This window comes from Sebastes fasciatus, chromosome 1 (genome assembly GCF_043250625.1).
Source record: "Sebastes fasciatus isolate fSebFas1 chromosome 1, fSebFas1.pri, whole genome shotgun sequence".
Lineage (NCBI taxonomy): Eukaryota > Metazoa > Chordata > Actinopteri > Perciformes > Sebastidae > Sebastes > Sebastes fasciatus.
In genome coordinates this window covers 10,550,031-10,690,983 of record NC_133795.1, presented here as the reverse complement: position 1 = coordinate 10,690,983, position 140,953 = coordinate 10,550,031, and the positions used below count along the sequence as shown (strand labels likewise).

Genomic DNA, 140,953 nt, shown 5'->3' with positions numbered 1-140,953 from the left:
ACCATTCACATTCACACCTACGGGCAATTGAGAGTCAACAATTAACCCAACCTGCATGTCTTTGGGCTGTGGGAGAACCGCTAACACGGGGAGAACATGTAAACTCCACACAGAAGGGCCCAAAGCCGGATTCGACCCTCATGATGTGAGGCGACAGTGCTAACCACTGCACCACCGTGCAGCCCCAAATATCCACATAATGCATGTAAAAGGTGTGCCAACAACTCAATAAAGGTAGAGTCTTTTAGCAAAGAGTCAATGCATTATGCATTATTAATTTCACATTAAGTCCACGATTGGTTCTATTTGATTTTATTATATTCAATTAAGCAATTAAACTGATTAAGTCAACAATAATATAAACCTTAAACTAAGGCACCAGTTCTAGGAATGACATTGGTTTACAAGACTAAACTCAAATGACAGCAGCACAGTCTCAGTGTGTTTATATATTTCAAACAACCTCTTCGTTGAAACAGACTTTCCTACTATTTAGCTCTGCAGAATGGAGGGCTCACAAAAATGTCCCACTAGTCACAGCATTTACCATATTTATTGGCTGTGTCCACAATAGTCAGACGGTAGAGCTTCAATAAAGAAACACTAGACTAGACTAGAATTTAATTTGTTTTTTCCACACATCTAATAAATAGGAGTGTTAATCACAAGTTCCATCACGATGCGATATTATATCGATTCTTTGGACGATGATACAATATTTGCTGATATCACTGCCACGATATGATTTGATTCATTTCAGGGGCCTGTGATCAATATGAAATCATATGTCCATTTAACACAATCAGTTACATTTAGATAAACTCACAAAATAACAACTAAAATATGATTTGGCAATTGTATTACTGCGCTATGTAGGAAGGAGATGCGCATGTATGGAAATTGTCAACACAGACGTGCCATGGGAATTTCAAAATAAAGGCGTATCTTAAAGATGATGATATGTATCGATGTTTTCCCTTTGCTTCAATGATATTGGATCGTTGATCATTGAATTGATATATAGATCCAGATTGCTCTATCGTTACACCCCTACTAATAAATACCATGCATCTTATACAGCACACTTCAACCACATCACTCTTTCCTGGAACAAAGGTAAGATATAAAGATCGTGACACTGCCCACATCAAGGAATGTTATGGGCTTAATCTGCCAAAAAACAAAGCCCTAAAAAATCTCCAAAAACTATCTTCTGATGCACGCTTATCACAAAAAGCACACTTGATGAGCACACCCACTTTCCACATTGTAAATGTCAGGTAAAACTGGATTTATCTCTGGCAATCCTCTATCACAACATGAAGCATTTTTCAATGACATATTCTAACAGGGCTGATATTCCCCTCTCTCCACGGCCTCAGGATTCCCTCCAATTGTTTCAACTCAATAAATGGCATTAGCTCTAGCGCCTGCTGTGCCTTGTTTGGGATACAGCAAGTGCAGCGTGTTAGTAACGCCACCTTGACTTCTGCCCATGCCAACATGCCTTGAAGTACAAAAGCCGTCCTTCGTATCTGAAACACAAATTCAGTGCTGTGTGCCGGTCAGTTCCAAATGTCAGCCGAACACCCTAAATATCAAGGGTACTTTTTCCCTCTCATCCTCGGTGGCTTGGGGCTAAGGTATAGCCCTACATGCTTTATGCCCCCGACAACCCTGAATCTTGGTTAGATAAGATAAGCTGAGGCGTAATGGAATTAGACTTGACAAGACTCTCATTCAGTGTGTTTGCCTTTGGTGTCTCCTTAACCTTTCAGAGAAGTGCCGGAACCTTCTGCCAGAGAAGAGCCTTCATGACTCCTGCATGCACTTTAAAAGACTGCGTTATCCCCCCCTGAGGTGCTTGGATCTGAACACTTTTTTTCCTCTCAAATACCTTTTTAATGGAGTTTAGAAGTTTGGTGTAAATGCCAAGTCTCCGAGCCAAAGTGCCTTTAATTGAGTTGTGCTTTCCTAATTTTCCCCGCCGCCGTTGCCAATCGTGCAATTTACCAGCGGGGTCAATTACTCTTCATATTTCGCAGTGTTTTTAACCTAAATTGACTGCTGGCCATGCTCTGCTTTGACCTGAGCGGAATTGTTATGAAGACAGTAGACAGGTTGTGGGGTGCAATAAACAGCACACTACTATCGCTGTAACTTGAAGCACTAACCTCATGCTAGACAATCAGGAATCAGCTGGTGACCCACCTGATCTCATTTTGCAAGGAGAGATATTCGACAGTTAACGTTCGACATTCAGAGAGGGTTACAAAAACACATGGTGGTGAAAGTAGTAAATATCAAAATTCATCTTTGGATGATAAGATGATTTAGATGGTTCGGGCCACGGCTCCAACCTTGAAATTGATTCTGTACACAACAGCGGATAAGCTACAAGCACTTGCAAAATGCATCTGCAGCAGGCATCAAATCATTCAAATGAATCTGCTCTATCTCTCTGTCTTTTGTATATAACTGAAGGGTTTTGGCCAAAGATTGTAGATGGCCTTTTACCTAAGACAACACTGCCCCCTGCAGGCTAACTTGTGGAATAGCATAAACAGCAATGGAAACATATAGCCTTCAATAAATCATTTGAGGAACTTTAAATACATATTAGGAATATGCAACTGTGTAACAATTCTACAACTCTGCAACAATTAATCGATTAGTTGTCAACTATTAAATTAATCGCCAACTATTTTGATAATCGATTAATCGGTTTGAGTCATTTTTAAGGAAAACAAAAGTCAAAGCTCTCTGATTTCAGCTTCTTATATGTGAATATTTTCTGGTTTCTTTACTCCTCTAAGACAGTAAACTGAATATCTTTGAGTTGTGAGCAAAACAAGGCATTTGAGGACGCCATCCTGGGGTTTGGGAAACGCTGATCGACATTTTTCACCATTTTCTGACATTTTATAGACCAAAGAACTAATCGAGAAAATAATCAACAAATTAATCGACAATGAAAATAATCATTAGTTGCAGCCCTACTGGAATTCTTGAGGGACCTCTGGTTTCCTCACAACAGTGCACCACAATTTGAAGTAGCCGTAGTAGCACAGACACCACACACACACACTCCAAAAAGCAATCAACACACCATGCAGCCTATTTTACACCATTAAACACAGCAATGTTCTCTGAAGATTACTCAAAAACACTAGTGAGAAGAACCAGCACATTAAATGCCCTACCGTTTCATTAGAAAAAACAATATGACAAATACAACAAACTCACTGCTCTGTTTTTGTTTGCTCAGTTATTTTGAAAGGATACTCTCCCTCTCCTGTACTATGACCTGGTTCTGTTGCTCCAGCGTCTGGATCTTGCCCTCAAAGTTTTCCTGTTCATCTTTCAGACGCTGCACCGACTCTTCTTTCTCCTCGCTCACTCTGGAAAACAGGAAATAACAGTGTTACAGCATCGGTGAAATACATTACGCATTCCAAGAGTGACAAGGGATGAAAAGCTACAAGAGTATAAATATAAACATTTCAATCAGGTATCACTTTATATTGTTCCATTCATATGAACTTTATCACTACCCTTGGGTACAGTAGCATATACTGATGGCTACCTGGCGAGTTCTTCGATGAGGTTTGCAATCCGGCGCTTATCTTCAGGACAGAGGTCCTTCAAACAGACCTGGCTCTTAGCTCTGCTGGTCTCAGAGATTACCTGTGCAAAAAATATTAACAGAAACTAATAATGAAATTCCTATCATCCTCAATACATCCTTCCTTGTTTTCTATCCAGACTATCCATATGTTTCCATTTCATCGTATATCCATGGAGGGAAAAGAAAAATTGCTTAGATAAAACAATGGTTTACCTGTGTCGAGGAGAGGAAAGTACCCAAGGCTGGAGAAAGGCTGTGCTCTGTAGCTGCAGCAGCACTGTGATGGACTGACACCTTTTCCTTGGTATAAACCCCAGAGCGCTCCCTCTGTAAGTGGCCCTGTTTCTTGCCACCTTTCTTTAGTGTGGTCTCATTCTTGCAGTCAGAGCCATGCCTGGCTCGCATCTTAGTACCTCTTTTGCTGGATGTACAGGTGCTGCCCTCTTTTTCTACTCCTGAGACAGTTTGTGGGAAGACAGAAGAAGAAGAGGATGCCATGTGTACATGAGCTGCATACAGGGTCTGGAAGTAACATTTTTCCTCACCTGCCACTGTGGCAGGTCACTGAACATTTCTACCGGCCACTAAATTTTTTGGTCTGCCACTTCTGAAATCTAGGTATAACGCTTTAAAATTGTAAACACTGAGTCAGTGGTACCAGACTGTAGAATTATGGAACATATCATGTAACTTTAATCCATGAATATATTCGGTAACACTTCATTTTACAGGGCCTGCAAATTTCATGGTAATCAGGTGATAATTAGCAAGTAAGCTATTTGAAATTTCTTTGGAATTACTGCCAAATTACCCCCAATATATACCTCAAAATGTATCGAAATTACTTTAGTATAAACATTGTTTAATGATTGTATGCTAAAATAGTATTTAATGATTAAAACAGGGCCCTTAGGCTTGAGAAGTGGCTGCTCTTCATCAGAGGTGGAAAACTAATAGAAGACACTTCTGATCAGGCACAAATCTCACCATTGCTAATTATTATCTATTTATCAGCAGACATGGAAATAAAGCATATCAATTAACTTTGTATTCTTTTTCCTGGAAATGTATTAAATTAATTACCAGTTATTGAGAAATAGCAGAATATAATTATTAAATAATGTTTATAATAAAGTAATTTTCGATACATTTTGAGGTAAATATTGGGGTGATTTGGCAGTAATTCCAAAGAAATTTCAAAGAGGTTACTTGCCAATTATCAACTAATTACAGTGAAATTGCAGACCTGTAAAATGAAGTGTTACCATATATTTAATTTAGGCTTTAGAATTGCTTTTTAAAAATAATATTTCTTAATATAAGGAAAACCTGTCTGCCATGGTGGCAGGTGATCTGAATGTTTTATCTGCCACAGCCAACATTTACCCTGTTATTTGGCAGGTGGCATGCAGGTGCTAATTTCATTCCCTGGATGCATTTAACTCTGTATTCAGAAAAAAAATGTCACTGACACTCACCAGGAACAAACACCAAAGGCTGTTCATCATCTGACACTGTGTGTGAACAACAAAGAGAAGACGGACACTGAAGTTAACGGCCAGTCAAAGGTAAGATTGACACAGCATGAGCTTCCTCACGCTAACTGTTGAATCAATAATCATATTTTTGGGGGGAAACATGTGGTTAGCTGCCTTAATGCAATCATGTAAAGAAACAAAACAAAAGCTCTCTAACTAACGTTAACAGCACTGCAGGTGGTTCTTGTATTATGTTAAGCATTAATACTATTATCACCAAGTTTCTATATAAAATAAGCAACGTTAAAGTAACTTAAAAGAGAGATAAGTTAACATTAAATGAACCTTAACTGTGAGTTAAAGCTAGCTGTCTCACTTCCTCAGACATAACTTTACAGCATTGACACAGAAGTAACACACCTGACACTCTTTAGAAACTTTTATAACTTTAATTAAGATATATACGAATGGATAAGGTCGCTATTATAGTTTAGTAAATGTAAACTTACCGCCATTCATCCAGAATATCCCAGAGTTTACATTTCTATTCGCTGCTGCCGCCATGTTGAATCAACCGCCACCACTGCCAGGGAGCCAAGCGTTGCTAAGAGATAGTAGCCCCGCCCCTTTCTTTCAACTCAACAGCTGATTGGCTACTCAGTAGGAAAGGCGGATTTCTATTGGATGAAATATGTGTCAATTCTCCTTCAAAGCTGTGTTTCACTTCCTGTGTGGGTTGCTCAAAGAAAGAAGGGAAATGCTGTCAGGAGTAGATGATGGAAATATTACAATATGCTATAGGAAAGACATCTAAGAAAGCTAGGCTAGGCAAGGCAAGGCAGCTTTATTTGTAGAGCACATTTCAGCAGCAGGGCAATTCAAAGTGCTTTACATAAACATTCAAGAACATTGCGACAAAGTGCAAAAAGAACATTAAGACATAATAAAAACAGTTATAAAAACATTAAAGGGACTATTTGTAACTTTGTACGCGCATAAATGTAGCGGGTCGTCACACATGCGCGCTCTCATATGCGCGTTCGCGTGTAGCCGCTGTACCCTCCTCCTCTGCCTGCTCGCCTTCACTCAGACAGCTCAGCTCGCTCCACCTCTAGACGTGAACGCGCGCTCACTCCTCACTGCAGAAGAGTTAGTTTAGCTCTGAGAATATCTAGTGAATGCACAGGGGACGTTTGTGAAGAAATAAATGCTGCAGCTCCTCCAGACCAACAGAGGTTTCCCGTGTCTTGTGAAGTAACCGAGCTCTTCAGAGAGTACGTTGTCTTCTCGTTACCGACCGGGTGCCGGTGTCTCCTCTGCTCTCTCCGGCTGCGGGCGGAGAGAGCAGAGGAGACACGCTGCAGAGCCCCGCTGCTTCAGCCTGCACTTAGGCAGGAAAAGCCAACACTAGGATCAGCATTGATTCATGGAGAGACCTTCGTCTGGTCAGCTAACATTACTGCCAAGCAGCTGAAATATAGAGTGATATTGTGGTTTTAGCTGACATGTGTCGCCTCACTGTTTTGAGCGATGCTCGTTCAGGTATATTTAGAGCGAGCAAGCGCGAGCCTGACGCTGACTTTTGTTGATTTCACGGCCACAGGTGTCGCTGTTAACAAGCATTTCTGAAAGTTACAAATAGTCCCTTTAAAGATTAGAAAATAAAACATGCTAAAAATAAAAGCTAGGATAGAAGCTAAAATAGAGTATAACACCCAAGAGTAAAAGCTCTAGTGCAGTATAAGATCATTAACTGGTTTAATAAAAGGCAGCAGCTAAACAGGAACGTTTTAAGCTTTGTTTTAAAAGAACTCAGAGTTGGAGTTGGTCCTGCAGGTTTCTGGGAGCTGGTTCCAAATATTTGGTGCATAAAAACTGAACCCTGCTTCTGCATGTTTAGTTCTGACTCTGGGGACACGAAGCAGACCTGATCCAGATGACCTGAGAGGTCTGGATGGTTCATAACACAGCAGAAGTTCTGAAATGTATTTTGGCCCTAAACCATTTAGTGCTTTGTAAACCAGTATTTTGAAACCAATTCTCTGAGAGACAGGGAGCCAAAGTACACAATCTTCTAATTAATTACTTAAGGGCAACAGGAATAATGGAGAGAATTACATTTTTCTGGTAGTATTATTATTATTGTTATTATTAATAATTTTTATTGTTATTTTATTTTATTGTTATTGACATTTATTTATTTTATTTATTTTATTTATTTTATTTATTTTATTTATTTTATTTTATTTATTTTATTTTATTGTTATTGATATTTATTTTATTTATTTTATTTTATTTTATTAAATACATTTTTTTTCCTGCCAATCTACTGCTCCCCACTCCAGTCCAGTAGGTGGCGGTAATGTACCTATAAGCTGGTTTGCCAACTGCCAATAAACACTAAAGAAGAGGAAGAAGTCGCGTGTGTGTTGCTCAGCTGAGTTCTTGAGAGAGAGGTGACGGATACAGGACAGACAGCTGCAGAGGATGCTTCCAGGGTTTTGTGCAAATCTGTGAATGTGTGATCTTCCAAAATGGAAGAGACAAAAGAAAGCTTAGTGTTTAAAGGTGTTGCTGAGAGACTGACGCTTGGCATTACTCGAATACTTGGTGTGTATCATGTGAAACTAGCTACTAATGTTCAGGTTAGCTAGCAGACAGATTGATTATGTATTTAATGTGTTTCCCCCTGTTGTGTTGTCAGATAACATGCCTGGTGTGGTCGATGTGCGTTTTGTAGAGAGGGATCCTGCAGAGAAGAGGAGCCTGCTGTCATGGGAACAGGTGAAATAATGCACACCTTAAACATCTAAATGAAATCTGCTGTTTAAACATTAGTTATCTTATGAACCTGCTGTATTTCTTCCTTTAGAAAAATACCTGTATTTTGCCAGAGGACCTGCGAGATTTCTATCTGACAACTGATGGGTTCACACTAACCTGGAGCGTTAAACTTGATAGTAGGTGACCTCATCAGTTTTAAGTTCTGTCTCACAAAAGTCTTAATTTATTTTAAAGGTCCCATATCGTGCTCATTTTCAGGTTCATACTTGTATTTTGTGTTTCTACTAGAACATGTTTACCTGCTGTAATGTTAAAAAACAAACTTTATTTTCCTCATACTGTCAGTCTGAATGTGCCTGTATTTACCTTCTGTCTGAAACGCTCCGTTTTAGCGCATTTTGACAGAATTGCGTTGCTAGGCAACAGCTTGGGTCCATGTTTACTTCCTGTCAGCTGATGACATTCACATACACTTCAACAGGAAATAAACTTGGACACATTTAGTATATTTAAAATTGTGTCAAGGGTCTAAATATTTTATATTCGTGACATCACGAATCGGCAGAAATCCTGACAGCTTGTTTCAAATACAGAGTTTCTGAATACGGGCTTTGTGAATTTCCCTGTGGATTGAGTGTTTCGATACTTTCACAGTATTTATATAGGACTTAAGCCTGCTTTATAATAAAAAAACATGAAAATCTCACTTTTTTATAATATGGGACCTTTTAAATGAAAGGCTACTATTAAGATTACATGATACAGTTAAATGCAAATAGCTCTTTTCACCAAAAAAGACACATCATAATTGTGTGCTTTTCAGATGAGTGCGTTCCCCTAGGATGCATGATGATCAACAGCGTGGCCAGGCTGTGCCCCCTCCTCCAACCTGTATCTTTATTCGCTCTACCCAATGCACCATCACTGGCCGACCTGGACTGGGAGGAGACCGACACAGAAAGTGGTAAATCTCCTCACCTGTCAGATCCTCATGTGGGCTCGACTCAACAATTACAGCATGTCAACTTCCATTAAGTCTGTTTGTGTGCTCAGTTGTGCAGAAAACAGCCTAATGAATGAAATGTTGATTGGAAAGTAAATATTTATTCAAGACTCATTAATTCTGTCTGCCAGGGACGGGGCACGCTCCCGCCGCTGCACCCCACTTTGATATCCGGAGCCGCATCTTCGAGCTGGAGTCCTGTGGCGGGAATGGAAAAGTGTGTCTAGTCTACAAAAACTGCACTCCAGGTATTGTGTTTGTATTGTAACTGTTATGATTTCTCTAAACAACAATGTTAAATTTAAAAAAGTTATTTAGACATAAATATACAGTATGATCTATGTTAAAATAAATGTTGCATCATTTAGTTGTTGGTATTTTCCAGGTGTGGTAGCCCAGCAGAGTGAGATTTGGTTCCTTGACCGCTCGCTGTGTTGGCATTTACTGACTGCAACCTTCACCTCCTACTACCGACTGATGATCACTCACCTGGGTCTGCCCGAGTGGCAGTATGCCTTCACCCCATATGGCCCGAGCCCCCAGGCCAAGGTGTCTCATCACTCTCTCTAAGGCCATGTGTTGTGATTTAAATGACATCTGCAAAACTTTCAGTAACTGCAGAACTTTCAAGTAATATTCTACTTTGTTTTACTTTTGTTTATTCCATTTCTTTTTTTTTGTCTTTTTATTTTACAATGTTTATTTGCAATATATATTATAGAATGCTCCAGAGATGACGTATTTTTGTAGCCCAACCAGAAGTTAGAAAACCGTTGATTTTAAGACATGTATAAGATTCAAAATTCACAAGTGGGATATTTACTGACGTATGTTATATCGTGGAACAAAACGTTAAATCTCTAAAGCTTGTGTTAACCACAGACCTTACTGATTTCAAGACGAGGGAACCGAAAGTGCACTCATTCCTGCATCCCTCTGTTGTGTTGCAGACTTAATGTAATATTATTAACAACACTTCAAGTCATTACAGGTGTATAAAATCCATTTTATTCATCCTGATCCTTCACAGTATACTGCAATGTTGGCTGATTTAACACTTTAACAAGATGATAGTTTTAAGACACTCACATTTTTGAGTCCACATAACTACAAACAGCATTTTAAACTATCTACCTCCTGTTCCCTCTACAGCAGTGGGCATCGCTGTACCAGCCGCTGACTTTCAGCAGTGAGCTCAGCTTTGCCGATCCTGCTGGAGATTCCCATCTCAACAAGCTGGATCCTACAAAGGCCTTCAGAGGCAAAGCCAAGACACCCGTCCCCAAGAAGAAGCAGTCGACTCAGTGCACCTTAGGGAACGCTGCAAAGAGCCAAGGCAGCACGGGAAGACACAGTGGGGGAAAGCGGTGAGGATGTTCCCATCCAAGGAAAACATTTCAACCAACTTTAGGCTTACAGGAGCAGCCTGCAATTCCACCACTGGCTGGATTCGGTTTGTTACCACCTCCATGAGAGCATGTTGTCTGAAACTATAAGTTTGGAAAGCTGCATGACTAAACGGATGCATAACCAGCATTTTCCAACACAAGGCTTAAGTGATACCAGCTGGTGGAGGCAACGTGGCATGTAAAAGTGTTGGCCTGTCATACATTTAAAAAAACAAGGAACACCATGATCATTTTATGTTTACCTTTCACTGCTAAGTGATAGAGGAATGAGGTCTTTCTGAAACACTGAGGCTTTCCAGCCAATGGCATCACCAATAGATGCTTCAAAGCCTCATTTAACACTGTTAACTAGTGACACCTAGTGGTAAAAATCATTAAAAGCAGCCATTTCATAAAATATCATGTGCTGCTGACACATGACAAATAATCCTGATGTAGTAACAAATAAGGACACAGTTTATATCTGTAGTTAATATCACTAGGCTTGGTTTGTCGTTGTAAATATTTAAATTTTGAATGTACAGTATCGTACAACAATAATATACAGTATATATATAATATATACAATTTTAAAAGAAAAATAGGTAAATAACAAATGTCTGTTTATTTGACTGTAAAACTGAATGAAACAGTAAGAATGAAAATAATACTGTGTCGGTTTCAGTTGCAGCAGTAAAAGTGCTTGTATGGCTGACGGACTTGTATCTACAATATGAAATGATTACAGAAAAAAAAAAAAATGTCATGATTCCCTGAAAATGTTCGAGCGTCAGTGGAAACTGCTGTATGCATTCGACAGACGCCTTAAATGCTACAAGACTTTCGAGAGCATGCAAATCTTTTTACATGTTACATCATCAAAGACTGACCATAAACCATCAAGCTATAGGCTTCAGTAAAAAGTGACTAACTGGCCGTTGCATCACTGCAGTGCCTCGCTGATGCTGCTTCCCTCTGTTAACTTCACGAACATAAATAATGACATCTGCTCTAATGACTCCATATTAATGAACTGATGTGAGGGGGGTTGTATTCCAACATTTCAGAGATATCAAATGTGCTATAGCTTCATCCATTTAGGGCTCTTGATGCCAAAAGTACACCGCTGAGCAGACTTAATAGATATCTAGGATTAACTTTTTGGTTCAAGTACTTTGGCGCCCCGACAAAGTTAATCAAGACACATTTCCACTTTGTAGCTTTAGGCTGCTGTGCACTGGATTGTTGTGAAGATGAATGTGTGTATTATCTTTGGTTGTGCTGCAGCTGCCCCGTCAAGCTGTGAGGAGGCAACTCCTGCTGTTCTTATTTTACTTTCCTAAAGACACATGTTTATTTAAGTGCAATGTAGGGGGGCTGTTTACTTTTCTTTACATACACTGTAATCTCATGAACTCCTGTTGATTGTTATGATGGATGATATTTATGTTGTCTCCAAGGTTATATCAGCTGCTATTACCTCAATAATATAAACATGAAATATACGAGCCATGAAGTGTTTTTTTTCATCTCCCATTCATAAAAATGGGTCTTAACTTTCAACCTTTTTGTCCTTCATGTAGTTACTATAACTAGCGTTGATTGGAGCATAGATGTCAACGTCACGGTTTAAAATATCTAATATATTTTTTATGTGTTGCAGAAACTTTTAGTTGAGTTAGGAAGGTTGATGATGAAATTAATTACATAAAACGGATTCCTTTTCAAATTGCTTGAGATGTTTAAACCCTTATTTGAGCCAGTCTCTCTTATTGTGAAAGTCCTTCTGTCCTCCATCCAAGCAATTTGTTTTTTGGTCTATTTTCCTTTTAACCCTTCGTCGTCATGGAATGTTTCGACTGCATCCACATACCTTTACAGGCCGTACGCTGTAAATAGTTGGGGGGTCTCATACATACGCATTAGCACAGATGTTTTCCTGTTTTTCCAGTGGGGCGGTCTCCTCCTCAAACTTCTCCACTGACCCCTCACCTTGTTCGTAGACGGGAGGGTGGTGCATTTCCACCAAGACTCTGTAGAGCCCCGCACCCAATACTCCTCCAATAGGGGGGGCAACTAGAGGCACCCACCACCAGCCATTTCCAGCCCTGCACAGATAAAGACAAATAACTGCTGTGATGATAGAAAATGACAGGGGGGGATAAAAAATATATATATTTTTGCAAAAATATTAAAGGCCCCATATTATGCAAATTTTCAGGTTCATACTTGTAATTTGTGTTTCCACTAGAACATGTTTACGCGCTGTAATGTTAAAATACTGTCTGCCTGAATATGCCTGTATTCACCCTCTGTCTGAAACACTCCGTTTTAGCACATTTCAATGGAATTGCGTTGCTAGGCAATACCTTGGGTCCATGTTTACTTTCCGTCAGCTGATATCATTCACATACACTGCAACTGGAAATAAACTGGTGTGTTCATGTGTTTCAGGCAGGAAGAAATTATTTGTGACATAGGTCAACATGTCACAGGAGTCACAGGATCTGTTAACTGATTGGCTGCAGGTCCTCTCTGGTCGCACTTTGCCGTTTTCCCAACTTTAGCGTGGTTGCTTTTCGCCGCTGGAATCAAACGACAGCAGCAACATGCTAAGCTCGGGAGCGACCGACGCAGCTTTTCATAGACGTTGCATGGCACCTCGCTGCAGGCCGCACTTCACCGCAGCTCTGGTGTGAATACGGCAAGTTCAAAACTGAACCGGCTATGTATTGTATATTTGTGACATCACAAAATTACAGAAATCCTGACAGCTTGTTTCAAAGGCACAGTTTCTGAATACAGGCTGTGTGTATTTTTTCATGGATTGAGCGCTTCAATACTTTCACAGTATTTATATAGCACTTAAACCTGCTTTATAATAAAAAATAGACATGATTATCTCACTTTTTACAATATGGGACCTTTAAATAAAGCAGTTTTTCCATTTGCATTGTTAGAAACAACTAGTAATACCCTCTTAATGTGTGTGGACAAACTACACAGGTCATTTAATAATTAACCTAGATGTTTCGTCCTCGACTGACCCCTAAAGTTCAAGAGCCATACAGCAAATCCTCCTCTAAAAGCCAAAACATCCTCCTTGTGTACCTGAACACGTCGGGCCCCCAGCCTGCTATGGCAGTGAAGACCCTGGGTGCGATGTCTCTGGTGGGGTTGATAGCGTAGCCGCTGTTGCTGCCCAGAGAAATGCCAATGAGCAGCACCAGGAGACCCACTGCGACGGGCTCGCTGCCCGCTGCGGCCGGCTTGTTCTTCTGGTCGGACAGAGCCATCAAGCAAAGCAGCAGCATAGCTGTGCCAAACACCTGGCACGCACACAAAACAAACAGCACATAGATAACTGTGTGTAACAAAGAAAATGGACAGTGCAGAATGTGATAGTGATTCGTAGCTGTAATCCTTTAATCCGGCTTCATGGCTACCTGATCAATGAATCCAGCCAGCAAGGAGAGGTACGGTGCAGGATACGTGGCAAAGATACCTGCTGTGGCCTTCACTCCTATTACAGTCAGGTTTCCTCCACAATAGTCATGTATGGCATCTGCATATGGAAACAATATGGAAATACAGCAATGATTTACGGGCAAGGATATGTAAATGTATAAGATTCAGGTGTTAAGTGCTGAACATGCAATGTGCCCTCACCATAATATACAGCATAGATTGTCCCCGCCGCCAGAAATGACCCCAATAGTTGGGCAAAAATATACAGAGGCAGCATCTTCCACCCAAGGCGGCCAAACGTGCACATTGTGAATGACACTGCTGCATTCATGTGAGCCCCTGGTGGAGCAATAAAGCATAAGACATGTGTGTCAGATTGTGGCGGTACTGATTTCCCCAGACTTTAGTTGTTCAGGCAGAAGACTGAAAAACAGTTCCCATCCACATAATAATATAAAATAAAATGCCTCCTTAATAATAATAATGAACAAATGCCTCTACAATAACAAACAATTAAGGAAACTGAAATATTTTTATTTTTATTTTTACCCTCCTTTAAAGTTTCCCCAAATAAAATACACTAAAAGAAATGGGTAAAAAGGGTTTCAGTGAAAATAAACAAATGACTAGAATAACAAAATAAAGCCTGCAGGCGTTAGGCTATCGTGAGGCAAGCCAGATTCTTGCACAAATAGCACCTAATCGTCCTAGTGCAGGTAACCCAATTGAATGGTATTTATTTTGTTTCCCCAACTAGGATAGTCAATTCTCTCAATAAACAAAACACAAAGAGCACCGAATCTCAAAAGGGCCTAAAACAGACCAGAGTTTCTGGTTTGGCTGATAACACATGTTGCATTTAGTGAAGGAGAGATCAGAAGGACACTGGGTGTGCAGTTTCTCTCCTCTTTTAAGCCCTACAGAAAGGGCGTCGTTACACCCTGATTGGCCAAGAGGGGAATGCACCAAGCTGCTCTCAACTATCATTTAAGAGCCAGTCCCCACACCCTGCGCAACATGTGAACTGAATAACCCTCTAATCACTCAGCAACTCAACCAAAAAAACACCAGGGAAAAGGTAAATGACAGCAAGCCCCAGAGAATGGGCGGCTGCCACAAGATGATACATGTGATGACTTTTAAGGAATCTTGATATTAGTGTGTACAAGGGTCAGCTGCCATACCTGAGACCTTCCCTCCAACATGAACGCCCATAGCAACACCCAGTCCAAAACCAAGGTTGATGCTGATGTACTGTCCGAACTCTCCCTGTCCCGTCACCACCTGGGCCACAGACCCCAGGCCAAACACCTGGACACAGAGAGAAGGAATTGTGCACAGGCGACAAACTACATACAGGGGAAAACTTCCAGACAGTCTGATTTAGGGAAATCATTCCAGAAAACAGGATATGGTAAATGGACTTGCATTTCTATACCGTTTTTCTAGTCTTCCGACCACTCAAAGCACATTACACTACATGTCATTCATTCATGTCACGTCATTCACACACATATTCATACACTAATGGCAGAGGCTGCCATGTAAGGTGCCAACCTGCCGATCAGGATCTAATCTAAATACTCATACTCAGCCTTCAGGAGCAATTTGGGGTTAAGTTTCTTGCTCAAGGACACTTCGACTTGTGACTGGAGGATCAAATTGACGACCTTCCGATTGGTGGACGACCTGCTCTACCTCTGAGCCACTGCCGCCCACGTAATGTAGCAAAAAGAATGATGGACATTTAATTCACATTTCATTCCCCGCGTGCGTCAGTCTCCGATGCCAAGGGGCACTGACCAAGCAGCGGTACTTGGCGAGTTGCGAGTGAGAATGTGTTGGTCTGGAGTCAGTTGTTGTATGAGTAGCGTAGGTAATTTAGAAAATAGCAGAGCCAGTGTGTAGTGTGTGTGTGTACGTGGGAAGTGGGAATGATGTGAGCGAACAAGTCAGCAGAAGACAAGTGAATGTACAGCGGAAGTTGCAGTTTGTGCTGCAGCTCCTCAAGACCAACAGAGGTTAACTCTGGAGCGAGTAACGTTATCGACTGCGGCCCAAGCAGGAAAAGTTAACACAGTGTTTGTCCGTTCTGGGCTACAGTAGAAACATGGCGGCCGGTCCGTGAAGAGGACCAGCTCCCTATGTAGACATAAACGGCTCATTCTAAGGTAAAAATAAATTATACACTAAAGAAAACATACTTATTATTATATTCCATTTCTGCCAGTAGATCCCCCTGAATGTTACACACTGGTCCTTTAAGTTAGTGTGTCAGCCAGGCAGCCAGAGTGTGAGTGAATGAGTGTTTTGTTCTGAAATGTTTACGGTGGAAGAAGCTGAACTGAAATGAACTCTCTCAGTGGAAAAAAAAAGCTGACGCTGAAGAACATTCATTCAGGAAACAGGAAACGTGTGGTTCCTCATACGAAAGTCGTGCGTATTCAGGTTAAGAGTGAGTTTAGTTTATTCCCAGCAATGCTTTCCAGGCTTCCAAGTATAAGGTTTATTGTAACAGCTGACTCACAACATGTGACATTACCAGCCCACTCCATGTGGCCGGCCGCCTGACCATTCCTCTGGTAACACTAGATTTCCTGGTTCACCCTCTAGAAGCCACCAATCCCCACCCACGACCCCCCATCATGTGACTGAAATGTGCTCGTGGGTGTGTGTGTGTTTGTCAGAGGGGGCATGTTATCAGGGTCAAGAACATGGCATTAATAATTAATGGCACATAGTTGTTACAGATAAGCATGCCACAAAGTCAAAACACAGAGAAAAGCTCATATAAAGTGAAGTTGTCACCAGAATGATGGCTATAAAGAGCTGGCAGTTTAAAAATCACACATTAATTCAACAAGCTTTTCTTACCATCATGACATATGTGCAAAGAGATTCAGCAAGTCCCACACGAACAAATTCATTCCTCAGCCAAACTCTGGGTCGAGTTACGTCGAGTCTTTTCCGCTGAGAGACCCCCAGTTCTACTGACTGCACAAAGTCCTTCATCTCTTCTTCTTCTTCTCCTCTTCTTTACTCCCTTTTGTTTTTAGAGTTTCTAATTTAGCTAAAAATAAAGATCAACTTCACACTCCGTTGAAGAATCTATGAGGTGCTTCATCTCATGTCAACACACTAAAGTACACAAACAAGTCTCTTTCTGACTATTTGCCTTCTCTCTTCCTCCTCCCCCTCTAACCTCTTTTCTCTTTGTGTGCGTCTCCCTCTCTCTGTCACACATACCCATTGGGACTTGTCTAATTTTATATAGCCTCTTTGAGACAACCCCTCTCGTCACACACACACAGTCAGACCCATCCCCCAATAGCTTTGCATTAGGCTATCAGAGGATACCTATATGGAAAATTATAAAGATTAACTGTGCCAAATGAAAAGAAATCAAAGTTGCCTCCTATATATGACAAAATAAAAAAATGGTATGATACATAATATTCAATTTAACTAGTACTCCTTGTGGATGCACATCTGTAAGAACAAGATTTTACAACTACAGCTAACAATTACTTTCATTGTTGTTTAATCTGTTGTTTTCTTGATTAATTGGTTAGATGTTTGGTCTATAAAATGTCAGAAAATGGTGACAAATGTCGATCAGTGTTTCCCAAAGCCCAAGATGATGTCTTCAAATGTCTTGTTTTGTCCACAACTCAAAGATATTCAGTTTACTGTCATAGAGGAGTAAAGAAACCAGAAGATATTCACATTTAAGAAGCTGGAATCAGAGATTTATTCCTTTTTTTTCTTCTTAAAAACAATTACTCAAATTGATTAATCGATTATTAAAATAGTTGGCGATTAATTTAATAGACAGCTAATCGATTAATTGCAGCTTGCAGACTTAATGTTATATTATTATCAAAATACTTGAAGTCATTGCAGGTGTATAAAATACATTTTATTCATTGTGATCCTTCACAGTATTTTAATTTATTTTTTTCACAAGAAATGACTAAAATCAATTAATCGATTATCAAAATAGTTGGTGATTAATTTAATATTTGACAATTAATCCTTTAGTCGCTGCAGCTCTAAAACCTATCATAGTCTTCCCTTATATAAGACTCAGTTTGAGACATGGATGTTTTGTTTCAGTTTTAATGCTTCATCAGTGAATGTAGATCTGCAAGATGTGCAGGTTTTACAATAACAATAACTTCCTCACAAAGAATGTTCTCCTGCTAAATATATTACATAGATCAGTCTGTTAGCTGATTTATGTAAGTGTGTAGAGATTATTTAAAATCTTGCCATTTGTATGTGTATAATTGTTTCATGACCATTCTGGTCCTGGTAATTCTTTACTATGTTTACTCCATAGTTTCTGTGTTACATATGTTCACGTTAAATAAGAAGAGAAGGGCAGTGGGGGAAACGATCAAAACAATAGAAGGTATTGATTAAAAAGCAGAGCTTTGTTGACGTTGTCACACTTATCTGGACTTCACAGTGGAAAGTTACAAAAGCTGGCTGTGAAGTCCACATATGTTTATCCCATCTGAACCACTGCTCTTTTGCTTACATGTTAACAACCATTGATTTTGCAGGCCGCTGCTTTTGGAAACTTGCCAGTCATTATTACATGAGACATAAACACTGTTCTAATTGTGCAACCAAAACATAAGAAGTTTCAAGGTGACAATAACAACAGAAGCATGATTTGGTGTTGCAACATGGAGCATTTGTATACGCATACTATATGCTGTCAAATTGGCGAATATGCGTCTGAATTTGCTAGTGTGTTATTCATTTGCAGGTTTTTTTTTAACATACATATTGACAAATTAATCAATGAAAATGTGTCTGTTTTCAATGAAACAAGCTAAAGAAAGTGCTTTTTGGACTGAGAGGATTTTTCTCCCTTTTTTTGCATTACACAAGTTGACATTTGAGACAGATTTCTAAGGCTATCTTGCCATGATATAATCACCATCTTGCTTGTGACTACATGATCTCTCCACTCAGTGCAGCAGTGATGTAGCTGAGTACAACCGACCACACCTGCCACTTTGATCATGGGTGTGGTGGTCAGAGGTTCAACAGACTTCAACCTTTCATCCCACAGAAGTCAGCACAGTAATGTAACAACTAGTGTGGACAGAGTTGCTTTTTAATGGCTGTATTTCTGCCAAATGTTAGTAGGATCACTAAGATATATCGGCATCATTTTTACTATGAAACATTAACAAATCTAAATAAACAAAAAAATGTTTTATTGTTCTTTATTGTTAAAACCCGCCTCAGTCAATTTTCTTTCAAATATATCGGACCCATAATGTGGAACAACGTAAATCAGCTCCCAGGTCAGTCCTTTTCAGTGTTTAAAAAATATCTAAACAAAAACACTTTGTTTTAGACATTTAATTAAGGTTTAGTCTTAGTTATTTTCTTGGATTTTTTTTCTATTATAATTATTTACTTTTCTTATCTGTGTGAGACTTCTTTTTTACAGGCTAATAACTTTTATGTTTTGAAACTAATTATATTTATTCCATTCATCCATTTTCTTCCGCTTATCCGGGGCCGGATTATTTTTATTAATTTATATTTTTATCAGTTACATTTCATTTTATTTTATTGTTTGAATCAAAAATGGGTGATTAACCTTTAGGGGTCTTGAGATAACTTCTGTTATGATTTGACGTTATATAAAAATAAATTGAATTGAATTAGGCTTTTGGCCTCCTTTGCATATTCTGTTATTATTGGTATTGTTTGTTAAAGGTCCCATATTATAAAAAAGTGAGATTTTCATGTTTTTTTATTATAAAGCAGGCTTAAATCCTATATGAATACTGTGAAAGTTTTATTCCTGGTTGCAGTGTATGTCAATGTCATCAGCTGACAGGAAGTACACATGGACCCAAGCTGTTGCCTAGCAACACAATTCTGTTGCAATTCCGTCAAAACGCACTAAAACGGAGCATTTCAGACAGAGGGGTAAATACAGACATATTCAGGCTGACAGTATGTGGAAAATAAAGTTTTTTTTTAACATTACAGCATGTAAACATGTTCTAGTAGAAACACAAAATACAAGTATGAACCTGAAAATGAGCATAATATGGGCCCTTTAATGTTATTTTTTAATGTGCTACTAAATAAATTAAAGGTGACCGCTTACAAGGACAAATAACTGTGGCATAAATCTAAATTTAATAAGATTGCGTGTCTATAGACCATGAAATCCCCAGTACATACGGTCTGGGTATCATCCGATATTCCGTTTTTCCTTTGGAATTCAGAAAGGAAAAAACGTTTTTTTATTTTTTTGTTTTAAACCAAAAACCAGAAAACGGCCGTTTTCTCGTTTTTCGTTTCTGAATCAAAAAATGAAAAACGAACCCAAACCGGGCCGTTTGTTTGTTTTTGCGAATTCCTTTTCTCATTATTCGTTTTGAATTGAAGAACGGAAGTCACGTGGGTTTTTCGTTTTTTCGTTTTAAACCACAAACGAAAAACGGAATCACGTGGTGCTCTGTTTGTTTTTTGTTTCCAAACGAAAAACGAAAAAAACAAATTAAAAAAACGATCCGATTTAGTTTCTTCACGTTTCTTTCTGTAATTTTCTGTTTTGAATCGAAGTGCGGAGAACGGCAGTCACGTGACCAGGAAGTGAAGGCAAACATGTCAAAATAAAAGCCAAGAAGATAGTGTGGTCATATTATAAAAGTGTAACATTATTTAAGCACATGATCGAGGTAATAGTAGAAGATAAATAGGCTAAATAAATACACAAATAAATACATACTGTACATAGCTACGTAAATAGATATTTTTTTTGTTTTGTTCTTTTCATTAACACATGAATGTCTTTTATCCAAAAAGTGTGTGATAAATTACAGGGAGGGTCTCTACAGATGTTATACAGAACTCTCACATAATTGACAATTTTCTCTCTCACACCCTCACTATGGGCTGTTTCTTTATGTCGGCAGGTGAGAAGCACTATGTGGCTAATCCTTTCAACACACATGACACTTCCACCTGATCCCCTGCACTCCATTAGGAAGACTGTAGCCGAGTAGTTCTATATCATGATAATGATGATTTTTCAACCAGCGATTATGACATTAATGCCAGCTAGACAGAATAAAGCTCTGTCTGTCATGACAATACTGTACTGGACTGAAGGCCACTCCATCACTCCAGATACTGTAGATTTAACAGATACCTGCTGTCTTCAGACGGCTGTAAAGAGTCACCCGAGTAAAGGAAAGGCTTTCAGTACAGTTCTATTGTCATGACAGACAGAGCTTTATTCTGTCTAGCTGGCATTAATGTCATAACCACTGGTTGAAAAATCAGCCTTATCATGATGTCGAACAAATTAACTAAATTACATATACTAACAAACAGACTAGAAATGATTGAAAAGCCTCATAAACCACCAAATAGAATACAGAAAGTTAGTGATTTCAGTTTTTTAGTGAACTCAGGCTGATTAATCATCATATTAGACTATGATGTCTGAAGGTTGGCAAACATGCTGATCAAGCATACTTCTCTATCATTGACCAGGATTATTGACTTGACTTTTCATCTATAAATGCGTCAAAATTGAAAATTTGACTGAAAAGAAAATCCTTGGGGATTGAGGAGTGGTGACCTCTGACCCCTACGGTGGGTAACGTCACAGAAGGCCCACTCATAAAATGCACTGACTTCACTGGTACCGAATCTCCCTCCAAACTAAATTGTAAAGCTGACGGCCCCTCAATATGAACTGATCAATACAATCAAACTTTATTGTCCACCAGGGTGGATTTTTCTCTTCGGCTCACAAAACACAGAAAACAACAGACAGCAGTTAGTAAAAAACAGAGACAGGTTATGTTACACATTAAAACAGTTCGTGTCAGTGTCTGTGGCTCAGATCTGCTCAGTCACTGTGTTGAGTTAAGAGTATTGATGGCATTTGGGATGAAAGACTTTTTAAACACATTTTTAGTGTCCATTGGGGCTCTATAGCGCCTCCCGACTGGCTGCAGAGAGGATGGGTGCTATCTGCCAGGATGCTCCTCGCTTTCTTCCTCGTCCTTTCTGTAAAAAGTTGAGTCAAGGGCTTTTGGGGTTTACCACCTATTTTGCCTGCCATTGACACAATCCTAGACAGTTTATTCTTCTATCTACAGTGTAGGTGACCGTACCAGGCAGGAAGGTTAAAGGTTAAAATCCTCTCAACAATAGTTTTGTACACTAATTCTAAAATCTGCCGGCTGACACCGAGGCCACTAAGTTTCCTTAGAAGATAAAGTCGCTGTGAGCATCTCTTGAAGATATACTCTGTATTTTCAGAGAAGCTCACCTGGGTGTCCAGGGGCCTCATGTATAAACGGTGCGTACGTACTAAAATGTTGCGTACGCTGTGTTTCACGCTCACGCCGGGATGTATAAAAATCAACGTGACGTGAGAATGTGCGGACCGTGCCGCAAACTCTAGACCAGTCGTGAGAATGTGCGGGCCGTCCTCCAAACTCTGTCATCTGGCAGTGTCAAACTACAAAGTCCTGAAACTCGCTAAATGTGTAAAAATAATTTTTCCACTCAACTTACTGAGCTTTATTTATGATGTGGGATCAAAAAAAAACCCACATATTTCTTAACTAGTTTGCGCATAAAGTTTAACATCAGAGAGGCACAACAGAAACACATTTAAACTAATTTCCCAGAGATGGCATGACTTAACCACCGTGCCAAAAACAAAATCGCGTGCTGCACAATGTGGCAAACCTCCGTGGTGAGCCTGTGTCCCCTGGAGCTACAGATGGATGAACCGGACCCTGGCACACCTAACAATGAGCCAAATGCAGCAGCTATATGGCGCCATTTAGATGAGATACACAGAATGTAAAGCAACGAGGTGAGTTGAGACAAACATTTATTTTTCAACAAGGTCTTTTAATATATGACTTATCCCACCATCATTCATTCTTTTTAATTCGTTGCATATATATATATTATCCTTCATTGTATTGACAATCTCTCTCTGTGACTCCAGCACAGCGTATAGTATATTTGAGGACGCGGCCAGACCGGCGCCCCTCAGCAGTCGAGGCACGGGGCGCAGCTGATCGTGCGCCTTCGGAAGCCTTCGGGAACCTTCGGGTGCGCACGGTCAGCTGCTGTGGAGACGTTGCGTTTGTTACTGATTCCTGATGAAAGACCATCAAATAAAATATGTTTTCTAGCTTCCACCTCAGTAACAAACACTTCAATTTCACACTGTGAAATTCTTCTTTTTTGTTCCTTTTCCAGCGTGATCTGCCGTTGTTATTTGGACAATAAGTGACAGCAGGGCGCGTGTTTATAGTCATTTGCATAGTTATTAATGGGAGGAGACAAGGCGGACCAAGTGGCACGTGCAGCTGCGCTCAATTTCACGTCAAGTGGGATGTATAAAGGAAAGGTGCGCAGGAACAGGCGTGCGCATGGTTTTATACATGTGAAAATTTCTGTGCGTACGTACTTTTCCAATTTTGTGAGTACGCCATCTTCCAGTGTGAAAGCTGCGCAGTCTTTTATACATGAGGCCCCAGGACTGTACCGAGGTATTTAAAGTGTTCCACAGTTTCAACATGTTGGCCATCAAGTGAAACTGGCCCTGTGATCAAATGTTGTTTTGTGCAGCACATGATTAATTCTTTCGTCTCGGCCACATTGATTTCTAGCTAGCTAGTGTGACACCGTGTCTGAAGGGCTGTAGTGTGGGCCAGATAGGCAGCTTCACCTAGTGGGCCTGTTTCCTGTAAAAGGCCAACTAAGGCCATGTCATCCGCATACTTAAACAGTCTAAAATGTTTCTCATTGGTCATAAATTCATTAGTAAAAAGAGAGAATAGCACAGGGGAAAGAACACAGCCTTGTGGGCAGCACGTCTGATATGTTCTCCCTGACACAGACCTTCTGATCCACACAACTAACCCTGTGTTGATGTTGAGATCAAGGAGCCTTTTCAGGAGAATATGCGTCTTCATTGAGTTAAAAGCTGAGCTAAAATCCACAAATAAAGCTCTGGCATAACCTTTAGGATGCATAAGGTGTTTTGTGGACGGTGTTAAGCAGAGTCAGCGTCGTCTGGGACTCTGTCGCTCTTATTTAAGCGAACTGGAGCAGATCTAGCTTAGTAGCCACTGTGCTGGTCAGGTGGCTGGCAAGAACTCGTTCCATGGTTTTACACAATATGGAGGTTATTGCGATGGGCCACAGATCATTTGGCTTACTTGCGCCTGGCTTTTTTAGCACAGGCCTAATTATTGTGAATTTCCATGATTTTGGCACAGTGTAGGTGTCTAGGATATATAACTAATTAGGCTTTTTTAGGTACAGTATGTATTTATTTAGCCTATTTATCTTCTATTACCTCGATCATGTGCTTATATAATGTTACACTTTTATAGAATGACCAAACTATCTTCTTGGCTTTTATTTTGACATGTTTGCCTTCACTTCCTGGTCACGTGACTGCCGTTCTCCGCTCCTCGATTCAGAAGAGAAAATGACAGAAAGAAACCTGAAGAAACTAAATCGGATCGTTTTTTTAATTTGTTTTTTTCGTTTTTCGTTTGGAAACAAAAAACAAACAGAGCACCACGTGATTCCGTTTTTCGTTTGTGGTTTAAAACGAAAAAACGAAAAACCCACGTGACTTCCGTTCTTCAATTCAAAACGAATAATGAGAAAAGGATTTCGCAAAAACAAACAAACGGCCCGGTTTGGGTTCGTTTTTCATTTTTTGATTCAGAAACGAAAAAATAAAAAAACTTTTTTTCCTTTCTGAATTCCAAAGGAAAAACGGAATATCCGATGATACCCAGACCGCCGTTTGTTTGTTTTTGCGAATTCCTTTTCTCATTATTCGTTTTGAATTGAAGAACGGAAGTCACGTGGGTTTTTCGTTTTTTCGTTTTAAACCACAAACGAAAAACGGAATCACGTGGTGCTCTGTTTGTTTTTTGTTTCCAAACGAAAAACGAAAAAAAACAAATTAAAAAAACAATCCGATTTAGTTTCTTCAAGTTTCTTTCTGTCATTTTCTCTTTTGAATCGAAGAGCGGAGAACGGCAGTCACGTGACCAGGAAGTGAAGGCAAACATGTCAAAATAAAAGCCAAGAAGATAGTTTGGTCATTCTATAAAAGTGTAACAATATTTAAGCACAGGATCAAAGTAACAGTAGAAGATAAATAGGCTAAATAAATACACAAATAAGTACATACATAGATATTTTTTTGTTTTGTTCTTTTCATTAACACATGAATGTCTTTTATCCAAAAAGTGTGTGATAAATTACAGGGAGGGTCTCTACAGATGTTATACAACAGAGAGGGTTTCTACAGATGTTATACAGAACTTTCACATAATTGACAATTTTCTCTCTCACACCCTCACTATGGGCTGTTTCTTTATGTCGGCAGGTGAGAAACACTATGTGGCTAATCCTTTCAACACACCTGACACTTCCACCTGATCCCCTTCACTCCTCTAGGAAGGCTGTAGCCGAGTAGTTCTATATCATGATAATGATGATTTTTCAACCAGCGATTATGACATTAATGCCAGCTAGACAGAATAAAGCTCTGTCTGTCATGACAATACTGTACTGGACTGAAGGCCACTCCATCACTCTAGATACTGTAGATTTAACAGATACCTGCTGTCTTCAGACGGCTGTAAAGAGTCACCCGAGTAAAGGAAAGGCTTTCAGTACAGTTCTATTGTCATGACAGACAGAGCTTTATTCTGTCTAGCTGGCATTAATGTCATAACCACTGGTTGAAAATCAGCCTTATCATGATGTCGAACAAATTAACTAAATTACATATTATACCAAATAGACTAGAAATTATTGAAAAGCCTCATAAACCACCAAACAGAATACAGAAAGTTAGTGATTTCAGTTTTTTAGTGAACTGTTGGATTTATTATGTACAAAAGTGCTTACAATGACCTGAAATAACCTGCTTATAAGGGAAGCTGAAAACTGTTGTATTGTTTCATGATTGCTCAATAACTGTCTCTCAATTATTAGCTTCTAAGGGCATAACTCAGGGTGAAGGAATGAAGGACTTGGGGCTGTTCAGTTGTTGTTGCACTGTTTTGTTCCTTGAGGAGGTGATTCGGTGACTGTAGATTTCTATATAGTCACATTGTAATAATCTCCGGCAGCATTTGGAGTGCCTCCCCCCTGTCCTCGCCCTTGAGTAGTTACTCAAGGGCGAGGACAGGGGGGAGGCACACGGGACTGCATGTTCTGTTCTTTTCACAAGGTCACGGGAGGATGGAGTCAGAAGAAGAAACAAAAAAGAAGATATGCAGCAAAAACATCACGTGCCATAAGATCATGACTATTGATATTGTGTAAACCATAAAAACGCTGGATCAGGGATAGCTCGGGGTTCAGACTTCGCGAACTGACCCATGCATTGTATGTTGTCAGGGACACGTTGATTGGATCCAGAATTCTGTAAACTCTGTTATCTTACTTATGCAACATTAATTGTTCGGAATAAATTGTATTATTATGCTTTAACCCGTCTGTTTGGAAAATCTCTTTGTCACACAAGATTAACCAACACGTAGCTGTGCCCTGACCTCTTGGAGGTAGAGGGCCGGTTCCTTCAGAACTCAGGCTGATTAATCCTCATATTAGACTATGATGTCTGAAGGTTGGCAAACATGCTGATCAAGCATACTTCTCTATCATTGATCATGTTTATTGACTTGACTTTTCATCTATAAATGCGTCAAAATTGAAAATTTGACTGAAAAGAAAATCCTTGGGGATTGAGGAGTAGTGACCTCTGACCCCTACGGTGGGTAACGTCACAGAAGGCCCACTCATAAAATGCACTGACTTCACTGGTACCGAATCTCCCTCCAAACTAAATTGTAAAGCTGACGGCCCCTCAATATGAACTGATCAATACAATCAAACTTTATTGTCCACCAGGGTGGATTTTTCTCTTCGGCTCACAAAACACAGAAAACAACAGACAGCAGTTAGTAAAAAACAGAGACAGGTTATGTTACACATTAAAAACAGTTCGTGTCAGTGTCTGTGGCTCAGATCTGCTCAGTCACTGTGTTGACTTAAGAGTATTGATGGCATTTGGGATGAAAGACTTTTTAAACACATGTTTAGTTGCCAGAGGGGCTCTATAGCGCCTCCCGACTGGCTGAAGAGAGGATGGGAGCTATCTGCCAGGATGCTCCTCGCTTTCTTCCTCGTCCTTTCTGTAAAAAGTTGAGTCAAGGGCTTTTGGGGTTTACCACCTATTTTGCCTGCCATTGACACAATCCTAGACAGTTTATTCTTCTATCTACAGTGTAGGTGACCGTACCAGGCAGGAAGGTTAAAGGTTAAAATCCTCTCAACAATAGTTTTGTACACTAATTCTAAAATCTGCCGGCTGACACCGAGGCCACTAACTTTCCTTAGAAGATAAAGTCGCTGTGAGCATCTCTTGAAGATATACTCTGTATTTTCAGAGAAGCTCACCTGGGTGTCCAGGACTGTACCGAGGTCTTTAAAGTGTCCCACAGTTTCAACATGTTGGCCATCAAGTGAAACTGGCTCTGTGATCAAATGTTGTTTTGTGCAGCACATGATTAATTCTTTCTTCTCAGCCACATTGATTTCTAGCTGGCTAGTGTGACACCGTGTTTGAAGGGCTGTAGTGTGGGCCAGATAGGCAGCTTCACCTAGTGGGCCTGTTTCCTGTAAAAGGCCAACTAAGGCCATGTCATCCACATACTTAAACAGTCTAAAATGTTTCTCATTGGTCATAAATTCATTAGTAAAAAGAGAGAATAGCACAGGGGAAAGAACACAGCCTTGTGGGCAGCCTGTCTGACATGTTCTCCCTGACACAGACCCTCTGATCCACACAACTAACCCTGTGTTGATGTTGAGATCAAGGAGCCTTTTCAGGAGAATATGCGTCTTCATTGAGTTAAAAGCTGAGCTAAAATCCACAAATAAAGCTCTGGCATAACCTTTAGGATGCATAAGGTGTTTTGTGGACGGTGTTAAGCAGAGTCGGCGTCGTCTGGGACTCTGTCGCTCTTATTTAAGCGAACTGGAGCAGATCTAGCTTAGTAGCCACTGTGCTGGTCAGGTGGCTGGCAAGAACTCGTTCCATGGTTTTACACAATATGGAGGTTATTGCGATGGGCCAAAGATCATTTGGCTTACTTGCGCCTGGCTTTTTTAGCACAGGCCTAATTATTGTGAATTTCCATGATTTTGGCACAGTGTAGGTGTCTAGGATATATAACTAATTAGGCTTTTTTAGGTACAGTATGTATTTATTTAGCCTATTTATCTTCTATTACCTCGATCATGTGCTTAAATAATGTTACACTTTTATAATATGACCACACTATCTTCTTGGCTTTTATTTTGACATGTTTGCCTTCACTTCCTGGTCACGTGACTGCCGTTCTCCGCTCCTCGATTCAGAAGAGAAAATGACAGAAAGAAACTTGAAGAAACTAAATCGGATCGTTTTTTTAATTTGTTTTTTTTCGTTTTTCGTTTGGAAACAAAAAACAAACAGAGCACCACGTGATTCCGTTTTTCGTTTGTGGTTTAAAACGAAAAAACGAAAAACCCACGTGACTTCCGTTCTTCAATTCAAAACGAATAATGAGAAAAGGAATTCGCAAAAACAAACAAACGGCCCGGTTTGGGTTCGTTTTTCATTTTTTGATTCAGAAACGAAAAAATAAAAAAACTTTTTTTCCTTTCTGAATTCCAAAGGAAAAACGGAATATCCGATGATACCCAGACCGTTGTCCTCTAGTGGGCGAAAAGCTGCACTGCAGTTATTTAGGAACAAGACTGGAATAAAAAGACTCAAAAATTCCATCTATTTAAAAGGTATACGGATTAATTATGCACTGAAAAAGCAAAATATACCAACTTCCTGGCACAACAAAAGATACATTTCTTTTCCTGTTTTCCCAGCTTTTGAAAAAAAAAAAAAGGAAAATGTTTGATATTTGATATCCACTGTTGGATAATTAAAATTTCCTGCAATTGATCAATGCCCAGAAGACTGAAATGTATTGTTTTGTTAATGTTATTTTTTAATGTGCTACTAAATAAATTAAATTAAATCAATGTTTGTGGCTTACAAGGACAAATAACTATGGCATAAATCTAGATTTATTAAGATTGCATATCTATAGACCATGAAATCACCCATTTCATCAGACATGTACATACAGGCCTAATTAAAGCAGTATTAATAGATATTTTGTTGTTTTTACTGTAGAAATTATTATTGGTTGTCTGTTGTATGTATGGATGTATGGACTGGGAATGCTACAAATTAATTGCCCCCTTGGGGATAAATAAAGTTGTCTGAACTGAAATGATACAGTTATCACAACGTAAAATGCTCAATGATTTAATAAGTCATCAGATAAACCATTCAACTGAAATATGAAATGAAAGGGTAATTAATACTCATTATTTGCCTAACTTAAAATCAACACCAGTACAACTTGTTGGAGTTTGTTGCCCTCTAGTGGGTGAAAAGGTACACTGCAGTTATTTCGGAACAAGACTGGAATAAAAAGACTCAAAAGTTCGGATTAATTATGCACTGAAAAAGCAAAATATACGAACTTCCTGGCACATCAAAAAACCAATTACTCTTCCTCTTTTCCCAGCTTTTGGAGAAAAAAAAAAAAAAAGGGTAAATGTTTGATGTTTGAATTTTGATATCCACTGTTGGATAATTAAACATTTCCTGCAATTGATCAATGCCCAGAAGACTGAAATGATTTTTGGTGCAGCCATACAGGAAAGTTTTCAAGGATACTCGTTTCTCGTTTGCATTGTAAAGATCATTAAAACCAGATGTGTTTTCTTTATGACTGGAGAGCTCTTTAGCACAGCCCCTCTGAGCTGAAGGTTGTCTATCAGCTGCTACTAGGCGACTGCTGCTGAGGATTTTAGTCACACCTACTTTAGGTAGATGAAGCTGGCTGGATGCTGGATTCCTCTTTCATTTCTTGGTGAGGACTAGACTAGACTAGTCTAAATAAACTCCCCTCTGTGCCATGGTTTGGTTGGGTATCTTGTGCCACACAGTCTGGGCCATCTCCACGGCTCTCCTGGCTCTGGTTGTGCGGTTCCAGCGCAGAGGACCCTGGGATCCACAAGCCTGCACGGTGCGGCTGCAAGGGAAGACCGCTGTAGTGACAGGAGCCAACACAGGTCGGTGCCACTCTAATATACAGGATCATGATGCATATCCTCCTGGGAACACAGTTAAAAAGTGTCTTCCAATTACTTTTTTTTGTGATTTCCTTCCTATTTAGGGTTAAAAGAAAACCTTAACAATTTAGGCTTGTTAAACTTTTTTTTTTATTGTCCACTGTAGTGGACTACAGGACTATTTCAGTGTGAAAAGACTATAGCTGTAGAGTGATATTAAACCAATACATTCAAATTGATAAAAAAAAACAACACATGCCATATCACTGGAAAGCCTAGGCTGTCCTCTTTACATCACACCAGGGTTTGATAGAGGAGGTCAAAAGAGTAAGAGGATATGCATGTGGAAAATGTCCACTACAGAGGACACATGTCAATGGGCTGGGTCTCAGGAGGATATACAGGACTGCAAGGGGCATGCTTTTAACGATGTGAATGTGGCAAAACTAAGTGGAATAAGGATGGCTGTTTTCTGTGTTATGGCATTTCCTGAAAGATCCAATCTTGTTAAAGGAAACGCCTGATCAGTTAATGAATCAACAATTATTTTTATTCCAACAGGAGCAGTAAAGAGTGCTTAGAAAAACACAACAGTATAACATGTACTCAGTGGTGGAAAGTAAGTACATTTACTCAAGTACTGTACTTATGTACAATTTTGAGGTACTTGTACTTCACTTGAGTATTTCCATGTTCTGATACTTTCTACTTCTACTCCACTACATCTCAGAGGGACTTATTGTACTTTTTACTCCACTACATTGATTTAATAACTTTAGTTACTTTACAGATTCAGATTATTAATACAAAACATAATAGATGAATAAATGATGTATTATTATTGATTAAACTACCCAGCAGTATATAAAGTCATTAAAATTAGCTCCACCTTTACCAGCTGCAACATGAAAGTGATGAACACATTAATGCATCAATAAGTAGAATTGTCAATATTTGTTTTATTGTTAGGTTTCCATTAAAGGGACACGCTTTAATGGCAACCTAACAATGTGAATGTGGCAACACTAAGTGGAATAAGGACGGCTGCTTTTGCTTGTATGTGGTGATTTGATATGGTAGTCATTATAAAATAAACTCCATCTATAAATGATATTTTCCCTTCTTTCTAAAGCCCTGGATCAGGCGTTTCCTTTAACAACAGATTGGATCTTTCAGGAAATGCCTTATGAAGGAAAGATATCCTGACCTTTCTGTGACCATGAATAAATTAACACACTATTAATGATTATCCTATATTAAAAAGCCCTTGTCGTCCTTTTCTTAAACAGAATGTGAACTTTAACTTTGTGTGTATATTTGACTCTTATTTCTTATAATGGCTCTGGGTGTTTTGGCTAAATTAATCATTGTATTCGTGAGTATATGAGCTGCTTAAGAGCAAGATATAAAGATCTGTTTGGTAAATAGACATAAAGCAGAGAGTGTGACGGAGGTGCAGGGAAAACCTGCTCTGCTGGATGAATTTCACAGGTTTATGAATTGATTTGGCAGCAAGAACTATCATCTTGAAGATATATCAAGTTTTTACTTTAGCAGTAACACAATATTAGTTCCAGTTTCTTTGCTTAATACCTCATTATTATATTATTACCTCACCATTACACACCATTGTGCCGCCTCAAATAATAAGAGATGGTCTCTCTCCCATGCACTTGTTTCACTTTCACTAAATGTGCTGTGTTATCTTTCTTTCATTATGAGTATACAGCATAGAGGTGTATATATTTTTACTAAATGCATATTGTATGTATATGGTGTTTTTACTGTAAGTTTTGTACAACTAGATTACAGGGTACAAGCCTCATTGTTACTGTATTATCATTGTGAAGCACTGCCCTTTTTAAGGAGTATGATTATGAGGATTTCAGGATTTCCTCTGGCCTCCAATGATGAACATTTTGATCCCTTTGAGTCCTCTACATAATATTAACTTTGGCAGGTTTTACTGGTTTCATTGTTCAGGTTTATTTGTATAGCAGCATTTCATAACAAATAATGCAAAGTGCTTCACACGGTCATTTAGAAAGCAATGGCATGCATCACAGGAAATATGGAAGAAGACACACAACCCCCATGTCTACGTCAATGGAGATGAGGTGGAGGAAGTGAACAGTTTTAAGTTCCTGGGAATCAGCATCACAAATGACATGGTTATCAAACATCGCCATGTAGTGAAAAAATGACTGTAAAGGAAACTTAAGAAGGCAAAATCCCCCTGCCAAGTTCCTGTTAACTTTTACAGAGGAGCAATAGAAAGCATCCTGACTGGTGAAATTACAAACTGGTATGGAATTTGCACGGACCAGCATAGGAGGACTCTGCAGCGGGTGAATAAAACCAACCAGAACATCATCGGTTGGCATCATTGGTTGTCACCAAACAATATTAACAGACAATACCCGCCCCAGCAACATCCTCTTCGCCCTGCTGCTGTCTGGCAAGCAATACAGACAACCAGACTACAGAGCAGCTTCTTTTCTCAGGCTGTGAGACTCAAATCCACCTCATCTTCCACCATAAAAAAAATGGCGTTCTGTTTTTTGTCTCTTTTATAGCATAAAGGAACTACAAAAGGCATTTCATTGTGCAACCCTGTGTGATACAATGACAATAAACGAACCTTGAACCTGAGCTTCAGTATAGTTCTGCACTCTTAAAACAGAAACTAAGTAGCTTGAAAGGAAGTGTGAGTGAAATCTTGAGAGAATTGCATACTATTGTATCTGTGACCACTCATCTCTGCTTTAGCTTTCTTCAGTTTTCAGGAGACCTGAAAAGCAACATCAACATGTATTTACAGAAAGGACAGAGCACTACAAAATAAAATTGAATTTGATCGCATACATGGTACCAAGTCACATATTGGTGCCGCCGGTCTGGAATGAAAGCTAGTCCATGTATTTACCAGATTTATCAAAGAACATTTCTCTCATGTTAAACAAGAAATTGCATTTTAAAATCCTTCCCATTTAATATGGTAAATATATCAACCAAATGATCAAGAAAATGGGCATTGTTGCCAGATTGGGCAGTTTTCTACGGCAGCGTATTACTGCCACACCAGAAAAAAACAAAAAACAGTATCACGTTATAACATGAAAAGTTTGTTGTTATAACAAGATGTATTTTCACATTATTACGACATACAGTCTTATCACGTTGTAATAAGAAACTTCTCTTATCATGACAAAAAACTTTTCTTGTTATAACAATATACTATTTATGTAAGGGATAATGTACAGCGAGCTGGTCAATGACCTGCTAGATGTACATTATCCAGCTTATTACACGGCTATTTACTTAAGAAATCAATAATTTGACACAAAAACGGTCCTCCAGAGTCTGACATCAGAGCTGCGCCCATAGCAACGGTCTGTTATACATAGCAACGGTCTGCTATAAAGAAATAACAGACCGCAGAACGCCGTGATTGACCAATCAGAATCGAATATTCAACACAGCCGTGTAATAAATTGCTATAACGTGGTAACTTAGTATATTGTTATAACATGAAACGTTTTATGTTATAACAATAAGTTATCACAATTTAACATGAAAAGTTTCACGTTATGACAGGATAAATAGTATATTGTTATAACAAGAAAAGTATCTTGTTATAATGTGATAAGTTTGTAAGTTGTAATAACGTGAAAAACATCTTGTTATAACAAACTTTTCATGTTATAACGTGATACTGATCCGCTTTTTTTTTTCCATGTGGCAGCGTAGTTTTCTGCTCACTTTTTATTTAATTACAAATTTACAGTCATAATTCACTTAATGCACTTCTCAAAATAGAAGACAAGAGGACAAAGTATCACAAATAACAGATGGGAGGCTATAACAACCAACAACAGTGGTACAATAATTTCTACACAGCTCAGTCAGAACACATCATGGAAGAACTTAGTTGTTATGAGCAGCAAAGCTAAACTGGACCGGCAATTATCTTTTCCAAACACTGAATTTCCTGTTCACTTTCTTATGGGCGGCCCCACTTCTTCCAATCGCCGCTCACCACCAAGCATCATATTGGAAGGCATGAGATCAGACAGCATGATGCCCGATCACTCTACAGAAGCTGTTTTTTTGTTTTTTTTAAAGGGTCCATTCACCAAAACTACAAAACATAAAACACATTTTCCCACTTGACCTGATTTTGAGATGCACTTTTTTCATAGGGACTATGACGTGATCAGAAGTGTTACTCCGTTCCTCTGCTGCTTCAGCCTGTACCTCCCCAAATATATCCAGGCAATCCTCAGTGACCTAAACCTATAGACTGAAGCTCTCTCTCTTTCAAGTTTGCCAACAAAAAATATTTTGGTCTCTTGGACCCTATAACAGTGTCCACCTGACTCACACAGTAAACCTGGCTAAAGAAGGACATCGTTGTGACGTCAGCTATTCGTGGTTTTAAACTGTATCTCCAAGTTAGGAATCCGACAGCTGTTAAGCATTAACAGATGGATATAGGTTTCTGTTTGGTTTGAAAGATGATGGACGAGAACAACTTGGATCCTTTCTACATGTCCATCTGCACTTGTCATTACATATATATTTAATTATTCCATTCAGGACTGTCAAAGTTAACGCGATAACGCATTAATGCAAATTCATTTTAACATCACTTATTTCTTTAATGCATTAAAGCAACTTGCGATTTTTAGGTTGTGGCAAGATTAACCTCTTAAAAATTGGACGGCCGCTATTGTATACGTCTTTCAAAGGTTGTAGTGGGCTCAGTTTTAAAGCTAGAGTGAAGATACTGATCATATGAAAAGAGAAAACCTAAGGAATCCATTGGTACCAACTATGTCATACTAACTTGTTGAAAAAGAGGCTAAATAACACTCCAAACTTACACAAAATTTTGGTGAGGAAAAACTGTCATGGACATTTTCAAAGGGGTCCCTTGACCTCTGACCTCAAGATATGTGAATGAAAATGGGTTCTATAGGTACCCACGAGTCTCCCCTTTACAGACATGCCCACTTTATGATAATCACATGCAGTTTGGGGCAAGTCATAGTCAAGTCAGCACACTGACACACTGACAGCTGTTGTTGCCTGTTGGGCTTGAGTTTGCCATGTTATGATTTGAGCATATTTGTTATGCTAAATGCAGTACCTGTGAGGGTTTCTGGACAATATTTGTCATTGTTTTGTGTTTTTATTTGACTTCCAATAATAAATATGTACATACATTTGCATAAAGCAAGCATATTTTTCCACTCCCATGTTGATAAGAGTATTAAATACTTGACAAATCTCCCTTTAAGGTACATTTTGAAAAGATAAAACAAAATGTGTGATTAAATAGTTTAATGGATTGACAGCCGCAATTCCATTACATAGTTCCCAGTGTTTGAAAACAGGCTCATGTGGTCCTTAGTAAAAGTAAAGGTGGAGATTGAAGTCAACTTAAAGCTGCATTAATAGATTTTCTTTTTTAGTGCAGTTAGTGCACAGTGTGTTCATCAGAGCTTGTTTACTGAAAACAGCTGCAGCTGTAAACACAGTTGACAGGAATGGAGCAGAAAACCAGCAGAGCAACTGCATAGTCATGTGATAATTATCTTTTGGTTTCTCACTACATGCGGTGCCTTTCATGTTAGGCGTAGCCATTTGATCCATTATTAATAGGAAAACAATGCTGCCACCCCATAAAGCACAGCAGGTATTTGCGTGGTGCTGGAAAACTTTAAAAGTTATGTTGAAGAACCAAATCTCAAGTCACAAATCTGTGCAAAAAAACCTCTCCTGCCACTATTGGACAGACCTTTTATCATCTCAGCCTGACCTAACTTGAACCTACCATCTGCTCGAGTTAGCATGAGGTCAGCGACACCAATACAAAGCTGTCAAACAATAAAGACTAACAATCAAAGCAGTATACGACTCACACCCACGAGTGCACTGATTTTAACAGAATGTAATTTACTGCAGTTTAACCTCATTGCTGGAAATAGAGCCCGTAGTTTCAAAAGGTCACCCGTTGCTATCTGCCATATTTTTGTCATCAAGTATTGCAAACTAATTTTTGCTCTCTTCCAATCTGCCAGGGATCGGGAAGTTCATTGCCTTGGACTTTGCACGTCGCGGGGCCCGTGTAATCATGGCCTGTCGAAGCAAGGCCCGGGGGCAAGCAGCACTTAAAGAAATCAAGGAGAAGACAGGAAACTCTGACGTCCACCTACGTCTGGTGGACCTGTCCTCTCTGGACTCTGTCAGGGAATTTGCCGAGGGGATTCTCGAAGAGGAGAAAGCTCTCCACATCCTCGTCAACAATGCTGGAGTATCAGGTGATACATGATTAAGTCTTACAGCTGCACTGGGCAGTTTTATATTCAATGGGCGTTAACCCCAGATACAATATAACAATGCAATACCACAATGTCACTGGACGTTTCAGCTAAATCAGTGAATGAAACCATTATGAAAAAAACATTCCAAGAAAAGAACATCCAGTCCCACTGAATGTCACACACACATCTGGAAGCAAGGAACAAGACATGCCTCTATGATGTTGGAGTCTGTAAACAAAAGAGTTTGGCATACTGACACCCGCTGCTGTTTACTGGAAGTAATCCAACACAGACACAGCTCCAAAATGCCATCTAACCTGTCATTCATCATCAGAAATGAAGCCCAGCAGAAGGGTTAGTCTCTCAGACTTGACAAAGCCCCCAGCAAAGTAACAGAAGGCATTTATGCAGCTGTTCAGCATGGAGGGTAGTACTTTCTCTCCATGAGCTTTATGTTGGTGGACCTTTCAATTTTGCAATATGTGTCCAGGGACTGAATAAGACAATGTCCTCATTATTGACAAAAATAACGGTGTGTGAGGTGAAGGTTAAAAGGATGGTATAGGTGTTTTGAAGTGGGGTCGTATGAGGTACTTATCCATAGTCGGTGTATTACCTACAGTAGATGACGGTCGGCACGCCCCCAGTTTGGAGAAGCAGACAGGAGTTACAGCACGGAAGCAAAGCAATAGTCTGGTGTGAACGTATTTTTAGCCACCTAAAGAAAAGCCCACCTAAAAAAATCAATATCAGTTTAAGTGTATGCTATACTTAGATTATTTTCACCGATTTACCTTGCCGTCAGACAGCTATACAGTCTATGTGTCCGACGGGGAACTGAAGCCGTTATCTATGCTCGTGTCAAAGCAACCAGACTCCATTGAAAAAAAACAGTAATTTTAGATTCCGACTAGTTAGTTTGTGTTATTGTGTGATGTTGGTTAGTTCGGATTCACCATAATAGCACAAACAAACTGATCGAGGCAGCGGTAGACCAGCAAACCCCGTGTTCTGCGAGGTAAAATCGCAGGTTATTTCAATGGAGTCTGGTGGCTTTGGTGAGAGCATAGATGGATACAACAGCTTCAGTTCCCCGTCGGAAAGGACTGTCTGACGGCAAAGTAAATTAGTGGAAATATTCTATATGTAGCGTACACTTAAACCGATATTGATTTTTTTTTTGGTGAGCCTTTCTTTTAAGTGGCTAAAATGAAAAATGTTCTGCCTGCCCCGTCCACAGCAGGACATCGCTTTGTGTCCGTGCGTTAACTCCTGTCTGCTTCTGCAAACCGGAGGCATGCCGACAGTCATCTACTGTAGGTAATACACTGACTATGGATAAGTACCTCATACAACCCCACTTCAAAACACCCAAACTACCCCTTTCAGATACAGGTTAGTTGTAAAGTACTCCTAAGTATAGAAGTTTAAATGGATTTGTTTTGTGCATATTTTGTTTTATATCTAGACTAATTAGTAAAATTCAGTTGTACTTTTTTTCTTTCAATTCTACCATCAGGTGCGCCCAGGCAGATAACCAAAGATGGGTTTGAATTTTCTTTTGCCACCAACCATCTGGGACCATTTCTCCTCACCAACCTGCTGCTGGGTAAGACTCTGCAGTCTCTCTTTAATACAGCAGGAAATGAAATGACGATTATCTGTCATCATCATGGCATACTTAAAATGTTTTCTTTTGTTTTCTCTCTCTTTCCTCTCCTCACTCTGCGTGTCTCCGATTCTCCACTCCAGACCTGATTAAGCGTTCAGCTCCGGCGCGGATTGTCAACCTGTCCTCAGTCAACCATAAGAAGGGTAAAGTGGACTTCTCTCATTTTCATGGCGAGAACCTCATTTATAACTTTGATAGCGTCTACAACCACACAAAGCTGCACAACGTCATCTGTACCACGGAGCTGGCACGCAGGCTGGAAGGCACAGGTAAGCTAAAATCATCCATTATCATCCAATGGACTATCATCCATTAGTATAGCGATTGCATGGTCTTTCCTGTTGAATAAGTACTGCAGAAAGTCAAGTCAATATAGCCAGTCCGATTGCCAGTTTCCAGCCCTATCACAACTTAAAACCCATATTAAATAAAACAAACAGCCCAAATCAATAAAAAAGCCCTGACAGAAAGCTGTGTAAAACCATCAAATGCGCAATAGAAAAAAAACATCAAACATATAAAGCTTCTTATCTGCATTAAATAACCGCAGATCAAATGTTAGATAACTTGGCTATCACAACCCATGAAGAGTGAGTTAGGACAGTCCAAAGACATGCAGGTTAGGTTATTTGTTCACTTCAAATTGCCCGTACTGTAGGTGTGAGTATGAGCATCTGCCGACCTGCCCATGGTTTACCCTACCTCTGCCCAATGTCAGCTGGGATCGGCTCCAGCCCCCCCGCGACCCTGAGTAGGATAAGCAGTTACAGATAATGAATGGAAATATTGTTATTTTACGGTATATGTTTTTCACAATATTTTCAAAACCCCCGCCAAATGTTAAGACAATGGAGTAGAAGCGCTGCTGGGTCTTCGTGGTAATCCCAATTATCAACAATTATTGCCAAGTAAAATAAAAGCATTTTAAATTTTGTTCAAACACTACAGTGTGCCTTGGATTATTTTTGAGGGAGACTTGTATTTTGTACTCTTTTGAGACCATATTCCACTCATGCAAGATTGAACCCCGCCAAATGTTGAAAAGCAGCCCAAATTTCATCTACCAGCCCAATGCTATTTTTCCCACCGAACTTAATCAAAAGTAACCCAATTGGGTATAAACCAGTCCAATCTGGCAACACTGGCCCTGTATTTTGAGAGGGAGAGTCCTGATTGGAGTATTAAGTTTAGAGCGATCAAACAGGTAGGAAGGGTCGTATCCATTCACAATTTTTTAAGTCATCAAGAAGTCTGATCTGACAACAAAACGTTTACCTAATCTGTAATGCATTCATACACCTTAGCTTTTACCCCAGAATTTAAACCATATATACACATGAAGTTGATTATCACTTGGCCTTAAAATGAAGAAAACAAGATGCACTGCCATATAGGCTTCCCTACATGCCAGAAAAACGTTCTGCACGCTGGTGTCCTTTTAATCAAACACATACAGCTGTGATCTGATCAAACCTCAGACTGTATGTACATTTTTCAAAGAAATGAAATGAGAAATAGTATTTTTTTCTGTCTTTTAAACTTAAAGTCTCCATAAAGGATGCTGACGGAGGCACACAAACATTCTGGCTTTTAGCGAAGCAGCTGATTTTTTTGTGTCTGTCTGTGTGTTTATGTGTATTTAGGTGTCACCGCAAACTCTGTCCACCCTGGGATTGTCATGACAGAAGCGTTGAGACACTATCCGTTCATGATCCGCTGTATTTTCAGCCTCATTGGATTCTTCTTTTTCAAGGTGAGTAGCCTACATTGATGCATTTTATTGCGGAGTCACTGTCCAGATCAGATAATCTCTCCACTGTCTTGCAACTGTTCAGGTTGGATGTGATTGGATGTGATTGTTGTTCAGGAACGTCCTCCTGTTATATAAATGCACTCTCAACCAGCTTGCAGCGAGTGAAAGACTGGTTTGCAGAATCATTATTGTGAATTTTTGTGAAGTCACCCGTCACACTGATAGTCTGCCTGCTGAGCTCGCTCAGTGAGACGGGTACCAGGTTCAGGTATGTCTGCTATTCCCTCAACTGGGGAGAATTACTCCATGACAAACAGAGCAATTTAGTATTAAATAAATACACTTCATTAAAGGCATGTGGCCCCGTTGAGAGAGTTGACGGTTGAGAATTGAAAAGGAATATATCATTAGGCACGAACCTTGATTACAAGTCAGGATGTTTGCGTATGAGCATGTATGAATCAGTGTCTATGTATGTGTGTGGCCATGTTGCAACAGCTGGCTGAAATTGTGTCTAATAGGCCTCTTTTTCATGGAAGACATTTTGACTTATCGTAGTAGGAAATGTTTACAGATGTAGCTGATGAAATGAATGATGGCTGAATTCCATTTATCTGATTTGATTTGGGTTCCTGGTGTCGTGCACGCTGACTGACTCTCACTGGAACACTTGAATAGAACAGAGTCATTGTTTGTGTTTTTATTAGGGCTGTCAAAGTTAACGTGATAATAATGCATTAACGCAAATTTGTTTTAACGACACTAATTTCTCTAACGCATTAACGCGATTTTTAGGTTGTAGCAGGCGGGTCTTAAAGGTAGAGTCAAGATATTGGTATCATATGAAACTAAAACACCTAAGGAATCCATTGGTACCAACCATGTCATACTAGCTTGTCGGGAAGGAGGTTAAATGATGCTCTCAAACTTTTGGCGAAGAAAAACTGTCATAGCCATTTTCAAAAAGATCCCTTGACCTCTGACCTCAAGGTATATGAATGAAAATTAGTTCTATGGGTACCCACGAGTCTCCCCTTTACAGACACGCCAACTTTATGATAATCACATGCAGTTTTGGGCAAGTCATAGTCAAGTCAGCACACTGACACACTGACAGCTGTTGTTACCTGTTGGGCTGCAGTTTGCCATGTTATGATTTGCATAAAGCAGCATATTTGCCCACTTCCATGTTGATAGAGTATTAAATACTTGAGGAATCTCCCTTTAAGGTACATTTTGAACAGATAAAAAAGTGTGATTAATTGGCGATGAATCGCGATTAAATATTTGAATCGATTGACAGCCCGAGTTCTTACTGGTGCTTTTCCTTTACTATGACAAGTCAAAATGTGTGCTGTTAAAAAGGCTTGTTGTCTGCGGTAAAGATCTGATCTTTCAATGATTAGCTTTGACAGTCAGAACATTGTGTTCCTTCTCAATGTGCAAGCCAGATGACAATCGTTAGAAACCCCAGGAAAACAAGATTAGGTATTTCCACATGCTTCACAGACCATTAATTGTGGAAATCTGCTACTCAATATAGAACTTTGTAAAAGCAATCATTGTTCTGAGGAATCCTTTGTTCTTCAAAACAGACTTTGTCCAAGACTTCCAGTTAACCAAATGCAGAAGTCAGTCCTTTGTTACTTACTTACTTTGGAGCAGTGTTTCTGTGGGGGAGAGTAACTCCCTTTGGCGTGGACTTTGGGCTTTTGCAAACTTTTCTGACCTTTAACATGCACCAAAAAACTATAAAACACACTAAAGGAAAAGGGAAAAAAGGCATAAAAGCATAATAGCTCCTCTTTAACATCAGGGCAGGGATTACACTAACTCTATGAGTGGACAGTTTAGCCATAGGCTATTTAGCTAACCAATTTTATTCGGAGGGCATCCAAACTGGTGTTAATAATCCATAATCTATTTACACAGGAACACTGTGTGCACACTGCGGTAAGCACAGTAGGTAAAAGTTGAACTAAGAAGTTGGCTAACGAGGTTTGGTTGAAATGTGTCCAATTGAAAAACTGATAAGCAGTGTATGCTCAGCAGACCCGTCACATTGTGTTTTTGTGTATGTTTATACAAATTACTCTGGAATTCATTCTGTGTCACATGTAACCATGGCTACACACATACACACAGCTTTCACATCTGGGATCTATCACCAGTTTTTGTGTGTTTTCTTGCACAGATTTCAAACTCTTGCACTTATCCTCCTGATGTTCATCTGTGATGTGTAGCTGTAGGGGCAAACTATGTTTAAAGAGGACCTATTATGCTAATTTTCAGGTGCATATTGTATTTTGGTTTTCTACTCGAACATGCTCAAAGCGCTTTACTTTTCTCATACCGGCTGTGCTGCAGCACCTCTTTTCACCCTGTCTTGTCTGAAATGCTCCCCCCAGGGGAAAGCCCAATCAGCTCTGATTGGTCAGCTGGCCCACTGTTGTGATTGGTCAACCGAACCAAACTCTTCGGACTCCGCTCCAGCTCGGCTCGAACTAGCTTTCTTTGAGGGCGTGCGAAACTAGTCACTAGGCAGGTATTATGCGCCGTAAATGGACGGTAGAGGGACTTGCATTTATACAGCGCCTTTCTAGTCCTCCAACCACTCAAAGCACTTTACACTACATGTCAGCATTTACACATTCATACACACATTTATACACAGGCGGTGCCACCGATGGAACAGCCTTCGGTAGCAATTTGCGGTTCAGTATCTTGCTCAAGGACACGTCGACATGTGGACTGGCACAAGGGACTGATAGAAGTTCCAATAATTGACACAATCATTTCCCTTTACTGACCTCCCGATTGGTGGGCGACCCGCTCAACCTCTGAGCCACAGCCTACTCTTGTGCAAATGTGTTACTTGTTGACATCACCACATTATGGAAGAAAAGGCAGGACTTCAAGCGAGGCGTTTCAGACAGTTCAGGAGAAGTTCAGTTCAGGAGAAGTTCCATTAGTGACACAATCATTTCCCTTTACTGACCTCCCGATTAGCGGGCGACCCACTCTGCCTCTGAGCCACAGCCTACTCTTGTGCAAATGTGTTACTTGTTGACATCACCACATTATGGAAGAAAAGGCAGGACTTCAAGTGAGGCGTTTCAGACAGTTTTCTGACCTTTAACATGCACCAAAAAACTATAAAACACACTAAAGGAAAAGGGAAAAAAGGCATAAAAGCATAATAGCTCCTCTTTAACCTCAGGGCAGGGATTACACTAACTTCCCGGTTGCATATTTGTCATTTTTGTTGACTGCACTCTAATATTTCTTCTTCATCGTTCTTGTCTTCCTCTCAGTCTCCAGAGGAGGGTGCCGTGAGCCCAACCTACTGTGCCGTCGCAGAGGAAATGGAGGGGATAACTGGGAAGTATTGTGACAGCGACTGCAGCCTGGTTCTCCCCGCCCCTTTAGCTCGAGACGCTGCCCTTGCAGTCAAGGACTTTGAGATCTGCGAGAGGCTGACGTCGAAGCTCTGAAACAACTATCAGGCAAACGGAGGCTTGATAACAGAAAAGGGGTCAAATTCCGCCGTCGTATTACTGCACTTCTTGAATGAACAATTCAGACATAATGTGTCTTTAAAATCATCAGGTGGAGTTTCTGAATAGATTTTTATAAGTAATTTGAAGGGAAATTAACTGTTTTTAAGAGTAATAAAATATACAAAGTTTGTCACTTGCATAAGTGTGAATAACACTGGTTAATCACTTACTTTTCGTATCATGAATTCTGTGAAATTGGTGAATAGGTCAAGAAAGTCACGTGACTTTCATTCAGGTATGTGAATGATTGAAATGAAAGAGCTTCCTGTTACATGCTGACACCGTGTGGCCAACTCTCGCTGACATGCTTCCTCAGAAATGACAACAAAAGAGGTTCCATTAAGTGACACAATCATTTCCCTTTATTGACTGATTCATTAAAACACAATAAAACATTTGAGCATTCAGTGCTTTTTGAAGAATTTGTACAGCGTTCCTCCCCCCGGTGTCTTCGGCCTCGCTATTTGGCTGCAGAGACGGAGATAGCGGGAGAACAGTGTGATCACAAAAGAGGGTTTTAATCACAGCGATATCACTTGTTAAGTGTGTGTCTGCTAATCATCTTTGGATAATAAAAGAAGATACAATGTCATGTTGTGTGTGTGTTTTTTAAAACAAATATGTCAGACTACATCTCAAACACTTGTACCTTGCTGATGATCCTCCACTATTTCATGGATGATATCTTCGAGCAGCGGAGCCACGTGGTCTAACTGTTGAGGTGAGAGACGGACAGCGATCTCCACTGTTTTATCCTGGTGCACAAACGAAAGAGGTGTTAATAACTTGTACTCAATTGACACAATTCTTTGGTGAAAACAGCAACGGTATTGGGGGTGAAGGTGGTGTGTGTGTGCGTGCTCACAGGATTTCCAACATGTTCCACCTGAGGAAGTTGGACTGTAACCTCTTCAAACTGACCGTCCTCCGATCGGGGCTCCATGTCCTTTCTACCTTCTCTCTCCTGCAGCAAACAATAAATGAAAACATACTGTAATACAAAATGGACTTCAGTCATTCTTTCATTGCATACAAGTACAAAGAGCCACAATACCTGTCTTATCAGTAACTCATTTGTTTCCTAAGCCACAGACAGTTTATCAGCTTCTTAATATACTGATTCGACACTGCGAGCAAACTCCACTTGACCTTTTTTTTGTAACTTTATCATTCAAACTAAAACAGCAAACTGAAAAACTCATGAGAATTGTGAGTCTGGATTTGTCATTTCATCTTTCCTGGTGGATAAAATGGACAAAATACTACTGTAATTTAAAAAAAATTAATCAATATTGATGTGTTTTTTGCTACTAGGGCTGCAACTAACAATTATTATTTCTATTATTTATGAATCTGCAAGTTATTCTCTCAATTAATTGATTATTGTTTGGTTATAAAATGTCAAAAAATGCAGAAAAATGGCTATTAAAATTGTCCAACACTCAAAACCCAAAGATGTTCAATTTACTTTAACAAAATACAAAGAAAAGAAGCAAAACCTCATAACCTATTCATATCTAAAAACTCTATATTATGTAATATCATGTTACATAATCAAAATGACACTCATCCAGAGAAACCACAGGACAATATAATGTAAGACAAAGCTCTAATGGGAGTTCAATGTTCGTATGATTGCACTGAAAAGACATCAGACGTCACTATAAAACGTCTGCTCGCTGTCCAATCATCCAACTTTGAGCTCCCTACCTTCATCAGCATCATCTCCTTTGGACTGAAGAAGGTGATGTGTCCGTCCGTCCTCTCGGCCAGCAGCGCCAACAGGCACGCCAGCACCAAGCAACCAGCCACTGCTCCGCGCATGCTCATTCTGCTTCGTCCTGGACAACGCACACACACACACGCACATATACACATACTGTACATAGGCATACATGCAGTAACAGCATAGGTTCGTGTACAGTACAGTCAGTGTTTCCTCACCCAATAGGGGTGAGTGGCACTGAGGTCAGGCCGCTTACATAAATTAGGGAAGGCTTTTTAAAGCAGTGGGAAAGAGAGGAAAATAGTTCAACATACAGTATTTGACATGAGGTGCCGTGTGTGTGTGTGTGTGTGTAGAGACAGTAAGTGAGTTTAGAGTAAGAAGGACACAGGGGATCCCATGTCATTATGCAAGGGAGACGTTGACAAATAGATAGTAGATAGGGAGAGAGGGAGGAGGAGGAGGGAGAAGCTTGGAAGTAACAAACAACAAACTGCTAAGAGATAAGAGGCCGGAGTAGACCAGCCATACTTACAACAACAAGACAGCTCTGTGCACAAATGTGGGAGAATGAAGACAGGAAAGAGTAGCAGAGAGCGTGGGGGGATATCCCCGAGAGACAGAGAAGCAGAAGAAGCCATATGTTACTCACTTGCTGTGTCAGCTTTGGTCAGTTGTTTAAGGAAGTGTGCTTTAAGATGAGGAGAGCTCCACCGGTCTGAACAGCAGCTTGTCCCAGTCAGCCTTTATATCGAGCCCTCTCCTGGTCCCTAAGCTTTTTACTGTCCTCCCTCACATCCGCTCCTCAAGGCTCCTTCAAGCACTCTCGCCCATGCTCCTGGAAACACACATATTACTCAGGAATCTGGCTGTTTTTTTTCTTTTATTAGGGCAGTACACTCAACATGCTTTGTAGGTTCTTTGACAAGATTGACAAAATGACACTTTGATGAGCACGAACAAGTTCTCAGATTTATACACAAGGAGAATATAATTGTTGTTTTTTTCATTTCTGGTAAATTTTGAGATTTTGGGCTATTTTGCTTCCATAACATATCTTCTTTCAGACTAGTTGAAAGAAAACATCTAAAATACACATTTAGGTGTTTATTTGACAACACTTTGTCTATTTGCGTCTGTAGATTTCTCCTAAATTCACCAAAAGTTAGCATTAGAAAATGCCTCATTTGCATATTTAAACATAAACTTTCAGAAAACTTGTAATACGAAAAATAATTGTCTTAATGTGAATAATCAACTGGGAAAGTTTCATGGTGATATCTGTTAGTTAAACATTTTTACCCTGTTTATCTGTAGTGTCTTGCAAAATGTGTGGAACTTAACAGTCCATATTATACTCTCAAAATGTGTTTTTTCTCAAACTCTGAGCCACAAATCTCCGCTTCAGTAGCACTTTCATAAACCAAACTTCCCAATTTCATTCCTATCTATATTCTGAAGGTATTTACCAGGGGGTTTGTTTAAATATCATTCATAGCCTGATTTATAGTATCTTACTCTTAAAAACATGGCGAAAATTGATTTTTTTTAAATGTCTGTTGACAGTATTTTCTGATTTATTGAGTGATAAAAAGAGATATCCAACATTCCCTCTGTAGAAACCTTTGACTCTAATGTGTCAACAAAATTAAACAAGAATTTTAAACCTGGATTTATCCAATGTTCAGATTTCTGTTCTGGAAATGTATGCAAATTGGCCCATATTTGATAAGATAATGCCTCATTTGCATACTTAAACATACATTTTCAAAAAACCTATTGTATATCTATTAGTAATACCCTATTCACCTGGGGTGTCTCCCCCGTTTTGGTCTTTAGTCGACTAGTAAATAATTAAAAGAAGCAATATCACTGTAGAAATATTACAAGTAAAAGTCATGTTTACTTCAGTAAAAGTAATAAATAAAAATTAGCATCAAATTATACTTAAAGTAAAAAAAGTCATCTCATTATGCAGAATGGCCTGCTTCAGGATAATGTATATAATATTATTGGATGATAATGATTCATGCTTTAATGTGTTCATCACTTCAATGTAGAAGCTGGTAAAGGTGGAGCTAAATTCAATCACTTTATATGAAGTTTATCTGCTGCGTAGCTTGTGAATTTCCCCCGGGGATCAATAAAGTTTTATCTTAATCAATAATATTACATCTTAATTTATTTGTTGAATATATGTTTGTATTATTGATCTGAACATGAAAAGTAAATAGTAACTAAAGTTAGTAAATAAATGTAGTGGAGTCAAATGTGCAATACTGGCCTCTGAATTGTAAAGAAGCTGAAAATGGCAATTCTAAAGTAAAGTAAGCATACCTCAAAATACTACTTAAGTACAGTACTTGAGTACTTCCTACTTAGTATGTACTTAGTTACTTTCTACCACCATATTTGTGTGAGCTACAGGACACACACAGTATGTTCTACACATACTGAATATGTCTGATGTGAATTATTTGTAGAATTGGATGAACAAATAAATCACTTTTCAGTCTCATATATTTATATTTATCACATATGACATTTGCAGTAATTTAACCTTCAAACAAACTCAGGAAGAAGATAAAACTACTTTGTTCATAACTTATCTTAAAACAGACTAATTGAGAGGTAAATCTGTATGCGACTTTAATATGCGTCTCCTATTTAAATACTGAAAAATATCATTGTGATTAATATACTGGGACTTTAATTGTGAGCGTGTGTGTGTCTGTGTATAGCAGCCAGGAGACGATCTGTCCAAAGAGGTCTGTCATAAATTCTCTGCTCTAAACTAATATCCAACACATTGCGACGTTTACGACCTGCCAGGAATTTATACTTGTGTACAAATAGACCCGCATGCATCTGTTCCTTGGAAACCTCATGACCCTAAAGAGCTTTAACAGTGCTTTTTTCCTACATGACACTTAACCGTTTTCCTACATGATGGGGAGATGTTATTGCGGTCCGGGTTTATTCTGTTGTCAGAATACTCTGCAGGAGTGGACTATTAAAAATATTCCCACCATTGTATCTGGTTTATTGCAATTCAAGGACACGAGCACAGCTCTGTATCTCTTCTGAAGCACCACAATGACGCATAAGATCTTGTTACATTTTTCCATCACCTAACGTTCAGTTCTTTATATAATGTGTTTGTACTTTCATGGAATTCCCTTGTACTTTTTTTAATCAGCCCTTTAACCTTATAGTCATTATTTTATTTCAAACACAGTGTTGGAGCCAAAATCACTTCAAATGTGTTACAATTACTGATTACTGACTGCATTTGTATTGGAATTAGGGATGCACCGATACCGATACCAGTTCACATACTGGGCCGATACTGACTCATATAGCTGGATCGGATATCGGTGACAATGGGGCCGACCTATTCAATAAAGCTCTATGTTAATATACTACAGACATTATATACGGTAATTTTAATTCCTGATTAAGTTTTGACCAACTTGTCACGGGGTTAAAAAGGTTTACAGTTGAATAGTAATTCTTGTTAATTTTGATGATTTTTTACTAAGTTGCTGGTGTATGATTTATTATTTTAAATTTATATCTAGTTATTTATTGGTCACATTTTGTTTTACAAAGTTGGGAAAGCATTGTTTAAAGGGACTATTTGTAACTTTGTACGCGCATAAATGTAGCGGGTCGTCACACATGCGCGCTCGCATATGCGCGTTCGCGTGTAGCCGCTGTACCCTCCTCGTCTGCCTGCTCGCCTTCAATCAGACAGCACAGCTCGCTCCACCTCTAGACGTGAACGCGCGTTCACTCCACACTGCAGAAGAGGTAGTTTAGCTCTGAGAATATCTAGTGAATGTACAGGGGACGTTTGTGCAGAAATAACTGCTGCAGCTCCTCCAGACCAACAGAGGTTTCCCGTGTCTTGTGAGGTGACGGAGCTCTACAGAGATTTACGTTGTCTTCTCGTTACCGACCGGGTGCCGGTGTCTCCTCTGCTCTCTCCGGCTGCGGGCGGAGAGAGCAGGGAGACACGCTGCAGAGCCCCGCTGCCTCAGCCTGCACTTAGGCAGGAAAAGCCAACACTAGGATCAGATCTAAATCATGTTCATGGAGAGACCTTCGTCTGGTCAGCTAACATTACTGCCAAGCAGCTGAAATATAGAGTGATATTGTGGTTTTAGCTGACTTGTGTCGCCTCACTGTTTTGATTGATGCTCGTTCAGGTATATTGAGAGCGAGCAAGCGCGAGCTTGACGCTGACTTTTGTTGATTTCACGGCCACAGGTGTCGCTGTTAAGAAGCATTTCTGAAAGTTACAAATAGTCCCTTTAAGTCAAGCCTGATGTTGCCTTACACATAAAAATATTATCCCAGTCAATTCCACACAGTGAGGCATACAGCTTATTAATTAAACAATGGTATCGGATCAGTACTCGGTATCAGCTAAAACCCAAAGCCCAGGTATCGCTATTGGTATCGGGACTGAAAAAGTCGGATCAGTGCATCCCTACTTGGAGAATAGTTAATTGTATGTCTTTGGGTTTTGGACTGTGGGTCGGACAAAACAACACATTTGAAGATGTCACCTCGGACTAATATAAGACCTCCATGTGTATAAAAAAGAACACATCAATGAGCCACACCATTGCACTGGATGACATATTCATCTCCTCACCACCCAAACATCGGACTGTTCCAGCTGCTGCGGTCAGGCAGGTGCCTCCGCAGCCACGCTGCAAAAACAGAGAGACTGAGGCGGAGTTTCTTTCCCCAGGCCATCAGAACTGTGAACTCTGACCTCTCCAGGGCGCTCACCAAGCGCCACATGTTGCCCCCCTTACCCACACACACACACACACATAGGGCTGAATACAGAGCATACACACACACACTCATCACTATTCTATTCACTCGCTTATATTTATATTCCATATTTTCTATAGACCCCTCTCACTGTAAATATAGCTATTGTCTCTACAATTTTTACAACATTTTGAAATTATTTGTATAGTTGATGTTGTTTTGCACAATCTCGTGAGAACAGCCACTTTACATTTCACTGCACATCCTGTATTAGTACGTGACAAATAAAACTCTTGAATCTTGAATATTCCTTCATTACCATTATTTATTTTGACTCAGTCCCACATACACATCCTGCTGCAGTAAATATCAATCAACACGAGACTTATCCTTTAATATTTCATTTTTACCTCAATATGGTAACTTTCTGTTCTGTAACATGCATGCATGCTCTGTCTGTAACCAGCAGGTGGAGAGAGTTCTCTGCCTGCTGGTCTCGCGGTGTTTGACTCATCTCGCGTTATTTGAGTCATGAGGCATTTAGCTGAAACGTGTGCTCTCCTCAGTCTTTCCTCTGAGGTGACGGAGCAGAGCAGACACGAGCTGCTGCTGCTGCACAGATTTCACTAACTATGGTAAGAGAAGAGTCACGATGGGTGTTTAGTGATTACATAGTTTATCTTTATAGTTTACAGTTGAAGACTCTTTAAAATGACTGACTATTTAACAACAGAAATGTCTCTTTTTATACGTTTTCTAATGTGAGGCCTTTACACAGAGCTAGTTAGCCTCCCATGTTGCTAACATTAGTCATTAGGATGTTTTTCTTTAATTTAAACTAGTTTGGCTGCAACTACAAACATTATCATGTTTATCAGTCTCAGTCAAAGAGGTGAAACCCAATTATTTTAATGCAGTCTGTTGTTTAAAGGTAGTATTCTTGCGCTGATGTCAGCAGCTAGCATGCTAGTTAGCTTCCTGGCTCTGTCCCGCATGGGCCCAGGTCAACACGTGGGTTCATGACGACACGTGGCTGCGTTTAGATAGATACGTAGATGGATAGGAACTTTATTAATCCCGAGGGAAATTCAAGTTTCCAGCATCAGTTCTATAGTGCAAAACATGTTAGTAAAAAAAGTTAGTAGTATAAAGTACATGAACGCCATTTCTGAAGGTAAAGATGATTTCCTAACTGTTGGTGTTTCCTCAGTTGTAATGATGTTCAATATCTGTCAATCCACTGAGTTACTGTGCTGACAACCCCATGTAACCCTGAACAACTGAGGAAGGCCTTTTTATTTCTTTCAAAGCCACAACATTGTTTATTTTGGAGGGAAAAAATACAAATATTTGTTTAAATCAATAAATTTACTGCTAATTTAACATTTTACAAAAAAATACCAGATATAAAAATACAAGGAGATGAAGAAAACTGTTAAAACTGAATATAAGTGCAGGGTAACAGCTGTGATACAGGACAAGCTTAGTCTAAATTGATCAAATACTGCACTTTACTGTCTTGTTTTTATTATCCTCTTAATATTTTTTTAACTTATACTTTTATATTCGTTTTTATCTTATGCACTTTGTGCTCGTATCTTGCTTTTATATATGTAAAGCACTTTGAATTGCCTGTGTATGAAATGTGCTATATACATAAACTTGCCTTGCCTAAAGTGCATTATCTGTTTAAAAGTTCTCCTAAAGTATTAGGATCACTAAACTGAAGTCAGAATAACAGTATGAATAATTATTGCATTTAAATGCTACATTGAATGCTTGACACGAGTTAACGTTAGCAATGGTGCTACTTTTACCACGTGGAGATTGGAAGCACACTTTAACATTGCACATTAACATTGTTTGTTGTAGTAAATGTTACCATACATCCATAGTTGTCTGTTTCGCATCTTAATCTATTGCATTTAAATGCTATATTTCATGCTTGACATGAGCAAGTTAACGTTAGCTATGGTGCGATGAAAAATAACCACGTGGAGATTGGAGACACACTTAACATTTTGTGTTGCAGTAATGTTACGATTTGTCGAGAGTATGTCTGTTTCGCTTCTTAATCTGTTGCATTTACCTTTTCGCAGGTGCTGTTGCACGTGTTGTACGAGCATGCGTCCGGCTACGCGCTGTTCGCCGTGAAAGAGGTGGAGGAGATCGGCATGCTGCTACTTGACAGCCCGAGTTCTTACTGGTGCTTTTCCTTTACTATGACAAGTCAAAATGTGTGCTGTTAAAAAGGCTTGTTGTCTGCGGTAAAGATCTGATCTTTCAATGATTAGCTTTGACAGTCAGAACATTGTGTTCCTTCTCAATGTGCAAGCCAGATGACAATCGTTAGAAACCCCAGGAAAACAAGATTAGGTATTTCCACATGCTTCACAGACCATTAATTGTGGAAATCTGCTACTCAATATAGAACTTTGTAAAAGCAATCATTGTTCTGAGGAATCCTTTGTTCTTCAAAACAGACTTTGTCCAAGACTTCCAGTTAACCAAATGCAGAAGTCAGTCCTTTGTTACTTACTTACTTTGGAGCAGTGTTTCTGTGGGGGAGAGTAACTCCCTTTGGCGTGGACTTTGGGCTTTTGCAAACTTTTCTGACCTTTAACATGCACCAAAAAACTATAAAACACACTAAAGGAAAAGGGAAAAAAGGCATAAAAGCATAATAGCTCCTCTTTAACATCAGGGCAGGGATTACACTAACTCTATGAGTGGACAGTTTAGCCATAGGCTATTTAGCTAACCAATTTTATTCGGAGGGCATCCAAACTGGTGTTAATAATCCATAATCTATTTACACAGGAACACTGTGTGCACACTGCGGTAAGCACAGTAGGTAAAAGTTGAACTAAGAAGTTGGCTAACGAGGTTTGGTTGAAATGTGTCCAATTGAAAAACTGATAAGCAGTGTATGCTCAGCAGACCCGTCACATTGTGTTTTTGTGTATGTTTATACAAATTACTCTGGAATTCATTCTGTGTCACATGTAACCATGGCTACACACATACACACAGCTTTCACATCTGGGATCTATCACCAGTTTTTGTGTGTTTTCTTGCACAGATTTCAAACTCTTGCACTTATCCTCCTGATGTTCATCTGTGATGTGTAGCTGTAGGGGCAAACTATGTTTAAAGAGGACCTATTATGCTAATTTTCAGGTGCATATTGTATTTTGGTTTTCTACTCGAACATGCTCAAAGCGCTTTACTTTTCTCATACCGGCTGTGCTGCAGCACCTCTTTTCACCCTGTCTTGTCTGAAATGCTCCCCCCAGGGGAAAGCCCAATCAGCTCTGATTGGTCAGCTGGCCCACTGTTGTGATTGGTCAACCGAACCAAACTCTTCGGACTCCGCTCCAGCTCGGCTCGAACTAGCTTTCTTTGAGGGCGTGCGAAACTAGTCACTAGGCAGGTATTATGCGCCGTAAATGGACGGTAGAGGGACTTGCATTTATACAGCGCCTTTCTAGTCCTCCAACCACTCAAAGCACTTTACACTACATGTCAGCATTTACACATTCATACACACATTTATACACAGGCGGTGCCACCGATGGAACAGCCTTCGGTAGCAATTTGCGGTTCAGTATCTTGCTCAAGGACACGTCGACATGTGGACTGGCACAAGGGACTGATAGAAGTTCCAATAATTGACACAATCATTTCCCTTTACTGACCTCCCGATTGGTGGGCGACCCGCTCAACCTCTGAGCCACAGCCTACTCTTGTGCAAATGTGTTACTTGTTGACATCACCACATTATGGAAGAAAAGGCAGGACTTCAAGCGAGGCGTTTCAGACAGTTCAGGAGAAGTTCAGTTCAGGAGAAGTTCCATTAGTGACACAATCATTTCCCTTTACTGACCTCCCGATTAGCGGGCGACCCACTCTGCCTCTGAGCCACAGCCTACTCTTGTGCAAATGTGTTACTTGTTGACATCACCACATTATGGAAGAAAAGGCAGGACTTCAAGTGAGGCGTTTCAGACAGTTTTCTGACCTTTAACATGCACCAAAAAACTATAAAACACACTAAAGGAAAAGGGAAAAAAGGCATAAAAGCATAATAGCTCCTCTTTAACCTCAGGGCAGGGATTACACTAACTTCCCGGTTGCATATTTGTCATTTTTGTTGACTGCACTCTAATATTTCTTCTTCATCGTTCTTGTCTTCCTCTCAGTCTCCAGAGGAGGGTGCCGTGAGCCCAACCTACTGTGCCGTCGCAGAGGAAATGGAGGGGATAACTGGGAAGTATTGTGACAGCGACTGCAGCCTGGTTCTCCCCGCCCCTTTAGCTCGAGACGCTGCCCTTGCAGTCAAGGACTTTGAGATCTGCGAGAGGCTGACGTCGAAGCTCTGAAACAACTATCAGGCAAACGGAGGCTTGATAACAGAAAAGGGGTCAAATTCCGCCGTCGTATTACTGCACTTCTTGAATGAACAATTCAGACATAATGTGTCTTTAAAATCATCAGGTGGAGTTTCTGAATAGATTTTTATAAGTAATTTGAAGGGAAATTAACTGTTTTTAAGAGTAATAAAATATACAAAGTTTGTCACTTGCATAAGTGTGAATAACACTGGTTAATCACTTACTTTTCGTATCATGAATTCTGTGAAATTGGTGAATAGGTCAAGAAAGTCACGTGACTTTCATTCAGGTATGTGAATGATTGAAATGAAAGAGCTTCCTGTTACATGCTGACACCGTGTGGCCAACTCTCGCTGACATGCTTCCTCAGAAATGACAACAAAAGAGGTTCCATTAAGTGACACAATCATTTCCCTTTATTGACTGATTCATTAAAACACAATAAAACATTTGAGCATTCAGTGCTTTTTGAAGAATTTGTACAGCGTTCCTCCCCCCGGTGTCTTCGGCCTCGCTATTTGGCTGCAGAGACGGAGATAGCGGGAGAACAGTGTGATCACAAAAGAGGGTTTTAATCACAGCGATATCACTTGTTAAGTGTGTGTCTGCTAATCATCTTTGGATAATAAAAGAAGATACAATGTCATGTTGTGTGTGTGTTTTTTAAAACAAATATGTCAGACTACATCTCAAACACTTGTACCTTGCTGATGATCCTCCACTATTTCATGGATGATATCTTCGAGCAGCGGAGCCACGTGGTCTAACTGTTGAGGTGAGAGACGGACAGCGATCTCCACTGTTTTATCCTGGTGCACAAACGAAAGAGGTGTTAATAACTTGTACTCAATTGACACAATTCTTTGGTGAAAACAGCAACGGTATTGGGGGTGAAGGTGGTGTGTGTGTGCGTGCTCACAGGATTTCCAACATGTTCCACCTGAGGAAGTTGGACTGTAACCTCTTCAAACTGACCGTCCTCCGATCGGGGCTCCATGTCCTTTCTACCTTCTCTCTCCTGCAGCAAACAATAAATGAAAACATACTGTAATACAAAATGGACTTCAGTCATTCTTTCATTGCATACAAGTACAAAGAGCCACAATACCTGTCTTATCAGTAACTCATTTGTTTCCTAAGCCACAGACAGTTTATCAGCTTCTTAATATACTGATTCGACACTGCGAGCAAACTCCACTTGACCTTTTTTTTGTAACTTTATCATTCAAACTAAAACAGCAAACTGAAAAACTCATGAGAATTGTGAGTCTGGATTTGTCATTTCATCTTTCCTGGTGGATAAAATGGACAAAATACTACTGTAATTTAAAAAAAATTAATCAATATTGATGTGTTTTTTGCTACTAGGGCTGCAACTAACAATTATTATTTCTATTATTTATGAATCTGCAAGTTATTCTCTCAATTAATTGATTATTGTTTGGTTATAAAATGTCAAAAAATGCAGAAAAATGGCTATTAAAATTGTCCAACACTCAAAACCCAAAGATGTTCAATTTACTTTAACAAAATACAAAGAAAAGAAGCAAAACCTCATAACCTATTCATATCTAAAAACTCTATATTATGTAATATCATGTTACATAATCAAAATGACACTCATCCAGAGAAACCACAGGACAATATAATGTAAGACAAAGCTCTAATGGGAGTTCAATGTTCGTATGATTGCACTGAAAAGACATCAGACGTCACTATAAAACGTCTGCTCGCTGTCCAATCATCCAACTTTGAGCTCCCTACCTTCATCAGCATCATCTCCTTTGGACTGAAGAAGGTGATGTGTCCGTCCGTCCTCTCGGCCAGCAGCGCCAACAGGCACGCCAGCACCAAGCAACCAGCCACTGCTCCGCGCATGCTCATTCTGCTTCGTCCTGGACAACGCACACACACACACGCACATATACACATACTGTACATAGGCATACATGCAGTAACAGCATAGGTTCGTGTACAGTACAGTCAGTGTTTCCTCACCCAATAGGGGTGAGTGGCACTGAGGTCAGGCCGCTTACATAAATTAGGGAAGGCTTTTTAAAGCAGTGGGAAAGAGAGGAAAATAGTTCAACATACAGTATTTGACATGAGGTGCCGTGTGTGTGTGTGTGTGTGTAGAGACAGTAAGTGAGTTTAGAGTAAGAAGGACACAGGGGATCCCATGTCATTATGCAAGGGAGACGTTGACAAATAGATAGTAGATAGGGAGAGAGGGAGGAGGAGGAGGGAGAAGCTTGGAAGTAACAAACAACAAACTGCTAAGAGATAAGAGGCCGGAGTAGACCAGCCATACTTACAACAACAAGACAGCTCTGTGCACAAATGTGGGAGAATGAAGACAGGAAAGAGTAGCAGAGAGCGTGGGGGGATATCCCCGAGAGACAGAGAAGCAGAAGAAGCCATATGTTACTCACTTGCTGTGTCAGCTTTGGTCAGTTGTTTAAGGAAGTGTGCTTTAAGATGAGGAGAGCTCCACCGGTCTGAACAGCAGCTTGTCCCAGTCAGCCTTTATATCGAGCCCTCTCCTGGTCCCTAAGCTTTTTACTGTCCTCCCTCACATCCGCTCCTCAAGGCTCCTTCAAGCACTCTCGCCCATGCTCCTGGAAACACACATATTACTCAGGAATCTGGCTGTTTTTTTTCTTTTATTAGGGCAGTACACTCAACATGCTTTGTAGGTTCTTTGACAAGATTGACAAAATGACACTTTGATGAGCACGAACAAGTTCTCAGATTTATACACAAGGAGAATATAATTGTTGTTTTTTTCATTTCTGGTAAATTTTGAGATTTTGGGCTATTTTGCTTCCATAACATATCTTCTTTCAGACTAGTTGAAAGAAAACATCTAAAATACACATTTAGGTGTTTATTTGACAACACTTTGTCTATTTGCGTCTGTAGATTTCTCCTAAATTCACCAAAAGTTAGCATTAGAAAATGCCTCATTTGCATATTTAAACATAAACTTTCAGAAAACTTGTAATACGAAAAATAATTGTCTTAATGTGAATAATCAACTGGGAAAGTTTCATGGTGATATCTGTTAGTTAAACATTTTTACCCTGTTTATCTGTAGTGTCTTGCAAAATGTGTGGAACTTAACAGTCCATATTATACTCTCAAAATGTGTTTTTTCTCAAACTCTGAGCCACAAATCTCCGCTTCAGTAGCACTTTCATAAACCAAACTTCCCAATTTCATTCCTATCTATATTCTGAAGGTATTTACCAGGGGGTTTGTTTAAATATCATTCATAGCCTGATTTATAGTATCTTACTCTTAAAAACATGGCGAAAATTGATTTTTTTTAAATGTCTGTTGACAGTATTTTCTGATTTATTGAGTGATAAAAAGAGATATCCAACATTCCCTCTGTAGAAACCTTTGACTCTAATGTGTCAACAAAATTAAACAAGAATTTTAAACCTGGATTTATCCAATGTTCAGATTTCTGTTCTGGAAATGTATGCAAATTGGCCCATATTTGATAAGATAATGCCTCATTTGCATACTTAAACATACATTTTCAAAAAACCTATTGTATATCTATTAGTAATACCCTATTCACCTGGGGTGTCTCCCCCGTTTTGGTCTTTAGTCGACTAGTAAATAATTAAAAGAAGCAATATCACTGTAGAAATATTACAAGTAAAAGTCATGTTTACTTCAGTAAAAGTAATAAATAAAAATTAGCATCAAATTATACTTAAAGTAAAAAAAGTCATCTCATTATGCAGAATGGCCTGCTTCAGGATAATGTATATAATATTATTGGATGATAATGATTCATGCTTTAATGTGTTCATCACTTCAATGTAGAAGCTGGTAAAGGTGGAGCTAAATTCAATCACTTTATATGAAGTTTATCTGCTGCGTAGCTTGTGAATTTCCCCCGGGGATCAATAAAGTTTTATCTTAATCAATAATATTACATCTTAATTTATTTGTTGAATATATGTTTGTATTATTGATCTGAACATGAAAAGTAAATAGTAACTAAAGTTAGTAAATAAATGTAGTGGAGTCAAATGTGCAATACTGGCCTCTGAATTGTAAAGAAGCTGAAAATGGCAATTCTAAAGTAAAGTAAGCATACCTCAAAATACTACTTAAGTACAGTACTTGAGTACTTCCTACTTAGTATGTACTTAGTTACTTTCTACCACCATATTTGTGTGAGCTACAGGACACACACAGTATGTTCTACACATACTGAATATGTCTGATGTGAATTATTTGTAGAATTGGATGAACAAATAAATCACTTTTCAGTCTCATATATTTATATTTATCACATATGACATTTGCAGTAATTTAACCTTCAAACAAACTCAGGAAGAAGATAAAACTACTTTGTTCATAACTTATCTTAAAACAGACTAATTGAGAGGTAAATCTGTATGCGACTTTAATATGCGTCTCCTATTTAAATACTGAAAAATATCATTGTGATTAATATACTGGGACTTTAATTGTGAGCGTGTGTGTGTCTGTGTATAGCAGCCAGGAGACGATCTGTCCAAAGAGGTCTGTCATAAATTCTCTGCTCTAAACTAATATCCAACACATTGCGACGTTTACGACCTGCCAGGAATTTATACTTGTGTACAAATAGACCCGCATGCATCTGTTCCTTGGAAACCTCATGACCCTAAAGAGCTTTAACAGTGCTTTTTTCCTACATGACACTTAACCGTTTTCCTACATGATGGGGAGATGTTATTGCGGTCCGGGTTTATTCTGTTGTCAGAATACTCTGCAGGAGTGGACTATTAAAAATATTCCCACCATTGTATCTGGTTTATTGCAATTCAAGGACACGAGCACAGCTCTGTATCTCTTCTGAAGCACCACAATGACGCATAAGATCTTGTTACATTTTTCCATCACCTAACGTTCAGTTCTTTATATAATGTGTTTGTACTTTCATGGAATTCCCTTGTACTTTTTTTAATCAGCCCTTTAACCTTATAGTCATTATTTTATTTCAAACACAGTGTTGGAGCCAAAATCACTTCAAATGTGTTACAATTACTGATTACTGACTGCATTTGTATTGGAATTAGGGATGCACCGATACCGATACCAGTTCACATACTGGGCCGATACTGACTCATATAGCTGGATCGGATATCGGTGACAATGGGGCCGACCTATTCAATAAAGCTCTATGTTAATATACTACAGACATTATATACGGTAATTTTAATTCCTGATTAAGTTTTGACCAACTTGTCACGGGGTTAAAAAGGTTTACAGTTGAATAGTAATTCTTGTTAATTTTGATGATTTTTTACTAAGTTGCTGGTGTATGATTTATTATTTTAAATTTATATCTAGTTATTTATTGGTCACATTTTGTTTTACAAAGTTGGGAAAGCATTGTTTAAAGGGACTATTTGTAACTTTGTACGCGCATAAATGTAGCGGGTCGTCACACATGCGCGCTCGCATATGCGCGTTCGCGTGTAGCCGCTGTACCCTCCTCGTCTGCCTGCTCGCCTTCAATCAGACAGCACAGCTCGCTCCACCTCTAGACGTGAACGCGCGTTCACTCCACACTGCAGAAGAGGTAGTTTAGCTCTGAGAATATCTAGTGAATGTACAGGGGACGTTTGTGCAGAAATAACTGCTGCAGCTCCTCCAGACCAACAGAGGTTTCCCGTGTCTTGTGAGGTGACGGAGCTCTACAGAGATTTACGTTGTCTTCTCGTTACCGACCGGGTGCCGGTGTCTCCTCTGCTCTCTCCGGCTGCGGGCGGAGAGAGCAGGGAGACACGCTGCAGAGCCCCGCTGCCTCAGCCTGCACTTAGGCAGGAAAAGCCAACACTAGGATCAGATCTAAATCATGTTCATGGAGAGACCTTCGTCTGGTCAGCTAACATTACTGCCAAGCAGCTGAAATATAGAGTGATATTGTGGTTTTAGCTGACTTGTGTCGCCTCACTGTTTTGATTGATGCTCGTTCAGGTATATTGAGAGCGAGCAAGCGCGAGCTTGACGCTGACTTTTGTTGATTTCACGGCCACAGGTGTCGCTGTTAAGAAGCATTTCTGAAAGTTACAAATAGTCCCTTTAAGTCAAGCCTGATGTTGCCTTACACATAAAAATATTATCCCAGTCAATTCCACACAGTGAGGCATACAGCTTATTAATTAAACAATGGTATCGGATCAGTACTCGGTATCAGCTAAAACCCAAAGCCCAGGTATCGCTATTGGTATCGGGACTGAAAAAGTCGGATCAGTGCATCCCTACTTGGAGAATAGTTAATTGTATGTCTTTGGGTTTTGGACTGTGGGTCGGACAAAACAACACATTTGAAGATGTCACCTCGGACTAATATAAGACCTCCATGTGTATAAAAAAGAACACATCAATGAGCCACACCATTGCACTGGATGACATATTCATCTCCTCACCACCCAAACATCGGACTGTTCCAGCTGCTGCGGTCAGGCAGGTGCCTCCGCAGCCACGCTGCAAAAACAGAGAGACTGAGGCGGAGTTTCTTTCCCCAGGCCATCAGAACTGTGAACTCTGACCTCTCCAGGGCGCTCACCAAGCGCCACATGTTGCCCCCCTTACCCACACACACACACACACATAGGGCTGAATACAGAGCATACACACACACACTCATCACTATTCTATTCACTCGCTTATATTTATATTCCATATTTTCTATAGACCCCTCTCACTGTAAATATAGCTATTGTCTCTACAATTTTTACAACATTTTGAAATTATTTGTATAGTTGATGTTGTTTTGCACAATCTCGTGAGAACAGCCACTTTACATTTCACTGCACATCCTGTATTAGTACGTGACAAATAAAACTCTTGAATCTTGAATATTCCTTCATTACCATTATTTATTTTGACTCAGTCCCACATACACATCCTGCTGCAGTAAATATCAATCAACACGAGACTTATCCTTTAATATTTCATTTTTACCTCAATATGGTAACTTTCTGTTCTGTAACATGCATGCATGCTCTGTCTGTAACCAGCAGGTGGAGAGAGTTCTCTGCCTGCTGGTCTCGCGGTGTTTGACTCATCTCGCGTTATTTGAGTCATGAGGCATTTAGCTGAAACGTGTGCTCTCCTCAGTCTTTCCTCTGAGGTGACGGAGCAGAGCAGACACGAGCTGCTGCTGCTGCACAGATTTCACTAACTATGGTAAGAGAAGAGTCACGATGGGTGTTTAGTGATTACATAGTTTATCTTTATAGTTTACAGTTGAAGACTCTTTAAAATGACTGACTATTTAACAACAGAAATGTCTCTTTTTATACGTTTTCTAATGTGAGGCCTTTACACAGAGCTAGTTAGCCTCCCATGTTGCTAACATTAGTCATTAGGATGTTTTTCTTTAATTTAAACTAGTTTGGCTGCAACTACAAACATTATCATGTTTATCAGTCTCAGTCAAAGAGGTGAAACCCAATTATTTTAATGCAGTCTGTTGTTTAAAGGTAGTATTCTTGCGCTGATGTCAGCAGCTAGCATGCTAGTTAGCTTCCTGGCTCTGTCCCGCATGGGCCCAGGTCAACACGTGGGTTCATGACGACACGTGGCTGCGTTTAGATAGATACGTAGATGGATAGGAACTTTATTAATCCCGAGGGAAATTCAAGTTTCCAGCATCAGTTCTATAGTGCAAAACATGTTAGTAAAAAAAGTTAGTAGTATAAAGTACATGAACGCCATTTCTGAAGGTAAAGATGATTTCCTAACTGTTGGTGTTTCCTCAGTTGTAATGATGTTCAATATCTGTCAATCCACTGAGTTACTGTGCTGACAACCCCATGTAACCCTGAACAACTGAGGAAGGCCTTTTTATTTCTTTCAAAGCCACAACATTGTTTATTTTGGAGGGAAAAAATACAAATATTTGTTTAAATCAATAAATTTACTGCTAATTTAACATTTTACAAAAAAATACCAGATATAAAAATACAAGGAGATGAAGAAAACTGTTAAAACTGAATATAAGTGCAGGGTAACAGCTGTGATACAGGACAAGCTTAGTCTAAATTGATCAAATACTGCACTTTACTGTCTTGTTTTTATTATCCTCTTAATATTTTTTTAACTTATACTTTTATATTCGTTTTTATCTTATGCACTTTGTGCTCGTATCTTGCTTTTATATATGTAAAGCACTTTGAATTGCCTGTGTATGAAATGTGCTATATACATAAACTTGCCTTGCCTAAAGTGCATTATCTGTTTAAAAGTTCTCCTAAAGTATTAGGATCACTAAACTGAAGTCAGAATAACAGTATGAATAATTATTGCATTTAAATGCTACATTGAATGCTTGACACGAGTTAACGTTAGCAATGGTGCTACTTTTACCACGTGGAGATTGGAAGCACACTTTAACATTGCACATTAACATTGTTTGTTGTAGTAAATGTTACCATACATCCATAGTTGTCTGTTTCGCATCTTAATCTATTGCATTTAAATGCTATATTTCATGCTTGACATGAGCAAGTTAACGTTAGCTATGGTGCGATGAAAAATAACCACGTGGAGATTGGAGACACACTTAACATTTTGTGTTGCAGTAATGTTACGATTTGTCGAGAGTATGTCTGTTTCGCTTCTTAATCTGTTGCATTTACCTTTTCGCAGGTGCTGTTGCACGTGTTGTACGAGCATGCGTCCGGCTACGCGCTGTTCGCCGTGAAAGAGGTGGAGGAGATCGGCATGCTGCTACCTCAGGTGGGTCTTTTCTCCGTCCTCGAGCCTTTATCTGCTGTTTTAATCTGCTTTTGCAGACGGAGCCACCTAAATTCCTCACTAGTAGAGGTCGATTTTCGATAAGATTTAGGGGACCAAATTCTAGAGTAGCTTTTCAAATCTATCAATAAACTATTAATCAGTCAAAAGTCGCTTAAAGGAACATTTAAGAATGATTTTTTTTTTTTTAAATGGGCTGTGAATGTGTTTGGACAGCATTTCAGTGACTGTTTAAATTTGTTAAAGTAGCTGAAATAAAATCCTTAAAAAATGTATATATATATTGTTTTGTTATCACTACTGTAGTCATATTAATCTTGTCTCTGGGTGGAGGCTTCAGATAAGCCCAGTGTTTGTTTTTTTGCCTCTTCCTGCATTCATTTATTTTTGTTATGTTGTATAGTCTTAAATTGTGCAAAATAATTAAACATAACATTAACTGTTTCAGGTGGAGGAGAGCGTGCTGAGCATTGGAAAGTTCAACGGCATGGTGAGCCTGGCTGCCTTCTTCCCCTTCAAGTCGGCCCAGGCTGCTCTGGAGAACATGAACGCCATTTCTGAAGGTAAAGATGATTTCCTAACTTTGTTCCTGTCTGTGTTGGTGTTTCCTCAGATTGTAATGATGTTCAATATCTGTCAATCCCCTGAGTTTCTGTGCTGACAACTCCATGTAACCCTGAACAACTGAGGAAGGCCTTTTGAAATGCAGCAGTGTTTGAATATGCTGACCTTGACAACTGACTTTAAAAAAAAAAAAATATTATTTCTTTGAGAGCCACAACATTGTTGGTGTTTATTTCGGGGGGGGGATATTTGTTTAAATCAATAAATACTGTTGACCCGATTGTATAATCAGAAGTCACATTAGTCAGTGTCACATCTTTCAAATTGCTGTGCTGCAGAATCAAAGCTTAATTTCAACCCAGTATAAATGGATAGATGACTAATCTCCCCTCTTTCACTTGCAGGTGTGGTTCACGCTGACCTGAAGTTGTTCCTAGAGACAAACCTGCCCCTCTCTGGGAAGAAGAAAGCCACGTTGGGGGTTTCAGATGCCAAGATCGGAGCAGCTTTACAAGAAGAATTTACCGTTTCCATCCAGACTGGAGGGGTGGTGGCAGAGATAGCCAGAGGTGAGGAGACCATTTGGATCTGATTTATTTACCCTGTTTACTTTTTGTTTGACTATAGAGAACAAGTACAGCTCATATGACTGGAACATAATCCTAGTATTTTAACAATGTGGCCTGTTTTGATGCAATCTTGTGACCCTGAAACTCATGAAGGTTTATACTGAAAATCTGAACAGCCGCAGGTCACATGCTGTTCTGCTGCTGTTGCACTAAACTCAGACAAACCCTTCTATCTGCTATCTCTCCTGTCAGGTGTGCGTCTGCACTTCCACTCCCTAGTGAAGGGTCTGACTGCCCTGGCCGCTTCCAAGGCACAGCTGGGTCTGGGCCACAGCTACTCCAGAGCTAAAGTCAAGTTCAACGTCAACAGAGTCGACAACATGATCATCCAGTCCATCGCTCTGTTGGATCAGCTGGACAAAGACATCAACACTTTCTCCATGCGTGTCCGGTAAGGTTCCCTCCATCACACATCGAGACATTATTCACATGTGCAGTCATTCTCCAAGAACGTGGCTGCGTTTAGATAGATAGGTAGATGGATAGTAACTTTATTAATCCCGAGGGAAATTGGAGTTTCCAGCATCACAGTTCTATAGTGCAAAACATGTTAGTAAAAAGGCAGTAAAAAGTTAGTAGTATAAAGTACATGAACGCCATTTCTGAAGGTAAAGATGATTTCCTAACTTAGTTCCTGTCTGTGTTGGTGTTTCCTCAGTTTGTAATGATGTTCAATATCTGTCAATCCCCTGAGTTTCTGTGCTGACAACTCCATGTAACCCTGAACAACTGAGGAAGGCCTTTTGAAATGCAGCAGTGTTTGAATATGCTGACCTGACAACTGACTTTTTTTAATTTATTTTTATTTCTTTCAGAGCCACAACATTGTTGGTGTTTATTTTGGAGGGAAAAAATAAAAATATTTGTTTAAATCAATAAATGTACTGCTAATTTAACATTTTACAAAAAAATATACCAAATACAAGGAGATGAAGAAAACTGTTAAAACTGAATATAGTGCAGGTAACAGCTGTGATACAGGACTACTAAGAAAGTGCAGAAGACTGTTAGAAATTAGTATAGTGCAGGGTAACTCCAGTAGCTTAGTCTAAATTGATCAAATACTTCACTGTCTTTTGTTTTTATTATCCTCTTAATTTTTTTTTTAACTTATACTTTTATATTCGTTTTTATCTTATGCACTTTGTGCTCGTATCTTGCTTTTATATATGTAAAGCACTTTGAATTGCCTGTATGAATGTTGTGCTTCTGACATTACAAAGTGGCTTCACATGTGTTTTCTATTTTGTGTCTGCAGTGAGTGGTATGGCTACCACTTCCCAGAGCTGATAAGGATCGTGTCAGACAACTCGATGTACTGCCGCATGGCTCAGCTCATCGGAAACAGGAAGGAGTTGTCGGAGGAGAGTCTGGAGAGTCTAGAGGAAGTGGTGATGGATGCCGGCAAGGCTCAGGCCATCCTGGAGGCATCTCGTTCCTCCATGGGTCAGTAAACAATCTGTCTTAAGACATTAACATTAAAATACAAATGTAATCTTAACACTTCTATGCTTTAGCGAACACCTGCTGATTTGCAAAAGCACAATTATGCCTTAAAACTGCACCGTGCCCCCTATTTGCCCACCCTGGACCAATATTTGTCCTTGGTGACCAACACAGGGGGGCAGAGTAGATTATCTCTCATAAACCTGTAGTGAAGGCACACAACCTCGCTGCGGATCCTGTCGGGAGAAACAATCACACATTGTAGTTGAGACTATCAATGTTAAATAGTTAAAGCTGCACAAAGTGGGTGAGTAGTAGTATCCCTCTGCTCAACACCTTCTCCTGATCTGTTCTCTTCTCCAGGTATGGACATCTCTCCCATCGACCTGATCAACATAGAGAGATTCTCTACTCGTGTAGTGTCTCTGGCGGAATATCGTCTGGAGCTGCAGGAGTACCTGCGCTCCAAGATGAGCCAGGTGGCTCCAAATCTAGCAGCCTTAATTGGAGAAGTGGTAAGTTTAATCCGTTTTTTGTATATACATTACTCTCGGACCAATGATGTTATACCAAATCTGTCAATCCCCTGAATCTATGTGTTGAGAAACCGTGTACTGATGGTCCTCAAATCCATTCTTAAGTGGTAGCCCTGCTAGAGCTCTTTTTGTCAGTGAAACTGACGCCATCTTCTTTTCTCTAGGTGGGAGCTCGTCTGATCTCTCACGCTGGCAGTCTGACCAACCTGGCCAAGTACCCGGCCTCCACCGTCCAGATCCTGGGAGCAGAGAAGGCCCTGTTCAGGTACTGGGGCACCCCCTCCCTGCTGGGGAAACAAGTGGCTGCAGTGATGGCAGGGCTGGGCAGGAGCAGAGCAGGGTGACTGGAGGAGACTAAACTCTTGGTCTCCTCTGGAGTGATCCCTCTCGCCCAAATGCTCCCCGACAGTCTGAGCAGCCACTCACAGCACTGAGGTAGAACATCTGACAAACTAGTTAATTTCAAACTTCAGGAATGTCCACGTTATTAGAAATGTGTCTTTTTTGCATAGATGCAAAGCACCTCATCCAAGTGGCTTGGAAATTTGCATGTAGTAGTTTCTCCACTAGGGGGTGGTCAGTCATTGTTAGACCAGTTCTACATGCATTAAGGGGTGCAGTTTGGACTAGAGCTGCACTTCCTGAACTGCTGCCACAAAATGTACCTAAACCAGAGATTTGATTTGACCTGATTCTGGGTCTATGCTTTTACACCATCACTTCAAAATATCAGTGGTACAGATGTCATTGTTGCCCAAGGCTTAGACTCCCACTTGTACCTATTTGATAACATTTTATAAAATTGTTGATCCTGAATGTGAAGTCAGCTGTCTTCTCACACAGAGCCCTAAAGACTAAAGGCAACACCCCCAAGTACGGGCTCATCTTCCACTCCACCTTCATCGGACGGGCCGCTGCCAAGAACAAAGGTCGCATCTCCAGATACCTGGCCAACAAGTGCACCATCGCCTCACGTATCGACTGTTTCTCTGGTGAGTAGTTGAATAATGCGTCGGCTTCACAAACCGTGTGGCACAATTGCGATGATGCTAATATTTTTCGTCAACAGTATTCATCCCTCGGGTTGGTGGTGACAAGCTAATTCCTGAGCAAAGCCACAGGGCATTTCAAACTACTGTAATCCTCTACAGGCTTTGTGATTGATTTTTGATATTTTTCTTGCAGAGGTACCTACAAGTGTGTATGGTGACAAGCTGCGTGAACAGGTGGAAGAGCGCTTGTCTTTCTACGAGACGGGCGATGTGCCACGGAAGAATGTGGATGTCATGAAAGAGGCGGTGAAAGAGGTGAGCTCAGGAAATACTCAACATGACACGTATCGGTGTCTGTTAAAATGAATTTGTTATCAGGGTTAAGTTCAGTTGTCAATGCTGTGAATGATGACAATTCTTTCCCTGACTTCACCGTGAGGGTAGAAAATGATTTAATGAGCCTGATGCAGCATTATGATTCTAGAGAGAACCTTGATGTTTTCATCCCGATTTGTAATTACATAATCTTTTATTTCCTCGTCTTAGGCCACTGATGTCGCAACCGAGATCAAGCGGAAAATGGAGAAGAAGGAAAAGAAACGCAGGAAGCGTGAAAAGAAGTTACAAGACGGTGACGCCAACGGTGAAACTGAGGTAAGCATTGAGTGTAGTATCTGGCCATGCGTGTTTGATTTGAGATTTGACCCACACATGGTCCTGTCTCAGTGTACAACATGCTATATCACCATGACTCCGAACCATTGGCTGGTCCCAAACAATGGGCTTGATCGCTGAAGTGAGTCAGACACTGCAGCCACTTAAAAGATATATTATGCATTTAAGGCTAGCTTGGGATACAAAATCAAATCAATGTTGTCGCTTACCTTTCTTTACCTCTTTGCAGGCTGAGAACGGAGAAGCAGACACCCCTGTGGTGAAGAAGAAAAAGAAGCAAGCAGATGAGGAGATGGAGGTCGAGGCGGAGAGCCCTGCTGCAGAGAACGGAGCAGGGGACACCCCAGCGAAGAAGAAAAAGAAGCGAAAATCTGAGGAGATTGCGGTCCAGGCAGAGGAGGCTGCTGCCAGCGATAATGCAGCAGAGGAAACAGACACTCCTGCCAAGAAGAAAAAGAAACGAAAGACTGAGACCATTGAGCCAGCAGAAGAGACCCCAGAAACACCGGTGTCTGAGAAGAAAAAGAAAAAGAAGAAAGCAGAGTAAAGAATGTGGTCAAAGAATGAATCTTTATATACGTGTACAGTTTATTTTTTATTCATTTTACTCTTTGATCTGAAGCTAGATTATGTACGCAGCTTTATGTTCTGTCTTTTTTGGCAACCTCAAAGTAGGTTTCAGTGCAATTAAATGCTTAGAACTGTGCCTTGAAGTCAGTGACATTTACTTGTACTTCTGTAAATAACTTTATCCATTAAAATGTTTTCAAAAACATCTTATGTTTTGCAGGTTCATGAGTAATGTTTATGTAATCCTAATGGTCTATTAATGACTGTTCTAATGCTAGGATAGTTTTGATGTAATTTTTAGCACTCCCATCTTTACATACAGTAACTAGTGCATCAGCAATACTTTAAACTAATCTGGGCCCAGATGAGGCCTTTACAAATTCTTCAACTTTGTCAGACTTTTACAAGCCACCAGACACCCACAGAAGTGTAAATGGTCTGTAGGGACAATTTGACTACAACAGATGGCAACGGTTAGTTTTCTGTCACACATTGCATAAATTAGGGCTGCACAATTAAAATGTTATCAATAGCAATATGGCCAGGAGGTGCAATAATTTGAGAAATGTGTTAAAATGCCATTTTAAATGAATGCAGTAGAGATGTACTGGCCCACACATCATATTCTACAGACTAAAATGTCATAACATTTTTATGTAGCTTAATATTTTTTTAAATAAAATATCCAGAGCTTTTAGAAAAGTGCTTTTCTGAACTATCACAGTATGTCAAAATACTGAATAACATTTCTAAAGCCTCTGTAATATGATTGCAGTATTATTAAAGCTCACAACAATGTGTATAAATTAATTGACATGAGGGCGTGTAGTTACTATTTTTGTGTAAGAAGAAATCTCATAGGCTCCATACTCACATGTAGGGTGACGAACATCCATCAGCACAGGTGTGTTAATCACATTAATTATGATGGCTCTGCTCTCATAAACCACGTCATGTACCAGCAACCTAAATGCAATGCAGCAAATATGAATTACTGTTATTTGTCAAGGTAACATGTCTATCAGACAGATCTAGTTAGTAAATAACCGAAAGGGCTCCTCCCATTGTTCAATGCAGTAATCAATGTAACTCACAACACCTGTGTGGCCATCAGGAGGCGTTCAATGTCGCTCGTATAATTCAGTTGTGTAGCTGCTGTAAACTGATTTGGTGGAACTGGAGACTGGTGACTACACAAATGTCATACGTTTTCAAAAAAAGCTGCAGATATCATGACAAAGCATATTCCAGTGACAGGAAAATACCAGCTAGTCACAAATTGACAGCAACAGTAAAATATTAGCTACAGATTAAAATTATTTTAACAATCCACAGCCTCAAAATGAACCGTACTACTCACCTTATGAGTCCAGTATATAAAAATAAAAGATCAGCAGGTGAATCCACATACTCCAATAAATTATTATAAATCTCAACAATAAGGAAACATTACAGGCTTCACAGTTTATATATTGCAGTATGATTGGTTTGGACTGCAGTAGTGCTTTTGTTGTTTTGACTCACTCTATGAAGCCGATAACTAATGAATGGTGGAAAAAGTATTTTCTCTAAAAGCTGAATATGGTCCTGCTATGTGTTAGGTTTCATGTGTTCCAGTTATTGGTACGTGTAATTTTATCTTTGACATCTTAAGTTACTGGTGCCTGAACCTGCATAACTTGTTGACTGGCCTTTAGAGTACTTAGTGTACTTTGGCACAAGCCCAAAGGTGCTGACGTCCACGCTGCCTGTGTCCTGAACTGGTTTGGCACAGTAACGTCCTTTGGTCCATATGAAATATTATACCTCGACTATCCTTCATTGTAAGACTGGGAACACTAATGGATTAGTATGGTGCTGCATGTGGGTCTTTATTCAGAAAAACAATGTGGTTGGTAAATATTGATGCCAGACCCATAAAAACTGTTCAGAACTTTTAATTTGGACAACAAGGATTAAACCAATGTTAAAATGACATCAAATCCAAGGCCTGGCTGGTAAAACCAGCCAACTAGTAAGAGTTGAGGAATGAGAGACAAATGGAGGGAAACGGGGCAAAAAGAAAAGTCAAGCTATCAACTCAAGTCACCCTCAATATATGGATTCACAGATGCGGGAGACCAAAGTTACAAAAACGTATTTCTTCTAAAATAAAAAAAGGCCTTTGCCGTGAAAATGATGTGTAGAATCTATGTACATCATTCTCGATTCATGTATGCATACAAAAAAATCCACATCACAAGATGCTTGTGTTCAAGTATATTCACCAACTTCATCTCCATGATTTAGCATTCTCATCTTTCCACATTGTTTTTTTGAAATAAAATGTCCTTCAAAATAAAAACAAAATGCAGAAAACCACATTTTATGTCCTACCAATACATATATACTGTATAAATACATACATAAATATATTTTACATACAACAGCCATAAATTTGAAAAGGGGATATACAGAGCAAAGGGGAGGGGGGGTGGTAGTGTGTGTGTTTTAGCTTGTGTTGTAAAATGGTTTGTCCCTCTATTATCTCGTCAGTCAGATACGTAGGTGCGGTGCTGTGTGTTGGAGTCTGAGTCCATGCACACACGCACATGCACGTCGTAGATGTAGCCACATCAGTTGGCCCAGTAAGGGGAGCTGCCGTAGCTCGACTTGTTGACTTGGCTCTTCTGCTGCAGGCTGCTGGACTGGCCACGTTGGCTCGGACCACCCTGAACGTGGAAAGACGCGCGTGTAAGCATCTGAGAAACTCTCGCCGGTAAAAACAACGAAATATCTGTGGGTGTTACCTGTCCATCCTGAGCTAGGTGGTGGTGCAGCAGCTGCGAGTGTGGTTGCTGGTGAGGCAGGATGTGGAGGAATGGGGCCGGTGCATAGCCTCCAGGAGCTGCTCCAGGGTTCAGAGGCCCTGGACCCCCCAGTGCTGATGGCAGACTGAAGGGAGGAGGGGTCCCCGCATGGAAACCCTGCTTATCAAAAGACTGCAGACGGACGATGGGGGACAAATTCAACTTAATTATTGATTGGTATAAACACGAACTACACAGACTACACAGGGTGGTTGGGGAGTTGAGGTGTTTTGAGGCTCACCTGGGTCTTATTGTAAACACTTCCACTGATGTCTGGCACACCCGAGTTACTGGACGTCACTGAGACGCCTAGCAGAAAGACAGCAACAACATATATACATTATAATTCAAAAAACTTTGAAAATCCAGATTAACATTAGGGCCTGTGTCCATATAGCGTTTTTTTTCTGAGCGCCAGTGTCTTTTTTTAAATTATTCCCAATGAGGAGAGATCGTATGCGGCCACCTAGAGAAAAAGCGCTGCACCCAGTGTGTTTTTTCTGAGCGCTCTGCCTTTTTTGTGTGAAAATCTCGGATCTTTTCAGAAAAGCTCTGGTGACGTCGCCATCGCTCCTTTTCCGGCAACTAATCATCCAACGGGACTCGTCACAACATTTACCAAGAAAATGGAGGAGAAGCTTGTTTTGGCCATGTCGGTCTATCCAGAGCTTTACGATCAGACAGACATTATCATGACAAAGACTAAAAAGCCCATTTGTGCGGGCAGATCGGCCAGACACTGAACGTTGCTGGCGAGTTGTGCTTTTACCATACGCAAACCCTGTTAACGTAGCGTAAAGTTAATTACTTCTTCCTCTGGTTGGGGCTCACGGTGAAAAAACAATGTCAAACAAATAGAGAGTAGCCCAAATGGATAATAAAAAGCAACGGGGTGATGCTAGTCTATCATACAACAGTGGGTAGAGTGGTGATATGTTGTCAAGATATTGTTGAAACATTAAAAAGCGCTCAATGCTGGGATGAAGCACTCGCCGGCGCTGTGTGGGCCATAAAAAGACGTATATGAACACAGGCCCTTAGAAACATTGCATTTTTCTTCTTCTTACCTTTCCCGGGCCCAGAAGCAGCAGATTTGGCTTGTGCCTGTGAGGAGGAGTTGTATCCTTTACTGTAGTCCACTCCTGCTGGCCCCGCTGTCAGCTCCTCATACCCTGCACAGGAAAACAAAGTCCAGTGTTCAAACGATACACACTACTTCCTGTGCAAGAAAATCCACACAATATAATGATAATAGTAGAATTTTGGGAACTACTTAACCCAGAATCAAATTAATTTCCCCAACTGTAAACATTATTTTTTAATGTATATTAATTGGTGTGCTAACTAACCTGAGCTGAAGGCGTGCTGGCCGTAACCGCTGGGCTGCTGCTGTGTCTGCTGCTGGAAGGGGCTGGCCGAGGGGTTTCCCAGACCAAGCCCCATACTGTGCTGCTTGGCCGAGGCTGGTCCCGGACCCCCGGGAGGAACAAACATGGTGTGGCCATACTGGAAGGCAGCAGCATTGGGTACGGCGCCGGCGTAGTAAGGCAGGCCTGTGTAGCTGTAGCCTGGAGGCAGAAAGGCCTGCTGACTGCTGTGGTGCTGCGGCTGGCCCTGGGGCTGAGGCTGGGCCTGAGGAGGCTGAGGCTGGGCCTGGCTCTGTCCTTGGCTCTGGCCCTGAGGGGGCTGCTGGGCCGCCAGGCTCGTGGGGGGTGCCGGGGAGGTGGAGTCATTCCTGCCAAACTTTGTGACTTCACCTGACAAAACAGTTGAGATGTCAGGTGAGAACAAACACAGGATTTTAGGATTTTGGACGAGGTCAGCAAAGGGTGAAGGTGCCTTACCTGAGTAGGGGTTGTTGGCTAGGCCCCCATCTCTACCAGAGAGAGTCGCTGTGGGGCCGGGGAATGTGATTCCATAGTAATCCTGCAAAGAGGGCTAAAGGGACAGGAGAGGATCAGGAGAAGAGCCACACAACAACCAAACAAGATAAACAACTTGACTGAGTACTAGAGAAGTGAGCGTGGTCATGAGGCTCACCATTGGCAGTCTGGACTGGAGCATGTGGAGGTCTTCGTAACCATAGATCTGCTGTGAAACACAGGACATGTACAGTCAGCTAGAAAAACTGCAAGATGAGTCTAAATAGAAATGTATACAGTCACTAAATACTCTAGTAGGGACTAGGGATGTCACAAGAATCGATACTTCGGTACCAAGTCGATGCCAAAATTCTGAAAACATGGCGGTACTCGTTTTTCTACAATTACGTCAGGGCTCGAAACTAACGGCGTCCCGGGGCAGATAGAAAATGTTTTTGTATCGGATTGGTGTTGAGAAGCGTGGAATTTCACTGTTAAAGATGTCACGATACCAGATATTTAGTGGTCGATACCAATACCAAAGACTGCATCTTCATCAGTTCTCTGATGACAGTTGAACTGAACGGACTGGATAGATGGGTTTGGCCAATATTATGATTTGTGTTCACCGTACAAATGGTAAATGGACTTGCATTTATATAGCGCTTTTCTGGCAGAGGTGGCTAAGGTGGCAACTTTGCCCATCAGGATCTAATCCAAATACTCATTCATACACCGATGGCTAAGCCTTCGGGAGCAATTTAGGGGTTAAGTGTCAAGGACACATCGACATGTGACCCGGAGCAGCCAGGGATCGAACCAAGTTACAAGTACAAGTACACTGCACTACACTGACTCTAGATCCTGAGGGGCTACTTACTGGGTATGCTGGCAGCAGCCCCCCTGGGCCCATGATATACTGGTTGGGCAGTAGAGGAGGAACTCCCTGGGACAAGTTAGGAGGAGCTTTACCTGTCAACACAATGACACCATCACCATCACTTTCATGTGAAGAAACAGCAACAACTCCAACTATTTGGGCTTATATCATCATGGGAGCACAACAACCCATCACACATTAACATTCTCCGTGTCTGGAGTGTGTGTGTGTGTGTGTATACCAGTGGAGGAGGAGAGCAGGGGTGTGGTCCTCGGTGCAGAGAGGTTGGACGTGGCAGTAGCTCCATTGGAGCCAAGTCCCAGCGCTGTGCTGGCGGCAATGGCAGCATTGTGAAGTCCGATGATACCACCGACTGTACTGCTCATGTGGTTGCCCATGTTGGGCATGTGGGCCAGGTGGCTGATGCCGCTGCTACTGTTGCTGCTGTTGTGGGTCGAGTGGTGTGCCGAGGGCTGCGATGACGTGTAGGAGCCGGTGGAAGGAGCCAGAGAGTTCACGCTGCTGTTGTTGTCAACACTGGTGTACTGAGGACAGAGAGGAAGGGGGACATCAGTTACATTTGAAATAAATATTTTTTTTAGATTTAATTTGGCAATGCAAGCATCAAATTTGTCGTTTGCAAAGTGGTGCTGATCAATTGCAGCCATACAAACAGCACTGAGTACACGGCACCTCGTTGAAGACCCTAAACAATCAGTGAATCTTTGGCTGTGACTTGGATTTTAGATGGTATTCAGCGTCTTGTATCACTGGTAGCATGTAGGGCTGGGTATCATTTAAAAAAATTACAATGCCAATACCAATACCAATACCAGTCTGTGTCCCACTGGCTAGCTAATCGCAGCCGCACTGCACAGCGCTCATACAGCAGTTACCGTTATTAACGCCATCCCCTGACCGCGATGTCGTAAAAGTGTAATGCCCACCCTCCGGTTCCCCCCAGGTTAAAACTGTTAGCTCTCTCAGCACCATTTCTGTTGTTAGCGCTGTTTGTGCTTTTAGCACCTTTAGCTACTAGCCGACAGCTCAGACATCTCCGCGTTCAGAGCCGTGTGCAGGAAGGCAATCCCGACTGTATGGGTTGTAGCTGCTGTGGTGGTGGGCCAATCACGTCGCACTAAATCAAAGAACGGTTGCAATGATTGGCTGCAAGCAAAACCATACAAATAGCCTTTTTGTGTAAGATCTGGGCACAAAAAGGTTTGATTGCAGGTATTGTTTGACCGGAGATGATTTGATACTACTTGGTACTGGGTTATTTCGGTCAATACCTTTAAGGTATTTAATACCGATACCCAGCCCTAGTAGCATGTAATGGAATACTGTTGATAGTGAAACCATGCAGCTTTATGTGGCATGTAACAGAGTCAGCTGTTTGGTGACATATCATTACACAGGATGAGTCATCACACAGAAGGTTTTAGAAATCATGCTTGTGGAAGACGAGACCGATACTTACAGTGAGAGCGCTGGAGCCCAGAGCTGACACTGAGGAATGACTGCTGACATGGCTGTAGAGTGGAAAGATACGATCAGTGTACTGTTGTGGCACTAAAAAAAACTCCATAATATTTTAGTTTTAACACCGCTACTGTCCTCAATTCAATTACTTCACTTAAATTATTTTTGGATGTAAGAGACAATTATTAACATTACGAAAGTATCCCTGTGTATTCATAAATTAATGAAAGCTGGCCAAACATAGTAAGAATGGTAGTAAATTCAACTTTGCAATGAATTTCAACGTTCCTGTTTTGCCTTGTCAAATCTGTTCATCAGTCTGCCGTGTGTGTGTGTTTGTCACCTGTTGAGTGAGTTGAGCTGGCTGGCTGAGGGCAGCTCCTGTGCCAGGTTGGAGAGTGTGGAGGAGCTGTGTGCAGGCAGGGTGGAGGGTAAGTGGGAGGAAGGTGCTGAGGCACCGTTGGCGCTGATGTTCATAGACGGCGACTCTGGCTTCGGTGTGGAGGACGCTGATGAAGCTAAGAGGAGTAAGAAAGACAAGGGTCTATATTTGTAATAGACTCAAAATAGCATAACCCAAGAAAGGTGGCTCTTGGTAGACATTTACAACAGAAAGTATACACTGGACAGCTAAATCAGTAGCAGGTAACTCACCGTCTAGAGCAGCAGAGGTCCTTACACCATTCAGACCATTCTGGTGAGAAAAAAAACGCAGCTCAGTGTCAGCGTGTTATAACAGCTCAAGACCACTATCATATTTATGTAGCAAACATACACAGTACGAACACTGAATTCAGCAAAACTTGAATTACATACGAGATGACCTCATAAAAATCAAAACCTAAACAATTCATGCTATTCCTATCATGTTTGATAATTGTCTTAAGGCACTATGGGCCGATCTTCTAGTCAGGAATTGCTGGCAAATCAGTTAAATTAATCACATTTAAAATATGCTTAAAAAACCTTTAAAGCCCCCCCGCCAGTGTATTTTGGCATTTTAATGATTTCTGTCAGCTATTTCTACTCACCATGACTGGCCCCGTGGCCTCTTTGCTCTGGGAAAAGGCCAGTCGTGTGTGAGGGGGCATGGTCCCATCGTAACTTCCCCCCACCGAGGAGAAGTGAGAGGAGGAGGGTATGGAGGAGGAGGTGGTGGAGGCCGTCGAAGAAATGGAGGGTGGGTTGGAGGAGCTGCCAGTCCCCAATGAGGAGGGAGTGAGGTTAGGCAACGCCACCGAGGAGTGATATACTGGCTCTGATGAGGAGCGGGGCAGTGGCAGGGCGACGGAGAGAGGGCTGCCCAGCGACTCACTGCAAGACAACAGCAGGGAGGGAAGAACAAGTTGTTAGATATATTAGATCAACTTATTATTATATCGTTTTTGTAATAATATATACTGAAGAGATGGAACTATTCAGTCAGCAGTGACAGTACCTGAGCGGTTTGGAGTACAGGCTCGTCTGGCTCTGTGTCCCTGGTCCCGGTGCAGGCGGTGCTGGGGCAGGGGCCGGTGTGGACTCCCTGGATGCCGCACTAACGCAATTGTCCACAACTCCGAACTCCGGCATTGCCGACTCCGAGCCAAAGTCTAAAGCTCCGAACTGGAGGTTTAGCCCGGGGACGTCAGCCGAGCCTGGCATCTCTACCGCCGTGGAGGGGATCTGCCAGGATGGAGGGAACACAGTCAGCTTTCAGGACCACAACTTTTAGTTCAATTAACTACTTGTATTTGGTTATTTGTATATAATAAAATGTGCACCTTCGCCTTGACAGTCAAGATCTCAGACACACAACACACACAACACAGGAGATTGAAAACCTTGGAGCTGAATTCAAGAATAGCCTAGGGTTGGGCGATATGGAAATTCCTCTACTGATGATATTGCTTTAAGAAAAAACAAAACAATATACGATATTATCTTCCGAAAAAAGCTGAAGAGAGACGCACGTAGATATAAATATCTATGGACTGGAGACACAGACGTTGCAATACATAAGTGGTCACAATGTATAGACAGTAAGCGCTATTTCACACAAGGACATGCTGAGATCAATAACTCAGATCAATCAGCTGGTGACTAGTAACTGCCCTCATACAGTCTTGCCACCGTTTATATGTTGTTACCTTTGATTGTTGCAATATACTGGTGGAATCCCTGTATTCAACATAATTGAATATCGTTCCGTTATCGTGGATACGTGAGGACCATTAACGTCGCCAACCAATATCGTGTCTAACGATAATCTTGTTATATCGCCCGAGCCTAGAGCAGTCACATGTGCAACGGATTGTAATCACAACTTTCTGTCCATCAACATCGACCCCCTACCTTCGTTGTGGGAGGTATCCTTCGTTTCTGGCCTTTGAGCTGTGCCCGCTGCTGCTGTGGTGTACCGCCGCCCTGAGGGTCCAGCCCTGCACCGGGGGCAGGAAGTTTAGCACCAGCGGCCATCACCAATCCCGCCTGTGCTGGCGTGCCGGTGTGGTGGGGAGCAGGCGAGGCGGAAGCAGGGGGCGCTTGTTGTTGCGATGGAGGACTGGGTTGACGTGCCAGAGGCAAGGAGGGGCCGGTGTGCCTCTGAACCAGCTGGCTCAGCACAAGAGAAGGCTCTGGCTGCAGGCCAAACTCACCTGCAGACACAGATGAGGATTTTGAATAGGTAAGCATTCCTATTTTAATATATGTGGGAAAAACAGAAAACTTGTGCATGGCTGCACAATGACCCACTTGAACACTTACGGCTGAACTGCGAGGACAGCGAGGTGGCGTTGGATTCTGAAGCCTTTATGTCCCAGGTAGATGAGGAGGGTGGAGGTACGGGTGCTCCCAGGCCTGGCAGTCGGCCAATGGAGGTGTTGTTTCCTTGGGTGCTGGCGGGAGGCGCGGCCTGGGATGAGGGTAGCGGACCCAAGCCAGGACCCTTCAGCTGTTCCAGTATCTGAGCTCCAGCGCTGGGCTGAGGCCTTTTGGCCTGGCCCAAGTCCCCAAAACCAGCTCCCAGAACTGACGACTGACACAGACAGGAGGAGAAAGTGTAATCATCAGTAATTGTTTCTGTGTTTATTTACATGTGATAGATGAAGGAATGTGTATGAAAAAAGGGTGCAGAGTATCAGAAGCAACTATTTTTTGTACCAGAGCAGCATGAGCATAGCTTGTGCTACTGGTGGCGTTTCGGCTGGGGGGCGGCTGCTGTTGCTGCTGCGGTGGCTGGTGGTGGTGATGGTGGGAGTTGGTGAAGACCAGACTCTGAGAGGAAGAGGACGAAGGTGGTTCTCTTCCTCCAACCACAGGCTTCTGCAGCAGAGAGGCGAGGTCCAGACTGACACAGAAACAGTTGAAGTCAATTAGAAAAAGCTTGCAGGACACCAAGTCAAAGGTTGCCAATGTAATGTATTATAAATAGATGCAAGTAAATCCTGTATGCCATTAATTTACCTTTGCCAATATAACTTTACACTACGTAAATTACAGCACAGAGTAAAATTATTAGAGGGAACTGAAACTACCGTTGTGAAATTAAGTCACATGTAATAAGAGATCAGGGGCTAATGTATGATGCTATAATTGAGCCAGTTACTTACCTTTGCCCAGGTACGATGTGATTCTCAGCAGCAGGTGCACATGAGGAGGTGAACACTTTGGTCTCTGAGAGCTGCAGGAACAAACAAGACAACAGCAGACAGAAGTGATTTAAATATACACCAAAACATTTTACAGACTTCTCCTGTAATTGTGTCCACTCACACTAACATCCTCACTCCAGTCCTCAGATGCCCAGTCTTCCAAGGTTCCCCTCCAGGGAACTAAAGAACAACCAATGATGAGTCACAAAGTTCAAATACAGGTAGGGTAAGTAGTTAAACATGACGCAGGATGGCTGTAGTAGGGCTGGGCGATTAATAATTTTATTTTCAATTATGAGTTTGTCTTCCAATGATTGTAAAAACAAGATAATTGAGATTATTGTGACGCATTCCGTTTCGTAATGATGCTCTCGTTTTTGTCTTGTGTTATAAATCCAGCACAACCCTTTCCTTTACAGCAGTGTGCTTTCGCCCCTCTCGGCGGGTCAGGGACGGCCACTCAGTGTGGGAGCAACCATGGGGTTGTCCCTGCACGCTGGCTGGTCTTCGCCGGGCGCATTTCCTCCACGGTGCGCAGTTGACCTCTACTGTAGGTCAACTTGGAAAGGCCCGAGGTGAAAGTTGCTCGCGGCTCTGGCCGTGAGCTCTACAGCACCCCTAGCCCAGACGTCGCCATGGACTTAGTGCTCACTGTGCCCTCTCTCCCTGCGGGGAGGGACGCGACTAGCAAATGGGGCAGACTGTCCTCAGTGTGTGGTCTGCAGCGATGTCGGCAACCCACCTGACCCGTCTTGAAACATGGACCCCGTCTAGTTTACCATGCTTTGTGGGTGTGACTTTTTTGCCATGTCATCACCATTCATACAACCAATGTGTTTATGATTACATTTTTACTTGAGCACAAAGTTCTTCATAGATCTAGCCTCTTCATTTTTGCTCTAAAAGTGCACCAGATTGATGCATTTTACTATAAAATATAGCTACAAAATGTTCTTTCTAAATATATGATGTTTGCAAAGTTAATGAGTAATCATGATAAATAATCATGACCTCAATATCGACCAAAGTAACCATGCTTATGATTTTTGACATAATCGAGCAGCCCTAGCCTGTAGCGCATACAGTATAAATTTGTATAAAAGCTACTGTCTACTCAATACATTGAATGTATTTGTTCACAACAGAAACTGCTGTTACAGGTGAAGAACTCACCTGTCCCATCTGTGCTGTTGTTGGCCGCCGTGTCCCACACCTCAGATTGCGTGTTCCCTGACCCTGACCCACCCTCTGAGGTATAGTCTGCCGGATTGAAGGTCCTGGGGAAGAGTGAAGGAGTGGTATATTGAGTTACACAGAAATAAACTGACGGGGCAGGGAGCCGTTGACCGATTTAGTTAATTGTTTTCCTACTAAACAGTAATAATGTTTATTATTCACACTATTCATTGGGCAAAACTCCAATTAGAAGACGGACGAGTTATTGCTCTCTAGCCTTTGGGTTTCTGGTGCTGTGTAGAGGCTGAGGTGAGATATGTTGATTATTATTTTATTCAGATACCACATCTTAATTGGACTGGTGACTAAAGAATCTTTTAGAAGCAAACACAAGAGTAGATGCAAGAAAACAATGCACCACTTGCACTCCGTTACAAACCAAATCCAAACAAAGTTAAATTTCCTGGGCCTGAAAAACACTCTGGTATCAATTAATTTACACCTAAAAACCCTATGAGGGTGTGTGTGTGTGTGTGTGTGTGTGTGTTGCCAACATACCCCATGCCTTGGGCTGAGAACCGGCTCCCTGGTGGTCCTCTCCCTCTGCCCCGACCTCCAGATCCTGCATAACATTCACACTAAAGGTTAACAACATCCACTCCAGTGTTGGAACGTACTGACAAGTGTTTTTATGTGCATCTGCTCACCTCGGCCTCCACCTCTGGCCCTCCGACCTCGATCTGAACCTCTTTCCACTGGTGCCACCTCCACGCCATTCTCCTCAGGACGCGCTGTACGTGTGCAAATACATGTGCACATACAAAATGAGAAAAGACACCACATTAGTAACAGTATTACGTAACGATACTGAGAAGCTGCAGGAGAGACAGGAGACTCTGTACTAGATTTAAATAAATGTGAAGTTTAGACTCTGTACCCGGTCGACTGCGACTGGCCCCCCTGCCCTTGCGGTTGGCAGCAGCACGGCCCTTGCTCGCCTCCCTCTCTCCTTTCTTCTCCCTGTTTTCCTTGTTCTCCTTGCTGTCTGATGGACCCTCCTTCACCAGGGGCTTTTTCTTCCCTACCGTCTCCCATGAGGTCTAAACACAGAACAGGAACAACAGGACAGAGAGGAAGAAAAATACAGAAAGAATACATTAAAATTGCAGCACAAAATATGTAGTTCACATATTATTTTTTGCACACTTTTATAGTATTTTATTGTAATTTTTCTTCTATTCTATATTTATGTTTCTTGATTTTGTTTACTTACTTTTATTTACAATTAAATTTTCTTCTATTATGTTTATGTTATGCACCAATACACCAAAGCAAATTCCTTGTACATGAAAACCTACTTGGCAATAAACTGAAATCTGATTCTAGCTTAAAACACTTAAAAACTATAGCCAGCAGTAAAACAAGATATCAACACTGACAATATGCTTCAGTGAGTAAAGTAAGCCGTTTTTTAAAATGAATAAATAAGAAAATTTGCCTCCATTTCCCTGACATTTGGCAGTTATATCATATTCGAAGTAGCCTCTGGCACTCTGTGGTTGGTTGAACATCGCATTTGAACTTGTGTATTTTGTTTAAGAGGATAAAGAGACACTACAGGACACAATAGAAACATTTCTGTTAACAGTTACAGAAAAGCTGTGATACCGGCTATTTTTTGACCAACTTATGTACTAAAGTGTGCACTATGCAGCTGTGTTATGTAAGAAAAACAAATATCAGATGAGGATTTAGAATCGGTAGAGATTCAATATTTAACACCTCAGAATGAAACTGAGGGTAAAAGAACATACTGATTATAACTATACAGTCAATACAATTAGTGTTTTCATTATTTAATTGGCCACTCTTCTCTTGTGCTACACCTACTCTTACAGCATAAGAAAACTCACTCAGTGGCCATTCCTTTTGTTTATGACAGTTAAGATCTTGAAGATTACAGTAGAAGCAGATGTAATCAGAGGGTTGTAGTATATACCATAACAGTAGAGACTTCCAAGGGAAACGGAGAAAACCAGCTATTTGCTATTTTTGGATTTCCACGAAACCACAACAAACGAGCAGGTAGCTGTCTGGCTGCCTGCCCTGCCCTACAGCCTCTCCTCGCCATCTGTGCCGGCTGGTATTCTTCAGAAATGTCTGGACACTCTCGCAACACACAGGCAGAACAACACTTAGTGTTTGCCAGACATTTGGTAGCCCGTTTGATTTTGCTCTCTGAGCAGATGAGGGAAAATTGTGTATAAATGATGTGCTGCTTTCATGCTAAAAGTCCCTGATGTTAGAAAGAGCAAACTTGCTAACAGTCACTGTGGCAAAGGACAGCTCAGAGGCTGATTCTACTGGATTCATTTTCACCAGCATATACAGAACAACCTAATGTTTTTCACAACATTTGTTCATCTTCTGAGCATGTTACATAACTTGAAATCTAGGAGTGATGTGCCAGAAAGCGCAATTTAAGAAAAAGGGGCAAAGAGAGATATAAAATATATTTTTCCTTTTTTGTCCATGTGTTGAACATGGACCTGCAGCCTTAGAAGCGGTCTACACAGGATGTGTTTCAGCTGCGTTTTTCAATCATCCGTCTTTCACGCCTCTGACAGAACAGATATGAATCTATTTTAATCAATACAGCTGTCTTCACAGGCCGCGCGATGGCTTGCATTTCGCTTTACATGCGTTTTAAAAGCGAAACTACTAAACAGCTAAAGGTCAAAAAGCCTGCACTTTTGCAAGTTTGGGCTGAAGTACTTGTTGCTCTGACAACACTTCCAGATGAATTTTAAACCAGCTTCGAAGAAACAAACAAAAAAACAGACTCATGACAAATCGTCCACATTCTAATCTGGATAACTCTGTTATCCACGTACGAAGAACGGGGCCCTGGTCTGAGATCTGTTGTGTAGTTTGTGCACTCTCACGTCAACACGTCACCAGTCTGAGACAAGAAATGTCTTATGGTGTGAGCAGCACATCCACTCAGAGATTTCCAAAGTCTTGTAGCACGAGGCTGTGGCAGTGAGAACAGCATGCACAATATTAGGATCATGAAACCAGCTGAGATTAATTGTATGCAGCCATCATTAAGGTTATTAATTACACTAGGAAGTCAAATTGATTTGTGGCAGCACAAGGACAATTTGGAGCTGAAAGCTGCTGCATATTCTGCCTTCCAAACAAAAGAAATCTATTCACTAGGGCTGTCTCGAATACCATTTTTTGGGCACACACCTCTAGACACAACAAACAGCGATATCCATCTGAGAATAACTAGTAATTATTAATGTTGGATATGAATAATGAATAATGTTGTGGGATTATTCCTTATTTCATGGGCTATTTGGGGATTTATACATTATTATTACATACTTATACATTCACATTTTAAAAAAATTAAAAAACGAAGCATTCGAATACTGATTTGGAGGTCGAATACCATGGCAACGGTCTAAGCTTCAAAGCATTCGGGTCCGCCCTACTATTCACAATATCTGAAATTGCAATTCATGTAGTTGAAAACAACGATAGGCTAGTAAATGAATCTTAAAATGAGATTAAATGAGACACAATGTCATTTACCATGTCCGAGGTGCTCTCCAGGAGAAAGTTGATGGCTCTGCTAACATCTTCGTTGCAGTCGTGGAGCGCTACCATGCATTCATCCTGGTTCTTCCCAGTCACCTCCATCAGCTGGGGAAAGCAACAAACACACGTCATATTAGAAATGTCCAGTAGTCAACAAAAAGGTGTACCAATGACAAAATGCACCAGTTTTCGACCACATAACAGTACAAGTCACGGCTAGACAAGGTGTCACTCATAGTATCAAATATGAGTACTGGAGTCATGGAAGAAAGACAGCTTGCCCTGACTCAGCCTAGTCAAGGAACACTGTCTTCAACAAAATTACATTCCCATACAACTAAACTGCATTCTCAATTATGTTTGGAAGGTAACGTCGCGGATTACGGTCGCAGCTTTAAACAATTTCAAACGTGGTTTACTTTATAAATTCAAACAAAATATAACAAAAACGCAACAAAACTACTCAGCTATGTTTAGGCAACAAAACTACAGGGTTAGGTTTAGTAAAAAAAACAGCATGGTTTGGCTTAAAATGACCATGCATCACACGGGACACAAACAACGGTCTCCTGGGGGAGACGTAATTAAGAAGAAGAGACAGGGCTGAGTAAAGTGTTCCTCACCTGGTTAACTTTGTCCTCAAAGTCAGCATCATTCTTGTCATAGATCACCTGGGCAAGCCGGATCTGCTCAGCAGTAGCCTGAAACACGGAGACCAATGGTTAAGATTTTGGTTAATGGTAGAAAAAAAGGGAAGAACAAAGTAGATCCACTCCACGGCCACTTTATTAGGAACAACTGTAAAATTCAATGCAATTCAATACAACAGCTCAGCTATAAATTCTGCCTTTACGAAGATAATAATGTTGAGTTTTGATTGACACGGTCACAGAGGTATTAATTTAACTATATGGTTACTAAGCAAGGGTCTCCTATTGTCACTATTAAAATGTTATGTACCATCATGGCTGCAATAAAAAAAAAATCCTTTTCAATATTGACCAAGGAGGTCTCCTTGCATAATGTGTGAACTGTGGTTTTGTTGGCAAGGGTAGTGTGTGTGCACACTGGTGTTTTTGTATAAAAATCTCTGTGACTTTAAGGGTTGTGTGCTTTGCTTTCATTCAGTTTCTTCATGTTCATGTGGTTGCGGCGGCTCACCTGTATCTGTTTCTGTGGTTGTGATGTGTGAGTGGCAGCAGGCAGCGCTTTTTCTCGAGGGCCCCGGGCCTTGTCGCTGCCCAGCGAGCTCATCATATACAGTATATACAAAACTCTGTATGTACAAAATAGAAAAATCTGCAAAAGGAAACAAGGACGGATGAAGTGAAATCAACAAAACAGTTTTTAACCCCACAGATTATGTCCAAAACACAAACACATTCCCTTAATTTACAATGTTTTTACTGAGGAGCCTCAATACTTTCTCTTGTGCGAGTGCATAGAAGGAAATAAGCCAGAAATATGTGTTGTGAGCGTAGCTAAAGCCTTATTGCGCAATCATGAATACTGCCCCTATGAAGGCTGTAAGACACACAGTTGGGCCGGTGACACAACAGCTTTGCTGAAAATCTAGGTCAAGGAGGGAGAGCGACCCAGTGTCCTCTTACAAACAGAACAGACCACAGTGTGTGGAGCAGAACAAACACTACACACCCTGGCCCCACATCCCCTCTACATGCTAGAGAAACTAAGGTTATATCCTTATACACACACAAACTAAAAAAAAATATCTTCCCTGTGTGTATTTGACAACTAAGTCTTGCACAAATTGCAGTAACTTGCTGCAAATTGGGTGTGATACCTACATAACCAAGCACTAATAGTTTTCAAATATTAAACACTCCTATATGCAAACGGCAGCCTTTCCAGCTGCTCTGATGTTTTTCATGTCTGTTTGATGTTTTTTCGTGCTTTTTGACTATTTTGTGCTCTTCCTGCCTCACCAGGGCAGGTCTAGCGTGTTTGTATAGTTATATCCTATGGATATGGTTATATTTTTTTGTACTTTGTACTTTGCACTACTAACTTTTTTACTGCCTTTTTACTAACTATGGAACTGTGATGCTGGAAACTTGAATTTTCCTCGGGATTAATAAAGTTATTATCTATCTATCTATCTATCTACATGCACAATTGGGCTTTATCCACCTACGTGGAACATGTAGGCGATTGCTCAATACCTTGTAATGAAAAAACACCCTGTAGTGCAATTTGAGTGTCAATGTTTGACTATGGTGTCCATTACAGGAACAATACCTACAGATACCCCCCAGTGACCCATTTGTTTTATGTCAGAGAACAATAGCAATCCAGCTTACAGTGCCTGAGTGACGTTGGGTGAATGCACTGCAGCCATTGGCTGCAGGTCTGAACAAAGCTAATGCAAAAAAAGGACGAATTGGCTTTTAAATGTAATTTCAGTGAAAAAAATCAATATATATTTGTTTTATAACTGAGAACCCCTAGAACAGCAGCTTTGTTTTTAATTATTAAATATTATTACAAAGTATGAGTGTCGACGGTCCTTAAGAGATAAACAATAACAAAACGTCATTCAGTAACTCCTCAATTGTTCATCACATTTATTATTATTATTTGACATACCGATAAACAAATACCAGTTAAGTTTATGAACATTTATCTTGTTACAGCTAACTAATTAACAATTAGCTTCAGCTTATTATTGTAAGTAAAGCAGGCGGAGCGTTGTTTTGAACCAATGCTAACGGTTAGCTCGTTGCTGTTAGCTTTACTTATTATTTGAGTCTCTACACTATGGGACTATTCGGTAACGTTAACGTTTATCTTGTAAAAACAAACCACATATTCTCCTATAAGCGTAATTTTCCGACTCAACACTGACCGACTTGGTGCTGTTGGTACTGGGGCTCCCTTTGTCCTCGCTAGCATGGACTCATGTTAGCTACTAGCATGCTAACGCTGATAGATGCAGCAGCGGGGATGAAGCTAAGCTAACGGTTGCTAAGCTAACGGTTGCTAGCGAACGGTTGCTAAGCTAACGGTTGCTATCTAAATCTGGTCCAAACTGACAGCCCAACGGTCGTCTAACTGCCTTGCTGGGTGTCTTAAAAACGTGTTTATTAATAAGTTACTGAGTTTTTAGAAAAGGGCTATATAAATAAAATGTATTATTATTATTATTATTATAAGACCCGCTCGGTTTATCTTCGCTAGCATGGACTCATGTTAGTTAGCTACTAACATGCTAACGCTGATACCATATAGATCAAGGCCTATAGAAGGAGGCTGGGACACGCGTCGTCAACAAATCGGGGGGAACACGCATGCGCAGTGGAATCTGGTCAGCACTCGCCGAAATTGAGCCAATCAAAACGCACGGTTCAGTTACACTGCGCATGCGCAATACCCCTCATCCCAAGAACCTTATCACTACCTCCTTCCATAGGCCGTGTATATAGATGCAGCAGCGGGGGATGAAGATAGCTAACGGTTGCTATTTAAATCTGGTCCAAACTGACAGCCCAACGGTCGTCTAACTGACTTAAAACGTATTTATAAGACCCGCTCTGTTATCTAACTAATACTGGCAGTTACATTAATGTTTCCCTCTACATCTAAAACAACAACAGGCCAGCCAGCTAACAACATAGCTGTATTAAATGTAAAGGAAAAGAAAGAAAGGCCTCTGAATCTCATCCCGACATTGCTTCGTTGTGGAAACAAGACAACAGAAGAGAAAAATAGCGACAGACATCCCGAACAAACCCCGCGGTAAGAAGAGAAACAACGAAGACGGCGGTGAACTATTTCGGTGAATAAGTGTGTGGCTTTGGTGTGTTGGTTTAAACGCTTTGGAATAACAGAAAGTGAAGTTGGAAAAACAGTAGAAAAATAGTGTTTTTATTACCTGCTAACACGCTTCACTCGGCCAGCAGCAGACAAGGTGGTCACGTGACGTGCGGAGCCGTGGTGGTGGTGGATGCTCCTCTCTGCTCCTCTCTCCTCCTCTCTGCTCCTCTGCTCCTCTCCTCCTCTCTCTGGGTCCCGACTAACTTCATTATTACTATAATAAATATTTACATATATTTGCATAAAGCAGCTTATTAGCCCACTCCGATGTTGATAAGAGTATTAAATACCTGACAAATCTCCTTTTAAGGAACATTTTGAACAGATACAAAATCTGATTAATTTGCGATTAAGATGTTTATTGTCACGCCGGTTGTACAGGTACAAACGTGGGAAACACTTTTTGCTGGGAAGCTCCATTAAAATAATAAGTTATATCACATTTACATTACAATTACAATTTATAAAGAAGAAATACTTTGTACAAGGGCATATTAAGAACATGTACAGTATATACAGTATAATATATATGTTTGTGTGAGAAGGTGTCGTATGTATTATCTATTTAAAAGTCTGATGGCTTGGGGGGAAAACCCGTTCCTCAGTCTGCTGATGAGAGTCCTGGGGGTCCAGTATCTTCTACCAGAGGGCAGGAGGGAGAACAGGCTGTTGTGGGCGTGTGTTGTCCTTAATGACCCTCAGGGACTTCCTGAGGCACCGCTGGGTGTACAGCTCCTGCAGGCTGGGCAGCTCGCACCTTACGGTCCACGTTGGTGCAGTTGCCGTACCAGTAATCATGGACAATCATGCGATTAATTATTTTAATCGATTGATAGCCCTAATATGTATATAAAATGTATATATACGGTATATACAATATACTTTATGTATCAAGAGACATTGAGAACATCAAACACAGGCACATGACTTTGTCGGTGTGCATTTGTCTAACTTAATCTTTACCTTGTTACTTCAGCCAAGGACATTTTGTTTTCACCCGTTTGCCAGTTCTTTTGGGGTCTTTCACAGTGTTCCTGTTGGTTTCGGCATCTTTATGTAACCTAAAGCACTTTGATAATTATTTTGTAAAAAAAAGGCTTGAGGAACAGATTTGATAAATTTATGCATCTTTGACCACAAAAAAAAAAAGCGTTAAATTGAACATTTGTCTTTTTATACTGTTGAACATTTGTCTTTAATACTCTATAGTAAAATTTAGATTTTTTTTAATCATAACTTATATTTGTGGTATTACGATGAGATGGCTTGTGAAGCAGTGTCTCCTGTCCAATCTGTCCAGGATGAAGCTGGTCCTGAGCCTGGTTGTGCGATACAGTCTTCCAGACAGGTAGAACAGTTTGTGGGTTGATCTTCTTCCTACACTGCTGGGTGTAGAGGTCCTCCATGGATGGCAGCTCCGTCATGGTGATGTGCTGTGCAGTTTTCACCAGTCTCCGTAGAGCCTTAAGCTTGAGGGCGGTGCAACTACCATGCCAGGGGGTGATGCAGGCGGTCAGGATACTCTTGACGGTTCACCTGTAGAAGTTAAAGAGTGTCCTGGAGTCCATGTTGAACCTCCTCAGCATACGGAGGAAGAAGTGCCAATGTTTTGTCTAAATTAGCAGTGAAATATTTGAATTCAAGAAGAACATTTTTCAATTGGATAAATGATGTCACGCATGAAAAAAAAGAAACGTTACATCAATATACATTTTATTTTTATTATTTACTTTTTTTAAAGATTTAATAGCTTGTTTTTTTTCCAGATGTTTATATCTTACAATATCCTCAGATTCAGTCATTTGTAAAAACATTCATGAGGCATGTATAAAAAAAACAGGGCATCACCAAGTAGACAGATCAATCCACACACTTCCTCAGACATATACATAAAAATGTATGCAATTGTCCCTATGTATTTTACACATACATATACACATTTATATATAAAATACACTTTAAAAGTGTCGGTTATTTGTTCAATTTGTGGTCGTAATTGGGGTTTCTCTTTTCAATATGTCATTATCATGAAAACTGGAGAAAAGTTCCATGTAGAAAAGGAAAACTATGATCTCCTGTGGCAGTCTTTCACAGAAAGACCCGAGGAAGGCAAAAACGTAACTCAAGCCTACCCTGCCTCTACCAAACAAGGAAAAAGAGCAGAATCGCTCACTCCTTGGTACGAAAAAAAGAGGAAAAAATAAAGTTTTACGACTGTGACAACAAATGCATGTGCCTGCAGCATCTAACTCCAGGGGGGAGTCCAAAACTTATTAGTTCTCCTTTCATCCTTCTTGCTGGATGGTTGAGAAGATAAAAGTGAGCTACTATAGATCTTCTCCCAGAGGGGGTTTAACCCATTAAAGGCTCCTCTATCAATCATCATATTTGATTTGCTACCAAAACTTATAACCTTATGATAAATTCTCTGGTAGCACCAGAACGGTTACAGAGTTTGAACACCACTAACGGACAAATCTGCTGAAAGCATTCTGGACAAAGAGAACAGGAACATAAGCAAAGAGACAATATATCCTTCAAAAGAAGCAGATATAAACACCCCTGACCAACTGAATAAAGGTGACAGAGAAAGGGAAAATAAATACAAATAAAGCAAATTAGAATATCAGCAGGGGTATGCCTGTCAAATCACACACAGTCAAAAAATAAAATACGCTTTTGTTGGGATTAATTCATAGCAGAACACTGCATTTAGCAATCTTAATGTTTCTCCTTTACATCATCTTGGTGAGAGAAAATATGAACACAAAGTCCCATTTTGATTGGCTTCTTCGTTTTTTTAACTTCTGCCAGGAGAAGAGAGAAGTTCTTTGTGATTGTTGTGGGACAGGACGGGCTGTTCCAACACGTTAATATTCTCCATCAAACGTCAAACTGCACTCCGGGTTCAGTCTTTCAAAATGAATCGTCTCTTCGCGCCCTTCTTCCTCTCTCCCTCTCTCCCTCTCTTTTATTGCCGTCCATTTCAGTGAGAAAATGAAAAGGAACTTTTGGGTGAAAAATTCCACAGGTATTTCACAAAGACAACCGTCTTTTTTATCACAGAGGAAGCAGCGGTAAACACTATCCTTACATACAAAAACAAGCCAGCAAAAGACCATAGCCTAATCCCTGCGGGTTGGATGTTTTAAATGATGAGAACATGTATTACCTTATTCTTAAAACTCTTCCGAGTTCCTCAGTGGCAGACTTCGCAGCTCTTGAAAATTACTAGTTAATTGTTTGTACATTTTCATATAAAAAAACTGAGTAGCTGAGGTGAAAGGAGCAAAGGAATAATAGGGAGGAGAAAGGGATAGAGTGATGGTGGACACAAACGTACACAACAACAATATTCAAAGCTGTGATACGGTGGGGGCAAGATCATGCTCCTGAGTCCACGTGTGAGCAAAACAGAGTGACAATTCAATGAGCAAGGAGGGATACCAGAGACGGTGATGCCAACGGAGTTGAAGAGGGAGAGGGATGGAGGGACTGGTTAGGGGAAAAAATCTGGACGAGGATGTAGTGATAGAGCGATGGAGGAGACGAAGAGGCTAGCTCCACAGTCCTGCGTAGTTGCCGTGCAGGCCGGAACAGAGCGGTCCGCCGGCTACAAACAGCTTGGTGCCGGAGTCGTCGTAGCAGTGGGTGTAAACCGCGTTTGGGAAGGAATGAATGTCCGAGAAGTAACTCCTCCACGTCTCATCGTGATTCTGTGAGTCGGAGAGCAGGAGAGGGAGGTTATGGGTGAGGAGAGGAGGGAGGAAAAGTTGTGAAAATGCAAATTATCTATGACTACAGTGTTATAACATTTGTGTCAGTTCAGCACTTGAGGCCCTGATCAGACATAGCGTGTTTTGTAGGTGGAAAGCATGAGACGCACCGCACAGCATTTTTGATGCCTGATCAGACAGCGTTTTTTGCAGTCTGCTGCATCGCTTTATTTTATATTGTTGCTAAGCAACCAACAAAAGAAGTGCTAACATTACCTTAATACAAACCATGAACTGTACGCGACCCAAATATTTAATAGTGCCGTTTAAATTAATGAAAACAGCTTGCACAAAATCTCAAGTACTGCACCAATCTGCCTCCTGCTGTTTTCTGTTCAGATCCTGGTAACTACGGTTGGTAAAGTCATATAGCTCCAGGTATCCAGCAAAAGGGACCACAATGAGGAAAAAAAGGCAATGAGGTTGAGCGCTTTTCTGCTCTCGAGTTGAATTTTTATCAACTCAAGGCGTTCAGGGCGCTCCTGTATAAACGCGAGGCGCACAGTAACGCAAGAGCGGGGCGCAAAACGCTTCACTCTCATTGAAAACTATTACAAAAAGCCTCCCCAGGCTGCTAAAACGCGCTCTTTCAGATCAGGGCCTTAATTTTTAAAGAACAGAGTTACTTATTGAAGACAAATAGGCAAAAAAATTGTGTACCAGCCAGCCTTTTCCTGTAGATAGTTTGAGGATGCCATCTCCTGGACACTTCCGGTACCCTGCGGCTGGATTCAAAGAGTTCTCCAGGAATCTCTGGGCCCGGATGTCGTAGAAGAGAAGGGAACCCTGGCCGGTACCCACTGTCACAATGTGCTCGTAGAAACTCACTGAACGGATTCCTGAACAGACAAAGGTGTCTTGAATGCAAAGCAATTCAAAAGTTAACAGCAGTATTTAATACGGAAACATCTTCATGAAGTAGTTTAGGGAGGTCAGCTGCTCTCCGCTTGTGCTATATTACTGTAGCTTCTTTTAGAAAGTCACTTACCGCTTCCTCTCTCTCTGGAATTGACGGACTTGATGCTGTTTGTCGGCTGCCGGGGATCCAGAAAGGAAACGTGGGCCTGAGAACCCACAGCGTACACCGACCAGTCCTGTCCATACGCCAGACACACATTCTCTTTGCAGTGAGGCAGCTTGGTGGACAGTATCTAGAGGGAAATACCAACCAAGTAAGGATGATGTCAAGAACAGTTCTTTCTTCATTGTATAGTTTGAACGCAAGTGTGAGTATGCATGGCTGTGAAGCTCCAATAAATAAGAAAAGTTTAAGAAAATATAAGAATATTAGAGGGATATTTAGTATTTTGGTGGGCAACTGATCTCATATTAAACTGAGCTGGCATTGTAAAAATGTTAAATCAGCAAGCTGTAGTCACGCTGTTCTCTATAACCTAGTATGAAGTATGCAGAAGAAATGCATCACATGATTATTAGTAAAACTATGTAATATGATTTACCTTGCACAAGTTGTGCTCAGCTTTCCAGAGGTGGAAATAGCCATCCAAAGACACAGCACCCAGCTCCTGGAAAGGGGAAAAAAAGCACATGGGAAGACAGATGTAAATAAGTGATGCTGAGGTGTGTGGAGGCAGAAACAACAGGTACTGCCAATCAATAGTTTTATATCACTCCTTAGCTGTCCATCTGTATGCTCAGTATCTAACTATAAAGCAAGGAATCTGTCTGTGTGTGTCCTTCGCATATCTTGAGAACTGCTCATCCAATCTACTTCACATTTTGCGGGTATATTGCTGGGGACCACAGAATGTGCAGTCAGCGTATTGTGCAGTAGCAGGATGTCTTCAGGGCTCTGCGGACTGAGTCCAAGATGTCGTCCACAGTGAGCCTTTACAGGCTGCAGCATATTGACTGCAGTTCACGTTAGGATTAGATGATTGGACGAATATATCCGCTATCAGCGATTGGCTGAGTACATTGCCGGTTGTTGTTTTTTGGAGCGATTTTCTTGGCGATGTTTGTCATTTTATTTTGCTAATTTAATGGTTTGAGAGATAGAGCGTGAGAAAACAACGTGCGGAGTCAGCATATTTTCACATCCAAGTCTGTGAATTAAGGGTTTATTTCGACCAAACCAGAGTTGGAAAGACTAACCAAGATGGTTTTGGTGAGCTTTATTTTGTTTCTGTCGATTTTTAATGTGTTTTTTAATGCTCCGCCTCTAGTAGGGGAAGTGTGCGCCGTGCCGCACACATACACACCTGCACGAATATATCAACAATCGCCGGTTGTTTGGCTGACGATGGCAGGTTGGAAAATTTAAACACATCGTCCAACCCTAGTTAACTTTTGCTGCTGGATATACTAACGTTACAACCCAACTCTTCTTCACTTCCCTGGAGACAACGAGTGATGAGCGGTTCTTGGCAACGCTGCAAGCAGCGCTTCCGGGGGTCGAGCAGTCGGCCCGCTCCGAACAGGCGCTGCACTAGTATTTCAAACACTCCTTTCTTCATGGTATAAAATATGGTTAATACTCAGCTCTCGTTTGGTGCTAGCTCAGTGAGGTGTTTCAACTGTCGCACATGACTAACTAACTAACTTGGTGCGTGTAACAGTTCACTGCACAAGTGATGAGTGGAAGAAGTGTGTTTGGCCAGATTTTGATTAAGTGGAGCAAAGAGCAGGATGTGTTACAACTTCAAACAAAGCTCAACCCATTCTTGTATAAACATATAGGGTGGTAACCTACGACAGCAAATCCCTTTATGACAGAGAAATAAAATGGGCTACCCCGATCTCCTCAAGTCAATTAATCATAAAGCTCATAGTTCCTGGGCTCAAATTATCTCTTTCTCATATCCTGTTTTCCTAAAAACTGGCACTGGAGTAAATGATGCATTAAAATAAATATTTCACTGATCGCACAATCATATGGTTTCCTAGCATTCGCCTCAAGATGAACCTTACCTTATGGTTGTTGTTGAAGGCCAGGGCACGGACCTTACAGTTGTATGGGTTGGTATACTCCTTTGGGATGTCCTTGAGGGCGCGGTGGGAGATGTGGGCGTACGACGGTACTGCCTCCTCATTCTGACTGCGCTCGGCCTGGCTCATTACTTCCTCCGTCACCTCCCACAGACCCATGGAGCCATCTCTGGACCCTAGCAATTTCAACACAGAAGACGTATCTTGATTACTACCTAGAGTATTTATGTTTCTACTAACTGCATACAAAAGTGACAAATAATCATCAGATTGTCATCAGGGTATTTAGAGGGCATTGACTTGTGCAGGCATGTAATGCTCACACAGCAGTGTTCATTCATACAACATGGCTCATACAGACAACTCACCAGAAACCGCCATGTTGTCACTGATCCACGCTATGGAGAAGATCCAGTCATTGTGACCTTCCTGAAAAACAAATGGCTACTATGTAAAAGCAAAATAAGTAATCTTACACAACCTTGTAGGGCTGTCCTCGACCAAAGAAATTTCTTAATCGACTAACACTCATATGATTTTGTCGACTAATTGATTCGTTGATTTAATCGACAGATCTGTTAAACTGAGTTTCTCCACAAAGAATCACACAAAAGCACCACTTTAAATCTTATGTTTACCAGAGATGTGCTCAAACATTTCTTGGAAATAAGTCATTCAGCATGAAAAAAACATTAAAAAAAAGTCTAACGCACATCATGGGATGGGTTTAACAAGCGGAACATTTTTCACACATCACAAAAATCTTTAGGACTCATCCTCTGGGGACAATAAAATTCTTGGTAATCATTCCAATAGTTGTGGAGATATTTTAATCATGGACCAACCAACATTGTCAGCTCTAGAGCCGTTTCGCTGGTTAGGCTAAAAAACACCTGGAGTGGTGACAACATACTAACAAACATCTGACAATATATAAGAAATATTAACAACTGATGGAGTAGCCCAAACTGCCACCTCTAATACAGCAAGCCCTCTGTGGATAAGCCTACAAGCTTACAAGACTCAAACATTGCGGCTGGCTTGCTGAATATATGACAATATAGTTTGCAAGAATCCTAACAGAATGAATTACAGCGTGTCGAGAGTGGATCGGCAACCATAAGCCATGACCGGATATCAGTAAACCCTAACAGATCCAAACCACTTACATCTCCCACACAGACGGGGTCCAGGGTGGGCAGCTGGTAGATGGCCAGGCTGTTGGGGTTGTCTCCTCCGGTGGCTAGCAGCGTTCTGGAGGGGTTGAGTTCGATAGCGTGGATCCCGCAGCCCTGCTGGTCCAGCCGGGCACGAGAGCCTCCTGTGGGGTGGTAATGCCGCCCCGCCACCACTGCGCCCACCTCCCCAGAGCCTCCACCACGACACTCCCTGTCCTTCAGCATGGGAATGCGCGTTATCTGCCCCGTCAGGACATCAGCTACAAAAAGCTGCAGGTAAAGGGAGGAAAGACATCTAGTTAGAATATCAGAGTCAGGAGGTAAAACAAAGAAACAACCTGATTATGTGATAGTACTCTCAGATTAACACTAAGTGTTGGAAATATATGGGAATGCTTAAATAATAAGTTCAGGTTAGCAAAAAAATGTCATCTCACCGTGTTACACTTGGTCCCACACACCACCTGCCTGTGGTTGAGCCACTGTGAAGCGAACACCTTGTTGAGGCGTCCCAGGGAGAACTCCCTCTCCTTGAGGATGCCAGGGAGCCGGCCGGCTGCAAAGCCCCGGAGGCTCCGCTGGAGCCGCAGCTCGTGCTGCTGCTGAGGCCTGAACTCCCGCCCCCGGAGGGCACATACAACCGAGCGCCGACTGCACCACCACTGCTGGGCATGACGTGATGAACAAGAAACACGGCTCCGCTTGTGTGGTGGTTGACACCAGCCCAGCTGAGGAAGGAGAGGAAAAAAGGTAAATTTTCATATGTTTTTGTGGGAAAAGCATGACTTTTGTCAAGTCCGACATGTTTCGGAGACTAATAATTATGTTTTACTTACAATTGTGGAAAAGTTAGCCTTACAATTAAGTTAATTAATGATATAAAAATTAAATAAGTCTTCAAATAATATGATCTAATTGCTTCAGATCTTTTTTCTTTTTCATCTTCCTTAATCCCTAATTCAATATCACACACTGTCTGTGCCGATCCATCACCCTCCCCCAGAGGACTTCAGACACATATCTGTGGCTCGGTGGTACAGTTAAGAGCCTTAGTGGATCATGGGAGTATTACAGCAGAAACACACACACATCCACACAGTCATTGACGCTACATCGGGATGGGTCAATACAGGCCTACTATACACAGGATGTCTGGATTTTATCTTGCTTAGGTAAACCAATATTATTGTCTGTCTATAATGGAAGTTCAGATTACACTAAGTGATGGTCAGTAGACCCTATAAAACCGACTGATTGCATTATCACTGGTCAGGAACACAACAAAAATCTCTTTCCCACACACACTAGGGATGCACAATAGGTGGAAAATATATTAACATGGTTTAAACTCATGAAAATAATATTATTTGTGATACATAGATATTAAGGTTCACTCAGTTCTGCCTTCAGTATACTGCTAAAATACAACAAATTGCTTGTTGAATTAAAACAAAAATGAAAGGAAATTATTTCAAACATTCTTTTATTGAACAAACTGAACACAAAAGGGCACCAATAAAAAAAAGAAAATTTACATTTTAAAATGTGTTTTCTACTGATACTCTCTTTCAACTAACTCAAAAAATTCCAGAGTGCGATACCAGTCTTTCATGATGTGTTTATCGTGTAAGTTGACATCACAATGATAACAAAAATATATATATATTGTGCAGCCCTAATTCAAAGGCCTCAATCACATCAGGTATACCAGTCACACTTTTGTCTGTTCAAAAGTCTGTTGAACTTTGCAACACTATGCGGCATGTTGCTAAGACTTTTATGGGCATATAAAAATCAAACTTGGTCTGTGCAGTTAAAGCGCTCCTATTCACACTTCACAATTTACAACCTTGAGTCACGACACAGCTTTTAAAAATGATATTCCACTTTATTGTGTTGGTTTATCATTTTTGATTTAGTTTTATAGGGATATTTAAGCACACTGCGAAAGTTAATACACTATTATTGCAAAAGAATTAGAATTTACCATAATGGTAAAATAATGTAATCTGGGAATCCGAATTCAAATGAAAGAGGTAACACAGAAACTGGCAGAACAGCTCATCTTAATCACATGAAGACATCATCAGATGAATGACCTTTCATTCATTTTAAACCTGCTTAAATAATGCCGAGTACCCAAACATTTGGACACATTCAGGGGTCCCTGAGCAATATTCTCATTTACAGAGTTATGCACCAGTTGCTAATCATTGTTTTGTGAGGCATCTCATACTAAATAGAAATACTGTACCAAAAAGCTGTTATATTTTTGTCCTAAATTGTTTGATTGCTCACACAGAAACTATCAGAGGCATCATCTGATTTTAAGGTTCTTTAAGGTTTACGGTTCTTTATTTGTCATATGTCAATTCCAGCAAAGCAGTCATTGGCAATGAAAGGTTTTGGTCTCAGGTTCCTTCAACAATGCTCATAAAATATGTATATATAAAAGGGGAAATCACAAGTAAATGTAAAAGCAAAATGATAATCCAAGGCATAACAAATTAAAATAAATGCAGTTAAAATAAATATAAACATAAGTTAGAATAAAACAGTAATGTAAATGTAAATTTGGAATTTTGTTGATGACAGTATTTCAGATGGGACAACTGAATGTAAAGAGGATGTAGTATGTACTGTATATGCATGATGAGTAGTAATATATATGTACACAGAGGTGTAAACAGGAATATATTATGTAATAATGAGAAGTACTACAAAATACATATACAAATGTTAGTGATGATTATTTGTTGTCTAACCCTGGCCTAATTTTTCATACCCATTATAAGTCGGGGCCTGGGCCAGAGGATAACAACACAATATATAGATATAGATAGATATATCTATCTATATCTATCTATATCTATATAGATGGATATAGATATATATATATCTATATAGATATATACATATCTATATATATATATTCCCTGGACCTCAAAGGAATCGGTCGTGCTATCTGCTATTGTTATTTTTTTCCTTATGGTCTTTGATATTGTGTCTGATGTGAGTGATTAATAGACTAAATATAGGCCTGTTGATATGGATGTGATTTAATTCTACTGGTGAATGGTTGTGGCCCCAGAGACATGCCTTGTCACTGTTAACGTGCAATGCAGTAGAGGCAGATCGTACAGTATCTTTAATGTAAAGCAATTATATATTATATGATGCTGTACAATAATTATATAATTATCTGACGGAAACTTTGTGCAATAATCTGGCAAAACCGTAATCTGTCATCTCATCAATGTATATATTGTATTGTGTTATATATATATTTTATTCTTTTTTTTAATATTTACATTGCACTATCTCTTTTTTTATTGTATTATCTTTTTTAACACCTATGGGATTGTCACAATCTAATTTCGCTGTACTACACAATGACAATAAAGGGCTTGAATCTTGAATCAAGTAATACTGGGAACCATTTCAAAGCCTATTTTGTGGTGACAACATCTGGGCTGAGGACTGGCTGGATAGGGAAGATGTGATGATGATGATGATGAATGTTGTCTGTTAATCCAGCAGGTCCATTCTCTTCTATTATCTTGGACAAACGGATCTACGGTTGATCTGTATGTTAGTTAGCGTTGCAAGCAGTTAGTTGACTACACAGCTAACGTTGTGCCTAATAATTAAGATATTAAAAGACACATTTACATTGATGATTAACGCTATTTAGGATGCTGACTAAAAGGGTGACAAGTGATAACCCCAACCGAACAAAGCACTGTCAATGTTATCTACCTAAAAAAACGCAATTTAATCGCGTTTACAATTAAATAATAATAAGATATGGTAGCTAGCCCTTTTGGCTAACGGCTAAGCTAGCTGATTCCGGTTGGATGCTAACATCAGCGGATACTGACTTACAAATATAAACATATTGTATTATTATTCAATTAAAACCACCGTTGTCATTGTTTAATGCACGTTATATCAATATAGTTTAAAATATTATAGTGGTTAATTTGTTAAAATGTCCTCAGATCAGCTAAACCTGGTTAGCTTAGTGCTAGTTAGCATGCTAGCATAACTGACTAGCTAACGTTAAGCTAGCTGATTCCCGTTGGATGCTAACATTAACATTACGTCCAAATAGAAACATATTATATTATTATTTAATACAAAATACCGTTGTGATTGTTTGGCTCATGTTATATCCATATAGTTTAATACATTATAGTGGTTAATTTGTTAAAATGTCATCTCTGACGTAGCTTAGATCAGTTAACCTGGTTAGCTTAGTGCTAGTTAGCATGCTAGCATAACTGACTAGCTAACGTTAAGCTAGCTGATTCCCGTTGGATGCTAACATTAGCGGATACTGACTTACAAATATAAACAAACTGTATTATTTAATCAAAACCACATTTGTGATTGTTATACCAATATAGTTTAATATATTTGACTGGTTAACTTGTTAAAACGTCATCTCTGACGTAGCTTAGATCAGCTAGCACAGTGCTAGTTAGCATGCTAGCATAACTGACTAGCCAACGTTAAGCTAGCTGATTCCCGTTGGATGCTAACATTAGCGGATACCGGATTCTAAATATAAACATATTATTATTCAATCAAGACCATCGTTGTGAATGTTATATCCATATAGTTTAATATATTATACGTGTTAATTTGTTAAAATGTCATCAATAGTCTGCTATTATGCTAGCATGCTAACGTTAAGCTAGCTGACAACGTATTCCCGTTGGATGCTAACAGGCTACATTCCAAATAGAAACATATTGTATTATTGTTTAATCAAGACCACCGTTGTGATTGTTATATCCATATAGTGTAATATATTATAGTGGTTAATTTGTTAAAATGTCATCCCTGACGTAGCTTAGATCAGCTAAACCTGTTAGCCCAGTGGCTAGTTAGCATGCTAGCATATAACTGCCTAGCCACCAATAGCATGCCGACATGGATCCGCCTACCTGTTGTTGGTCTTTGGGCTCTCCTGCCTTCCTTTTCCTGCTAACTGTTTTTCTCGCCATAATCTGATACACACAGCTCCCTCACCCACATGGAGGGTAAAAGCGACGCTGGACACTGGATCATATAATGTTGATAAGCTGTGTTTGTTGCTCGGCCCTCGCTGGCAGCGTCCCGACGACGAGCAGAGGACGACAGATCACATAGAGGAGGAGAGGACCTGCTGACCTACTGTCTCTCTGTCGTTTGCTAGTCCTCCTCCCAGGCTCCCAACTAATCCTACACTATGGTCGTACTCCCTTTCTAGTTTTAGATAAACGTCGCTGGCTACAGCCAGAGGATAACACACACTCTCCTTTTCCTTTTCTCTGCCAAGTCGCGTCAGCAACGGAGGAAGCATTGAGCAGCGCGCAGCCGCACTCAAATTAAACATCAACAAAAACAAGGTCGTACGTGAACGCGAACGTCATTGCGTGCTCGTTCACGCCAGCTGTGTGAGGTCATTGATCAGATGATTCTGTTTTTTCTACGTTTTTAAGGATATATTTGGTTTCAGTGGCATAATTGTATACTAAAATGTAACTTATATTATTGATGAGTAAGTTTAATATGCAAAAATGTGTTTTTATTATTAACTGAATTTCAGGCAATCAAATCATAATATTAATATTCTAATTGTATTAGGCTGTATTCTGTTTGTTATTTGTGACACATCCCCTGTTATATTTATTTTGTTTCAGTGGCAAAATGTATACTATAATGTAATTTTTATTATAAATAAGTAAGTTTAATATGAAAAATGAGAATTTATTTTATTTGTATTATATTAATATTTTTTAAAATCTTTTTAGCACCTAAGTGATTGTCACAATCTAATTTCGTTGTACTACACAATGACAATAAAGGGCTTGAATCTTGAATAACTTATATTATTAATAAGTAAGTTTAATATGCACAAATTTTATTTTATTTTTTATTATTAACTGAATTTCAGGCAATCAAATCATAAGCAGGTCACAACTTTGTGCTGTTAAATTTTTTTTTGTTTTATTATATGACTGTCAGATTAACAAAAAAAAAATAATATTGATATTCTAATTTTATTGGGCTTTATTCTGTCTGTTATTTGTGACACATCCTGTTATATTTATGTTGTTTCAGTGGTAAAGTTTATACTAAAATGTAACTTATATTATTAATAAGTAGGTTTAATATGCAAAAATGTGAATTTAGTTAATTTTTATTATTAACTGAATTTCAGGCAATGTATAAATCAAATCATAAGCAGGTCACAACTTTGTGCTGTTAAAACATTTTTTTAGTTTCATTGTATGACTGTCAGATTAACAGAAAAAAAATATTAATATTCTAATTTTATTAGGCTGTATTCTCTGTTATTTGTGACACATCCCCTGTTATAGGTCCGCACAGAACTAGGTAAGATGGTCTTTAGCTATTCCGCTCCCTTTTCCTGGAATACACTGCAAGCTAAATTGAAACTGGGAAATCTGATTACTTTTGATGAATTTAAACATTAGTGAAAGACCTAGAAGCAGAGTCAATCAGGAGCTGTCTGTTTCTGAATATTTTCACTTTAACGTTGGCTTCAAACACTTGATATTAATGTGTTTTGTATGATATTATGTTATGTATTTATTTTGCATTTGTATTATGTTGTGGCGTCTGAAACTTTAATGTATGTTTAAATGCTGCTGTCTTGGCCAGGTCTTTCTTGCAAAAGAGATTCTTACTCTCAATGAGTACTACCTGGTTAAATAAAGGTTAAATAAAATATATTTATAACTGTTACAGTGAACATTTAGGACTTCTAGTAGCCGCCTGGACAACCTCACGCTAAAGGGAAGATATCGTACATCCTAATATTATAAATTCTCCAGAGAGTTTGCTTCCTGGATTTTTCCAAAGGTGGCCATTATTTGCATGAGCACACAGACATGGCTGACATGGAAATCTGAACTCATACAGACGACTGACTGGGCACTATGTAGGAGATTAACTCAGACAGCTGTTTACAGACATTATACGTGACTTTTGTTTCTTAACCCTGGTGAGCTCAAGCAGACTAAATATGGCCTCTATTCTGATGCATAATTGTCTTTTTTTCTGCTGACTACTAGGCCACACAGTTAGATGTTTCCAGTTGCCACTGACAATACCTGGATGGACATGCATCTGCATTGTTGCTGTAAACCGAGAGAATAAAAATGCATTTGCTGTAGAAGAGAAAAAAACAGGAGCAGGAGGAGGTTGTACTTCCTCACCAGCTTCATGTCAAAATATCTAATATGTTGAGGAAATAACAAATGTTAAATTAAGATCAAAAAGCAACAACAGAAACGATCAACAGTCTCACCACTGAAAAGATGTGCACATTTAATCGTGAGGATTTTTCCAAATCATTCAAGAGAAAATTGAACATTTTTGCAAATCACATTTCAGGAGCTTGGGAAAGAACACTCAACTCAGCCACCTCTTATTATATCATTAGAGCCCCGTGTTCAGTTATGCTGTGTCTTAGAGGTGGATCTGATATATAAACCCTTAAACATGATGCCCAAATTAATGAGAACCTTTCATCCCCACACAACTAGGAGATCGTAACAGAAACGGGAGGAGGCATTGATGGAGGAGGTCCAGAACCTGCAATACTGCTTTCACTCCAACTTGTGTGGCTGTCAGAGGAGAGGCAAGTGGACATGAACTTGCTTTATGTATGATTAAGGAAACCACACTTGAGTTACGTAAGGCGACAATAATACCACTTGTGTGTTTGTCTGTAAAGTAACTGTACCTTTCTTCTTTATCACAGTAAATAAAAAAGGAAGGCAATTAGAAACAGAACGGGGTGAAAACACTTATTTGTTGATCATGTCAACCACATATATCAGACAAAGCGCTGGCTTGGATAAGGATATTAGGTCTAACATGACACTGGGATGTTTGTTTGCGGGATGCTTGCAAGTTTGGTTTATTTGCTGCAGACGTGCTCATTCGTCTGGTTTGAGTGGTACTCTATATTCTGCAGACACTTGGTAGTGAATGTTTTCCATTAAACAAGTAATATTATGTCTGTATTGGAAATAAACCACACTATAAATACATTTGTCAAACCAGGGGTTGTTCGAAAATAGATTGCTGGTTAGAAAATGTCTTTTTGTAATTGTGAAACATAGGACAAAGTACTGGACCTGCCCCAAGCAAAGTGCCAGGTCTCCAAATCACATTTTGCTAACTTTAAGCCCTTAATCTGTTGCCATGCCTCCCACAATCCTCACCAGTACCACAGAGCTCAAGATTATGGACATTGCTGCCATCTTTACCTTTGGTGCAACTGAGCGGCCATGCTTTTTAAAAACATATGTAGCATGGAACTCAAGACACATATTATAAAAATAAATGGCCTTCTTTTAAACAATTACACCCAATCAACATGTGGGGAAATGCTTTTGACATGTTGTGACTTTTGTTAATTCCCCTTTTAAGACTGTGGAGATAGCAACAAACCTATAATGAAGATGAACACTTGTTTCATGTTACACGTGAGAAAAGAAAGTGGACAAGTCAATAAACCAAAGTCATGTTTGATTAGATTATGTGGCATGAAATCCAATTACAGAGAATAAATGATGTGCGATCAATGAATTCAAACCTTTACAAACAAATTTCTAGCAAGGCTTGAAGACCATTCCTTATCTCCCGACAATTACTTGAGGCTCAAAGTGCCAACGGTCACACAATATGAAATGTCTCTATTGCACTGTGATGTGGCTGAAAAAACAGCCCTCACTTACATTTTTTTTTTTTTTCAACCACTCACTCTTTTCCAGTCTGCAAACAGAAGTCCATGACAGTTAAACACGTCATCGCTTTTGTGTGTTAACATATCTTACATAATCATATCAAACTCTTTTATTTTTAAATGAAAGTATCAGTATACTATTTTAAATAAGATGATAATTATGAAACATGTGTGTGCCTGTGCAGTATGTGACACGTCAGTGCCAGTGAGTTATGGGATGTTTCTTATTATTTCCTACAGAGGAACTTTCCCCATTTCTCCACCACTCGTTTAACAGGCCATTCCAGTGCAGGTTGAAGAGCGTACTGGGGCAGTACTATCTTATGTTCTGAGTTATAGTGACTATTATGCAGCTCCTAAAAAACAGAAATCAAAGAAAGTGAATCTTCTGTTATGAAAAAGTGCCCAAATTGAACAGAAAAACAGACATGAATGAATGAAAGAATAAAGTAGATCAGAACCAGGTGCAGGGCACCAGAGCAGAGAGGGCACTTCTTGAATCGGTTGTCTGTCTGGCAACTGGGCTTTCGTTTTTTTTCTTCTTTTTGACTTTTAATGTTAGTTGGTTCAGTTTGAAGAGAGCCTCCTCAGGGCCCCCTGATTCCCGCCACCATTTACTAGGTCTGCACAGAGCAGTGGAAGATGGCAGCTTAGTCGTTTGGGAGTTTCAAGAGTTCAAACTGGTTTTTCTGTGATGTACTTAGAGCCGGTCTCCAGCTCCCCGTTCGGTCCTGCAGCTTTGCCTGCAGTCGGTCTCTTGCAAGTGGAAGCAAATCAGAACGGCATCAAAAACGCCACGGCTCAATTCTTCCAGTTTCTCCTTTCCAGCTCAGTCATTCTTCCCATCCTCGAATCCCCTCGCAGTACAAAATCCTGGAACCTAAGCCCAGCATTTCTTAGAAAAAAAACACCACCATGAAGTTACACTTTTGACCCCCTCCACTCTAGGCACACAGTCTTTAAGAAGTGCTGAGACACAATACGTTTTAGCACAGAGAGAAATACAACTGTCTCCCAGCTGTCCCTTCCACAGCCAGGGCAAGGGCAGGGCATGGTGTGATAGGGTAGGCAGAAGGAAAGGGGCTGTGTTGGGTAGTAGCGGGAGGCAAGCCCTGGGCCGGGCTTTGGTTGGCTGGTTAGCTTGGCTCAGCTTGCTGTAGCCCGAGCCATCAGGTCCTCTAGAGCCTTGTCCTGATCATTGTTGTGGACCAGCAGCACCTCTTTGATGGCTTCCCGCTGAAATCCCATTTCGCGAAATCTTGACATTAGTTCAAGGAACTGCAAGGCCTGGGAAGAAAAATAAAACTATGATAGATTATATAATGTATTAAAGGGACTGTACGGACGTTCTTTACACGTATAAACATTATTTAGGTTAGATGTGAATGTGTGACGTTCACACATTGTTGTAATCTAACCTAAAAAATGAGACCTTCCACAGTTTTCTGAGTTTCCTCTATCAGTCTGTAGACTGCTTTTATTGTGAAGAACCCGGGCTGTTTTTCTAGGAAAATCCAACAGATGTGATGTCATGCATGTGCGCAAGTGCCTTTATTTTCAGCTCCACTACAGGGCTAACAGTGTGCAACCATAGCTAACGTTCGGTTAGAAATGGAGTCCGCTAAGGGCAACAAACAACCAGCCCCCACCACAACTCAGACTCCAATACGATCTCCACAGAAGCACAAAAAAAAACAAAGTTATATCTAGTGAAACCCGAATCTATACACTATCATAATTGTCAAAAGATAGGGTGATGTAGCGGTATCCCTCTTATTTCAAATGCATATTATTAAGGAGTAGTTAGCTGATAGCAAATTGCACAAACCTTTTCCTCTGAGCATTGGTACATCTCTAAACATTCCTCCACTGCACTTGAATCGAATCCCCGCTCACACAGACGCCCATGGACAAACAGGTAGTCCAGTACCTTCAGACAAACAATAAGTACATGTTTATTATGTGGCTGCTTTGAACATCACGTTGTTAATGAGGCTTAAATTATGCATTACATAAAAGACAACTAAAAGACCAATATGAGGTTTTTTTTAATTGTTTGAGGAAACAATAAAATATAATATTGTAGATTGAAATTAATTAATGTTAATGTTCTGTAGGGTTAATTTATTGTTCTCTTTATGCTGTATGTGCCTTGCATCTTATAAGTTTGTGATGCCCAATGCTAGTTCATCATTTAAAATACCATTCATACCAACCCAATTGAACCTGTTATATTTTGCTTATATTTTATCCCACATCTACTGCTACAGTAGAGATACCATTATCATGCGACCATGGTTGGATAGGCCATATTGTTTAGTATTGGCTTTTCAGATCACAGAAGCAGATCTATTGCCATAACGTGTGAGACAACAGAACGTGTGATAAAACAACTTTATTATATTTTAAGGCTATATGTACAGATGTACTGCATTGATGCATCACTGAACAGAATTACACAAGCACACAAACAATGAACAGAGAATAGGCTAGGAATCCAGATTGCTGCGCATTGGGGCGAGAGGGTGTCGCACCTGTTCCACGTTCTGGTGTTCTGTTTTCTGCATGGCCCGCAGGACTCCCTCATAAGAGTAGCCCATGCCCACCAGGGTTTCCACACACTGGCGTTCACTGGGGGTCATGCTGAGCAGGGCCCCGCCACACGGCAGACCGGTGGATCCTGACCCCAGGTTGGCCTGGAGTAAAAACATGAAAGAATGTCAATGAGGTTCCTGCAATTCCTTATTTACCATTACGGGTTAATCTACATCACTATATGCACCACACAAACTGTACACACTATTAGGGCCTGATCACACAGAGCGCGTTTCAGCAGCCTAGGGCGGCGTTTTTGTAATTGTTTTCAATGACTTTGCTGAACGCCTCGCATTTTTACAGGAGCACCCCGAGTTGAAAAAAATTCAACTCCTAGCGGAAAAACGCCATTGCAGTTTTTTCTCATTATTGTGACTTTTGCTGGATACCCAAAGCTATCTGACTTTACCAACAGCAGTTACCATGATCTGAAGAGAAAACAACAGGAAGCAAATTATTGCAGTACTTAAGAGTTTGGGTAAGTTGTTTTCATTCATTGAAACTGTACTATTAACTATTTGGGTAGCGTACAGCCCATGGTTTGTATTAAGGTGCTGTTTGCACTCATTTGGTGGTTGCTTAGCAACAATATTTGAAAAAAAGACAACGCAAACTGCAAAAAACACTAAGTCTGAACAGACAACAAAAAGGCAGTCAGTGCGCCTCGTGTTTTCCTCCTGCAAAACGCGCTCTGTCTGGGCATGGCCTCAGTCAGGCAGTATGTAATCTCATGCTCACCGGTTTTGGTATGCCACTCTTTGTGTAGCTGGTTGGCTCAGGAGCAACAATAACTTGGGTCACGGGTACGATCGGCGGGCTGCCATTGGGTAGGTTCTGTCGGGGAGCAGGGATGGGTGCAGGGAGTGGGGTGTACCTCACTGGCTCTGGATCACCAGAATCAGAGAGCTTGGGAAAGGTGAGCGAGCGGATGTTACAGGGCCGATCATCTGTGTCAAACCCTGTTCTCCCAGGGTGCCCAACTCTGTCCATGTCCAGCAAGGCAACCAACCCGTTGGGTTTATGGGTAAAGCCAGGTTTAGCTGTGAGGCTGGTGTTGGTGCTGGGAGGAGGCGGGCTGTTTCCACGTGACCCTGACCCGATCTGGGAAACCTCTGGTGGGGATACAGAGGGGGGAGGTTGAGGTTGGGGCTGGCTCTGGAGGATGTTCCTGAGCTCCTCCCTATCGTCCAAAGTTTTGAGCTCCAGCTTGTCAAAGGGGTCCTCTTCCCGCTCAAAGTCAGCTAGGTTGAGGCTGTGCAGCTGGGGAGTGCTAGGCTGGATTTTTCTGGGGCCAAGGCATGAGGCAGGCAGTGGAGTGAGGATGTCGTTATGGCTCAGCCCCGCCATGACGGGGTTCAACGCTGGTGGTAGAAGGTCCTGGTCCTCTGCGGCAGACCGGGGTTTCTTCCCTCCTCCACCGCCATCACTGTCCTGGGCCTGTGCCAAGCTCTTCCTGTTCTCTGCCTCCTGCTTGGCTGCTGCCTCTTCTGCTCTGGCTTCTGCTGCTCTGGCCTCAGCCAGTTCAATCCCCCAGCGCACACTTCGCCTCTCCAAAGTAAAGTCATACTGTTGAGACCGCAGTAAGAGGAAGAGAGGAAGATGGGCAAAGAGGCCACATAGAGTGACAGAAAAAAAACAAGAATAATCATGAGAATAAGAACCACATGACATTTCAACACAAGCTTAACAGATACAACATCAAAAGAACTTATACAACATAAGTTAAATAACCTCAAAAATGTAGGTTGCTGTAATTTGTAAACAATATAAAGGTACTTATTAAAAGGAGGTATGCTCAATGCCTAGCATCCACTGAAATAACTTCTGACACCAAATTTTCACTCTATTGACAGCATGTAATTTACTACACCTCTCAATCTAAATTACTATAAATGTATGCCTTCTCTCTGGTCTCCAGCATGACTGAAAACATAACATTAATACTGCAGGACAGAGGACAGGCCCTATAATGATCAGTGCCATAATATTGTAGGTCAGCACAGTTAAGGCCTGCTGAGGATGCTGAATGTAAGTGCAGTATAACACAGCTAATAACACCGGTGCAAAATCAACATATTTTCTTGTGCCTAACCTGTGAGTCCAACATCAAAGAGCCACAATCTGGGAGACAGAAACCGACAGGCAGCCCCACTTTGGCTGGGCAGCGGAATTTGTCGTTGATCTTGAAGGGAACTTCATCAAGGTAGCTGACGGGTCCTATGTACAAAAAAAACCCAAAGTAAGCATATATTAGAAGAATAGACACTGGAACTACAGGCACCAGTAGACCTTGAACCTACACTCAACTCACGACTCAAATCATCAGTGTAGTCAAACAGTGAAACAAGAAAGTATTAAAAATAGGTCCTCACTCACCATTGTTGTATGCATCTGATCCAGACTTCCTCGCAGCCATTTAGAGACTCTGAAAACAAATATAACGTGAGAACACCAGGTGTAAAGTTAGTGAGAAGTGGGAGTGCCACGTTTTTTAAATATCAAAGAGAGTTAATATTTACATGGCATATGTCAATGAATTTATAAAAAAAAAACACACTAAGGTGCCACAGTGTGACAACAGCCCAAGGTGTATTTCCCAAGCCCTTCTTCCACCTGCTGCCTTCCGGCGTGACGTTTCATCTGACAGAGCAGTTTCAGATATTTACAGAACGTCTTTCACTGAGCTCAGAAATCGGTCCTACAGTTTTAATCAAAGCATATCAGCAATGACGCTTTAATCACATGGTAGTGCAAATAATTTTTTCCATTCAAATTGAAATTATTCACTATCCCATTGGCTTTGTACATTCCACTGCTTTGCATCTCAAGTCACATAATCCCATTATTTGGTCATGCCCGGCAACAATGGCTGACATTATCAACACAGAGAAGCCACTGTTTTCAAATCTGCTGAACACAGAACTTTGATCTGTGTGCTGGTGTAGGCTGATGTTCAGAAGAAAAAGTAATGGATTTGATCCATTTCACAGCTGAAACAGGCAGATTTGTTAGTAAAAAGTACTTAAAACTCCTATAAGCTCAAATAAACACTGAATTAAATAGCTCACTGATATGTGCTTTGAAAATACTCCCTATACTGCTGAAAGTCAACAGCCAACTCTACAGCTCTTTAGTGGGCTTACATTTGACTAAATCTGAATCTCACCGACACCCCATATGAGACTAGCCAGTCATTTCCACAAAACAAACTCACGCATGCCAACTGTACATTACCCACCCAGCACAAAATAGCATCAAGACAAAGAAAATGAAAGGTTGGTAAAGAAATGTGAACATCTAGCAAGCTAAAGAGAGACGAGTAATTATCTCAGATGACTGCGGCAGGATGCAGGGTGGCTCTGCGTCTATTTATGTAGGTGGGCAACAGGTTACTTACACATAAGCAACTGATAATCAAATAGTATAATGCGATATGCTGTGTTTCACTGAATTTATTTTGTAGTCTGTGTGCCCCCCAAGTTTTCAGAAAATTGCTTAACACATGCTTTAATTCACTGAGACATTAATATTGGACAGATGAACAGTTCCACTAATTACCAGTAAAATTTACTATTTGTATTAGTTAAAGATTCACCAAAGAGAGACCAATAATGGGTATCTATAAGGATCCTAAAATATGGCTATGGGATTCATTATTGCCCAGTTGAAGGCTATTCCACTACCCAGCCTGCTCCCAGCTCATGTCCAATCACAGGAAAATGAGATAGATGAAATAAGACTTCAGGCTAACCCAGCAACGGGAGATCGGACCCTGTTATGGGCACAACTTTACAGAGACCTGGCTCCATTGTGGCATACCGGATAAAACTATTGTATATGACAGGTGGACTGCAGGACAGAGCGTAGGACTCCGGTGGGACGAGAGGAGGCGGACTCTGTGGTTATATCAATGATGCTTGGTGCTCAAACATCAAAGTTGATGGACAATGTTACCCCGATGTCGAATTTTTAATGCTAAGATGCCGGTCAGATTATCTGCCCTAGAGAATTTACCTTGTTTTTGTTGCTGCTTTTAACATTTCTCCAGATGCAAATTTTAAAAAAATGCACTCCAGGAATGCACTACTGTTGTATGAGCCACAATATGTGAACATAAGTTAAAACAAAACATGAAAAATGTTGAATATCTAGTCATTGTATCTAACATAGGTAATGTATAAAAAGATAAAAAGACCAATGCATGTATACTGAATGGTGATGATTGATGCTCCCTTTAATATAGTGAGGGATGTTATGTGTAGTAGACTCAGACAGAGTCAATTGTGTGACACAATGTAATTTAAAACTTTTTACAGTACATTTTTAAAAACTGGATTATATCTCCTGTCATTCACGTCAGACTGAAGTTACTGTGCCTACAGCTCATTTGTGGCTTATTTTGGGATCCTAACTGCTGTCCCTACTTTTTGTCTTGTTTTTCTAGTGTAGCATAAATGGACTACAACTGCATTTTGTTGTACAACCCTGTGTTGCAGAATGACAATAAATGATCCTTGAATCCTTGTATGAAAAAATAAAAAATGAGCAAGACTACAGCGCAAATCTGCTGAATAGTACCATCACTGGTCAGAAAGGACACGTGGAAATCTATAATTCAAAACAGATCTATGTAAAAAAAAAATGCAACCTACAGGCAGGATACTTGTACTACACTAACCTGGGAGCTGCAAGTTACACCATCAATTAGCCTCAGTATCGTCATCATACTTGTCTGGCTAATCATCAACGACCATGGAAATGGCCCACACATGATCAAGAGGCATCTCGTGACCAGGAGTTATTTCCCTATTAGATTTACTTTCATTTGAATCAGATTTTTGCTCTAGTAAATAGAGTCAACGCCACCCTAAAGGCTAGTTAGTATCTTATAGTAATTAGGTATAATGTTATATAGCACACCTCCACCACAAGTTGCTGTTCCGCGTAGCTATTTCAAGGTTGGAGTACAGAGTACAAAACTTAACATCTTTTGGCAGGACTTCTCTGACATTATGACAAGACTTATAGGATTTGCCTTCCCATTGGATCCTCAAATATGCTTATTAGGGAATTTCACAGTCATTAGTACACCTTTAAGAAACTTTCAAATTTTTTTTTAGAAATAGCTCTATGCATCCCCAGGAAGTGTATAGCAATTACATCGACGTCTGATTTCCATCTCCTCATATCTAGATGGCTTCTGGAAATGAACAGCATCATTCCACTTGAAAAGATCACAAATACCCTGAGAAATGAATACAACACCTTTCTGAAGATTTGGCAACCCTATTTAACCTATATGGACTCCTTAACAACACCTATATCGGATTTGATATAACAAAATTGTCAGACTTGGTACATCATTAGTCATCTGAATAAGTCAGAACACCGCATCTTGTTATTTATGATTTCTTTATTTGTGTATTTAATTTGTTTTTTCTATATCCTTTTTAAATCAATTGATCGTTAACCAGCCTACACTCCTTTTGAGTATGGTTTTCAGTTTGTATGTGGGTGGGATAGGGAGGGAATTTGGAGCCATGTTTGTGTGAGTTTGTGTTTTGTATGTTTTGTATATTTGGTTAACTAAAAAATTGGAAAATAAAAAAAGGTTGGAGTACAGTTGAGTCAAGTTACTATAAATGTTTCAGATATCACCAACAGCACAGGACAAACTCACCAACATAGTTGTGTTAGCTAATTTAGGGGGGGATCTGAACAGTTTCTACTTTAAAATGATAACGAAAAGTTCACAATTAATCACATTTACAGGCAAGTTTACGATAAAATAGCAAATGTCAAGACCTCCCAATATTGCAGGCAAAACGAATGATTGCTTTTAACCGGAAGAAATCCGATGCACCTACAATGGGCGCTTGGATTAAAAATATGGCACAATGTATGTCAATGGAGAGAATAACATATACATTGAAAAACAAACTGGGTGTTTATGAGGAAATATGGAAATCATTTAATGACATCAGTGGTAGACCCTCAGAAGGGAATGGACTCTTGTTTTTGAAAATCTTTATTTATTATGTATTTTCTATATATTTATTTTCTGTTTATGTGTATCTTCATTTTGTTAGAGGTGCCATTTAACTGTTTAATTGTATGATTGATACTGTCAAGCTGTATATTGATTTTGACCCTGTGAGAAAGGGAAAAGTTTAGAGAGAACGGGGTGGGTGTGTGGGGTATGTTATGTTTGTTAAAGTAAATCCTGTATTGAATATATTGCATAATAATGCTGATGTTTGTATAACAAAAAAAAACAATAAAGACATTGTTAAAAAAAATATTTCAAGACCTCTGAGCTGTCATGTATTGCTCATAATGTTACTAGCAGGCGACCTGAAGTAGGATAAAGCTAGTGTTTACTTAGCTAAGTTATGGCCCACACATGATCAAGAGGCATCTCGTGACCAAGAGTTATTTCCCTATTAGATTTACTTTCATTTTAAACAGATTTTTGCTCTAGTAACTAGAGTCAACGCCACCCTAAAGGCTAGTTAGTATCTCATAGTAATCAGGTATAATGTTATCTAGCACACCTCCACCACAAGTTGCTGTTCCGCGTAGCTATTTCAAGGTTGGAGTACAGAGTACAAAACGTAACATCTTTTGGCAGGACTTCTCTGACATTATGATTCCTTACCAACACCTATATCGGATTTGATATAACAAAATTGTCAGACTTGATACATCATTAGTCATCTGAATAAGTCAGAACACCGCATCTCGTTATTTATGATGTCTTTATTTGTGTTTTTAATTTAGTTAGTATAAATGTTTCAGATATCATCAACAGCACAGGACAACTCGCCAACGTAGTTGTGTTAGCTAATCTAGACGGATCTGAACAGTTTCTACTTTAAAACGTCACAGTAACTACAATTAATCACATTTACAGGCACGATAAAATAGCAAATGTTAAGGCTCCTAGTTGTTATGTATTACTCGCAATGTTGTTATCAGGCGAACTAAAGTATGATATAAAGCTAGTGTTAGTTAGCTAAGATATGAGTGTTCTTCTGTTTATATTTATTTATTACATCTACCCGTTTTATTTGCTTTATAACTGTGTTTTACCTGTTGTTTCTGTTTTGCACCTTGTTTGTTATGTTTTTATCTGCCTCGTTTAGTCTTGTCACGTATTTGTTTTAAAGCACTGACCAGAAGTGGCCAACTGTGAATCTCGTTGTATTTAATACATATATAACTAAAAAGATCGCAGTAACTACAATTAATCACATTTACAGGCAAGTTTACGATAAAATAGCAAATGTTAAGGCTCCTAGTTGTTATGTATTACTCGCAATGTTGTTATCAGGCGAACTAAAGTATGATATAAAGCTAGTGTTAGTTAGCTAAGATATGACAGTGTTCTTCTGTTTATATTAATTTATTACATCTACCTGTTTTATTTGCTTTATAACTGTGTGTTTTACATGTTGTTTCTGTTTTGCACCTTGTTGTTATATGTTTTTATCTGCCTCAGAAGTGGCAAACTGTGAATCTCGTTGTATTTAATACATATATAACTAAAAAGATCGCATTAACTACAATTAATCACATTTACAGGCACGATAAAATAGCAAGTGTTAAGACTCCCAGCTGTCATGTATTGCTCGCAATGGATAAAGCTAGTGTGAGTGAGCTAAGTTATGACAGTGTTAATTAGCAACAAGCTAAGCTATCATTATTATGGCTAAACAGCTAACTTACAGTGACAGTTTAGCTAAGAAGTCATCGTGTGGTGTGACATTAGGTGGTAATTTCAGTGATATAAAGGTCCAATTAGTTAATTAACTGACAACACCACTAGCTGCTGGCTAATGTGTTTTGGTGAGAAGCTACCGCTCATGCTAACATGCTAAGCTAGCTCCTCAGTGGCCTGTCTGTTTTATTCTGCTGCCACCGCCCATCAAACTAACCACTGATACCTCATATAACACACACTGACTGCGTCTCTCACCTGTATATCTGCTCCTCCGTCTGGTTTTCTTCAGAATCCTGAACGACCGTCTTGTCGAGCTGGCTCTCAGATTGTGAACTAGTCGCCTGAGAGAGTTTTATTTATACTGAGATCTCTTTCCTGCTTCAGCGTGGGACGCCATCTTGATTTGTCAAAGCTCACCCGTCCACTGGTTCCTGTCTGACGTCACCTCACCTACATGACGTCAGAGCATCACAACCACAACACCCCAGATTCAAGATTCAAGATTCAAGAGTTTTATTTGCCATTTGCACCTAAGTACATTGGAATTCTGAGCAGTTTACACCGAGTCAAATTTAAGAAAGGAAAAAAAAGGTAGAAAAGGCACCAGGTAATTACAGTACAAAATAAGTATCACATTCAACTCAACACAATAAATAAATAAATTATTAAAATATAAAGCGCCTTCAGTGTAGTCAATAAATAAACTAAACTACCCTCTGCATAGTAACGATACCCCCAGAATACAAATACAGTATATATTATATATGCTCCATGACCATGTTAAAAGAACATCTAACTCTCAAAAATATTTTTTTAAATAAATAATTAATATATTTCAGACAATTACACAGTGGAAGGCAGCATGTTGCACAGCATTACAGTCCATTCAGTTCAGGTGTACTGTGAGTCAATAATGGTATGGAGGTGAGGTGAGGTGTGGGGTATTTGTGTCCCTCTTTAACGTCCTTTGCCACCAGCATACTAGGTGCTGTTTTTTAAAGAAAAGTTTTTTTGAAATTTATTTTATTTTATTTTATTTTATTTCATTTTATTTTATTTACTTTTTTATTTTAGAAAGAAGAAGAAGAAGAAGAATAAGAATAAGAATAACAAGAAGAAGAAGAAGAAGAAGAAGAAGAAGAAGAAGAAGAAGAAAGGCACTTTATTAATCCCACAGGGGAATTTTTTTTTTTTCACTCTGTTATATTTACATAGTACATGATACACACATGCCCAAACAGGACCTATATACATGCATTAATGGAGAGATGTCAGAGAGGGGGCTGCCCCTAACAGGCGCCCCGAGCAGTTGGGTGTTTGGTGCCTTGCTCAAGGGCACCTTGGCAGTGGCCAAGAGGCAAACTGGCATCACTCCAGCTACCAGTTCACACTCAGTAATTGGTCCATGGCTTGAGCCAAGTCCTTATGGACTGAGCTTCTGCCACCCCAAATATAAGTACAATAACAATATATACAAAACTGCTCATGCCAAGGGTACAAAATACAATAAACAATATACACATATATCTAGAGAAAAAGTAATACAAAATAAGAATAGATTCTCATTGGTCCAAAAGAAATTTATCAAAAACATATAATTAAATCTGATTGCCTTCTTATTCTTAATAAAAAAAAATGTATCGTGGTGCCATATTGTTCTTGATAAAAATGTTCAAAATTAGGTTTGGAGTCCGACCATCTCTTCTTGTGAATGAAAAATAGAATTAACTGTACAATAATTAACTGTACAAAGAACATAATATCTTTTTTCCTTCTCATTACCTTCAAAACACATAAGAATGTCCTTTTCCTGAAATTGAATTGTTTGTCCAGTTTTCTTCTTAAATAATGTTCAGCATCCACCCAAAAGGTAGCAAAAACAACAAATGATGTATTCAATTCAGCTATAAGATAATGAGGAAAAGTCATCTATTCAGATGAGCCACTCGTTGTTGTCAGAACTGATTAAGCTAAAATAAAGGTGATCGTGGCAAGTTGATCAACTTTTCCACAAACCACAACAGCAATGAAAACAAATCCCATGGCCTACATTGTTTACAATCTAATAAAGTAAAATAGTGAAATATAGGACTTCCTAAAGTACCTGATGTAATTTTTTTTCTTTTATTGAAGATAATTCATTAATTTACAACCTAAACTCAATAACACCTCTTAACATACAAGGCACAATTGGATATGGAAGATAACTTTATAATACAAAATTATATAAAATAACATAATAACAAAAATAAAAGAGAGTAGAAAATATTTAAAGGAAATAAATTAATAAATGAAAAGACTGCACTCTTCTATAGTAGCTCTAGGGGTCATCATCATATATGTTCAGTTCTTCATAAGTTCTGAGGAGAGACTTTGCATGTTTTCCTTTCATTAGTCTTAAAGCACTGAGATGGAAAATAGGGGGTTAATTTTCCTACTTTTTAAAAAAATATATTATTAGGCTTCAATAAGAAATATGGCATCTCTGAAGAAATCACAGACCCAATTCTAAATTCAACCAGCAGATGTTTATTCTTTGTTTAAATAAAACAAAGAAGCCCAGTGAGAAGAAACATTAAATGAAAGATAACACTGGGCTGTTCCCATTTTTCTGATCAATACACTATATATATATTTAATAATAATAATATATATATTTATTATTATTATTATTGATAATAATAATAATAATAATAATAATATAATATATATATAATATAATTTTAATAACATTTTAGGTTATTGTAGAAAGTTAAAAAATATATATATAAAAATGTAATATGTACAATTCTAAATTCAACCAGCAGATGTTTATTGTTTGTTTAAAAAAAAAAGGAAGCCCAGTGAGAAGAAACATTAAATGAAAGGTAAGGTAACATTGGGCTGTTACCATTTTTCTGATCAATACACTATATATAATATTATATATGTATATATATATATATTATATATATATAATAATAATAATAATATATATATATATATAATATATAATAATAATATATAATATATATAATATATAATAATAATATATAATATATATAATATAATTTTAATACAATTTTAAGTTATTGTAGAAAATTAAAAGAAATATCAAAAATGTAATATGTACACGTTTGTGAATGTCTTAATTGATATTTTATTGTTGTTTTTTAAAATCTTTTTTATTATTATTTATTTTAGGTATTGTAGAAATAAAAAAAAAAATTATATATATATATATAGTATATATATAACCCCATATATATATATATAAAAGTGTAGTGTGTTTGTGAATGTCTTAATTGTTATTTTGTTGTTGTTGTTTTTTAAAAAATATTTTTTTAATTATTTATTTTAGGTTCAGCATCGAGAGCGCGCACGTCACGTTCCCCCGCTACGTGCTTTACGTTTTTGCAGACACGCGCACTGATAGCCGGAAGCACCGATGGGAGGAAAATAAAAAATCGATGAAATCCAACTGTAAATTCAGCGAGTCTATACCTCTCACTTAGTCGCCTTTTTAACGCGACCGTCGGCCCGTATATTCACCAGCCTCTTCCACCACTGCTGACCACTGAGCCTCGGAGGTTTGACGGTGGAGAGAGCAGAGGAGGAGCTGGGACGGAGAAGTTGTTGCTCGGTAGGAGGTTTAGCTGACGTGTGGAGAAGTTGAGACTGCCACAGAGAGGAGGCAGATAAACAAACATAAACAAGCAGGGATCAGCTGGAGAGAACCGAACCGAGCAGCAAGCAGAGAGGAGGAGGAGAAGAGATGTCAAAGAGAAGCCAGTTTCCTCTGTCGAGCCCAAGAATGATCCACAAGGAGACCGTGACTTCTTTACATTGATACTACTAGCTCTCCATGTCAACTGTCAACACTGGCAACACAAAGAATTTCGGAAACACAACACGAGGACGAGCCATAGCTCTTTAGCAGTAACATCCACTGCTCACTGTCAAGACACAAGCCAGGCTAGCATGGACAACCAATGAGTTTACCTTCCTGTTTTCAGCCGATAACAACACACAGTACAAGTGCAAAGGAGACACAGAGGTAAACACTTTGTTATTAACTTTGCTTTTTCTCCCCCCATATAGAGGGCCCTGTTGAGCTGAACTAGTGACCTAAAGCTAGCATTGGCAGGGCCACATATCCTGTTTGTGTTTGCAGCAGGACTGTTATCTGTTCAGGTTTCTTTTGTCCTGGCATGTTCTAGAGAAAGACTACTGTCAATGCAAAACCAAGCTAACAGATTGTTGCTGCAGAAGTCAACTGTAACCATGAAAGTCTGGCAGTATAATTTTTTTTTATTCCCCACTTAACAATATATACCTTCCTATCTTCCACTGATATCTGGGGGTCAGAAGTGGCCCACCAGGCAACTGCAGCAGGACTGTGTTATCTGTTCAGGTTTCTTTTGTCCTGGCATTTTCTAGAGAAAGACTACCTGTCAATGCAAACCAAGCTAACAGATTTTGCTGCAGGGTCAACTATCAGAGTAACCATGAAATGTTAAAGGTCCCATATTATAAAAAAGTGAGATTTTCATGTTTTTTTTATTATAAAGCAGGCTTAAGTCCTATATAAATACTGTGAAAGTATCGAAACACTCAATCCACAGGGAAATACACACAGCCCCGTATTCAGAAACTCTGCATTTGAAACAAGCTGTCAGGATTTCTGCCCATTTCTGATGTCACAAATATACAATATTTAGACCCTTGACACAATTTTAAATGTAAACGTTCTAAATGTGTCCCAGTTTATTTCCTGGTTGCAGTGTATGTTAATGTCATCAGCTGACAGGAAGTACACATGGAACCAAGCTGTTGCCTAGCAACTCAATTCCGTTGCAATTTCGTTACAATTCCGTCAAAATGCGCTAAAACGGAGCGTTTCAGACGGAGGGTAAATACAGGAATATTCAGGCAGACAGTATGAGGAAAATAGAGGGTTTTTTGAACATTACAGAATGTAAACATGTTCTAGTAGAAACACAAAATACTAGTATGAACCTGAAAATGATCATGATATGGGACCTTTAAAACCAATGACAGTATCATTTTTTTTATTCCCCACTCTACAATATATACCCTCCTATCTTCCACTGATATCTGGGGGTCAGAAGTGGTGCATCAACATGGCCCACCAGGCAACTGCAGCAGGACTGTGTTATCAGTTCAGGTTTCTTTTGTCCTAGCGTGTTCTAGAGCAGGGGTGCCCAAACTTTTCCCTTGGAGGTCCAAAACTGGAACTCAATGGTGGGCCACGGGCCAAAATTAAACACCTATTGTATTGTATTATTAAGATGCAAAATTAATTGTAAATTTAATATGTTTTACATAGTTAGCCCCTTAAAACCCACCTGCTGAATACAATTGGGCTCATTTATGCAATTTATGCATTTCAAAGACTGTTTACGGACCCCAGTATGTAGAAATATTAAAATACACCATTTTTAGAATAGGCAAAAATAACACATGCATACTGCATCCAAAGAACTGCATGTTTTCCCCCAAACTGCATAGGATTATTATAAAGTGGGCATGTCTGTAAACGGGAGACTCGTGGGTACCCATAGAACCAATTTACCCATTCACTGATCTGGAGGTCAGAGGTCAAGGACCCCTTGACAAATGGACATGACAGTTTTTCCCCACCAAAATTTAGCCCAACTTTAGAGTGTTAGCCTTCTTCTTGACAAGCTAATATGACATGATATGGTACTAATGAAGTCCTTAGGTTTTGTAGTTTCATATGATGCCACTATCTTCTAACCATAAACCCGAGCCTGGTACGGCCTCCAAATGACAGTAAAGTCGGTTAGGTCTTTTAATTAAAAAAAAAATTTGCTAACCTCTGGCTGGCCAAATCAAACCTGATGGCGGGCCAACTTTGGCCCGCGGGCCCCACTTTGAACAGCCCTGTTCTAGAGAAAGACTACCTGTCAATGCAAAACCAAGCTAACAGATTGTTGCTGCAGAAGTCAACCATCAGAGTAACCATGAAATGTTAAAACATATGAAATTAAATTTTTTTTCCTTCCCATTCTACAATACACTGGCACACTTTACACTCTATTTACACTATACATCCTATATATCACTTTATAGACTGCACACATGTACATATTACATTTATTTATTGACGGACTGTACACACTATGTTCATCCATTCACTCTGTATCTTTTATATCTCTATTATTGTTTTTTTAATTTTTGTATACCTTTATTTCTCCTGTGTTTCACTCTGTTTGCTGATGTTGCTGCTTTGACACCTGAATTTCCCTCCGGGGATTAATAAAGGTTCATCTTATCTTATCTTAACTTATCTTATCTTATGTTATACCCCTCCTATCTTCTCCACTGGTATCTCGGGGGTCAGAAGTGGTGGATCAACATGGCCCACCAGGCAACCCCTAGTTCCCAGAAGGCCCTGATGATGGAGCTGAAATCTCTGCAGGAGCAGCCGGTGGAGGGCTTCCGTATCACTCTGGTGGAGGAGTCTGACCTTTACAACTGGGAAGTGGCCATCTTCGGGCCCCCGAACACCCTGTACGAGGGAGGCTACTTTAAGGTTGGGACAAAAAAAACTTTCCAACACCAAAAAAGGGCAGGAAATTCAGACTGGTCCAAACACGACACAGGGTTTAAATAACGAGACACATTCATCTATAATCAGTAGCAGAATATTATTTGTATTGTAGAGCTGAATCTGGCGATACGATACGTGTCATGATACAGGGTTTACGATTCAATATATTGCTATACTGTAAGCAAGGTGGTATATTGCGCTTTTTAAATCTAATTTTAAGAAAAACTGTCATAGTAGAAAGAACACAACACCATATGCATAACATTTCCTAAGTTTACTTTTTTATGCAATAATGGTGCCTTCAAATGAAACTCGTGAGCTCGTGTTTACAACGTGAAGTCGTGTACACAACATGCTTGGCGTTCAAGTGGTTAAGTCGTGAGAACACCAACGGCAACATTACCGTTACTGTCGGTGTCTAGAAGCCACAGAGGCTAACAATTTAGCAAGCTAGCAAGTGGGTACATAATGCAGGAAATGCAAAGGCCTAATGAAAAAGATGAGGTTGCTGGGAATACCAACATTTTCCTCAGACCTATTATAAAATTAAAAAGAAAAACAATATTCGTCTAAAATGACAATATATTCACTTATTATGTACTGAAAAATTAACTTCCATGTCCTCTGCCATTTCTGACAACGTCAACAAACACGTCACAAGTCGTGAACTCTGAGCTTTCAGAAACTTTCCACTTACAAGGTCGTGAATACCACAAGAGGGGGGCGTTCATATGGACTCTTCTCGTGAACACGGTAAACACGACCCCATTTGAAGGCACCATAAGCACAATCCCTGTAACATCCAGCATCATAGCACTACTTTTCGTGCAATCTGTCTGCCACTAATCATTGCATGTAAGATATTAATTAAGAATCAATATGGTGTTTTTGTGAATCTATACAGTATCGCAAAACATAATATCCCGATACTCAAGTGTATGGATATGTTCTTACACCCTTAATGTATACAGTGCGACTGTACTCGTGGACAAGTTTTCTTCCTAAAAGTAGGATATATAAGAGCTTGCTGCAACTATGAAAACAGCCAGGTAGTAGTGACAGTGACTCTGTTTGAACCCAAAGTGTCAGACCAAGAAGAGAAGAATTTAGTTTTGAAGCCCTTTCAGGACGCCATTTATGTCTTTAAGTTTTAGTCTTCCTCCCCTCTCCCTCCATTCTCCTTGTCAGGCCCTCCCCCCCCACTTGCTGTGTGATGGTTGTGCTTCAGATGGCTATTTTTAGCCGTGAGACCGATATAAATGGCACCTCAGCGCACAGAAAGAGTAAGAGAGAAGGGCACGACGGGACTCATCTTCCTATCTTTCATGTTACTCATTCAGGGAAACATCTAGAAAGTGCGGTGCAGCGATAGCCCGCATTCAAGTTGAGGCAATGCAGATGTAATCTTCCAGGAATGCCAAAATAGCACAGAGAGCAGCAAAAATGTGTTGCTGCCATCGTTGTTTACGTTACGCCTCACGTTTACAATGACATCTTTGTGTTAATCTACTGACAAGTCACATCAATTTTATTTATACAACCTTAAGTCACGTGCGTTACTACAGTCTGGGCAACATATCATATTACAGCCTCTATCATGAGACCCTGAGGTCAGATAGGGGAAAACTTCACACACAAAAACACAGAGGAGGGATCCCTCTTTCAGGACAGACAGATGTGCAATAGATGCCATCGCTGGAGTTTCCAATTTACCTGTAAGTCTTTAAAAGAGACGTAACATAACATAGAGTCTGCAGACAGTTTCAAACCCAGGACCTTGCTTTAAGGCTAATAGTGCCACTGTGACACCCATATAACTACATTAATAGATATAATTCTACTTATTGAGTCTAGTATATTACAGGAAGGATTGCCTTGATGGTTATACTTCGGTGCAGGTGTAATTGATGAAATATTGCTGACTAGTGTAACTATATAACTGTGTTTCTGCTGCTGAACCCCTCCTGGAAACTCGCGTGTCAACTCTCTGTGTTTTTAATTTATCGTGGCTGCACTAGTGAAGTGACTAGTTGTGAGGTAATGATAGTCCTATCTGAGTGGCAGCAGCTCAGTGAGAGCTAGGGTGGTGTTACACACACACCAAAGCCTACACGCCTTTCACCTAGATCATTGCGCAATACTATTACAGTATAGAAAGAAAACGCAGAACCAGAAGCACCAACTGTTATGTCAACCTGACGCCGAGCTCTGTTGAAATTCATTTGAAATTAAATGACTGCTTTTCACAATGGGATTGCGGGAACGGCTGAGTGTATGATAGTTTCACTGAATGAGTGAGTAATTTCACATGAATGAAAAGGCACAGGACGCTACTTTGTGGTTGAACACTTGTTGTTATTCAACTTGTAAAGCTAGACAAGAGAGAACTTATTTTTAATGCAACATTACAGTTTGACTTGGACAACGAACAGAATCCAGTTGGTCATATCACTGTTAAGATCTAGCTTAAAGCAGCTGTTCTTAACCTTTCTGGTTCCTGATTCATAAAACTAAGTTGATAACAACTTGCATCTCCTTGAGACACCTGCAAAACTGTTGCTGTTTCATGTTTCACTTCATTTTTGTTCAAGGAAGCATGAAGGAAGAGCTTTATTTGTCTCACTAGAGAAAGGTTGTCTTGCGAGGATTACAAATGTAATGTATTTTGTTTATTTGGATATATAAAGCATATTTTTTTTTCACATCCCTCATATGAATGTGCTACACCAACCTCCAAAACATCAGCTCACATCTCCCTGGGGTCTCTTCACCTTAAAGCCGAGACCCCCAGGCTCAAAGGACTTCAACTTAGCATAACGAAAGTCAAGTCTGTAAAACACATGTTGACTGTCAACCTCTGATTTTTTTCCCTCCTAGGCTCACATCAAGTTCCCGGTTGACTACCCGTACTCCCCGCCAACCTTCCGCTTCCTCACCAAGATGTGGCACCCCAACATCTACGAGGTAAACACAGTTGTTGTAGATCTTATCAAGCCAATTTAGCATTTATATAGTTTATATTAAAATGGAGCCATTTAGAGGCTACATGTGGACACCTTCATGTCTTCATGACAGATATTATATAGTGCATTTTGTTCTCTTTCCAGAACGGAGACGTGTGCATCTCCATCCTGCACCCTCCTGTCGATGACCCTCAGAGCGGCGAGCTGCCCTCTGAGAGGTGGAACCCCACTCAGAACGTCAGGTACTCTCTCTGCTTCTGTCTGCACTCTAATCCGTTCTACAACACAGACATGCTGTCTTTTTAGTACTTTTGAATACAATGTGGACTTTCATTTGAGTACAATAGACTTTATTTTTCTATGAAACTGGAGTTCTCGAATATGGGATACAAGATAAGAAAGCTGAGGGTTAGGGGCGTCCTGATGGATAGCCAAACGGTTAGAGGGACAGTGTGTGTAGGGTTTGGTGGCATCGAGTGGTGTGGTTGCAGATTGTAAACTAACTGAGTACCCCTCCGCTCACTCCTCTCTTTCCAAGAGGGTGGTAACGTGAGCCTCCGAGTGCAAAATGGCGTAACATCTTACTTTCGAAAGTCACACGGTGGCTGGCGGTACCACGGTTTTGCACTCTGCGGCTCACGTTACCGCAGTTTCACAAGCGTGTCGAAGAACTACGGTGGCCCTCAGGTAACGTAAAAACATGAAAGGCTCTCTCTAGAGCCAGAGTTTAGTTTGTCCGTTCTGGGTTACTGTAGAAACAAGGCGGACAGACACCCCCTCCATAAATAGATATGAAGGGCTCATTCTAAGCTAACGAAAGCACAACGATTCTTAGTTTCAGCTGATTATACACTAGTGAAAACATAGTTATGAATATTATATTCAGTTTATGCTAATGGATCCCCCGAAATGTTACACACGGCTTCCTTTGAAGTACATACCGCATAACTGCACCGTCCCCGGTTCGACTCTGGCTAGATACCTCAGTTGCATGTCATATGCCTCTCTCTCTCTCTTTCCCGCGTTTCCTGTCAGCCTCCATCCTGTCTGCTCTCTGATAAAGGCAAAAATGCAAAAAAGAAAGTTAAGGGTAGAGGACTTTCCATGCCCGTCTACAAAAAGAACAAAGAAAAGTAAAAGAAAAACAGGATGTGATACATGTGATACACATACAGCATAAATCAAGAGCGGTGTAAATTAACAGTTCACGTTTAGCATTCCTTTGTTCTGTTTAACATCTTAAGAACAAGACACTGCTGCAGGGTAAGAAAGGGTGAATATCTTTTAAATTGAACATGTCAGCAAGACTCGGTTTGTCGAGGACTAGAGGTGAAGTGCTGAGTCTGTATTTGAGAACTTGAGCAGATCGGGTGCAGCATGTAATTGAGCAGGTTCAGATGAAGCTTAACTAGTTTCAATAAGCCCGTTAAAGAGCTTTTCTTTCATACGACGACAGGATGTGATATATTGTCCTCATTTTCTGTCTGTGTGTGTTTGTGTGCTGTTCTGTCACGATCATCAGGACTATCCTACTTAGTGTGATCTCTCTGCTCAATGAGCCCAACACCTTCTCTCCGGCTAATGTGGATGCGTCCGTCATGTTTCGCAAATGGAGGGACAGCAAAGGCAAGGACAAGGAGTATGCGGAGATTATCAGGTAACTCACAACGTTGAGCGTCTCATCCTTGTACAGATAAAATGTGCTCAAAGAGAATCATCCAGTCAGTCCACGTTAGAAAATAACACAGACTTTGATTTCATTCCATTCCACAGGAAGCAGGTGATGTCAACAGCGGCGGAGGCCGAGCGCGACGGTGTCAAGGTGCCGACCACGTTGGCGGAGTACTGCGTCCAGACCAGGGTTCCCTCCCAGGACAGCAGTTCAGACCTCCTCTACGACGACCTCTACGACGATGACATGGAGGAGGAGGACGAGGAGGAGGACGAGAGCGAGATGGAGTCTGTCGGCGAAGCCGGGGGGATGAGCCCCACGGAGGACGGCGGGACGTCCACCAGACGTTACGACAACCAGGACGACTCTGGCAACGAAGACTCATGATGATCTGGATGAGAACTCCCCCCCCCAACCCCACCCCCACCCTTCTTCTTTTATGTGTTTCGTTACGATTTTCAGTGTGTGTGTGTGTGTGTGTGTGTGTGTGTGCGTGTTTGTTTGCACATACAGTGGGGTCAAAAGTCAACTGCCAAACACAATTCATCATTTATTAAACTAATAGAAACGATCGGTCAAATAAGAGTTAAATGCTACTACATATGTTTTCAGAAAAAGATTTGTTGGTGCAGTTTTCACTGAAAGTCAGAATTAGGTGTTTCCACCGTTTGCCTTAATTACAGCTTCTTGCACTCCGTCTGGCATCAGATGTTTTTGCAGAGTTTGAAATTATTCCAGCACTGTTTGAGAGCACCCCCCCGCCCCCTTCCCAAGTGTTTCTGATGTTACGTTATAATATTTCACTTTTTTTAAATGTTGCCGTTGAGGATGCAGAAATGGTGGCATGCCTCTGCAGAATAGAGTCAGGTCAGCGTGTGATTAATTATGTGCAAGTTACTGAATCCAGACGGGGCGAAACATCACCGTGTTTAACTCTGGTTTTTATGTCCCGTTGCGTAACTCTTTCATGCAACAAACTCCTCGCGTTCTGTACTGTAAGTTCTTAGTTGCAACCATGAATTTCTTTTTCTTCATTGTCAACAGTGAAATTTCCGTATCGTTCAATCCACAGTTTTGTCAGCTGGAGAAGGACTTTCTTGTTGGCTTTGCATAAAGACGTTTTGCTTCAAACCATAGTGCCATCTCTAGTTCTGTCTTGTCCTTGTTTTGGATGAGAATAACTCGGTTTTGTGGGAGTCTTTCCAGCCTTTTAATCAGAGTCCTTTTTGATCATGATCAGGCATTAACAACAGTAACCGTTCATTAGTTATTAAAACACCATTAACATTGTGTAGGAGCATACATGATGAGACAAACATTTTCGAATCGTCCTATCACATATACCAGTATTTTAATTACTTGCAAGCATTTCCCAAAGATAAAAAGTCACACGTGTCCGTTCTAAATAACCTCCTGCAAAGTAAACACATTAGTTTTTGATAAATGATGAAAACAAACTGTCCTTGTGGTGGTCTCTTGCACCCCGCTGTAGCTGGCCGGCTCTCCGTCTGGCTAGTCCACGTCAGATTGTCTGGTTTTGTGTTAAAAGATTGTCTCTCTCTATCCACCGTGTCTTTACTCGTTGCTGTTTTTAATGTTCTTCTTTTGGTTGGTTGACATTCTGTCCTCCCTGATTTGTCCCCCTTGTATTTTCTGTGCGGGCTCAGACAGTCTGGCTGATGGACACTTTGCTGTTTGGCTCATTTAACCAGTCGATGAGCTGGCCGGCTTGTCCATCAGCGGTGTCCCCCTTGGCAGAATATCTCACGCCCGTCTGTTCGACTGATGCAATCAACTTAAACTTGCAAAACGCAGGCTCCGCCGTGACTCCACCCTTTTTGGACGCACTTTCAGTAGTGTCCACCGCGACCGCTCCCTCATCATCCCTCAAAGCTATGTCATTTGGTTAGGGGTGGACAAGGTCGCCTCCTACACCTCTCTCTGCCTCTTAAACCTCAGGGCCTCTATAGACTTTCACTGAGAGAGAAAAAAACAAAACAGTCAATGAGAAACTTAACACACAAACTGCTCCTCACCTCCACCTCCTTTTTCTTACTTTCTGCATCACTGGGTGGTCGTAGAGGGCAGAGAGTGAACTGAAAGTCTCCAAACCCACCGCCAGCGTGTTTACACGTGACTGAGTGTTGCTGTTGGTCTTGATTGGGGTCCTTTTAAGTTTCTTCTTTGTAGGCTAGAGTCAAATTTTAAAAAATCAAAATGCACCTGTAGGGACTTTCTCCTCGAGAGAAACAATGCTCACATTATGTTGCGATAGATGTGAAAACGTTTTTGCGCCGACGTAAGCTTAAAGTGAAAATTGGACGTTGTTACTGTGCTCCACCACATCCAGAGTCTGTTCATCGACGAGGACAAAATCAACATGCAGCTTAGCTACCCATTTGCATTTGAATGAATATGACACTGATTGCTTGTTATCTGTGTGTGCGCGTGTGTGGATATTTACATTTACTATTCATCTATTGACTACAATGTCAGGGTTTTCTTGTTCCTGTCTGTGTGGAACAGGTGCAGACTTCTGTCACACCAGTGATTTTGACCTTTTGGACTTTGTCCAGTCGAGAAAACATTGTGTGTTTGCACAGTGTTCTAGTGCTGTTTCGCTGAGGCCTGAGCTGGCTGAGGATTTGACTGATTTAAAAAAAAAAAAAAAAAACTAAAAAAAAGACGCCCTCTGAGTATTAAACTTTTGGACACACTGAACAGCATAATGTGACGAATATTACTAGTGTGGCATCAAGTAAACCAACACATTTTGAGTTGTGTTTTTATGGTTGTGAATCTGTTGCCCTTTTCAACACAACAGAGCAAACCTTTGATTCAAATGGATGGATTTTATGCCAAGGAAACCAAGTACAGCCCCACAGCCGGTCACTGTAAAGACTACGGAGCGACGGCTGCATGTGGTGGATTTAAAAGCTGTCTGAATAAACTCTTTAAGAGATATACCTTTTTGGATTTTAATGTGAAGCCAAAGGAGGGAAGCATTTCCTCCTGGCCCCGTGCTTTGGAGGCTCACAGAGACTGGATTCTGTCGAGAACGGGGAGAGGAAATCCAAATCCTGAACCGGATCTTTAATGGATTTGATATCAAGGCACAACAGGAAGGGGATAAATGCCAGAGATTCTGAACTTCTCTTGATGTGGTCCCCATTTTTTTGCCCATCCCTCACCATATAGAAAAGAAAATCATAGTAAGGAAATGTACCAGTCTCAGGTGTATCTGCTAAAGGACTCGTTTCATATATTGGGAATTAAGATTGCTAAGGCTAAGATGGGAAGATCTATGCCATTTTAATACGTTAAATATCAAACTACAGCCAGACGCCGGTTAGTTTAACTTTGCACAAAGACTGGAAAGAGGGGGAAACAGTTAGCCTGGCTCTGTCTTAGCTATATAGTTTAATCTGTACAAAACTCCTCATTGTTTTACAGGGGTTACGTGTTGAACTGTTTCTTGGCGTCTTCACTGGTTGCCTGCCAAGAAATAGTCCACCACGTAACCCCCCATAAATTGGCGATTTACACTTTGTTTCTGTACAAAATCCCAACGAGATATAACGTCTTATTGAGTGAGCTTTAGAGGTGCTGGTAGGCTGACTTTGGTACCATAGGACAGACAGAGCCAAGCTAGCGGGTTCCCTCTGTTTTCAGGTTTTATGCTAAGCTAACCGGTTGCTGGCTTTAGCTTCGTATTTAAGCGAACAAGTGTATTTTTTCCCAAAATGTCAAACTATCCCTTTTAATATGAAGCTACAACCATTCACTGGTTAGCTTAGGCTCTTTCCAAAGGTAACAAAATCCACCTAGCGGCACCTTTAAAGCTCACAAATGAACATGCTGCATCTTGTTTGTTTAAAGAAGAAAAATGAAATGTAAAAAGGGACAGGTTGCGGTTTCAAACCGGAGTTGTGCTGGAAAATGTCTTGGCCAGGAGCAGTGACTTCCTGTAACCTTTGGATAGAGTCAGGCCAGTTGTTTCCAGTCTTTGTGCTAAGCTAAGCTGCTGGTATTCGCTTCACATTTAACAGACACACATGGGAGTGGTATCAATCTTCTCATCTAATTCCTTGCCAGAAAGAAAACAAGTGTATTTCCCAAAAGGTCATTGGCACAGAAACTGGAACAGTGGAAACTGCTGGCCTGGCTCTTTCCAAAGCTAACAAAATCCACGTACCAGCACCTTTAAAGCTCATTAATGAACACGCTACATCTTGTTTGTTTAAAAAAGAAATGTAAAAAGGACAGGTTGTGGTTTCACTGGGAAATGTCTTGGCCAGGAGCAGTGACTTCCTGTAACATTTGGATGGAGCCAGGCTAGTTGTTTCCCTTTGTTTCCAGTCTTTGTGCTAAGCTCAGCTAACTGGCATTAGCTTCACATTTAACAGACACAACATGAGTGGTATCAATCTTCTCATTTAACTCTAGGCAAGAAAGCAATTAAGTGTATTTCCCAAAAAGCAAACAGTTGCTTTAACTTTAATTGCCTCCCATCATAAATTTAGAAATCAGAATGATTGTTTTTGTTATAGAGTAAAGTCTAGGCGTAGCGTTGCCCTTATGATAGCAATGATCAGTTTAGAGCTCTTCAATCTTTCAATCCTTCTCTTTTTTTTTTTACTCAAATGTATGCCTTGTTTTTATAATGAGGGCAGGTGGAGAAAAGCTCAGGAGGCCTTTTGAGTGAAGAGAGCAACCCAACAATTCTTATCTCCGAGGGATGACGATGATTCCCAAAGTGTACCTAAGAAACGACACACTAAAACGGGCCGCAGTCGAAGATGTTCAGATGTTATTCCATACACACTGTTACATACAAAAGGCCTGAATGAAATCATTTAGTTCATTTAATCTGGGTGTGTGAGCATGTGTGTGCACAAGTGTGTATTTTTTTTTTAAGTGTGGTCACACACACTCGACGGACTGACCTGCGTGTGTCCACAATGCGTCCACACCTGTTGATGTTAATGCTGTCCTCCTTGTTGGGTTTTTTTTTTTCTTTTGATTTTATGTCATTTTTTTCTCCTCATCATTTTGTGTTTTTTTCTGAGGATGCAAATGTCACTCATAAAGTTTCTATTGTAAAAAAAAAAAAAATACATTGTTGGGTTTGTTTGCAATATAGCTTTTGATATGTGTTGCTAAGCCCACATGTCATGGAAAACAGACAACGCAGCAAGTTTGGAGTAGAATTAGGAGTGATATGCAAATGGAGGCATGCAGTTATTGTGGTTAAGTTGGAAAAATCATTGAAAATAAAACAGTATGTCATTGAAGCCTGTTGAAAGGTTTTCACCTTATTTTGCTATTGACCACTGGTCACATGCTACATATATTATGAATGTGTTATAGTACATCCAACATACCAATAGTGGTATCAAGTAGGGCTGTGTATTGGCGAGAATCTAGCAATACGCATCATGATACAGGGGTGACGATTCAATATATTGTGATATATGACGATAGTGTAAGCAAGGCGATATATTGTGATTTTTTAAAAATCGAATTTTAGGAAAACTGTCATAATATAAAGAACACGCCGCATTCAGAACAGTGGGATCTGAGTCACCGTATGCCACAAATCTTTGCATGTAAACTATTAATTAAAAATCAATAGTGTTTCTGAGAATTGATACAGTATCACAAAACATAATATTGCAATACTCAAGTGTATCGGTATTTTCTTACACCCCTAATGGTATCTAGTCATGCATATAGTTTTGGTATAATTTGTCCAGATGTTGAGATAATCTGAGATTTCTGCCTTCACTCTAATAAAATTGATTTGAATGGGAATTTGTTTCTCTGCACACAGCATTGGAAGAAAATGACATTTAAAAAAAATCCTACAGCAACACATAGCAACACATCCAAAAATATATATTTGTTTTTCTACTGAAGAAATGTTTCCTATGAAACCTGTCGACAGTGGGACATTGTTCTTGGGAAATCACGTTGTTGTTGAATGAATTTATTTTAATGTTTCAATGCTTTGAGCACCACAAACACGATTCACCTCTATTGTACTGATGACATCTTAAAAACCTCAAATCCTGGACAAATTATATCAAACTACCGACATCGCTAAATACTACAAATTGTATGTTGTTTAATACTTCTACTAAACTGGCCCTTAAAGCTCCTTGATTGCCAAACTTCTGCAACATTATGGTCCATAATTGCACCCTAATTCAAATTCATTAAGTCACTGAATGCATAGGGATGATTTTGAGATATTCCATAACTTATAATACGATGACACATAAACTACCAAGATGCAGAGCTAATGTTTAATCATGAAGACAATTCAGAACAATTAGCTGTCTGTTATCACTGGGAGAGGAGCTTTTCTGGCCGACCAGGCATGAAATGAATTACTGGTTTAACGATGCCTTGATGGGTTTTCAAGCCATATTTCAGCTTTTGCTCAATGCAACGGTGTTACTTTATACAGTTTATCGTATACTGTGTAATATGCCTCATGAAACTAGAAAGACACAGGTTACTTTGGGGCACTTTCACTGACCTCCTCCAACCCACTGCCATTTCCCGTGTCCTTAAAATACCCAGAAGAAACGTGGGAGTTAATTTAAGTGAGCGCTTCCACTCAGCTGCTTTATGAGTTGCGAGAACACAATTGTTTCTTTAATTACTCTTATTTCATCCCTTCAGCAGAGGCTGTTAATCCTGCAGCATGGCACTGAGAGCAGAATGTTCCTGTATTACAATGTGACCAGGGTCAAGTTTGAAGTTAATTTCACCATTTGCTTGAGAGAGAACTGCTTTGGATAAAATGTGTGTGTGCTACTAAGTGCTGATCAGGGTTATACTCGATTGATGAACGTTTCACAACCCTGTTAGATTGTTGAACAATATGAGAAGGAGCTGATTGGATTAAAAAACACAATAAATATGATTTCTCCCACTGACTGCATAAAACTACTGCTCAATCATCTCAAAATGAGGACCGAGTGCCAATGGTGACTGGTTTCAATGACATTGTTGTTTGTCTTGAATCATTTTACTGAGGAATAGCTTAACTAGTCCTTCATCAGTCAAGGACAGACACCACAGAGTGTCCACAATCTAAAAAAGGTTTCATTAGTGTACTAAGGGCTATATAATATATAGTTTAGTATATCATCTCTGAGAAATAGGGTTTAACTCATGTTCATCATTTGACATTTATGATAATGTGCGCACATTCACCCAGAATCATTGCATAATAATAGTCTCTCTTAAACGTTATGACCATTGTTTCTAATGTAATAAAATGATTCCTATTACCCGCTTTTCATTTCTGGACAGGAACTCATTTGGAAAAAGTAGTAAGTGTATCTCACTTTTATTTGAATGCTGAGAGCTGGAGAAAAAAAAGCCTGAAGGCTTTTACTGAGCTCATTGGTCATCTAAGTTGTATTTCTACAGCCTGCAGTATTTTGCAGTTTGTGGTGGAAAATGTAGAAAACCTGATTTCTTGTGTTTGTCTCCACCTTGTGGCAGCTTCTACTGCTTACAGTTTATTTTTATCCAGTTATGTTTTTGCTTGAGCAAATTGCTTGTGTTGGATACTGTTTATTTTATGAGTTATTGTTAGCTCTCTTTTGATATAGTCTTCCCATTTTGATGATTTTAGAAAAATCCAGGTACACAAAACCTGTTATATTTATTTTGAATACATTTAATTACAACTACAGACAGTTAAAAACAGGGACTGATAAGATTTTTTCTCCACTGTTTTAGTTGATTCACATTTAAGACATGTATGTATTTAATCTCATTACATATGACTTCAAAAGAGACATCATTTCCTCGCTGCTCCCCTTTGTTTTGACAGATCAATTTACTCAGCCCCACATTATACAGTACAGTATTACATGCCAGCTGCAGCTTTCCCTTCTTTAATCATCCCATCTGCACCACACAGACTGTATATAAAGATGGACGACATGACAACTCCCCAAAAGTGAAGCAAAAATATCTGGGTCGCCCCCTGGTGGCTGGCTGCAGTAACGGTCATAAAGCCCGCCTCCTCCATGTTAGCGGATGGGACAAGGGTCAAACTAAAAAGTCAAAGTACATGTCAAATACATTTTTCCCAAAGATGATTTCTGTCATTTTAGATAGTTCTTATCATGCTGATGAATGTTCAAGTGTTCATTTCTGATAAGTTTGGTTTTAATTAGAACCTCGATACCGTGGCTCCAGTAGACTCTGCCTCCAGATTACGTCAGAATCTCAAGATGGCAGTTCCCGTATCCGGGATATTTTGGCTTCACTTTTGTCCAGTGGGAGGAAGTGGAGACGCGTCGTCCATCTATATAATACAGTCTATGGTCTGCACAGTCTACCTTCTGGTTCATCGCTGTTTGTCCTGCCGAGCCTCCAGGTGTCGCTGCGCTGCTCTTAGCGTGTCCTGCAGGTCTTTGTACTGAGCCAGAGCGCAGGCGTCCTCTAGCCGGGTCCAGCGGTAGTCCTGGTGCTCGTCAGACAAAGTCACCGCTGTTGCTGGGTCTCTCAACTCGGCCAGCCAGTACAGCACCTCTTTGGGTTTGCCTCGCACCTCGTAACGCAGCTCCTGCACAAAGTCGTCAATCACCTTCAGCTGCTCCGCCCCCAGCCCCGCCTCCTCCTTGGTCTCTCTCAGAGCGGTGGTGAGGTCGTCCTCGCCTGGATCCACATGACCTGATGGTGAACAGGTTAGACGTAACTGGCACAAAGAACATTTAAAGCTATACGAGTGGAATTTAGCTCTTTAGTGTCTATTATCAACGACATTATAAATGTTTTTGAACTTGTAAACACCTTTGGGTGGGGTCCAGTGGTGCGTCCCATAAGAAGTCTGCAAGAGGAGGTACTCGATGTTGTCCGGTGGAGGGATGCAACCGGATAGACGAAACACGATGAAGCCACAAGCACGCAGCGCCATTTTCCTGTTCAACAAATTCACACACAAGCACATTTTGCATTATGTTGTGTTACAAAATTCTACTATAGAAAACAACAAAGCTGCAGCGTGTACGGTCGAGCCACCTGTCCAGTAGAGCTACGGTCAGTGTTTAATGAAGAAATTAAGAATCACCACTCTCAAAGGGAGTGCAAAGCGTGACCCTTTGCACTTTGGAGGAGGAAACTGGTATATTATCCTGAATAATATTACATGAAAAGGTACTTGGAAGTATAATGAAAAACTTTTAAAAGTTATTACTTTTTCACCAAGTTGTTTCTACATGATTGTGAGATGTACAAAACTGTTCCACATGTTGTTTTGCAAGTAAAAGAAAAGTGTCTTTGACAGGTTAAGTCTACTGTATATGCAGGTGGGACATATATGACCTGCATGTGGCAGCAAATATTACGCCTTAACAAATGTTCAGTACAGTATATGTGTTTAAGAGTAGATATATGTCATATATGAACATCTAGCCTCATTCAATGCCAAACACAAACCAATTATCCACATCACACACACACATTCTTCAACCTGCTTTTATCCCCTTGTGTTGTTTTTGTTTTGTTTTGTTCTGTTTTTGTACTTTGTTATTTGTCTTTCTCTATCTAATATATTTTGGTCTTTTTTATATATGTCCCTGCACATGTCTTCACTTGTTTTGTAATCACTTTATAACACAATAAAACAAAAAACAAAAAAAGAATTAGTGGAAAATGAAATGACTTCTACACAGCTATGACAGGTATTAGCTAGAACACTTGTGCAACTTGTGCTGCAGCTTCAGTGACAGATTTCACAGGTTTACAGACCAACATGCAACATACAACATGCAACATACAACATGCAACATGCTGCAACAGATACAGAGCAGAGACATCTGTTAGCTTTTCTAGCATGTTAGCTCAGATCAGATGTCAAACATTAGAGAGAGTTGCTCGGTTTGTTATTATAAAGTTACTTTCTGTTCTCACTTTGCAGAACACCCTGGCTTCATTAACAGACAGTAGTTATTTACTTAACCTTATAAAACGTCATTAACTCACTTACAGGTTTATTCACTGTGACAGGATGTGATTGGGTTTAGTTTGTTTCTCACCGGACTGAGAACACTGCGGAGCTCAGCGGTGCTCTAAGAAATGAGTCCGGTGTTCTTCCTTCGAAGACGGACATAAACAGTTCCGCTTTGTGAAAACTGCCTTGACAGTAACTCGTAGCCACACAGTGGTGAGAGAGGTATTCAGATTACTTATATGAATAAGTAAAAGTACTCCTTATTCAGATATACTATAATAGTGTAATGGTATATGATATAATATATTATAACATTATATTATATAGGTGTTATGTTATTCATTTTATTATATTATTATTATAATATTATTTATTATTATGTTATATTGAATTTCCCCTCGGGGTTAATAAAGTGCCTTTCTTCTTTCTTCTTCTTCTCCTTCTTTTTCTTATTATACTGTATTATTATTGATTATTTTTTTAATTGAAATGACTTTGTATACTGTTGGGTATGTATCTAATTCATATGTATATTTTGTATTATTATATAAATTAATTGTATATTTAGCATTTAAAAAGTAACCATAGCTGCACTTGCACTGCTACTAAATGCAGTAGATATATATATTAATAATTACAATTCCCTCAGAAATGTAGTGGCGTAGAAGTATAAAGTTAAGTACTGCAAAATCATACTTTACTTGAGTATTGTAGTAACTAAATGTACTTAGTTACTTTCCACTACTGCAACTACTACTACTACTACACTACTACAACTGCAGATGACGATGATGATAGGATGATTTAGGGACACAAAACTGGTGAACTGATAAGACTGAAATGCCCTATAATAAATAATAACATTTTTTGTTTTTAAATATTTTTATTTAAATAGATATTCATCCGGTTCAAAATCTCTCACAATGACAGATTAAACAACTGATTTTATGATAAACGTACATATTTATTTACAATCGTATAGCTGTTGTGCCTGTGGGAGACAGATAAGAAATGTACCCAGTGTAGATAGGGCCAACTGAAAACAGCTTGTGTCAGAAGATAATAGAGATGGGGCCTCCTTCCCACGCAAGCCGAGCTGTCAGCAGTACAGTTGTTCATCTTGTTCAACGCCGGAGACGCCGCTGCTGAGTTTCAAGGTAAAAGGCAAAATACTCAACCAAAATAACAGTTTTGTTATTTTTCAAGAAAAAAAATATATAGAGAGAAAGAGGGAGAGAGTCAGACAGATGGGATGCATAAACATCATGTAACTTTGACGGATTTGTACAAATCTATCCTACAGTCCCCTTAGGGCTCACTTAAAGAAAATGTTTCGTATTCCTGACAGAAACAATTATTTTGCTTTTCTGTTGCTCGTTTTTATAGTAGATGTAGCTGTCTGTGGTTTAGCCAGATGCCTCAGGACATGTGACTGTTGCTGCCACTACTACTGTGCTTACTCAGCCTGCACTGAAGTGCTCATTATTCCACTCTGCTATACAGGAATCACACTTGGGGTCAGGATCCCCTGCATCCAGATATTTTTACTGACTGTCACAGAGATTACACATCATGGATTTAGGACTGTGGTCTCTAGATGACCAATGCTTGTTGTACAATGATGACATTCATGGAGGTCATACACTGTAATCATCAGGCACTTGATTGGTCTGCTATTTTGTATTTAGGGAACCACTAGTAATGATGAGACAGATATTAGGGATTAGTATTGCATGTCTGTGTTAAGAGGAGATGTCCTTACTTGGATTCTTCCAGCTGAATGTTCTGGAGGTGTTGTGGACTTAATTTAAACTGACAACTGTGACGACAAAACCCAAAAGCCACACTTTTCATGTGTGGTTAAGTTGAAGTTCTCACCCAGAAATACAGCATTACAGTTACCGTGTTGCAAAGATGGCATTGATTGCAGGATAGTTGACACCCAATATTGTGATTTGGTAAAGAAAAATAAAATGTGATGAATACTAAATTGGGATATTTCCTGTTGGCCCTCTGGGCAGCTATTTCACAGAGTCATGGGGGAGGAGAAGAAGCCGCCCACAGGAGGGCCTCATTTTGTGGGGAAGAAGGACGAACTGATTGAAGCAAAGCGCTCTTTCAGAACAATAGAGGGTCGAGATGTACTGATCGTCCACCACCAGAGCGTCTTCTACGCCATGGACTCTTACTGCTATCGTGAGTTCAGCTCTTCTTGTGCTTCACTCAAAACAGTTGCTACTTATGAGAGAAGGGGAAGTGTGACACATGTCATGTTTCACATCAAATCTGATTCAGAATCAGAAATACTTTATTGATCCCAGGGGGAAATTGGGTCGTTTCAGTTGCTCTTATATAAAGAAATGAAAGAAAATAGAAATAAAGGAGTATGTAACATTTAAATGATGTACATAATGCTACAATATATAACACAATATATGTAGAGAAATATAAGTGAATAATAAGAAATGAGAATATAAGAAATATTTACAAATATTTGCATTAAGATTTACAATATACAATATATAACCACAGTTCAAATAAGTGCAAAAAAAAAAAAATATTAAAGTAAAAGTGAAAGTAAAAGTATATTATTGGCCGTTAGACTTCATCCAACAAGATGTATTCTCGTCTGGATCAAAAGTGTTATTGACAAATGAATCAATTGAAAAATAAGTTGCTGCTGATAGACGAGCAGCAACCAATAAGCCCCAGATAAGCTGGAGGAAAAAGGAACGATGGATTGATGATAGACATCCTGTCATGGGACGTTTAACACTGAGCTGCTTTACTTTGTCATCGATAGAACATTTTAGCACATATCACCTCTAAAGTGCATCCTGTCAGCAAAAGGTTAGTGTGCTGTAAACTGTTTGCTTACTCTGCAATACACTGATCCTCCTCCCTCTCACAACAGATGCTGGGGGAATACTGCAGAATGGAGACATTGAGGTGAGGTTTGCATTTGATTTAAGAGATTAGTGGTTGTTTTTGTGTGGCCCAGAGGAAAGAAAAACAAAAGGCCATTTAAGTTGAAGTAGAGGACTCATTCATGCTTTTTGCAAGCTAATCCACCTGCATTAACATCCCAACACTGCTGGGCTGAGGACTGCTGTAATTAAGATACCTGCATAACATTAATTTAATGTTATGCTAATGTTGAAGTGGCCTAAATGACCTACATGAGGTTGTTTATCCGCTTTCTTTCAACACACTCTTACAGGAAATTGCCGGCAAGCTGTGCATAATTTGTCCAAACCACAAGTACAAGATCTGTCTTGCCAACGGGGAGGGCATATACAAGGCCATGGACCCCACGGAAGCAGAGCGTAAGTTCAGATGGTACTCCAAGGGTGCCAAGCAGCGGACGCACACGGTCACCGAGGCCAACGGGGATGTCTATGTCAAGCTCTCTGAGGACGAGAGCTGGTTGGAGTCCGACTTCTTCCAGGGAGAGCAGGGCAAGGTGGAGAGGGCCAAAGCTGCGGCAGCTGAGAAGAAAACATAGTAGTGTAACAGATGGCTGAGGATCTGTCTCCACTTGTCTCCTCTCATCTCCTCTAAACGATAACTCTATAGAGAGGATGTCAGACATTTAATGACACACACTTCGTAACCAGTAGGGCTCGCATGGTCTTAAATATGGGTCTTGTTTAAAATGAGTTTGGGAGTGTTTAGAATTTTAAATTGCTTCATTTGTGGCTTGCTACTTTTTTACATTAAATGTTTTACTAAAAAATTAGGTCACATATTGCTATATTAAGTGGACATCACAAAACAATCATGTAGTTCACTAAATAAACTTTTTCTATGGGTAAATTTTGATTTCTGAGTCTCCGTTCCTTAATTGGGTCGTGGCATGAGGTAGCTAACTGCCTGCCACGCTGGTGCATCCCTCTGCATTTCAATATTCCTCATATATTATGCATACAGTGAATGAATCAATAAGATAAAAAGGTTTATGATCGATAATGTCCTAAAGGGGAAAATCGTTAATGTAAAAATATAAAGATCATACCGCAATACTGCCCATTTTTTGTCTGTTTATCCCCTCAGATAACATTTAGAAAGCATGATTATCAGGTCGCAGTCTGCATAGGTGCTTGGGATTTGTGTTGTGACATGTTTGTTGTCCATTGGCAAAAATTCCTCGAGCAACTGCAAAAAGAAATAAAAAAAAAAACCTTGCTGAGGACACCAAGCCAATCCCTGAGGTTGTTAAAAGGTGTGCTGACACTGCCAGCAGCTTCAGACAGGTACTGTTGCTGGCTGGAAACTGCTGCTTCCCACTCCTTCCCCCTGGTGCATATTCTATACAGAAATTCTGGGTTTTGTTTTGGACATTCAACATTCAATCTCCTCAACTAACTCTCGGCAAGAAAGCGAATAAGTGCATTTCCCAAAATGTCAGACTATTCCTTTAAAGTGGCAGTAGGCAGTATATTTTTGCATCATTGAGCAAAAATTCCATAATAACCTTTCAGCATATTGTAATTCAAGTGTTCTGAGAGATAACTAGACTTCTGCACCTCCTCATGGCTCTGTTTTCAGGCTTTAGAAAATCTAGCCCGTGACGGCAGACTTTGACCAATCACAGGTCATTTCATGGAGAGAGCGTTCCTATTGGCTGTTCTCTGGTCATGTGACCAGAACTTGGCGTTACTTCACCAGATTTCACAATGGCGGCGGCGTCACAAACTTTCTCATTAGTTTGCCTAGTTTGACCGTTTGGTCAGAGTTTGCGAGTGATTGACTGCCGGCTCTCATAGACAGCAACTGGACAGTAGACCCTCAGATCAGCTCTTACTGCTTGTTTTTCTCCGGTATGTGAAATCTTGCAGATGCCGTTAGGATCACCGGAGGACACAGAGGCACATGATTTTTTTCAGGTCACCTGTTTCATGTATTACTGTCACGATATAGCGACCGTTTTATAAAAATAACTTTTTTTAATCATATTTGCTCCAATCTCGTCTACTTCAGCTTTAATGTTTATGACATCATCGATATCTCTAAACCTGACTTTGTTACA

General features: G+C 40.2%; 12 protein-coding genes, 1 long non-coding RNA gene and 1 other non-coding gene across 21 annotated transcripts in view; 6 read left to right on the top strand and 8 right to left on the bottom strand.

Moving 5' to 3' along the window:
- Nucleotides 1-5,736, bottom strand: part of kiaa1328 (KIAA1328 ortholog) — a 19,345-nt gene extending 13,609 nt beyond the window's left edge. The window contains exons 1-5 of the mRNA XM_074628058.1: nt 5,616-5,736; nt 5,107-5,142; nt 3,842-4,083; nt 3,587-3,687; nt 3,286-3,401 (exon numbers count right to left, since the gene is read on the bottom strand). Of these exons, the coding sequence (XP_074484159.1) occupies nt 3,286-3,401; nt 3,587-3,687; nt 3,842-4,083; nt 5,107-5,142; nt 5,616-5,670 (550 nt within the window). The 5' untranslated portion in view covers nt 5,671-5,736. The remainder of the gene's footprint in view (nt 1-3,285; nt 3,402-3,586; nt 3,688-3,841; nt 4,084-5,106; nt 5,143-5,615) is intronic.
- Nucleotides 5,737-7,520: 1,784 nt separating this feature from the next.
- On the top strand, nt 7,521-10,883 carry tpgs2 (tubulin polyglutamylase complex subunit 2). Its single transcript, XM_074627980.1, has 7 exons — nt 7,521-7,716; nt 7,811-7,890; nt 7,979-8,066; nt 8,714-8,854; nt 9,025-9,141; nt 9,279-9,442; nt 10,046-10,883. The coding sequence occupies exons 1-7, from the start codon at nt 7,641-7,643 to the stop codon at nt 10,262-10,264; spliced, it is 885 nt and encodes a 294-aa protein (XP_074484081.1). The 5' UTR covers nt 7,521-7,640; the 3' UTR covers nt 10,265-10,883.
- Nucleotides 9,879-16,970, bottom strand: aqp7 (aquaporin 7). Its single transcript, XM_074627911.1, has 6 exons — nt 16,624-16,970; nt 14,934-15,060; nt 13,951-14,088; nt 13,728-13,846; nt 13,393-13,610; nt 9,879-12,389 (listed from the first exon to the last, which is right to left on the bottom strand). Exons 1-6 carry the CDS (start codon nt 16,759-16,761, stop codon nt 12,191-12,193), a joined length of 939 nt encoding a protein of 312 aa, XP_074484012.1. The 5' UTR covers nt 16,762-16,970; the 3' UTR covers nt 9,879-12,190.
- Nucleotides 16,971-25,704: 8,734 nt separating this feature from the next.
- LOC141763275 (uncharacterized) lies at nt 25,705-26,113 on the bottom strand. Its single transcript, XR_012593073.1, has 2 exons — nt 25,995-26,113; nt 25,705-25,961 (listed from the first exon to the last, which is right to left on the bottom strand). It is a non-coding gene; the product is annotated as an uncharacterized LOC141763275 (long non-coding RNA).
- Nucleotides 26,114-29,664: 3,551 nt separating this feature from the next.
- LOC141763964 (retinol dehydrogenase 12) lies at nt 29,665-43,906 on the top strand. Its single transcript, XM_074628825.1, has 6 exons — nt 29,665-30,000; nt 36,087-36,326; nt 37,849-37,938; nt 38,082-38,270; nt 39,645-39,754; nt 43,069-43,906. The coding sequence occupies exons 1-6, from the start codon at nt 29,844-29,846 to the stop codon at nt 43,246-43,248; spliced, it is 966 nt and encodes a 321-aa protein (XP_074484926.1). The 5' UTR covers nt 29,665-29,843; the 3' UTR covers nt 43,249-43,906.
- Nucleotides 43,907-54,613: 10,707 nt separating this feature from the next.
- On the bottom strand, nt 54,614-56,856 carry mlnl (motilin-like). 2 transcript variants are annotated; one of them, XM_074628836.1, is made up of 5 exons: nt 56,658-56,856; nt 55,990-56,120; nt 55,145-55,243; nt 54,929-55,034; nt 54,614-54,747 (listed from the first exon to the last, which is right to left on the bottom strand). In XM_074628836.1, exons 2-5 carry the CDS (start codon nt 56,107-56,109, stop codon nt 54,740-54,742), a joined length of 333 nt encoding a protein of 110 aa, XP_074484937.1. In that variant the 5' UTR covers nt 56,110-56,120; nt 56,658-56,856; the 3' UTR covers nt 54,614-54,739. The 2 variants fall into 2 exon arrangements, with proteins under 2 accessions (XP_074484937.1, XP_074484946.1); XM_074628845.1 differs by lacking the exon at nt 56,658-56,856 and adding an exon at nt 56,541-56,644.
- Nucleotides 56,857-61,329: 4,473 nt separating this feature from the next.
- On the top strand, nt 61,330-68,620 carry nop56 (NOP56 ribonucleoprotein homolog). Its single transcript, XM_074628782.1, has 12 exons — nt 61,330-61,431; nt 62,896-62,985; nt 63,452-63,566; nt 63,972-64,136; nt 64,389-64,587; nt 65,455-65,642; nt 66,006-66,157; nt 66,343-66,443; nt 67,022-67,170; nt 67,364-67,485; nt 67,717-67,824; nt 68,075-68,620. The coding sequence occupies exons 1-12, from the start codon at nt 61,429-61,431 to the stop codon at nt 68,390-68,392; spliced, it is 1,710 nt and encodes a 569-aa protein (XP_074484883.1). The 5' UTR covers nt 61,330-61,428; the 3' UTR covers nt 68,393-68,620.
- LOC141780498 (small nucleolar RNA SNORD57) lies at nt 67,571-67,638 on the top strand. Its single transcript, XR_012596678.1, has one exon. It is a non-coding gene; the product is annotated as a small nucleolar RNA SNORD57 (small nucleolar RNA).
- A 1,716-nt stretch (nt 68,621-70,336) lies between the features above and the next one.
- On the bottom strand, nt 70,337-87,936 carry ubap2a (ubiquitin associated protein 2a). Of its 3 annotated transcripts, none has more exons than XM_074628751.1 (27): nt 87,798-87,936; nt 85,067-85,204; nt 84,529-84,606; nt 83,900-84,010; nt 81,234-81,396; nt 81,004-81,087; nt 80,855-80,918; nt 80,294-80,397; nt 79,242-79,300; nt 79,079-79,149; nt 78,630-78,816; nt 78,234-78,504; nt 77,823-78,124; nt 76,927-77,153; nt 76,520-76,802; nt 76,143-76,182; nt 75,832-76,006; nt 75,487-75,538; nt 74,248-74,551; nt 74,007-74,098; nt 73,305-73,355; nt 73,109-73,202; nt 72,614-73,021; nt 72,332-72,436; nt 71,506-71,573; nt 71,205-71,426; nt 70,337-71,126 (listed from the first exon to the last, which is right to left on the bottom strand). In XM_074628751.1, the coding sequence occupies exons 2-27, from the start codon at nt 85,160-85,162 to the stop codon at nt 71,031-71,033; spliced, it is 3,807 nt and encodes a 1,268-aa protein (XP_074484852.1). In that variant the 5' UTR covers nt 85,163-85,204; nt 87,798-87,936; the 3' UTR covers nt 70,337-71,030. The 3 variants fall into 3 exon arrangements, with proteins under 3 accessions (XP_074484852.1, XP_074484870.1, XP_074484862.1); XM_074628769.1 differs by having other exon boundaries at nt 71,205-71,396; XM_074628761.1 differs by lacking the exon at nt 87,798-87,936 and adding an exon at nt 86,772-86,909.
- A 1,499-nt stretch (nt 87,937-89,435) lies between these two features.
- On the bottom strand, nt 89,436-101,047 carry dcaf12 (DDB1 and CUL4 associated factor 12). 2 transcript variants are annotated; one of them, XM_074628801.1, is made up of 9 exons: nt 100,595-101,047; nt 96,080-96,370; nt 95,634-95,912; nt 94,833-94,893; nt 94,447-94,640; nt 92,976-93,041; nt 92,504-92,666; nt 92,176-92,354; nt 89,436-91,455 (listed from the first exon to the last, which is right to left on the bottom strand). In XM_074628801.1, the coding sequence occupies exons 1-9, from the start codon at nt 100,652-100,654 to the stop codon at nt 91,297-91,299; spliced, it is 1,452 nt and encodes a 483-aa protein (XP_074484902.1). In that variant the 5' UTR covers nt 100,655-101,047; the 3' UTR covers nt 89,436-91,296. The 2 variants fall into 2 exon arrangements, with proteins under 2 accessions (XP_074484902.1, XP_074484894.1); XM_074628793.1 differs by having other exon boundaries at nt 92,176-92,372; nt 100,595-101,043.
- A 1,908-nt stretch (nt 101,048-102,955) lies between these two features.
- On the bottom strand, nt 102,956-115,172 carry ubap1 (ubiquitin associated protein 1). Its single transcript, XM_074628811.1, has 7 exons — nt 114,986-115,172; nt 109,384-109,432; nt 109,100-109,224; nt 107,746-108,573; nt 106,947-107,108; nt 106,241-106,342; nt 102,956-105,699 (listed from the first exon to the last, which is right to left on the bottom strand). Exons 2-7 carry the CDS (start codon nt 109,421-109,423, stop codon nt 105,559-105,561), a joined length of 1,398 nt encoding a protein of 465 aa, XP_074484912.1. The 5' UTR covers nt 109,424-109,432; nt 114,986-115,172; the 3' UTR covers nt 102,956-105,558.
- A 2,952-nt stretch (nt 115,173-118,124) lies between these two features.
- On the top strand, nt 118,125-131,247 carry ube2r2 (ubiquitin-conjugating enzyme E2R 2). Of its 2 annotated transcripts, none has more exons than XM_074627376.1 (6): nt 118,125-118,766; nt 121,098-121,289; nt 124,185-124,271; nt 124,415-124,512; nt 125,793-125,927; nt 126,044-131,247. In XM_074627376.1, the coding sequence occupies exons 2-6, from the start codon at nt 121,113-121,115 to the stop codon at nt 126,327-126,329; spliced, it is 783 nt and encodes a 260-aa protein (XP_074483477.1). In that variant the 5' UTR covers nt 118,125-118,766; nt 121,098-121,112; the 3' UTR covers nt 126,330-131,247. The 2 variants fall into 2 exon arrangements, with proteins under 2 accessions (XP_074483477.1, XP_074483557.1); XM_074627456.1 differs by having other exon boundaries at nt 118,126-118,766; nt 121,101-121,289.
- Nucleotides 131,248-133,601: 2,354 nt separating this feature from the next.
- On the bottom strand, nt 133,602-136,111 carry nudt2 (nudix (nucleoside diphosphate linked moiety X)-type motif 2). Of its 3 annotated transcripts, none has more exons than XM_074627677.1 (3): nt 135,961-136,111; nt 134,766-134,893; nt 133,602-134,645 (listed from the first exon to the last, which is right to left on the bottom strand). In XM_074627677.1, the coding sequence occupies exons 2-3, from the start codon at nt 134,887-134,889 to the stop codon at nt 134,320-134,322; spliced, it is 450 nt and encodes a 149-aa protein (XP_074483778.1). In that variant the 5' UTR covers nt 134,890-134,893; nt 135,961-136,111; the 3' UTR covers nt 133,602-134,319. The 3 variants fall into 3 exon arrangements, with proteins under 3 accessions (XP_074483778.1, XP_074483864.1, XP_074483691.1); XM_074627763.1 differs by having other exon boundaries at nt 135,957-136,070; XM_074627590.1 differs by having other exon boundaries at nt 136,010-136,032.
- Nucleotides 136,112-136,936: 825 nt separating this feature from the next.
- rfesd (Rieske (Fe-S) domain containing) lies at nt 136,937-139,737 on the top strand. The gene is made up of 4 exons (XM_074626853.1): nt 136,937-137,081; nt 137,946-138,120; nt 138,839-138,873; nt 139,145-139,737. Exons 2-4 carry the CDS (start codon nt 137,961-137,963, stop codon nt 139,427-139,429), a joined length of 480 nt encoding a protein of 159 aa, XP_074482954.1. The 5' UTR covers nt 136,937-137,081; nt 137,946-137,960; the 3' UTR covers nt 139,430-139,737.
- The last annotated feature ends 1,216 nt before the right edge of the window (nt 139,738-140,953 follow it).

What these genes read in the sequence shown, in the direction of transcription:
- tpgs2 (XM_074627980.1), top strand. Translation starts at nt 7,641, where the DNA reads ATGGAAGAGACAAAAGAAAGCTTAGTGTTTAAAGGTGTTGCTGAGAGA. An exon ending in CTGGAGCGTTAAACTTGATA is followed by an intron (nt 8,067 to 8,713) that starts GTAGGTGACCTC and finishes TGTGCTTTTCAG; the next exon opens with ATGAGTGCGTTCCCCTAGGA. An exon ending in GGAGACCGACACAGAAAGTG is followed by an intron (nt 8,855 to 9,024) that starts GTAAATCTCCTC and finishes TCTGTCTGCCAG; the next exon opens with GGACGGGGCACGCTCCCGCC.
- aqp7 (XM_074627911.1), bottom strand. Translation starts at nt 16,761, where the DNA reads ATGAAGGACTTTGTGCAGTCAGTAGAACTGGGGGTCTCTCAGCGGAAA. An exon ending in AATCTATGCTGTATATTATG is followed by an intron (nt 13,847 to 13,950) that starts GTGAGGGCACAT and finishes TTCCATATGCAG; the next exon opens with ATGCCATACATGACTATTGT. An exon ending in TGGCTGGATTCATTGATCAG is followed by an intron (nt 13,611 to 13,727) that starts GTAGCCATGAAG and finishes TGTGCGTGCCAG; the next exon opens with GTGTTTGGCACAGCTATGCT.
- LOC141763964 (XM_074628825.1), top strand. Translation starts at nt 29,844, where the DNA reads ATGGTTTGGTTGGGTATCTTGTGCCACACAGTCTGGGCCATCTCCACG. An exon ending in AGTGACAGGAGCCAACACAG is followed by an intron (nt 30,001 to 36,086) that starts GTCGGTGCCACT and finishes CCAATCTGCCAG; the next exon opens with GGATCGGGAAGTTCATTGCC. An exon ending in CCTCACCAACCTGCTGCTGG is followed by an intron (nt 37,939 to 38,081) that starts GTAAGACTCTGC and finishes TCTCCACTCCAG; the next exon opens with ACCTGATTAAGCGTTCAGCT.
- mlnl (XM_074628836.1), bottom strand. Translation starts at nt 56,109, where the DNA reads ATGAGCATGCGCGGAGCAGTGGCTGGTTGCTTGGTGCTGGCGTGCCTG. An exon ending in AGGAGATGATGCTGATGAAG is followed by an intron (nt 55,244 to 55,989) that starts GTAGGGAGCTCA and finishes TGTTTGCTGCAG; the next exon opens with GAGAGAGAAGGTAGAAAGGA. An exon ending in TGGAACATGTTGGAAATCCT is followed by an intron (nt 55,035 to 55,144) that starts GTGAGCACGCAC and finishes TTTGTGCACCAG; the next exon opens with GATAAAACAGTGGAGATCGC.
- nop56 (XM_074628782.1), top strand. An exon ending in GGCATCTCGTTCCTCCATGG is followed by an intron (nt 65,643 to 66,005) that starts GTCAGTAAACAA and finishes TCTCTTCTCCAG; the next exon opens with GTATGGACATCTCTCCCATC. An exon ending in TGAAAGAGGCGGTGAAAGAG is followed by an intron (nt 67,486 to 67,716) that starts GTGAGCTCAGGA and finishes TCCTCGTCTTAG; the next exon opens with GCCACTGATGTCGCAACCGA.
- ubap2a (XM_074628751.1), bottom strand. Translation starts at nt 85,162, where the DNA reads ATGATGAGCTCGCTGGGCAGCGACAAGGCCCGGGGCCCTCGAGAAAAA. An exon ending in GGATACCTCCCACAACGAAG is followed by an intron (nt 77,154 to 77,822) that starts GTAGGGGGTCGA and finishes CCATCCTGGCAG; the next exon opens with ATCCCCTCCACGGCGGTAGA. An exon ending in GGCTGCTGCCAGCATACCCA is followed by an intron (nt 73,356 to 74,006) that starts GTAAGTAGCCCC and finishes TGTGTTTCACAG; the next exon opens with CAGATCTATGGTTACGAAGA.
- dcaf12 (XM_074628793.1), bottom strand. Translation starts at nt 100,654, where the DNA reads ATGGCGAGAAAAACAGTTAGCAGGAAAAGGAAGGCAGGAGAGCCCAAA. An exon ending in AGCCCAAAGACCAACAACAG is followed by an intron (nt 96,371 to 100,594) that starts GTAGGCGGATCC and finishes CTCCTTCCTCAG; the next exon opens with CTGGGCTGGTGTCAACCACC. An exon ending in ACCCCGTCTGTGTGGGAGAT is followed by an intron (nt 94,894 to 95,633) that starts GTAAGTGGTTTG and finishes TTTGTTTTTCAG; the next exon opens with GAAGGTCACAATGACTGGAT.
- ubap1 (XM_074628811.1), bottom strand. Translation starts at nt 109,423, where the DNA reads ATGGCTGCGAGGAAGTCTGGATCAGATGCATACAACAATG. An exon ending in AGAGTGGCATACCAAAACCG is followed by an intron (nt 107,109 to 107,745) that starts GTGAGCATGAGA and finishes TTTTTACTCCAG; the next exon opens with GCCAACCTGGGGTCAGGATC. An exon ending in ACCAATGCTCAGAGGAAAAG is followed by an intron (nt 105,700 to 106,240) that starts GTTTGTGCAATT and finishes TTTTCTTCCCAG; the next exon opens with GCCTTGCAGTTCCTTGAACT.
- ube2r2 (XM_074627376.1), top strand. Translation starts at nt 121,113, where the DNA reads ATGGCCCACCAGGCAACCCCTAGTTCCCAGAAGGCCCTGATGATGGAG. An exon ending in GGCACCCCAACATCTACGAG is followed by an intron (nt 124,272 to 124,414) that starts GTAAACACAGTT and finishes TTCTCTTTCCAG; the next exon opens with AACGGAGACGTGTGCATCTC. An exon ending in GAGTATGCGGAGATTATCAG is followed by an intron (nt 125,928 to 126,043) that starts GTAACTCACAAC and finishes TCCATTCCACAG; the next exon opens with GAAGCAGGTGATGTCAACAG.
- nudt2 (XM_074627677.1), bottom strand. Translation starts at nt 134,889, where the DNA reads ATGGCGCTGCGTGCTTGTGGCTTCATCGTGTTTCGTCTATCCGGTTGC. An exon ending in CCACTGGACCCCACCCAAAG is followed by an intron (nt 134,646 to 134,765) that starts GTGTTTACAAGT and finishes GTTCACCATCAG; the next exon opens with GTCATGTGGATCCAGGCGAG.
- rfesd (XM_074626853.1), top strand. Translation starts at nt 137,961, where the DNA reads ATGGGGGAGGAGAAGAAGCCGCCCACAGGAGGGCCTCATTTTGTGGGG. An exon ending in CATGGACTCTTACTGCTATC is followed by an intron (nt 138,121 to 138,838) that starts GTGAGTTCAGCT and finishes CTCTCACAACAG; the next exon opens with ATGCTGGGGGAATACTGCAG. An exon ending in TGCAGAATGGAGACATTGAG is followed by an intron (nt 138,874 to 139,144) that starts GTGAGGTTTGCA and finishes ACACTCTTACAG; the next exon opens with GAAATTGCCGGCAAGCTGTG.